Source organism: Eschrichtius robustus, chromosome 5 (assembly GCF_028021215.1).
Source record: "Eschrichtius robustus isolate mEscRob2 chromosome 5, mEscRob2.pri, whole genome shotgun sequence".
Lineage (NCBI taxonomy): Eukaryota > Metazoa > Chordata > Mammalia > Artiodactyla > Eschrichtiidae > Eschrichtius > Eschrichtius robustus.
Window position 1 is genome coordinate 21,190,891 of NC_090828.1, and position 139,073 is coordinate 21,329,963.

General features: G+C 45.5%; 2 protein-coding genes and 2 long non-coding RNA genes across 8 annotated transcripts; 1 reads left to right on the forward strand and 3 right to left on the reverse strand.

Moving 5' to 3' along the window:
• Nucleotides 1–5,546: 5,546 nt before the first annotated feature.
• Nucleotides 5,547–14,298, reverse strand: LOC137764748 (uncharacterized). 2 transcript variants are annotated; one of them, XR_011074056.1, is made up of 3 exons: nucleotides 14,249–14,298; nucleotides 6,553–6,630; nucleotides 5,547–5,718 (listed from the first exon to the last, which is right to left on the reverse strand). It is a non-coding gene; the product is annotated as an uncharacterized lncRNA (long non-coding RNA). The 2 variants fall into 2 exon arrangements; XR_011074055.1 differs by having other exon boundaries at nucleotides 6,385–6,630.
• Nucleotides 14,299–52,201: 37,903 nt separating this feature from the next.
• On the reverse strand, nucleotides 52,202–54,663 carry RPL37A (ribosomal protein L37a). Of its 2 annotated transcripts, none has more exons than XM_068544501.1 (4): nucleotides 54,598–54,663; nucleotides 54,062–54,190; nucleotides 53,401–53,483; nucleotides 52,202–52,325 (listed from the first exon to the last, which is right to left on the reverse strand). In XM_068544501.1, the coding sequence occupies exons 1-4, from the start codon at nucleotides 54,598–54,600 to the stop codon at nucleotides 52,262–52,264; spliced, it is 279 nt and encodes a 92-aa protein (XP_068400602.1). In that variant the 5' UTR covers nucleotides 54,601–54,663; the 3' UTR covers nucleotides 52,202–52,261. The 2 variants fall into 2 exon arrangements, with proteins under 2 accessions (XP_068400602.1, XP_068400601.1); XM_068544500.1 differs by lacking the exon at nucleotides 54,598–54,663 and adding an exon at nucleotides 54,325–54,346.
• Nucleotides 54,664–56,266: 1,603 nt separating this feature from the next.
• On the forward strand, nucleotides 56,267–58,604 carry LOC137764941 (uncharacterized). The gene is made up of 3 exons (XR_011074086.1): nucleotides 56,267–56,375; nucleotides 57,767–57,865; nucleotides 58,509–58,604. It is a non-coding gene; the product is annotated as an uncharacterized lncRNA (long non-coding RNA).
• Nucleotides 58,605–72,678: 14,074 nt separating this feature from the next.
• SMARCAL1 (SNF2 related chromatin remodeling annealing helicase 1) lies at nucleotides 72,679–121,664 on the reverse strand. Of its 3 annotated transcripts, XM_068544502.1 has the most exons (18): nucleotides 121,445–121,663; nucleotides 120,317–120,353; nucleotides 119,054–119,922; nucleotides 118,424–118,474; nucleotides 114,721–114,963; nucleotides 112,317–112,367; nucleotides 107,580–107,766; nucleotides 104,009–104,159; nucleotides 102,228–102,386; nucleotides 100,437–100,502; nucleotides 94,080–94,220; nucleotides 91,384–91,602; nucleotides 85,417–85,487; nucleotides 82,073–82,175; nucleotides 79,169–79,351; nucleotides 77,956–78,056; nucleotides 76,898–76,994; nucleotides 72,679–73,531 (listed from the first exon to the last, which is right to left on the reverse strand). In XM_068544502.1, the coding sequence occupies exons 3-18, from the start codon at nucleotides 119,862–119,864 to the stop codon at nucleotides 73,313–73,315; spliced, it is 2,853 nt and encodes a 950-aa protein (XP_068400603.1). In that variant the 5' UTR covers nucleotides 119,865–119,922; nucleotides 120,317–120,353; nucleotides 121,445–121,663; the 3' UTR covers nucleotides 72,679–73,312. The 3 variants fall into 3 exon arrangements, with proteins under 3 accessions (XP_068400603.1, XP_068400604.1, XP_068400606.1); XM_068544503.1 differs by lacking the exon at nucleotides 76,898–76,994 and having other exon boundaries at nucleotides 121,445–121,664; XM_068544505.1 differs by lacking the exons at nucleotides 72,679–73,531; nucleotides 76,898–76,994 and adding an exon at nucleotides 78,146–78,218 and having other exon boundaries at nucleotides 121,445–121,664.
• Between the last annotated feature and the right edge of the window lie 17,409 nt (nucleotides 121,665–139,073).

Consider the following 139,073-nt stretch of genomic DNA (forward strand, 5'->3'; position numbering starts at 1 on the left):
AGTGTTGTAGCCCAGACAATAATGTAAAGGGCTCAGCAGCCTCCAGACAAAACATTCATGCTTGCTGGTGCTGGAAGGCAGGGAAGCTGGGCTGAGATGCTGGTAAGCTCCCACCATCTTCCTCCTCCAAACATGACCCTTTGACTTGCAGGCTTTCTCCCTTACGTCTGCAGTTCTAGTGAAGGCTGGTAAGGAGGCCCTGTGTCAGGGGAACTAACCCTTTTCCCTGTCAGCAATCCCAGCCCACTGATGTCTCTCTGAGGGACCTCAGTCCACACACCTTTCCTTACACCAGGGTTTGTCCCAAAAACTCAGTCCTGAGTTTAGCCAGCTTGCTTAGGCTTGCTCTTCTGGGAAGAGGAGAAGGAGTTCGCTGAAGTCTCCCAGTTTGTTTTTGTGTGAAACGTTCTGTTCTAGCTCTTTCTATGTGCCAGGCACTGTCGCTGTCTGGGTTCCTCTGCAAGTTACTGAGATAAACAGAACTTGGACCCCACCCTGACTGTTCAGATGCAAGACAGACATTCACACACACTTAACACACCCTTTGCCAGCTCATCATTCAGGGGACATTTCAGGCCTCACCTTCTGCCTGAACAACTTTCACCATTTGATGTCTCTCTGAGGGAGTCACATCCTGGGTGGTGTTGTTTTAGTGCTCACAGGGCCTACGTGACAAGAGGCACTGAAGTTCTGGAGGTGACCTGCATGCTTCAGGGCCATAGAATCCCAGGCCTCCCCACAGAGCATCCCTGCACAGGAATCTAGAAACAGCAAGAACACTCCCAACTCCCTCACACGTCTCACTCCTGCTCTGTCTCTTCACCTCCCTTCTGTCACCTCTGACTCACACTTGACTGTATGTCTCAGTTTTCACTAATCAGGAAGCCTCTTGCGATGCTGTTACTGAGCTGTTGGCAGGAATGGAGAATTCTCAGCGGTTATCAATTTCCCTCCCCCCATCCCCACAAAATCTCCAGGGGATTAAGGAGGGTGGTGGGTCCCAAGACACTGGGACACCAAACATCAAGGGGTCTACCTAGCAGTTTCCTGTCCTCTGTCCACGGACACTTGTGTTTATTTGTCTGTTCAGATGTATTTATTTAAGACAAAAGGGAAGGTACTGGCTCAGGTGTGAGCTGAAAACTCTGGCATGGAGCTGAGGCATGATGTAGAGACATTAATTATTTCCCCAGGCCCCAATTTCTCTCTCCTCATCTCTCAGGTCTGCTAACTCTGGCTGGCTCCGTCTTAGACCTGTTCTCCCCCGGGGTGGCAAGGTGGCCAAGCAGTCCGGGAACCACCCCCCCACCTCTAGTCCAATTCCAATGGAAGTGCCAGGACTGGTTCTCACTGGCTCTAATTGGTCTGGATTTGGTCACATGACCACCCTGAACCTATTACCATTGTCAGGAAAACGCAGTTCACCCATTGGCCAGACCTGAGCTTCCTGTTACACCCTCTTGGGGGTGGAGTCAGCTCCACCAGGACCACACAGACTGGAAGAGAAGTGGAAGTAGAGAAAATGAAGGCAAATGTTTGTTACGACTAATACTTTGAGCACCATAAACACTTCACATGCGTTATGTTGCTTGGTACCTACCTCTAAGGTATCTATACTTAATGATAAGAAAACCCAAATTTTACCCCAAATGGTGGAGAAGGGGTGTGAACCCAGCTCTTCCTGGTTTCAGAGCCATTCTCATTCCATTTTGCCTATAAATCACTCCATCTTACAAACCGCTCAAGCTTGAAAATCCTGTCTTCTGGCACCTCTCTTTCTCTCTTATCCCCCACATCCAAGTGTCATCAGATCCTGTTGTATCCCCCGCCCCCCTGCACATAGGCTCTACTCCATCTGTCTTGGCCCTGCCAGCCCGCTGCCCCTGCCCCAGGCGGCCTTCATCACCTCTCTCCAAATAAAGACAGTAGCTTCCTAAGGGATCCTGGAGTCCCTACCACAGGACCCCACAATGATGGGCTCAGACTGGACACAGTTCATAGACCTGCCTCAATTAGCCTGGTTTTTTTTCTGAACCAACATTTTTTAATTGGTGGAAGATTCCTCAAACTTAATTATTATTATCAGCTTCTCTTAAAAATTGGAAGATCTAGAAAGCTTTTAGGCAAGTTTAAAAAATTTCTCTGAGCTCAGTTTTCCCATCTAAACTGGAGATAGTAATACCTACCTGATAGGGTTGCTGAGGTGATCACGTGTGGACCCATACAGAGAAGGTAGGCTCAAATGGGCTCCCTTGGCATTCTTAATTATGAAAATAATCTCCTGGATTCCTGTAGCATCTTTCTCTAGATACCCAAATGGCTCTCACCTGTGTGGTCTCCATGAGCCTTGCGACAGTCCTGTGAGAGGGTTAAGAGCAGCTCTGGACACCACTATGTGAAAAGAAAAAGTACGATACTGGGAAACCATGACTTTTCTAACACCATGCCATCAGGTAGAACCAGGACTAACCATTTTGTCCAATACATTATCCAGGAAACTTTGCCAAATCATATTTTAGAAAGATTCTTACGATGTTTACAAGATGTAAACATCTTACAATGCTTACAGAAGAGATTCAGATGAGACAGAAGCAAGACGAGCTGTTTGTTCTACCTGCGACTAGCCACCAAGGGGAAGTTCCAAGATCTTCTCTGAGGCTGAAGGATTTAGAGATACTAATCATGCAAATAGTGCTCCTGCTGGAAAAACAACGTCTAGCACCACACCATTAATCTAACCAAATGACGTAATCAGTTTTCCTGTTAGAGTCATCAGGTATGATTATTGGTGAGAACAGCGTTATAAAATACTTTGAAGCCATTAAAAAACAATGAGGTAGGGCTTCCCTGGTGGCGCAGTGGTTGAGAATCTGCCTGACAATGCAGAGGACACGGGTTCGAGCCCTGGTCTGGGAGGATCCCACATGCCGCGGAGCAGCTGGGCCCGTGGGCCACAGTTACTGAGACTGTGCGTCTGGAGCCTGTGCTCCGCAACAAGAGAGGCCGCGATAGTGAGAGGCCCACACACCGCGATGAAGAGTGGCCCCCGCTTGCCGCAACTGGGGAAAGCCCTCGCACAGAAACGAAGACCCAACACAGCTATAAAAATAAATAAATTAATTAATTAATCAAAAAAAAAAAACAAACCAGTGAGGTAGATCTATCTCTATGTACTGAGATATGTTTTACTAAAAAAGTGCAGAGCAATAAAAAAAAAAAGGGAAGATCTGTCAATATTAAACCTGCATCTCCCCATACCAATAATGCATAAAGCTGCATGGCAGCTGCCTGCCTTAAAAAGGGCATCCACGCTTCTGTTTGCCCACCTCCTCTTATTGTTCTTATTTTTTAAAAGTAAAATTTAAATAGTAGGAGAAGTACTATATCCACAGATTTTTTTAAAGTCTGAAAGTACAAACAGGGATACAGTGAACAGTCTCCTTTCAACTCCTATCCCACAGCCAAATAGCTCCTCTCTCTTGTAGCCTTGCAGAGATGTTCTGTACATACACAACCAAATACACACACATATATGTATTCATACTCTTTTTCCCTTTTCTTTACAAAAATGATAACTCACTAAACTCCTTGTTCTTTACCTCACATTTTCTCTTAACAGTGTCTCTTGGAGATTATTTTGTATCTGTACAAAAAAGAGCTTTCTCGTTGTTGCTTTTTTTTGTTGTAGTATTTGTTTGTTTGGTTTGGTTGGGGGGGATTGTTTGTTTTTGTTTTTGTTTTACTGCTGGATAGAATTCCATTCTATGGATATACCATGGTGTATTTAACCAACACCCTACTGGTGGACTTTGGGGATAATTCTAATCATTTGCTATTATAAACATTTCTATAACAAATAGCCATTTACAAATGGTACCTCACACATTAATAAGAATAAATTCTAGAAGTAGAATTGCAGGGTCAAAGAGTAGATGCTAAAATGAAGCTTTTAATCACAAGGGACAAAACATGGTATCAGAAAGATTAAAGATGGGTCTTGCTATACTTGCTACACTACACTGACTGACCCATTTGATATCTTGCATTATCTCTTCCACCGGACAATAAGTTCAAGCAAGGCAAAAATCTGCCTGTCTTATTTATCATTGCATCTTAGAACATAGCGTCAATAAATAGTTGAGAGAGGAAGGAAGAGTATATTTTATTTTTTTGGCTGCGCTGCATGGCATGTGGGATCTTAGTTCCCTGACCAGGGATCGAAGCCATGTCCCCTGCATTGGAAGCACAGAGTCTTAACCACTGGACGGCCAAGGAAGTCCGGAAGAGTTATTTTAAATAGAGGCTAGTCCTTGGGTACGGTGACCCCAGAGAGGTCCTGCTTACCCACAGACCCTGATTTTTATGACCTAATGAAATGCGAAACCATCAGGCTCCCTAAAAAGTCTCCAAAGTACACCAGAGGGAAAAATAAGAGAAACTCAACACCAGGGTCAGGCCATAGGAGAGTGAACATATTTCCTCCTGAGACAAGGAGCTGTGTTAGATGCTGCTCTCCTAGTTGGCCGGAGTGAGAACAATATTGTGGATGCCAGACTCACTATTCCAGGAAGGGAAGAGCTGAGCTGGAGATAGAAAGATGGTCCATCAGGGGAAAAGATAATCAACCCTCTGGCCTCATTTTAGTTTTAACTAGATCCACATTTGCTCTCCTGCTTGACAGAATGATGTTGACAAATGCCTTTTGTTTTCATCCAGATATTCCCCAGATGGTTTCAGGAGTCCCTGAGCGGTATGTTTTGGCACAAATCTACCCGTAGGATCTTCAAGAAAGCTCATCCCTAAGCAAATTCAATAAAACAAAATGAACAAGTCCTTGCTGCTAGCTAGAATTTTCTCCAAACCCAGTGTTAAGGCCTGATGCATTTTTCAAACATGGAAGCCACCAGTAGGCCCACAGTAAAACTTGTTGAATCTTATGAATGCGTGAAGGCAGAGCGTTGAAGGTGTCGGAAGATGACACTAAGGGTTTGAGAACTTCCTCCCTCCCAATCCAATAAAGCCAAGTTTGGGAGGAGGAAGGAGAATAAGAAGGACTAGGGGGAGAGGGGGCAGGAGAGAGGTGGTCCTGACTGGAGAGACGGGGGTGAGCCTGGGAGGGAAGCAGGAGGGCAGTGAGGCAGCAGTGTTCCACACTCTGGTTCAGAGAGAGAGAGAAAGAGGAAGAGGAAGGGAAAGGAAGGGAGGAGATGGGAGGAGAGGAGGGCAGAAGACAGAGGAGAAGAGAAGAGAAAGGGAGAGAGGAGAGGAGAGGAGATCTGGGGACACATGAAGACCTGCTGGGCTCCCCAGGTACCGTCTCCCCAAGCTGGGAAGAGTGAACACCTAAATACCCGCAAACCTCCTTCATGGAAAAGGCAGGTCTTCCTGGAGGAAGACCACAGAGTCCATGAGAGGCTGCCTCCTGGGAGGTTATGGAAACAAGGGCTGCGGGCAGGCCAACTGGAGAGGCGTTTCGGCGACGGTTTGCCCTGGTATGTGAAAAATTTTTCCTGCTTAGATAGTTGGCAAACATTTTAGAGGCAAAATGGAATTTATTAACAGAAAATATTTGTCAAGGATTACTCCTTCCCCCTCCCTCTGTTCTTTTCTTTCTTTCCTTTCTTTCTCTCTCTCTCTCTTTTTTTCTTCCTCTTCTCAGGGTGGAGGACTTCATCAACCAGATTCTTTCATCTTCCTTTGTGGTTTGGATCTTTAAGCCTGGCTTGAAGGAAGAGAGAGATGGCTTTAGGGGAAATGCTCACCACCCCCCCCCACACACCCCCAATAGGATAGCTTCCTTCTCTACACGCAGGTGTCAGCTTTCTGCCCGGAAGAGCTTGGACTGACATGGAATTGTCTTTCCAGAGGAATTCCTTCTGTTTCCCCCTGGCATGGGCTTGAAGCACCCCCAGAATTGGATCTGAATCTATAATTGCTGTTAGTGCTGTGGCTTTTATCTTTTTGAGCCTCCATTTCCTCAGGAGTAAAATGAGGGGAGAATAATACTTAGCTCTTGCCATTGTTGTGAAGATGAAATGAGAAAGTGTATGTTAAGTGTCTGGTACAGGGTCTGGCCCAGAGTAAAACCTCAGTGGGTGTTAGTTCTGCTCCTTCTGATACAGGACAGAGACCCTGGTGGCAACCTGCTCACAGGGTTAACTGATTTAGACTTAGAATATGGTGCTTTGGGTATCAGAGGTGACACTCAAGCCTTGATGAAACCTACACTTAACCAGAGGCAGCAAAAATGGACAATGTTCACTGAAAGTTTACTAAGAACCAAGTGTTCTAAAACTTTACAGTATTATTTAACCCACCCAAGTACCCTCCTATTTCCCCAAGGCTAATAGTATTCAAGTGGCTGAACCAGCATTGAAGACACACCATCTTCTTCCCCAAACTACTTTCTTAGCCGTAATGGATGTTGCATCACGGTAGCAATGAAAGGGAAACACGGAATCATATTTTTGTGGATTGAACAGGCTTGCAGATCAGCTTTTCCAGATCTGTTTTGAGGAGGAGGGAAATGAAGCCGAGACAGGAAATTCTCACTCAGGGTCATGTAGCCGGTGATGGTGGAGCCAGGAGCAGAAGCCCGGCTTCTGGAATTTCGGGTCAGTGTACTGCCACCTAGAAAGAGAGGACCAGTAGAAACTGCTGCAAGGGAGAGACTCCTGGTTAGCCACATTGCCCTTGAGAACTGCAGGTCTTGACTTAGATCCCCAAATGGGAATTTAATCTAAATTGAACCCACCCCAAACCAAATGTTTTATCAAGCACCTTGATTGAGTGCTTGCTGTGAGGGGGGCACCCAGAAGGGCAGATACCATGGGGGAGACTGAGGCGGAGGACCCCTCATTTGTGGAACTGGGAACAGGCTTTGGTCCATGTCAGGCTCATCTCTGATGAGCTGGAATGTGGCAGCTGCAGGGACATGACTCCAGAAGCCGCTGTTAGGCTCTGGGTGGAGATGCAGAGGAAGAGGGACCTGTGGGGAAGAGGGGTCAGGAAAGACTCATTTGCAATGACCCTAAGAAACCATGGGCAGGGCGTCATTGTTTCCTGTCTAAGCAGAGCTTAGCCATACCTGTACACACGGGTACAGCCATATCAGTTCTTAAAATATTGAAAACATCCTGTACCACTTGGAAAACAGCCAATGCCCTGAGCCCCACTAGTGCCTGGGCCACCCCATTCTCTCTCCTGGCACCTTCGTACCTCCCTCCAGTCCAGCAACTACAGAGTTAACACTTGCCCGAGCAGAGGTCCTTGGAGTGCAGACTCCTGCCTTCAGAGCTGGCTATCTGTGAAGACTGGTCTAGGACTAAACTCATTCTTACTGTTTTTAAACAGTTTGAATGTCACCTCCAGATGAAACTACCCAAATGGAATGAGGCATCTAAACAGAGCCACATGGGGTCCATCTGGGATGGCTCCTTGGAGGACAAATCTTGCAAAGGAAATCTGAAGGGGTAAGAGATGCAATTTAGTGGCTGGGAGAGTGAGGGTTTGGACAAAAACTCTGATTAAGGGGCACTCCTCCTGCGCATGCTGGGGCTTAAACACAGGGTTCAGGCGCCCTGCACATCCCTCTGCCCTTAACTACCCTCTGGGCCCCTCCCCTGTGACGGACCCTGAGGGCAGGCCTAGCAGCCAGTGGCCGCATTATTAATACTCCTTGATCTGCCCGACTCCCCGTGGTTTCCCTGCCAGCTGCGCCCTCCCTCCCCTCTTTGCTCCTAGACAACATGTGCTGGAAGAATGCAGGTCAGAACAGCCACAGAGGGCTCCCAGCAACCCCTGAAATCGTCTGCCCGGCAGGGTCCTCCAGAGGTTATCTAGGCAGGGTCGAGGATAGAAGACTTTCACTGGGATGCAGATGCTTTTCAGGGAAAGAGGTTCGATAACTTCTGGGGGATGGTGTCCTATATCTTGTAACAGTTGGGAAAGGGTTCCTTAAGGCTTCATCTCAGTCCCCTCTATTCAAAGGGAGAAAGAGTGAATTGGAACAGGGAGGAAGGGAGAGGAGGGGAGGGCCAAAGCCCATCACCTCCCCCTATCTTGCTATGGAAATGGACGAGCCAGATGGCAGCTCATTTCACTGGCTCTGGAGCTGGACAGCCCTGGATTCACCTCCGGGCTCTCTCCTTACCAGCTGTCTGACTCCGACAGGTTATCTAACCTCCCAGAACCCAGTTTCCTCATCTATAAAATTGGAATAATAATAACTCAGGGTCCTTGTAAGGATGAAATGAGGCAATGGATGGAAAGCATCTACCCATGTGACTACTGTTAGTTCCCTTCTCTTCCTTCCTCATATTAAGTTGGGCAAGAAGACAAAAACTATCTCCCTAGCCATTCAAATATTCATAAAATAAGCTTAGGAGTTTTTTCTGCCAGCTACATATTTTCTCGCATATCTTCACCTGGTCTTTTCTTTCCTCGGGTTCCCCATCCCTCCCTGGTCATCTCTTGGGAATAAAAGAGTAAGAGATGCCCAGACAGTCAGAAGATGGTTCCTGAAGCCAAGCAGAGATTTCAGAAGGGACGGTTTCTACCGTTTTGTACTGCATACCAGAAGCCTCTCCAATGTTCATAGTGTTTAACCTGGAACTTCAATTCCAGGAATCAAAGTGAAAACATTTGAAGATTTAAAGCTTCAAAGATTTATGTATAAGGATGTGAGATATGTGTGTGTACACACACACACACGTATGTCTGACACATATATTTATTTGATATTTAGGTTGTGATATACATATGATGTGATATATATATATATAAACATAACCTAAATGTCAGGTAAATGCTAAACAAATTAAATAAGTAGATAAATTTTAAAATAAATAAATTTTTTTATGCTAGAACATTATCGAGCCATTAAAAATTAGGTTTGGTGCACCCCAATCTTTATAGCAGCATTATTTACAATTGTCAAGATATGGAAGCAACCTAAGTGTCCATCAACAGATGAATGGATAAAGAAGATGTGGTATGTGTATACACACACACACACACACACACACACACACACCCCAATGGAATACTACTCAGCTATAAAAAAGAATGAAATTTTGTCATTTGCAACAACACGAATGGGCTTGGAAGGTATTATGTTTAGTGAAATAAGTCAGACAAAGAAAGACAAATACTGTATGATATCATGTATATGTGGAATCTAAAAAACACAACAAACCAGTGCATATAACAAAAAAGAAGCACACACAGATGTAGAGAACAAACTAGTTGTTACCAGTGGGGAGAAGGAAGGAGGGAGGGACAAGACAGGGGTAGGGGATTAAGAGGTACAAACTACTATGTATAAAATAAATAAGCTACAGAGATATATTGCACAGCACAGACAACACAGCCAATATTTTATAGTAACTATAAATGGAGTACAAACTAAAAATTGTGAATCACTATGTTGTACACCTGAAACATATAATATTGTAAATCAACTATACCTCAATTTTAAAAAAAGGAAAAATACACTGGAGCAAAAACAAATAGGTTTGGGAAAATATTTAGTGAGAGAGAGACTCTTAAAATATAAAGCACAGTGAAAAGTCAAGACACATACTGTATTCACGGCACGATCTCAAATATTCAATAGATGTTTGAGTACAGACAAAAGGCTGCAAGGAAATTCACCAGAATATAAATTCTGGTCAACTCTGAGTATTGGAAGGAAAAGTGAGGTTTATTTCCTTCATTACAAAAGCAATCCATGTCATTGTAGAAAATTTGAAAAATGCAGAATGGGATAACCAGAAAAGGTTGATTTGAATTTTTAAGTATCTTTAAAAAGGATGGGTGGTTTCCAATGAACCCACCAAAATCAGCGGTCAAAATCATCAGCTCCTCTACTACCTGCTACCCACCTCCAGTGTTTGTAACACTATCCTCCATACACACCTACACACACGCACACACACATGCACCGACCCCTGCCTACACATATGCACACACATGCATGCACAGAACACACCTGAGATTCCCACCTAGGCATACGGTCAAGTCCCTTGGGGTTGTTGCAGGAGCCCGAGGCTAAGGAGAAAGTGTCTGCTGGAAGGATGGAAGAGAAAAAATAAGAGGAAGTGGGCGTGGGGCTTGTGAGGGAGGAGTGAAATGAGAAGGGAGGGGGAGTGGACTTCTAGGAATAAAATTCCTGCAAATCACCATCTTCATTCAGAAAGATGAGCTGAGTTTTTCCAGGGAAAGGAGAGTCCACAGGATGGTTGGGGCGGCAGTTGTTTTAAGAAAAATAGAAGCAACTGTCTGGAAGGACTTGAGGGGCTTGCTCCCCAGCACCAGGGGCGCTAGCGTTCTGTTGCCCCTGAACAAACCACCCCCCACGACTTAGTGGCTATACGAGCAACAAGCATTTATCGTGCTCAGGTACCTGCGATTTGGGCGGGGCCAGACGGGAGCAGCTCCCGTGCAAAGCCTCTGCTCCACGTTCTGTCTGCTGGGCTGGCGGGACTTGGGGGGGGTTCCAGGACGGCTCGCTCCCAGGGCTGGCACCTTGGCACTGGGTGTTCAGCCAGGGCCCCGGGCTCAGAGCATTGCTTCCTCCCCATGTGGGTCTCTCCTCCTCACAGGCCGCTTTGGCTCCCGCTCGGCACAGTGGCTGGCTTCCAAGAGCGAGCATCCCAGGAGACAGGAAGTGGCAGCTGCCCGTTTCTGAAGACCTGGACCCAGCTATGGGCACAGCGCCTCGTCTACTGAATTCTTTCGTCAAACGGTCGCAAGGGCAGATTCAAGGGGAAGGGAGACAGATCCCGCCTCTCAAGAAGCGGAGGGTCAAAGAATTTGGGAACTGTGTTTTTAAACTTCTGCAGAGGGCGACAGATAAGATCAGTTCTCAGGGGGTTCATCCAGACCAAGCTGTTTACAGCATCAGGGCACTCATGACCGGTGGATGGGTTAAGAATCTGTGGGATGAGCAACGTTGCATCATATCCATAAAGGAGCAGCCTGCTCTGGCCTGGGAAAGGAAAGTCCAGTTTTTCTTTTCGGTCCGCTCCCCAGCTCCCACAGCACGGATGTCTCTGGTCTCTGGTCTCCCCCTACTCCTCCACCCATCCTAACGACTCTGAACAACCTCACGATGGCCCTCAGGGCTGTGACTCCTCAGAGCCAGCTCTAGAAGCCACAGAATGTCAGGGACCACTCAGGTGTCCCTGACAGGAGAAGCAGGCCACTTTCTCTCCATGGGAATAAGGAGGGCACCTGGTGAGGGGAAGGAGGGAGCTAGTTGTGCTGCATCGAATCAGCGTGCAGTCCTGTGGAGCTGCTCTTCTCATGGGACTTTTCTTTTTTTTTTTTAATAATTTTAAATTTATTTATTTTTTATTTATTGTTTATTTTTGGCTGTGTTGGGTCTTCGTTTCTGTGCGAGGGCTTTCCCCAGTTGCGGCAAGCGGGGGCCACCCTTCATCGCGATGCGCGGGCCTCTCACTATCGCGGCCTCTCTCGTTGAGCACAGGCTCCAGACGCGCAGGCTCAGTAGTTGTGGCTCACGGGCCCAGTTGCTCTGCGGCATGTGGGATCCTCCCAGACCAGGGCTCGAACCCGTGTCCCCTGCATTGGCAGGCAGACTTTCAACCACTGCGCCACCAGGGAAGCCCTTCTCGTGGGACTTTAACTCCTGTAAGTCTCTGAGAAGGGACCTCACAGACAGAGTCTGGCCCCTCCTACTCAGAGGACAGCGAGGCTTAGAGCAGGGCAGAGGCTGCCTGGAAAAGCAGGACTAGCACCCAGTTCTCCTGACCCCAAGCCCAGCGACCTCTTCCCCAGCCCATCTCTTAGGGCACATTCATTCCCTACTATGGAGTTTCTACTGTGAGCAAGGCACCCACCCGCCAAGGAGCTCATTTTTGTTGAGTAGATGTTTCCAATCCAGCACCTCCACCCAGAAACCCCTAAGAGGGCATCTAAACATTTCCTCTAAAGAGGCCAGGAGCTGAGGAGAGATCTGCAAAGCCAAGGCAATCTGCTTTCCATTCCTGAGCCCACCACCACCACCCGACCCACCATGAGTGAGACTTCTCCAAAGTCACTAGTGCCATCTTAAAGGTGGGAACTGTGCTTTCTATGACATGATGTAGCCGAGGTTGATACGCCATAAAAACCATGCTTTCAGTGAATTAGATAAAAAGGATGATGCATTTACAGCAGGCTCCTTATGCCCCCCTCCACGTATACCACACACACACACACACACACACACACACACACACCGCCCCCTATGCCCCACGCCCAGGGTAAGAAGTGCAGCCCTGGTGGGGATTTTGCTAGCTCACTTGAGTATTGTGGCTGGCAAACTGGTGGGAAGACCGGCACTTGAATCTGGGTGTCTGGGCACGAAAGCCAGAAGTGTTAGAGTTCTCCTACAGTCATACAGCACACCCTACCAGGTCACTGCACATGGCTGTGCAAGTCGTAACCTGCCTCCGGACGCCCAGAGGAAGGGGCAAGTGAAGGCTGAAATTCTGCTGGGGACTGACTTGCCCAGACATGCCACAGGCAGCAGGGCCCCTGTGCCCCTCAACCTTCCCCAGGCAGAATCCACCCTCCCAATATCTTTGGTTGAATAAACCATTTAACAAATATTTATTGAATATTGATTGCGTGCTGGGAACTGTTACAGACACTGGGAATAAAATGAAAAAGCCAGGCAAACAAAGTTCCTACCCCTGTGAAGCCGTCGCCTCCGGGAAGAGACAGGAGAAAGTCAGGGGTTGTGAGTGCTATCAGAACAGCAAAGTGGAGAGGCTGTGGCGGGTGCTGGGGGCGCTGCTTTAGACACCCTAGTCTGGGAAGATCTCCCTGCGGAGGTGATGTTTGAGCCGGGACCTGAGTCAAGGAGCCACAAGGAGATAAGGTAGCAACGAGACCCGAGCTGAGGAGGCAGCAGGCATCAACACCCTAAGGCGGGGGCTCTTGGTATTCGAGGCTGGAAGGAGGTGAGTAATGGGAAGAGAAGTAGAAAATGAACCTGCAGAAATAACTAATGAGGGCTCCTGCTCTCTCTGTGCTGGTGAAGAAGATGTAACCGGCACTTGTTTAGGGCTGACTATGTGTCAGGCACCAATCTCACTCAATTCTCAAAACCGCCCTAGGTGGGCACACTCAGAAACCCCTAAGAGGGCATCTAAACATTTCCTCTAAAGAGGCCAGGAGCCAAGGAGAGATCTGCAAAGCCAAGGCAATCTGCTTCCCATTCCTGAGCTCGCCACCAAGACCCAACCCACCAAGAGTGAGACTTCTGCAAAGTCACCAATACCATCTTTCCTAAAGGTGGGGACTGCACTTTCCATGACATGATGTAGCCAAGGGTGATACACCATAGCAACTCAGCCTAAATCCCCAGCCACCAGACCCTGTACTCACCCTGTCAGGACATGAAAAAGGATTTGGGGAGCGTTGCCACTTAAGTCAAAATTTGCTTTCCCTTCCAATTCTAAAGATACAAGACGTATTTTCCATCCACTTAATAGAGAAAAACCTTCTCAACAGAGAAAAGCTTCCTTCCAGCCTTCCTCCGTTCCTCTTTTTCTTCCTTTGTTTCCTTTTCCCTTTATATGTCTTCCTCATCTGTGCTCAAGTTCCCTCTCCCTCTCTCTCTATCTCTCCTTCTTCTTCACAATCTAAAGCAATGGAATATTCTTCTTATGGGGTCATGGGGGAATTTCTGACATCTGGGAACCCGGATGACGTATATGTATTTACACTATATATTGAGTTCTAGCTCAAGAATTTGCTGCTCCTTTGATTACAGTCTAAAAAGATGCAAGGGCAGGAACACCAGCCTTGAGAGACACACTTCCAGCTATCACAGCCTCCTCCCTGCTTGTTCAGTTCAGAAGTGACATCAGACATCCCTGAATCATTTCTTACCAGGCAAAAATTTTAGAAGAACCATGCTTCCGAAAAAATACTTAGGACATTTAAAAAAAGACATCAATCATAAAACTTGCTCCTAACTTCTTTGAAAGAAAATTAGCATTGGAATAGGTCAATCTGGGATTTAAATTTTCAAGGTGGGATTAAAAGAAACACATATATGGGTTTAATGCTATCAATGATTCCAAATGCACATCAGCTTCATGTGTCAAATTGTTTTTCTGATCCAATGCATTTATGAGTGCCCTATGCCCCACCTTAGAATAGAGGCATGGAGTCGTGAAAGATGCTTTGTTATCAGGCAACACTGGTTTCTAATCCTGACTTGGCCACTTACCAGCTGTGGATGTAAAAATACTTCTCTGAGCTTCAGTTTCCTCATCTATAAAACAAGAGACAAAAAACATCCAACTCTTAGGGTTGAAAAGATTCAATTAGATGATGTCTGAAAGCCCTGGATAAATGTTAATTTCCCTCATTCCCACATCCTTGCCTTGGGTGCAGAGAGAGGTGATTCAAACAGGTATTGCACTCTTACCATCAAGAAGATTACAACCTTGTTGAAAAGACAATGCTTAGTAATATAACATAAACTGCCAAATTGGTGCGAAGTTGGAAATAATCAACACACAAACAGTAAGGGCATAAAGGGGATGACCCAACTGGGAATGCTTCACAGAAGAAATGGGCCTTGAAAAATTGGTAGTTTGGAGCAGAACTGAAGCTGGCGTTTCAGGCCCAGGTGTGGAGGGAAGAATCAAACTAACAAGCCTGTGGGAGAGACAAGACGAGACTGACCAGAGAAGAGAAGCCGTGGAAGGGAGCCACACAAAATGATTCATCAGGAGAAGGGCAAGGGCATGATGTGGAGACGCCGGGAAGCCAGGCAGAGGCAGGTGGGCATGACTTCATCGGAAATGGGGTTAATTGTAGGTTCTGATATCATGAGATCAGAGTTTGATGGAAGGGAGAGCTACGGGCCTCCTGTCTCCCCCGACAAGAGGCCTGCAGGAGGAGTCAGTAGGAGAATCATCCACACGGGGGGGGGGGGGAGGGGGGGCGGGGAATGGCGAGGTTCACCATGGCGTAGATGTTGGGGGTAAAGGGGAGGAGGAGATGACTCCTGGCGTAAGTCAGGACAGCAGGGGGAGTACACCGACAACACTGAGACTAAGAAGTTAGGAAGGGGGTTGCCTGAAGGAGAAAGCCCCGTGGTTGATCTTGTTTATGTAAGAGCCCTCCGTGCGGATGTCTCCAGGGTCTGGTTCCGTTTCTACTGAATGCTACCCCTCCTCTCACTTTCTTCCAGCATCATGTTTTCTAAAACCTCAGCTGAATTCATCTCTAGGTCTGCCTGGAGGCAGGAAGTTATGCAAGCTGTCCAAAGGTAACCATAGGTGTGCTCAACACCTGTGTTGCCTAAGTCTTTGTTGGGTCCCTGATGCAGTCAGCTAGCGGTCCCCCTGATGTTGTATTCAGACTCCCTCACCTTTTTTTTTTTTTAATTTATTTATTTATTTATTTTTGGCTGCGCTGGGTTTTCGTTGCTGCGCACGGGCTTTCTCCAGTTGCGGCGAGCAGGGGCTACTCTTTGTTGTGGTGCGCGGGCTGCTCATTGCGTTGGCTTCTCTTGCTGCAGACCACGGGCTCTAGGTGCATGGGCTTCAGTAGTTGTGGCACGTGGGCTCAGCAGTTGTGGCTCGCGGGCTCCAGAGCGCAGGCTCAGCAGCTGTGGCGCAGGGGCTTAGTTACTCCGCGGCATGTGGGATCTTCCTGGACCAGGGCTCGAACCCGTGTCCCCTGCATTGGCAGGCGGATTCTTAACCACTGCGCCACCAGGGAAGCCCTCCCTCACCTTTTTGCAGAAGAAAAATAAGAGTTTCTGGAAAAGATGTGACTCCGTATCAGGCAAAATCTCATGACTTAAGGAGAGTCAACGCCATAGAGAATCTTAGAATCCTAAGGTAACCCGGAGATGTTCTTTATGGGTTCTTGATAATATTCTTCCTCGATTATGTGCGTTCCAACTACCTCCTCCTAGTCGGTAACTTGTCTTTTCTCTTTCTGTAAGGTACCCTTTGATGAATGGTCACGGGTACCTTGCACGGATCCTCTGGTCCATGCATCCTGCCTCCAGGGAAACCCACCCTTATCTGCTGCTGCAGTTCCCCATGGCTTCAGCTGGCAGAGCTGTGTGGGATTCTGGGCACCAGCACAGCAAGCAGGCCCGGAGGCAGCCAGCATCAGGAATTGAGGAAGGGAGTTCCAGATGGAAGCAGCAGAGTGTGAAGATGCTTGACTGCAGGCCAGCCCCGGGGCGGGGGGAGAGGTGCGGGGGCTTGGAATGCCCTAAAAGGTTCCAGACCAGTGGAGAAGGGCTGCTAGGAAAGGCTGAGAGCATCGGCACGCAGACCCAAAGGAACGTCTGGTATTCAGCCCCTATGTTAATAAGATTTGGGGAATTACAGACTCCCCAGGATTGAAATCACCCTCACCCTAAAATTCTCATGCCCACCCTCAAGCCTCCTGCCAAGATGACCAAAGCGGTGTTTCCCAAACAGAGGTGGAAATCTGCCACAACTCTTATGGGTCATTCCTTCAATTCCCCCTAATACTTCTATTGCCTTCTATGAAATGTCGAGAAGGATAGGAAATCCAACTTCAGATTTTTCTGGACAACTAGAAGGAAACAGGTAAGAGCAGAGGAAATGATTTACATCAATTACAACGAAATGAATAAACGTTAGAGAACAGAAAGAACTTCTCAGGAGTCTGAGAGGGTGTGAGATACAGACCATAGTCTCAAAAGTGAGTTTCCGCATTCTTTTATGGAAGAGACAACCACACTGGGCCTCGGATCCCTCATCTATAAAATGGGGAGACCATTCCCTGCCTTGTCTTCCTTGATATTGCAAAGAGTCAAGTCCACTTGAGATGCTATAGACCTTAACATCTTCAAAGGAAGTTTCTTATGACTTCTGCAAAGTAGAGGCTTATGAACCGTGAGGTTATCCAACCAAGGAGATGGGAAAATGAGGGCCCTTCACCCCTAGATCATCTTCCAGAAGCACTAGATGGGTAAATGGGGCCAGAACCATCTGTAACATGCTACCAGACTGTGCTTATCCTTTCAGCTGCCAGATGATAACCTATTTTCTTCCCACCAAAGCAATCATGCCTTGACCACTCCCAGGACTTGGTGATCCCGAGTACTCCAAGACCACTTCCCACCTGCCTCCATCAGAGCGCCCAAGTAGCAGGTGCAGACTCCTTCTGGAATCAGGGACTGGCCACACGCCCAAATGGAGGCAAGGAGAGAACACGAGGAAAGCCTGAAAGACCGTCTCAACCTGTGGGTTTCAACTGCAGCTGAGCGAACCCCAGAGTCCCAGTGAGGTGTCTCAGTAGGCCAGGACTAGTTTTGGGTCTCCCACCCCTACCTCAACCACAGTAGCTCTGATGTTATTGGTCTTATATATTGGGGTTCCATATATGCTTTTGTTCACTAAATGGGTTCTGTGACTCTAGAAATGTTTATAAAACTTTGTCTGCACAAACATATTTTATAGGTAAAGAAACCAAAGCCTAGAGGTGTGAATTAATTGTACTCAAGACTTCTTTAGAATCAGATACCAAATCCAACAGAAGAATCTTACTGGGGAAAGTGTCTATGCTGTCGACCCCAAACTAAGGTAACATGCACATAAATCCCATCTATCCTTCTATTCTTGCTGTTTCTTCAGCTCTCCCCGTTCCCTCAACTCCTAAGCACTTCTCGGACAGGTAGAGATGCTATTTAGGAAAATGTCCCCTATGTATCCTCCCTCTGGGGCACTGCAGACCTTCCCCTCAGCTCTGTTTTGTGCATCCTCTATCACTAACACTCCGTACTGTTGGTAGATTTAGGCTATGAACACCTCGAGGGCAGGGACCAGGTCTAATTCCACAAATCTGTATAGTCTCCACATTAGGGACAGTGCCAGTAACTCAGGAGAAGCTCAGTAGATGGTTGCAGGAAGGAAGGAAGGAAGGAGGGAAAGAAGGAAGGAAGGTAGGAAGGAAGGAAGGAACTTCTGCACAGACATAATCTCTTGGTTTCTCTTCCCTAAGCAAGCTAACCTCCTCCACAGTTTTTTTTTTTTTTTTTTTTTTTTTCTTCTGGGTTACAGAGGGCAAATGCTGTAAATTCTCTCTAAGGGAAAAGCTGGGCAGATGTACTTGGGAACATTTAAAAAACTAGGTTGGCATTGGAAAGGAAACAGCCAATATATTTAGCTACCCATGGCACGCCAAGGCCTTATTGAGACAGAAATAAGCACTGTAGGAGGAATCTCAATTAAATATTTTTCTAAGCAGTCAGTTCTGGGCTTTGCCTGAACATGGGTATAGAGCTGGGGCGAAGCATAGGACAGGAAACCCAGAGGATTCTGAGTGGGGCTTCTGAATCGTCTTGGGGCTCAGCTGCTTGCAATATAAAGCTAGTGACCCCAGGGGTAGGGGCCTGACCTACTTCCATGGTCCAAAGAGCAGGATACCTTCCTTTTACGCACTTTCCAGAATCCCTGCAATGGAGGGACCCATCATCTCCTCTACACCTATTCTTAAGTGGCACCATGTCCCTGAAATAGTCTTCCTACAAGTGCTACCCAATTTTCCCAAAGCTCTTTCCATTCGTTAACACTCCCTAAGAGTCCTGCCTTATCGAGAAATAAGGTTCCTGGAATGACCTGAGCAGAAGCAATGACAATTTGGGCATGGGACTCCACACACATCCTGCTTATCTTTGTTCAAATATGCAGTACATCAATCCAGAGGCACAAGAATGACCGTCCCAAACTGACTGGGATGTGAGGATGGGGTCTCATGCTAGGCAGGGTGAGGATGAAAGAGGGTACCTGGTGGTGGCATAGGCCATAGGCAATCCAGTACGGAAGCCAGATCTGTCTGCCAAAGTACACACATGTGAATAATAACAAGTATCTTTCCTTTTTCATATTTGGGATCATACTGTTTTGAAAACAGCTTTTTTCACTTAAAAACGTATCATCAACATTTTCCCATGTCACTGAGTATTCTTCTACGACATGATTTTTAACATCTATATCACATGCTCTCATTTGGAAGTCAGACTTTATTTAGCCAACCTCCAGCTGTTAAGCATTTAGATTGTTTCCTGTTATTATAACGCTAAAATGAGCACCCCCAGGGTGCGGCCTTGTGTTCATTTCTAATCACTTCAAGAGGCAGAATGGCCTAGTGGTTAAGAAGGACCTTGCCACTGTTCTCTCCGAATCTCAATCCCTCAGTCGCTGGACCTTGCTCAAATGACAGAACCTCTCTGGGCCTCATCTTCTTTATTTGTAAAATGAAAATTTACTCGTAAAAAGAATGAATAGTACTGACCTTATAAGATTGTCCTGAGGATTAAGTAAATTAATAAATGTAAAGTGTTTTAAAAAACGCTATCCTTAGCATAGGGTACTCTGCTCAATATTCTGTAATAACCTAAATGGGAAAAGAATTTGGAAAAGAATAGATACACATATATGTATAACTGAATCACTTTGCTGTACACCTGAAACCAACACAACATTGTTAATCGACTCTACTCCAATATAAAATAAAAATTAAAAGAAAAAGAATGCTATCCTTGACACTGTGTTGTTGGTTGAGAAAGTACTCAATAAACTTTAATTATTATCTCTTTTGGGTTATATTCTTTGACGAAGAATTTCTGCATCAGCAATTTTATAATTTTAAGGCCTTAAACCCCAATCCCCTGGTTCTCTCTCTTTTTTTCTGGGCTCTCCTCTTATACCTCTGGTCTTGCTTCCATGTCTTTTGTTACACCCCTGTCCCTGAGACCAGGTAATGCTGAACATTTGCTCAGGTCCAGACCTCGGCAGCGTCCTTCTCTTTCACCACATCCTTGTCTCGGAGGTGTCACTCACTCCACCCCCTCAGCTTTCTGATACCTGTAGCTCTCACTCATCACTAATGTCCCACTCCTATGCTTCTTGCCTGCTTTGGGGTAACCATGGGATCCAGTGCTGGCCAAAAAGTCATGAGGGCGTTTGCTGGGGATCTTCTGGAGAGATCATCCTAACTCTTAAGAAGGAGACACAAGGTTTTCTGACCTTTTTTCCCCTGGACTATGCCACGTCTGAAGTCTGATGTCTAGGATGTGCAGCCTGAGGAGGGTGGGCCTCAGTGTTGGTTGAATGACGTCATCAAGGACCCAGACTCTCCTGTCTCTCTGCTCATCCTCTTCCACGTGCTGGTTTCTTTCAAGCAGCAAGTTGGCTGTAGCAGTCCCAGGCATCATGTTCCAGGCACAGCGACAACCAGAGGAATAGAGAGACTGCCCTTTCCCGTGGCCATTAGGAGCGCAAGAAGCTTTCCCATAGGCTGCCCAGTAGCCCCCTGTTCCTGCCTCATTAGCTGGAATTGTGTCACATGGCCTTTCTTGAACCAACTAACGGCAAAGGAAATAAGGAGCCCAATGAGGGCAAGCCTAGACCTGGGAGAGGGGTCATCACCCTGAGACAACGATGATACCCCTAGCAGCATCTCTACTGGCTCCTCTGTCCACTGGAAGTGGCGTCAAGATGAAGGACCTCCATGTAAGGCTCAAGAGACCTGCATTCAGGTCCTGGCGTAATGGGTAGCTAGCTGGGTGACTTTGAACAAGTCACTTAACTTCTTTGGGTCGGTGTGCTCATCGGTAAAGTAGGAAGAGTAACGCTGTCTTCCTGTTGGAAGAATCCAAGGAGAATATGTAAGACGGCACTTTGTGAGCTTAAAGTTGTTCTATAAATGTAAATAAAGTGTATGAATTTTAAGGGGCTGTTTTCCTTCTTTATGAATCCACTCTCTTAGGCAACAGAGCTCTACAGCCAGCAGCCAACTCAGGGAGTCAGGAATCTGTCTCCTTCCTCTTGGCCACTCTCTGGGGCTGCCTCACCTTGTAACCCACTGTTGTATCAGCAACCCATCACGGGTCATCTGTCCATCTCCACTCCCATAACCACAGGCCTTTTTTGGACTGGAGAGTCTTTTTTTTTTTTTTTTGGCTGCGCCACGCAGCATGCAGGATCTTAGTTCCCCGACCAGGGACTGAACACCGCCCCCTGCAGTGGAAGCACGGAGTCTTAACCACTGGACCGCCAGGGAAGTGCCTGGACTGGAGAGTCTTTAGGGAAGGAAAATGTCCTGCTTACTTCAGATGCCCAGGTCTGTGTGCCTCAAATCTCACTGTCAGAGGGCTGGAATGTTGCATTTCCATCTAGAAGCTCTAGGCTGTCTCCCTTTTGAACCAGTATCCTGAGATCTGTAAAGGCCGGACAGGAAGGTTTTAGAAAGTAGCTGTTGAAAGCATAGGCTCCACAATCAGGCGGTCTCTGACTTAGAATATGGACCTCAATGCTCAGTAACTGGTTGATCTAAGCAAATCATTTAGCCTCTGAACTTCAGTTTCCCCGTTTTTAAAATGAGGCTGTGAATGCCTGCTTCATAAGGCTGCTCTTAGATAAGATGAACATGTAAACCGCTTAGCACTGGTTTGTGCCTGGCATACAGCTAGAGCTCAACAAGCAGCAGCTAGGCTTTCTAGTCTATTTATAACAATTGTTGGGGAAAACTCATCCTAGCTCCTCTCCAGCCCTTGAGGAGGTAGAAGCCTTGGAAAGCGGAGAAGGAGATCTAGGTTCCAGTCCTGGTGCTACCACCATGAACTGTGTGGCCTTGGTCACCCCGTTTCTCTCTCAGCTTCCGTTTCCTGATCTGCGAAGTGGTGGGAGCCGCATGGAGCGACTCTCAGGCTCCTCCTTATGCCAGATGCTCACGAGCTTATTTTTGTGGCTTCCATGTTCTTCCATGGCAAGACTTCCAGAGTCTCCTTCTGTCCATCTGATTTTCAGAATCGGCTCCCGGGACTGTCTGTGTCCAGGAATCTGCTCCAGGGTGCTCCTCACCATTTTCGGGTGTAGACACTGCATCTCCAGATCAGTGTTGCTGCTGCCCTTTTGCTTCTATCTAGGGCTCCTCCTGGGTTTCCTGGAGGAGAAGCCATCCTCACCCACCGCCCACCCCCCGCCCCAGGCTTCTGTGTCCTTTCACTTTCTCGTCTCCTGCCAAAATTCCCGGCTCCCTAAGCCAGGTAAGAAAGCGGTTTAGTTCGACCCGATCTGGCACTTTCTCAGAACCTCCCCTGCCTCTGGCACATTCCTTGTGTTTGGGCAGAACCCAGAGAGCTAGAGAATTCTTCTCCCTCCTTAGCGTGGGTCCCCGTGTTGGCATGCCAACAGTCCCAAATATTTAAAGCAATCATGAAAATGAGCTCAGAGTCCCATGCCAGAGCCTTGAAAGGAATTAGGCTAAAAACAGGACAAAGGAAGAGGTGAGGCCAAACGGAAGATGCCATGAAAGGCACTGCCCAGCCTGCCCGGGGCCCAGCGCCCTACTCACTGGCTTCATTCATCTGCAGCCAGGCCCTGTGCTGAGCACCAGCGATGCAAAGTTAAACGCATCATCATTCCTGCCCTCGAGGAGCAACAAGTTCAGCCAGGGAATATACCAACAGATAATCAGCTACAGAGTGGTAAGTAGGGGTGAAAGGTCACCAAAGGCACAATGGAGCCACCAAGGAAGGGGGCATCACCTCTGCCAGGGAGGTCAGCAAGGCATCTCCTAGAGCATTGGCCCAGGCCTGCCTTAGGACAGGCCTTCTCCAGGGGACGAGGCAGAAGATGTGCTTCCAGGCAGAGGGGAAACAGCAGATGCCAACGCGCTGGAGCCTGAGACAGGGTGGAGGAGAGGGAGAAAGGGCTCACGCATAACTGCTTTGTACACTGTAAAAACGTCTCCACTGGGCATGTTTATGCACATGTAATGCACAGGACAGAGAACAAAATTAGCCTTACAATTTAATATTTTTTAAAACGTTGACAGGGATTGACATATATACACTAATATGTATAAGATGGATGACTAATAAGAACCTGCTGTATAAAAAAATAAATAAAATTAAATTAAAAATTTAAAAATAAATAAATAAATTAAATGTTGACAGAGATGGACCCTTGGCTGCACATAGACAGAAGGAAAGTCTTGAGCAGAAAGCCTTTATCAGAAGGGCCTTGGAGTGCGAGCCAAGCATTGTGCATGTGCAGGGAGAGTGGCAGGGCCGTGTGCCCACAGAGCAGCACCTTTCCTGTGATTAACCCAGGGAGACTGATCCCCTGCTGGAGGGGAGATGGGATTTCCCAGGTCACTTGTGTGATGGAAGAGAGTCAGCTTGGCAAACTGGGAGAGCTGGCAGCCCTCCAGGCACCTGGCACTGTGCAGGGAAGGTTCCAAGGTCAAAAGCAGATGCCTGAGTGAGCTGTGATTAAGGAAGCTCCAGAAGGAGATGGGAGAGGTGGGGCAGGCCCAGTGCCTCCCTCCTGCCAGACTGCTTCCAAGTCCTCACAGCAGGGGTGGGGAGTAGCTTTGATCTGAATCTTGGTGTGCTGGGCAGCCATGGGGAAGCCTCTTTTGGAAAGAAATGAGCAAAATGAAAATGACACAAGTGATATGATCGTCAGGTGCTGTAAAAAGGGACAGTTACGTCCAAGACATCTGCTAATAACACCGGTGCTGTCAGCAACATCATCATCTTTATTTATTTAAATGGTTCTAACGGTTACTAAGCACCTACTATAACGCAGGCTATGTTAAGCCTTATAGCCGTCTTCACAACAACTTCAAGAGATCAGTATCCTTACTAATCCCATGTTACAAAGGAGGATATATCCCCTCGGAAGCCTAAATGAAGGTCCAGGATGCCCTAAAACCGGGCAGTGTGCATTTAAAAAGTGGAAAGTGTTGGAGGTTGACTTGTGTCCTACCTCCCAAATTCACATGTTGAAGTCCTAACCCCTAGTACCTCAGAACGTGGCTATATTTGGAGATGCGGTCTTTAAAGAAGTAATTAAGTTAAAATGAGATCATTAAGGTGGGCCCTAATCCAATATGACTGGTGCCTGATAAGAAGAGGAGATCAGGCCACAGACAGGTACAAAGGGAAAACCATCCGAAGACACAGGGAGCAGGTGGCCATCTACAAGCCCAAGAGAAAGGCCTCAGAAAAAAACCAAACCTGTCAACACTTTGTTCCTGGACTACCAGCCTCCAGAATTGTAAGAAACTAAATTTCTGTTCTTTAAGCCACCCAGGCAGTCCAAGCAGACTAATATAGGGGAGCAGGGGCCCAGGAATACCTTAAAGAAACGAGGCAGATCACGACTGCAGGAAGCATGTGGTGCCCATGAAGGGGAGCCGACCACCACAAGCCTTTGCCTTGTCCTTGGCTGTAGGGAACCTAAGGACATCTTAGCATCCTCAGCTGAGCGCTGAGGGTTTGCAGTTGTGCCGCAACAGTGCCATTGATGGGTGTCTTCCTTGACAAGACCAGGGCTTGAAATCAATGGGATGAAAACTGAAGTTTAAAGAGATTAAAACACTAGCTCTAAAACAAAGCAAAGACATCATAATCTTTCCTTTATTTACCTTTATACACCAGACCTCCAGGAGAGGTGAGATCAAGGGGGCTGACCAATATTTCCACTTGCTTGAGAAGCAAAACTGGTGCCACAAAGGAATTCACATTCTCACCTGAAATAGACCAGAGCCCAGAGGATGGGCCCTCACGAGAAACACCACTAGGACTGGTCAGCAGTCACTGGGTCTGGGTTCTTGAATTCTTCGAAGCAAATTAATCATTAAAAGGAAGAGACGAAAATGTAGTCTTGAAGTTTGGTTAAACTAAAATTGGTCTAGTCAGAGAGTGGAGTGGGGAAGAGGGTTTCAGGAATTCAATCAGCCCCCAATGCAGCTGCTGTAGAGACCCAAGTTGCCCTGGAATCTGCAGTCGATATGGAAATTACCAGAAGTACAGAAGGAATGGGAGCTCCAGGTTACAGGGTGAGGAGGATGGAGATGGAGGAGTCAGGGAGAGGAAGCTGAAACTTTTAAGACAGCTGGATTTCTGTGTTGAGAATAGACGTTTTTTATTTTTTTTGGCAAAGCCGCGAGGCATGCAGTATCTTAGTTCCCCGACCAGGGATTGAACCCGGGCCCCCTGCAGTGGAAGCGTGGAGTCCTAACCACTGGACTGCCAGGGAAGTCCCGAGGGTAGACTTTAAAGTAGGTACAGGCTACTTGGACAAGGAGAAGGCTAGCCAAATAAATAAGGAAGAGGTGCTTTGCAAACTGGGCTCTGAAGGAAGAAGGATCTGGAGCTTAAAGGACAGAGGAAGGTGCTTTTTCCCTTGAGAAGTGTGAGAGAGAAACTCAAGAAGGTTCGGCGGCAGGAAGTCCTCAATGAAGCATTTAAAACTGGAAGGGGAGCCTTGGGCAGCAACTGGGAGGGGTGTGTGTGTGTGTGTGTGTGTGTGTGTGTGTGTGTGTGTGTGTCCCGGGACTTTTTTTTTTGGCAGTGCCACACTGCATGCGGGATCTTAGTTTGCCGACCAGGGATCAAACCCGAGCACCCTGCAGTGGAAGTGTGGCGTCCTAACCACTGGACCGCCAGGGATTTCCCTGTGTCCTGGGACTTTAACGGGGAGGATCACTTGGTCAGACATCTTTGGTGAGAAGTGGCGCTAACTAACAGAGCCAGAGCTGACAGTAGTGGGGTGTGGAGTGAGCCAGGAGAATTCAGCAGGCGCCTTCCTGGGCAAAGGGGGAGCGGGGATAAAGGGTCGTAAAAGAGGCCTGCTGGATTTTCAATCAGACCTGGAGTGTCAAGTTGCAGCTCAAGTGATATCCAAATGTCTCGTATTTCTATTTGATCATTTCCACACTTAACTTCCAGCAAGCAGAGCTCATCATCTGCACAATGTCAGGCCAAAGAAATAAAACCCGAGAGGAAATTGCACTCCAGTGCAGCATAATCGGTCCGATACGCCTGGGATATTAGCTGAGACATGTGTGTCTTCACTTATCTAAGTATTAACATCTTGACTGTTTCGAAGCAGGACGTTTCCCATTTGGTCTGGCCGAGAGGCGGCTCAAAAATCAGCCGTGAAGTGGCAGCTTTCCGGTCTCGCTGAACTCCTCTCCCCGGCTCCTAAATCATATTTCCCCCCAGTCGCTGCAGATGATTCTCATGTGTTGACAGGTTATACGTTTCAAGACAAGACACCAGCGGGAGTCCGGGTCTGAGCAAGAACCAAACAGCGCAGCAGGGAGGCAACGTGAGATGGATGTTAAGTGACAGGGGCAGGAGGGGACCTGCCCGCTCTTCCCAGCCGGCTCTCTTCTTGGCCTGCTGACGTGTCCTCTGCAGCCCATGGGCACAGTGGCCCATCTCTAACAAGTCACGTAAACTCTTCAAACCTTAGTTTCTTCCTATGAAAAGCAGGCTCAGCAATGCCTACCTTGTAGGGCAGTAGGAGAAGCTCCAAACACAGCACCTGGCACACAATATCCACAACATCAAGAAATGCTTTGAAAATAATACTAATAGTGAACACTTGGGAATTCCCTGGTGGTCCAGTAGTTAGGACTCCTCGCTTCCACGGCAGGGGGCAAGGGTTCGATCCCTGGTCGGGGAACTAAGATCCCGCAAGCCAAATGGCGCGGCCAAAAAAAAAAACTAACAGTGAATGCTTATATCATGCTTACTACATCCCAGGAATGGTCTTCATTTATATGATTGATTTAATCCTCCACAACCCTGTAAGGCAAATTCCATTATCACCTCCACTTTACAGAGGAGGACGGTAAGGCACAGAGGGGGGTCTGTGACTTGCGCATGGTCACAGGGTTGGTAGAGCTGGGATTCAAAGTCAGGCAGTCTGGCTCCAGAGGCTAGGTGTGAATAGATAAACGAGTGAATTAACCAGCTGGTGTATTGGTGTACAGATGGACAAAGAACGTGGATCCCATGAACTTCAGGAAGGGGCAGGTTATCTAAGCAGCACATTGATGGCTTGCAGGCTGGAAGGTCCCATCCCAGCCCCATGGCGCTTAGGAACGCCGGTTAATCATCTAATGTTGCCGTGCAGTGGCCTCACCGACTCCAAGCTAGAGGCGAAGGCTATCTCCCTTACTGAGACAGGGATAGTATATGCTATAATTTGGAAAGTTAGAACTGGAAAGGACCCAGAGATCCTTTCCAGTTCTAATTGGACATTTGAGGGAACTGAGGCAAGAGACAGGAAGCGACGGGCCCAGGGTCACGCAGTACCTGCTGAGACAGGACCCGCACCCATGCCCAGTGCTGTTTTCACTACACCACATGGCCTCTCTTCATGCCAGCAAAGTCCTATCTGAAAGACGGAAGAGCAATGACAGACAAAAAAAGCAAGCTTTTTTGAAGAAGAGTTGAATACATGAATACATGGCAGATTGTTTTACAATGGAAAGGTCTTCTTTTGTTGCAAGAAGTTTCTATTTATGTAAGTCTGGTGACATCATCAGGCTTTGCCTCTCCTCTTGCCTGAAGGCTCAGGAAGATGCACGGATGCACAGAGCGAACCGGACACTGGTATGCACCCTCCTCGGCCAAATGGGCCACTTGCTGTTCCCCAACTGGTACAGCCAGAGTGGACTTTCTGGGCTTGAGCCACCTGAGGGCAGTGGGTCAAGTTCTCGCTCCCACATCAGCCAGGCCTGGGTGTGATTCTCCATCCTCAGCTCATTAGGGTGCGACGTTTGGCAAGTACCTTAACAGTCTCCCTGACTCCATTTTCCATTTATCAAATGGGGAAATAATCCCCTCCTGTGGGGTTACAGAAATGAGATTAACATATGTACAGAAAGCATTTAGCAGAGGTCCTAGCACTCAGTAAATGGGAAACAGGATTGCCTCCCTGGAAGGTCTTATTCCACAGGCTGTTTTGATTTATGGTTGTTTGGGTTTACATCTTATCTCCCTCCTAAGGAGATACCCATCTTAATGGCAGGAACTGGGCCAAGCTCATCTTTCCACTCCTGCTGCGCCCTGAGCCCCGCACAAAATCGGTGCTCAGTGAGCCCGCATTCAGTCGGAGCGAACTGGACACAAGCAGGGTGAGTTCACTGTAAACAGAAGCAGGGGTTACAGCTTTGGTAAAGAGCCTGTGCTGACTGCCATTCTAAATAAGCTTCAGAGGTTCTGGGTAGAAATGGAGAGTGGGGCATCGCTCATGTCGACTGAAAAAAAAAAGCACAACCTAAAATTTGAGAGTTATGTTTCATTCGGCAGACATTCTGAGGACTTCAAGCCCGGAACACAGCATCTCAGATAATGCTGAGAAACTGCTCTGAAGGGGTGAGGGAGGAGCCAGGATGTATAGGAGTTTTTGCAACAAAAGACCAGGTAGTCGGAACGTCAAAAGATGACTGTCAATCAAAGAAAACCAGACATCTCAAGTTAATGGATTTAGCGCTTTTCTATGTATGGGAAGATACAAAGTCTGGGCTCATTGAAATCATTTCTTTGATATGCACCTCAGGCATCTGGGGCCAGTGTTCTGCACTTTCCCATCCTGAGTTCCCTCATGGCTCACCGTCAGGGCAGCTGTAATGTGGTGGCTTGATGGCTGCAACATCCTTTGTTTACTGATACGGCAGGCGATATTTTAGTTCACACTCACAACTCTCATTACTAGTTTTCTTATGAGTGATAAACACAATAATGGTAACCTCCACCTACAGAGGACTCCAAATAGTCCACATCAGGTTCCTCACACCCTCTACCTCAGGTCATGCTCACTGAGCTAGGCACCATTAGCCCTATCTGAGGGAAAGGAAACTGAGGCTCCAAGAGATGACATCATCTGCCAGAGGTCAGATGGCAAGTGTACATCTGAGCCGGGGTTTCACCCCAGGGCTGTCTGACTCCCAAGTCCATGGTCTAAGCTCAGGGGCTGAAAAACTCCCTCCCACTGTCTGGCCCTTTGCCTGTTTCTATATGGCCATCAAGCAAAGAAGCGTTTTTACACTTTTAAATAGTTGGGGGAAAAATCAAAAGGAGACATATTTTTGACACAAGAAAATTATATGATATTCCAATTTCTGTGTCCATAAATAAAACTTTATCAGAATGCAGCTACATCATTTCATGTATGTATTGTCTGGCTGCTTTTGTGCTATAACGGCAGTGTTGGAGTATTTTCAGGAGAGACTATGTGTCCCTTAAAGGTTAACTATCTACTACCTGGCTCTTTACGGAAAGAGTTTGCTGACCCCTGCTCAATGCCATGCTACCTCTTAAAGATAAACTTCCTGCAAAGAAAACATCCCTTTCCACAAAAGTACCGTTATAGAAAGGGCACCCGCTCCTGCAGCTATCAACGTTGGTCCTAGATTCTGCCTTTCCCTATGCATGCCAAGCCAGCTCTGCGTTCTCACAGCTATCACCAGCGCCCGGTGCAATTTGAAAGGCAGAGCCGGGGGCAGCGTCTGGACTCTGCCAGGCAGGGACAGGCCGGAGCAAGCCTGGAAGGAGTGGGAAAGGGATTTAGACGCAGAAGTCAGCCCGACTTCGTTAATACCTTCGCCCCCTTGATTTGCGGTTTCCTGCCACATCTTGTTCAGCTGTGAACGTGCCCAGGCGCCAAGCAGGGACAGGCGGGCCAGAACCGATGAAAGCACAGGGGCCCCATGCCTCACAACATTTTAGCTGGCTCCCACCCTGGAGGAGGATAGAGGCCCGGCTCGGAAGAGCCTCTCTGGGGGGCCTCAGGCTATTCCCTCCCTGTCCTCCTCCGTGAAACGAGAGCTTGGCCTGGCTGCCCTATCCCCCACCTGCCCCACGCACCTGCGAAAAGCAGGCCTTTCCTTCACGCTGCATAACCACTGTGGGGGAGTCTACAACACCCTCTGCCCTTCCATTGCCCCCCTGGGGGGTGAGTTCCAAAGAGCAGATTTTGCTCTCTGTGGCACTCCTTCATTCAACAGGATATTTGAGCACCAGCTATGTCCACCTCTGTAGAGATATGAAGGAAGTAAAAGTAACGGAGGAGCTTTCTATTTGTTTCAGGATACAGATGCACCAGATGGAGAAGCTACAGAACAATCCGGGCAAATTCAGATCCCTTGTACAAATGCTGAGTGCCGGTTATATATTTGGCATGTTCCAAGTACTTTCACATCCATGCTTTTACTTAAGCCTCAAAACACTCCTGTGGCCCAGGCATCCTTACACCCATTTTACAGATAAGAAAACTGAGAATCTCAGAGTTTGCCTGATCAAATGGCTGTTAAGAGGTGAAGCTAGGTTTTCCATGCAGGCCTCACTGGTTCTAAAACATGTGCATCTTTGAAAAACGGGGCTACCCCCACGGGGTGCAGTTGGGTGCCTGAGTGGGTGCAGCATGGCGAAGGAAAAAAGTCTTTTTTTTTTCTTTTTGGCCACGCGGTTTGTGGGATCTTAGTTCCCTGACCAGGGATTGAACCCAGGCCCCCTGCAGTGAGAACACCGAGTCCTAACCACCGGACCACCAGGGAATTCTGAGGAAAAAAAAAGTCTTAATTGAACCCTTATATAGCAGCTGAAAGACCACTGGACCAGCAATCAAAAATTCTTCTAGACCCAGCTCTGCCTTTTAATGAGCGATATGCCCCTGGGTGAGATTTTTTTTTTTTCATCCCTGGGTCTCAGGGGATGAGTGAAACTACAGTGGAGAAGCTGGACCAAGTGATCTCAAAGCACTACCCACCTTCATTGCTTCTCTCTGTACCTGCTTCACAGGTGCTGCACTTGGCACAGGATTCATCATTTAGCTCTGGCCGTGAATCGCAAGGCTCAACCCTAGTGCCTGTATCAGAACCTTAAAAAGACAGAGAAGCCCTCATAAAACTCAGATAGTTGAGCTATATGGGCTCATTTGGCAATGAGAAGGGAGTGGAAACGGGGTGATGGGGGCAGGGCAGGGGGCAGAATTCTAACCGTATGTCTTTTTCTATTGCCTTTAAATTTTCCCTCCCTCCCCCCCACCTTTTAACTTTTTCAATCATGTAAAGGTAGTACTCATTCAAAAAATAAATTGAAAAATGAACAAAAGGAGTTGATTTACATAAAATTATTAACTCAAATACCATGGAGGTGAAATGTGGATACGGCAGCAGTCATGAAGGTCCTGTGCAAACGACTGGCGCAGAGAAGCTCTGCCCTGCTCTGTCAGCAGCCTGCCAATTGCGCCTTGGTCTGCTTCCTAGTAACTGATTGATTGATTATTGATCACCCTTTAAATCTTATGGGCTGAACATAAAGTGGTAAGAGCAGAAAAAAACAGCAAGACAATTCACAGATTTTTAGATGGAGAAGAAGCTGAGAGAGCTTCTAACTCAGTGCCCTCACCAAACAAAAATTGTTGGGGATGCAAGGCTCAAGGCTTGTCAAGCCTCGTTGGCAGGACTAAGACCTCCCTAAGCCCTGGGCCGTTGTTCTTTTGGAGGCTCTATCTCCCATCAAGCGCGTCCAAATGCACCCGCATTGAATAAATGTTGTTCGTATAATCTCTAAAGCATAATTCTAATTTTGCTTTTGAAGTGATTTGACTCTATTTTTTTAATAATTTTTATTATTTATTTTTGGCTGCATTGGGTCTTCATTGCTGCGCGCGGGCTTTCTCCAGTTGCAGCAAGCAGGGGCTACTCTTCGTTGCAGTGCGTGGGCTTCTCATTGCGGTGGCTTCTCTTGTTGCGGAGCACGGGCTCTAGGCGCACGGGCTTCAGTAGTTGTGGCACGCAGGCTCAGTAGCTGTGGCTCGCAGGCTTTGTTGCTCCACGGCACGTGGGATCTTCCCGGACCAGGGCTCGAAGCTGTGTCCCCTGCATTGGCAGGAGGATTCTTAACCACTGTGCCACCAAGGAAGCCATGGTTTGACTCTTAGTAATGTAAAATTTACGATTGCTTACAATTCCTGAGTATTTGAATAATTGTGTTCCCTGGGATTCCTGCAAAAAATGAGAACCTCAACAAAAGTTGTTTTCCTAGGAAAATTCTAAATGCTAAATTTCATAGTTAATGAAGGTGATATAAGGAGTTTTAATTAAACATATATTAACTTTGATCTTGCAATTTCCTTTGGTATCATCTTTTTTCATGACTTAAAAGTTTCCTAATGCCTGCAAAGCTCCTAAGTAACAGGCACTGTGAGCTGGTCGCAGTAGAGGTAGGAACCCACTCCCACTACCTCCCAAACCACTGTACCCTCTGAGAACACCAGTCTTTCAAAGGGAGGAGAGAACTCCCGCCACTGGCACTGACAAACAGAGCCCGTCTCCTGCCCACTTTCACCTACACGGATGCTGCTGATAGTGGAGGTGATGGGAGCCCAGGGGGTCTATCCCCACCCCCCACCCCCGCCATTCCTGAAATAACCTGCTGTGGAAGGGGCTGTCCCTCCCTCTTTCAGCACCTCCCTCCCATCAGCCCTTCCGGCAACTCCATAAATCATCAAGGCTCTACACAAAATTCCCTTCCAAGGTTTCCCAGAAAGAATCACTATTAAGTAGGAAAAAAAAAAAAGGGAAGGGTGGTGCTTCTTAGAGGTTGACCCAGGCATGAGGAGAAAGAAACCAAGAATGTAAGCTGGGGACTGCAAGCTGATGCCTACCAGGTTTTGTTTTCAATAACAGAGTTCTCAGGCTGCCTCTTTTTCATTTCCATTTGAAGTTGGGGGGTGGGGAAGGGGGAGAGCTTTGGAGTGGGGTTTGGTGCTGAGAATATACGTACAAATGAAGATGAGTCAAGGCTGGAAGCATCCAGATGACCAGGATGAAAAGCTTCCCGGGCATAGAGTCACAACTTCTATTCTCTTTAGGGACCCAAGAGATAACTGCAGGGCAAGACAAAGAGTCTGAATCTGTCTAACAGGATGTGGCAGCCCAGGGACTGCTATGTAACCGCCCCTACTCCTATACCTCAAAGAGCACACAGGAGACAGAGACACCCAATTAGATATGCATTTATTGTCCTTGGTAAGTACAAGCGTCAATGCATTATTCATCACCTGCATCTTTTATCCACTTAATTAAATCCTGTACTTGCTCAGTGCTTAGCCTGCGTCCCTCCAACACAGGCCCTGTGAGGTCCCAGAAAGCACTGGTCTTAGCTTAGTCCATGAAAATACAATAATAATAACATTAACAGCTAAAACTCATGGGCTTTTTTCTTGTGCCAGGTATTTTGCTAAGCACTCCATTCATATCTCATTTAAATCTCAGAGTACCACACTGAGATAGGGATCGTCATTATCTCTATTTTACAGGTGGGGAAACTGAGGTTTGGAGAAATTAAATATCTTCCAAGAGCCTGATAGCTAGGGCCAGGAAAACCCAGGTAGTCTGGCTCAAGCCACTCTTTGAACCAGTCCCCTTCACGGCCTTATTAACTGACCTCTGACTGTTATTTCAGGTTTGCTGGTGACCTGTGCTCATGCTCACCATGGGCTAAGATTAAAAACCCTCTACTGGACTCAGAGTGGTCACTCCTAAAGCACCTGTCCTCAGGGGCTCCACGTCTCCATTCTAACTCCACCTCACTCCCCCATGGCACTTTCCTACCATGCAGCTGGCACTAGCTTAGCTTTGCATACCCTCTCTCATTTGAGTCTCACAGCCTCCATATGAGGTGGGCAGGGCAGGCCTTTTATCCCCACTCAACAGAGGGAACTGGGCATAACAGGGATGGAGAGACTTGTCAAAGGACACTGCAAGCATCTGGTACAGTTGGAATTCTAGCCCAGTTTTCTAGAGCCAAAGCCACCTCCTATTGCCAGTACTACATCTCAAGGTCATGATGAGGAAGGGAAGGAGACTCTCTAGGGTCCTTGGTTCTATGGCTTGTCCTCCTCTCACCAGAGGTCAGAAAATAGCTCTCTGGGATTCTCCAGAATGACTGACAACGGTGATTCCTTCCCAGTCAAGACTCTCCCCTTAATTCTCTGTTCCTTCGGGTTATGCAGTTCCCCAAATTGGTCTTACGCTCAAAGCACAAATGTGCCCCAGGGGAGAGTAACACAGTAGCTTCCTAATTCTTTCATGTTGAGAGAGTTCACAATCCCTTTGCAACAGAAAGGAGCCCACCGAGCTAAAAGTGAGGCAAGGAGACGGGTAAAGGAGACAGCAGAAGGGAGGCGAGGACTCGAAGTCGTAGAAAACTCCTTTATAGTTTTGCCAAAGTTGGTCCAGCACACTGCAGACAGACTGCTGAGCTCAGGGAGTGGGAGGAGGAGGCCTCCATCTTCTCTTTGATCCTCTCTTCTGCTCTCTCTCCCTCACACTCATTCTTGCTGACCTGGTGGTGTTAAAGCATGCCAGGATTCAAGAGGGGGTTCAGGTGACCAGGGTGGGGTTCATGGGGCTTTCTTGAAGGAAAGTCAGAGGCAGTCTGGCTGTTAATGAGGCAAACTATTCACCAGGGTCTTTAGAGTCAAAGGAATAATCCCAAAGACTAAATTCTCAAAGAAGTTCATCATTTTTCAGCACAGCTAGCTTACCAGTTACCTTATGTGACCTTGGACAGATGGCCTATCGTCTCCAAACTCAGTTTCCTCAACTGCAAAATGAGGCTAGAAGAGACCTGCCTCCTCAGGATTGGGTGAAGATCAAATGAGATAATCTAAGTTCTTTGTCAACTCTAAGCCAACAGAGAGATGTCATTATTCCTCATTCACTAATCACCTTTACCCCTAATTGGCTGTTGTACACAAAGTGAGTACCAGAATCTGCCATTAAATTGTTTTATTGGAAGAGATAAAAAGGCAACACAAACTGAAAAAAAGGTTAGCATAAGAGAGCAGACAGTCCTGGACTGAAGTCAACAGCAGCCTTGACAAGGAAATGCCAAGTTCTCTAACCTTTGCACCACACCTCAAAGGGCATCGGCCCCTGACTCACAGGTAACACAAATATTTTTTACTCCAATGTATTTCTTCGTTCAATACACTCATGCCGCTTTCCCTGGGTCCTCTCCACATTTATCAATATTATGACTGCCTTTTAAATAGTAACCTGAGTGTGATAAAAATATCACAGTCACTTATCTAAAATGCCAGCTTCTGGGTTCCATACCTAGAGACTCTGGGGGGAGCCTCACAATGGGTGACCCCAGACCCATTCTTTCAGACCCTCTGCATCGGTTTAGTTAAGTCCCAAAGGGCACGGACTGTGTCATTTAACTACCCAGAATATCGTCAGTGCCCAACACTCAGAAATGATGCTTGCTAATAAACAAGAAACACCAGGAAGTCTGAACACTTGCTTCTTAAAAGACGTAACACTTTGTCCCCAGTATCATTTCACAACTTCAACCAGTTGCATAATTCCCACCCCTCCTTAAGAATGAAATTCCAGCCACGTCAGTTTTCCTGTAGTGAACTTTTCTGACACCCCCAGGCTGGATTAAGTGGCCCTCCGTTGTGGTTCCACAGCTCCCAGACCAGACCAGCACTTATCTTATATTCTATTTGTCAACGTAACTGTTAATCTTCCCCCCACTAGCAAAAAGTTTGCCCCCTTCCCTGAGGACAAGTGCTGTGTCCCTTCTCTTTTGTGTTTCCACAGTCTAGACTGGTGATCGGCACTAAATCAGCAGTCGTTAATGAAATGAACCACAAAGGGTATGGAATGGGATGGGACAGGTGATAAACACTTTGGGATGGAAGAGGGATGAGAACCCTCTGTGACGTTCTAGTACAAGGACCCTCTCCTCCTACGATGAGCCACATGACTCTGTGTCGTTGTTTTCAAGGACTGAAGATTTTTTATCTTGTCTGCGGTTTGGGAGTTTTGAGAAATTATTTCAAGGAGTGGACATCAAGAGATGCTCTTTTTAATGCTGTGGAAGTGTCTCAGTTTTTCACACTAATTTTGACATCTTGAAGCAGCGGTTTCAATTAGCTCATATCAGAGGATCACTCACACTAAGGTTATATTTGTTTATGTAGCAAATTGTCATAAATTGTATTACTTTTCACCCATGTCTGGTTACCTCCTGTAAGGGGATCATGCTTACCCACACTGTTGAACTCCATATGGCCATGTGACTTACTTTGGCCAAGTACTGTGGGCAGAAGTGAACAGAAGCACCTCCAGATGAGGCTGTAAGAGTAATTTTAGGCTTCAGATGCCCAGGTCCCAGAACAAAGATAATGACAGGAGCAGAGCCCCAACTGACCCACAATGGACATAGAGTGTGGGCAAGAAATGAACACTTTTTTGCTGTAAGCCCTGGCATTTAGGATGTGTTACTGCCACATAACCTGGCGTTTCTTGGCTCGTGTCCAGATACCCACACGTCCCCTTTTTTTAATCAATGAAAATGTTCACACACAACTAGCTCGTTTTGTAATTTTAAGAAATATATATTTTTTCTTTTTTTTGGCCACGCCATGTGGCATGTGGGATCTTAGTTCCCCAACCAGGGATCGAACCTGGGCCCCCAGCAGTGAGAGTGCCGAGTCCTAACCACTGGACCGCCAGGGAATTCCCAGAAAATATATTTCTTAACATATATATCTGTGGGTCTCAGTTTCCATGTAAGGGAAAGAATAATAACATAATAATAATATCAAATGTTAATTAAATGCTTATCATGTGTCAGGCTGAGTACTTTACTTTTTTATTTATTTATCTTTTTGGCTGTACAGCATGCCGGATCTTAGTTCCCTGACCAGGGATTGAACCCATGCCCCCTGCCATGGAAGCGTGGAGTCTTAACCACTGGACAGCCAGAGAAGTCCCAGGCTGAGTACTTTAGAAAAAGTATCTCATTTTATCCTTACAACAACCCAATGAGGTAGGCATTTTAATTATTATTATTATTATTATTATCATTATACAGACAAGGGAACAGAGGCCTGGAGAGGTTAGGAAACTTGCCCAAGGAAATAAAGATACTAAGAATAATTAGTGATGGAATGGAATGATCTGGCACCAGAGCCTATTCTCCTGACTTCTGTGCTGTATCTGTGGGGTCATCTCTAAGATCCTGTCCATCTGGGACCCACTAAGACTCTGTGACATTGCCATATGGTAACAACTGCCCTAGGTCTTCAATTTTGAAACCAAGACCCATTTCCACCACTGCCCTTCTCTTGTAGGTTTAAGAAGATCATTTGTGCTGTGCTTTGAACATCTTGGAGGAAGCCACCAGAGAAATGGAGGGGATGCCCCACGCCACAGAGGAGGATGTGACTCCCCTGGGTGCAGGGTCTGCTCCAGTTACTTTCCTCTCCAAAGTTGCTGCCTTGCTGTGTGAGAAATGTGCCACCAAAGCAGAAAGCCTTCCTGCTCTTGCCGGCAGATTTTTATATAGAGATGGAGATCACTTACTGGAGAAGTGGTAGCCAGGGAGGGGGCTTCCTCTGGACGAGGCCGGGATGAGGAGGTGTGGCCTCATTGTGTGGCTCTGGACTCAGGTTTGCAGCCCCAGGTCGCAGGGGATTTTGTTCATTTTATCCTACTAATCCTCACAACAGGCATACCTCAGTCCCCTAAGAAAGGAGCAAGGCATAAGAACTTTCCCTAGTGGAAGCCCAACTCCTTTCACAGAATGACACTGGAGGAACACACACAGACTTCCCATATCTTGAGCCCAGTGAGACCCTGCAAGGAACCTGCATCCATCTCCCTTCTTCTGTTAGGCAGAAAGGCTGTTTTGAGAAGACATTTTCATTCTCTCTTGATGACCTGGCTCTAGAGATTGAAAAAAGCTCAAGAGTCCAACTGACCTGAAAAGAAACTGGTTCCTTCAGAAGAACAGAAATGCCAAACTAAGGGCCTCCAGAGTCTCTCAGCCAGAGGGCAGTAATGAAGCTCTCACCCATAAACCTGTCCCCAGAACAATCCTGAACTCCTTCCAAGGCTCTTGCAGATTCAAACCTGGGGTCTTGTCATGGAAAGAGCCCAGAAGTAGACTCTTGGCTCTGTCATTATCTAGTTATATGACTGTCGGCAAGCCACTTCACTTCTCTGGATCTGCACCTCCTTCTCTGCGAACGATGGAGCTGGATGAGACACCCTCTAAGTATGCTCCCAGCAGTATGATTCCAGGATGCCATGGGGTCTGTGGTTCTGGGACCATATTGACATAACTGTCTTGCCTGACCATTAGCAACAATGGCATCATTGGTTTATCTCCTCCCATCCACTCCATCCTCCCTAAGTGTTATTGGAAGACTGGTGTCTCTTAACTTCTGTCCCTCTACCTACCTTCTAGCCACATCTAACTCTCCTCCTGTCCCCACTACCAGTGTGTACAACCTGTGGAGGGGAAGTACAGATGGATGCCACCAAAGGTCATCAGCCACTTTGTTTTGACCCTCAGCAGCTCTGGCAAAGGACACGGCAGAATTGCTGTTGGGGTGAGGATTTCACTCACCTGCCTTCTCCTCATCTTCCGTTAGCTGAGTTCACAGAGATTTGGTTCCATTTTGGCATCCCTAAGAGTAGAGCTGAAGCATGAGAGGGACAAGATGGATTTTTTTTAGGGCCCTAAGCAATATGACGTGAGTAACCCCTCATGTTTTTCTACGAGAAAGAGTTCTACCAACGGCTGATGGTCAATGACATCAGCAAACCAACCCCCTGCTCAGGCTCCTCTGATCACAACTCCAGTGCCCCCCATTCAGGTGCTCTTCACCATGCCTTCCTTAGGGCAACTAAATTCTTACTCCCTCCCCTGCAGGGGAGTGTCCTGCAGTACTCCCCCCTACCCCCAGCTGATCTGGGCCCTAAACTCATTGGTGCTGACTCAAAGAAAAGCAGACCCCTCAGGCAGCCGGAGGGTGGACCCGGGCCAGAGCCTGCAGGAGTGGGCAGGAGGGCAAGCAGAGGCGGGAAACCCATCAATCAGCCTGTCACCAAGTCTTTGCTGATCCCCTCCCCCACTCCCTACCGGGACTTGGTCCCATGCCGAGCTGCACAGTGGGGTCCCAGAGAAGGAAGGGGAGAAGACAGCAGTCTTTATTTTGTGGCAGCTAAAGATGTAAAGATGGAGCTCATTCTTTTTGGGGGTCCAACCCCAAGTGTGCTAACCCACCGTCACTCACGGGAGGAAGGTCTGGGTACTGCCGGTAAAGGCTGCCACAGTGGAGTTTAGGGAAAGGGGCAGCCAGGGTAGAGTTTTGAATCCGTATTTGCATAAGAGTGAGATAATGTCAGTTGTTTATAAGAAAGAGAGGAGGCAAATGGAAATTACGAGGAGAGTTTAATGCCCTCAAATCGACACCCTTGGTGCTACCATTGCCACCGGCCCCCCCTTTTCTCTCCTACCGGCTTGCTGGGTATGGGGTAACTCCTTTGAGTTAAAGCACTGTTTTTAAAATGTCCCTGCTAAAATGAATCAACTATGCTACTCTGAGAGTGTCTTTTTAACCCTGTTAGTACCCAGGATTGCATTTGCAGAGAGGGAATACAGGCCCATAAAAGATTCAGGGGCACAGAAAAGTGACTTTGGGATGAGGAGGATAAACTTTAGAAATGACAGTGAAATCGTGACTCAATGAGTTACCTCGTGTAACTGAACTAGGGGCAGTTAGTCAACTCCTTTGAGGCTTAGTTTCCCCATGTAGCGAACAGGAGTAAAGCAGCAACCTCCACGGGGCCTCGGTAGGAGAGGCACAGTCCTAGCACTGCATAGGCATTCTGTTCGGGAAATGATACCCAGGCACTGAGTAAAGACGAGAATGGGGAGAAATGAGCTCGTGGGGAGGGAGCACCAGAGAAAACGGCACTTTCTCGTCCTTCTGAGGCCAGGCTTGACGAGCAAAACGTATCCAGGGCTCCCTCTGCTGTCCATTCTTTACACCCATCTTCCTGTATCAAATACAGCGTGCCCAGGGTCCTGAGTCTGGGGCGCAGAATGGGCACGTGTCCTAATTTAATCAGTGGAGTCCTGTTTGCACTTTGTTAACGTTATTTCTTGAAAACTTTCTTTCCTTTCCATTCTGCTGTCCCTTCCCTAATTTTATGCCTTTGTCTCATGCCTAGGTTGGCCCTCCCATCACCAAAATCCTTCACAATATATCACTCTCAAAAAACCTCAGTCTCTATCTGTCAAAAGAAAATGTTCTCTGAAGTTGAAGCCAGTAAAATAAGAGTTAAAGTTCGATAATGTAACTTCTAGGTTCAAAGTTCATCCTTTTTCCACATTATCACCTCTCTCTGAAGCGTGTGACCTTAAACATAACATTTAACTTCTCTAAGCTTTTTCCTCATCTGTAAAATGGAGGAAACAATTGTATTCATCCCATGAGCTTGGTGTGAGGAGAAAGGGAGACAGTGAAGGAGCAAAGGAGAATCGACAACAGAAAGAGCACAGTCAATACCTGCTATGATCTTAAAGCACAGTGCGTTCAAGTAACTGAAGCAAGTTAGGTGCTTAGAGTGGAAACAGAACATGAAAACAGATAAGACTGGAAAGGCAAACAGGAGTCAAGTCATGAGCAGCATTGGAAAATATGGTCCCACAGTCACCCAGTGCAGGCTGTCGTGAGGATTATGTGCGTTTATACGGCTCAAGCCCTTAGAACAGTCAGGCTCGCCACAAGGCGCATGTGTTAGGTATTCCTGATAAAACCCTCCCGCCGCTAATCACGACTTAAAACGAAAGCAGGGAAATTTGTGAGCAGAACAGCCTTGAGTCGATGAGTTAAGAAATAGTTGCTTGAAGGAGAAAAGACTTAGAAAAAAGAACATCAGGAAAGAGAAGTGAAGACCCACGTCAACCCTGTAATACTGGCCTTTGAATCTTAACAAATTACACCATTTCATGTGCATATGTGCACACTCATGCACACACACACACACACACACACACAGCTCCCTCTCAACAGAGAGAAGCCCCTCTCCTACTGGCTCCCTTTCAAGCCATACCTCCACTCAGCAAGCTGTTGGCTCTGCCCAGTGGTAGCGCCATTAGGGCATCTCCCTGCGTCAGTGTAATCTTTTGACCTACTTTTGGCGGGCCATGCTCTCACTTAGGTTCGCCCACTGGTTTGCGTCTTCATTGCTCTAGTTACTCAATTGGAAAGCCCAGTGTTTTTGACAGTGTATTTATTTAATACTTTCCTCCTGTACTGACCTTCTGAAAGGGAAAAAAAATTCTTGAAGGCTCTGAAAATGTGGTTAGAGACCTGAACACCCTAAGTTTGACAAATGCTTGATAAATAAAATCTTATTCAATTAAATGCATTATCACTACAGAAGAGTTTTGTTTTTACAACTGGTAAAAATAATTTTTAGTATTATTAACAAAATGAAAATACTAAATTAAAATGTTCTCTTCAAAGTAGCAAACCCTAGAAAATACACCCAAGTTCATCTTAATTATATATTAGCGGGTTGTCTGTCCCAAAAGGCCTGTAATTATTAAATCCTTTGGTCTCTTTCTTTACTTAGTCTGCTTGGTCACATGATGACATTATGGAAATTTTAAAATAACTTAATACTTACTAAACTGTAATTTTACACAAGCGCTTAACCATTTTATATATGCCCTCAAGATGAATCTTCCAAACCTTACACTTCATTGCCAGGCTATGTTCCTTCCTTGTGGTTATATTGTATCACCCCCTAGCGTTATATATGATGCTTGCAGCCAATACATGATGTCAAATCTCTGCTTTATTGAAGGAATGAATAATATCTGTACATAAGTACTTTCCTGATTTACAGATTAGGTTTCCAAAGAATATATGTAAATCCATTGGGTTCCAAGGCCAAAGTGCACTATATAAATCTTCAAAAACATCTAGAGAACTAGTGACCATATCATGATACCTTATGAAAGTTGTTTTCCAAAGTCACTGCACAAAACATATAGTGAATATAGTGTTATAAAATCAACGCTGATTATTCTGTTTTCCCCTGCTGACGTTTCTAGAGATACATCAATGTTTAATGTCAATCCACGAAAATGGAGTGGCAGGCTTCAGTAACAGAAAACAAAACCATAGACAAAGAGATGGCTCTAGTTCCACTTAAAAGGTTAACTTCTTTTAATGATTAGCATCTATTACTATTATATCTTGAGCTGCTGAAATAGTTCTTGATATTTTTTAGTTTTTTTTGCTTCATAGAATTTAATTAACATGTTTTATAGCTTATAGTGACTCCAGCTTGCTGGGTCTTCTTGTTCATTGGCACTGACTTTGTAGAATTTATCAGTTCTCCTTATTTCCTCTAAGTTCTTCTATTAATTCTTCAGTTTGCTCCTCAAGAACATCTTCAGAGCCATCCCCACCTACTTATCTAGTGTTTCCTATCTTCATCAATGGCCCAGAAATGCTAAAAAATCATGCACACATTTTTTGTTTAACAATATAAATGTCCCTGTTTCTAGCAATGCTTTTCTGCCTTGAAGTCCACTTTGTTAAATATTAATACTGCTTTTGTTTCACGGATTAGTGTTTTCAGGTTATATTTTTTTTATCCCTTTATTTATTTTTTAAAAATTATTAATTTTTTTTTATTATTTATTTTTTGACTGCGTTGGGTCTTTGTTGCTGCCCAGGCTTTCTCTAGTTGCAGAGAGCGGGGGGCTACTCTTTGTTGCAGTGCGCGGGCTTCTCACTGCAGTGGCTTCACTGCAGTGGCTTCTCTTGTTGTGGAGCACGGCCGCTACGCTCATGGGTTCTAGAGCTCAGGCTCAGTAGTTGTGGCACACGGGCTTAGCTGCTCCGCGGCGTGTGGGATCTTCCCGGACCAGGGCTTGAACCCGTGTCCCCTGCATTGGCAGGCGGATTCTTAACCACTGCACCACCAGGGAAGTCCTACCCCTTTACTTTAAACCGTTCTGTATCTTTGTTTTTAGTGTGTCTGTATCCTTATATTATTTATATCTGATTCTTTAGGTCTTTCTTTAATCTTTATATTTTGTGTATGTAATCCAATTTGACGATCTTTATCTTTTAACTGAAGCCTTTAGTCTGTTTATATGTAATATTATTACTGATACATAAATACATACACGTGTATTTATGTATATGCTTAAATCTACCATCTTACTACGTACTGTCCTACTAGTTCTTTTCCTATCCCTTCTGTTTTTTAATTCTATTTCCACTGCGTTAATTTGTTATACATTATTTTCTATTCTTTTAATGATTACCAGAGATTACAACATATACTTGATTTGTAGTTTGACCTCTTCCAGAACAATCCAAGAACCTTAGAACATTTTAGCACTATTTACCCTTTCTCAACCTATATGCTATTGCTGTAATACATTTTAGCATTACCCCCAAATTTATTATTGCTACTATTTATACAGTCTATATTCACGTGTACTTACCTATTTCTCCTTTTTTGTTGACTTTCATTACTTCCTGCATTTTCAAGTCTTAGTTATTTTCTGTCCAATAGGTGGATCTGCGATGATAAATTGTTTTGTTCGAAATTGTCTTTATTTCACCTTCATATTTTAAGAATATGGTCACTGAGTATAGAATATGAAGAACTTTGAAGATATAAATCTATTGTCTTACAGAGTCTATTGTTAAGAAGTTGACTGCCTTAGTGCTGCTCTTTTTTTCTACTAGCTGCTTTTAAGATATTCCTTTTGTCTTTGGTATTCATAACACTACAATATTCTTAGGTGTGATTTTCTTTTCACTTATTTTGCCTAAGGCTTACAGGGAGATTCTTGAATATGTGGCTTGATATTTTTTTATTGATTTGGGAAAATTCTTACCCATTATCATCCCTCCTCTTTCTCCTTCTGGAACTCGTTACACACTTGTTATTAGAACTCTTCATTTTATTTCCTATGTTTCTTACACTTGTTCATACCTTTCCATTGTTTTTTGTGCTTCTGGATATTTTCTTTTGATTTCCCTTTCTAGCCACAGGTTCTCTCTTAATCTGCATCTAATTTGCTATTAAATTAATCCATGGAATTCTAATTTTAGCTACTAAATTTTTCACTACAAGAATTGTTTTGTTTTTTTGGTAATAAAATTCTTAGTCTTGTCTTTTATTACCTTGTTCATATTATGTAGTTATTTCAAAGTCAATGTCTGATAACTCTATTGTTTGGATACTCTCTGGATCTGTTTCCATTGTTCATTGTTTCTCTTGGTTTTTAAAATCAAACTATCTTGTCTCCTTGTACACTTGGTTATTTTTACTTGGGTGCCAGATATCATATATTTAAAAGTATAGAGATAATTGAAGTTTAGAATATCTTTTCTTTTTCCAGAGAGCATTTACATTTGCTTCTTGTAGGCAGCTAGGGCACTAGGAATTCTAAATTAACTAAATCCAATCATGGGTTAAGATGATTCAGAACTCATCTTCAGTCCCAGTGAGGACTTATTTCTTGCTCATTTCTACTCCCAGTGTGTAGCCTGCTGGAGGAGTTTTACTCCATACTGGGATCTCACCAAATCAAAGGAAGAGCTAATACCCAGGCAAGAACCTGGGCAACTTCAGGGAATCTTAAGAGGCAAAAATTCATAATCTGTCTCTTAGGGTACTTCCACTAAAAGACTCAATTCCAGCTAACCACCTCTCTCTGTGTGTGACTCTGCCCAATTTATAAATTCCCAGAAGAATAATTTGTTTGATCAATTATATCAGTTTGTATTGTGACCAAGGGAAAGGATCCTGCTATTGGTAGTCCCACCATAACCAAATGGAATGAAAAAGGTAAGTTGCGCAAAGGAAGAGATTTGGGGAGACAAAAATGTCTTATTATGGAACATAAGAAAGAGTAAGGAATCAGAGATCACAAAAGATGGGGAACAAATTTGGAGGAGAATATGATTTCAGCTCTAGAAATGTCAAAACAGGTTTCTGTGAAACATCTGATTTGTTCAGGGTGCCAGCAGAAAACAGATGGGACACTAAAATGGGGTGATTGAGGAGAGCTGAATAAAGGGACTAAGGTCAACAATGTGGGCAGGGTTAAGGGAAACCAACAATGGATGAAGCCTTCAAGGACTAGTAACAATGGGGAGTCATTACCACCCTAGGCCTTCAGGAATAAGGGGAGAGAGTGGTTACTAAATCTCAGAAAGAGCAGCTGTAAATACAGGAAAGAGCCACCTAAGAGAGCTAAATAAAGCCTTCAGTAGAAGGTCTACCTGAAGCAACTCTGCAAGGAGGAACAGAGGAAATAAATATCATGATTCTGCTTTCTTCTCATCTGCCAAGTCTTCTGCTGGTGCCTCCCATTTATTGAACCTAACCAGAAGCCAGAGAACAAGAAAACACATTGCTACAGCCCATACAAGGCAGAGAATCTCCTGGAGCAGAGCTGGGTTGTAAAGATGATGTATCTGGAGAGACTCCCTTTTCTGCGTGTTGCTTCAGTGGCATAAAGAACCCAAAATGATCAAAGAATTGCCTCAAGATTTCAATTTAAATAGAACCAAGATTGTGTTCCCTGGAAGAAGCATTTCTTCCTTAGGCACTGAGACCTCTAAACTCATCAAATTCAAGGTCACAAAGCAAGGGAAACAAAAAATGCCTTCAATGGGTCAACTGGCATAATTCTCAGTGGTGTAAGTCCCACTTCGATCCCTTGCTTTCTTGACCCATGCATCCTACGGGGGAGAAAGCACCATATACTGTTAGGTTTAAGGCACATACTGTATCTCCTAAAACGGTACCTAACCTCACAGAAAGTTAACGCCCAGCTGACCCTATAACCGAGCCTTTGGCAAACCATTAAGTCTATCAAGCAAACTGTCTCTGGATAATGAGGCACATGGTACAACAACGGATTTCCATGAGTGTGAGCCAACTGCTGCAATTCCTTTACTTCCTTCACTGTCAGAGACTACATATATCACTGTACGGGATATCACAGTGATGAATTAGGTGTTCTGCAAGTCCATGAACATTGATGCTGGCAGACATGTTGTAGGCAAGAAAGACAAATCCACACCTGTAATACACATCTATCCCTAAGAAGACAAACTGCTGTCCTTTGCATGATGGAAGGCATCCAGTATAATCACTTGGCCAAGTGGCACCCCTAATGGTGTCATTCTAGCTCAGCACTGGCCTCTTGCAGTTCACCACTCAGCAGAGGCAACAGCCAGGTCATCCTTGGTAAGGGGAGATCCATCTTTCTGAGCTCATACACAGGCTCAATCGCCACTATCATGATTGTTTTGTTCATGGGCCTATTGAGCAAGCACCGAGGTGGTGACTGGGGAAAATTGCTGACTGACATCCACGGAATGGGTTATCTTATTTATCTGCTTAGTGAAAACAACATCCATAATGGATGCTTTCTTGTAGGCATTTACATGGGATATACGTATCATCAATTCTGTACTCATTCTAAGAATTGTCTACAAATTTGTCCTTGCAACATTCTTGTCACCAATCTTTGATTCTTATTCTTTGCAACTCCAGCTGGTTAAGTCTAAGACGCTGGAGCAGGTTTAAGTTGTAGTCCAAGTCACTCTGCCACTTAGTCTCTGCAATCTAGGAAAGGGAACATTCCACTTTAGAAGGTGGCTGTACATATCTGATTTTATAATTGTATGGACCACGTAACAGATGGGCAGCTTCACATGCATAGAAACTCTATGTTCTATGCTCAGGCATTCTACCAGTAGCAAACAAGAGCTACTTTTCAAATGGATAAGAGATGTTAGAAGCCTCTAACTCCAAACCCTTAGTGCGTGTGACTCTTCTTTTGGAGCATCACAGAGCACCTCTACCACTAACACTTCCAATCTAATTGGGATTTGCTAGGTCATAGATGAAATGGCAGTAACTTGGATTATGACTTGGACCTGCTCCAAAGTCCTTTCTCCAGTCTCCACTCAAAACTGATTGCCTTACAGGTTACTCTGTAAATGGGACGGAGAAGCACACCCAAATGTGATCTGTTTTGTCCCCCAAATCCAAACAGATCCAATAAATATCATGCCCCCTTCTTAATTAGGGGTGGTCTAAAGTGAAGAGACTTGTCTGTCACTTTAGATAGGCAGGGTGACCTAAATCACCGTATCCATGTCGAAGGCATGTTAGGTTCACAATACTTCCTGATCTCACTTGGTCCAGTTATTTCATCAGTGTAATGGATCACTCTGATCTTCTGTGAGACATCAACATGATCAAGATGCATCAGAATTATGACAGAGAATATGTGAGTTGATAGCCCCGAAGTAAAACAATTAAAGTATACTGCTGTCCCTGTAACATGAAGGCAAACTAATTTTGATTACTTTGCATATAGGGATGAGGGGAAACATTTGTTAGGTTAACAGCATGCCAGGGCCCAGCGGTGTTGCTTTCCTCCAATATAGAAATACATTTGGAATCACACTGAGATTGGTTATGACCAAGACCATTGCTCATGACAATTTCAGTTGTTCAGTCGTACCATTAATCTGATTCCCCAGGGATTCCTTTTGGTTTACTATCTTAGTATATGTTTTAGGTGCAGGGGGAGGGGAGGAGGCAGAGGAGTACAATTCTAGGTTTGTGCTTGACTTTTCCAAAACTAATAGCCCTCCCTCCATTGGCCAAGGGATGGATGAAAAGTAATTCACCAGCTACTAAGTATTATCTAGTCTCATTCTACATTCTGGGAGTGGGGTAAAAACCTCAGGATGGGAGGCAGCATTCCACACTATCCACTGATGACTCAATCCAAGATAGCAACTGACTTCCATAAGCTCCTGTTTTGATCATAGTCAATGGCCTCAGGTTTCCATGCACAAGAACTGAGGCACAACTTACAGTGTATACTTGTAGCCTAGTTGTAATGTTCTTCAGTGAGTTGCAATTTGCAAGGTGGTTTGAAAGACAAAATGCAAGAAGTGTTACTTTTAAACTAGATGGTTTCTAAAAGTTTAGAATACAATTCCAGTAGTAAGTTTTATGTTATGGATACCTGTCCTTCTAAAATTATAGCCAATCTGATTTCCTCTTGGAGATTTTTCTTGTCATGTGTAGTTTTGATGAGACGGTTGACTAAAGTGCCAAGGGACAGAAATGTAACCTCAACTAAGCCAATTGGACCCTCTCTTCCGGTTTTTGACTACAGAATAATGCCCAAAAGAAATAAAGGGGGCTTCCCTGGTGGCGCAGTGGTTAAGAATCCGCCTGCCAACGCAGAGGACACGGGTTCGAGCCCTGATCTGGGAAGATCCCACATGCCGCAGAGCAACAAAGCCTGTGCGCCACAACTACTGAGCCTGCGCTCTAGAGCCCGCGAGCCACAACCACTGAAGCCTGTGCGCCTAGAGCCCGCGCTCTTCAACGAGAAGCCACCGCAATGAGAAGCCCGCGCACTGCAATGAAGAGTAGCCACCGCTCAATGCAAGTAAGGAAAGCCAGCGCAACGAAGACCCAATGCAGCCAAAAATAAATAAATTAAAAAAAGAAACAAAGGGGACTGTCTCTCAGCTCCTCCATTGATAACTGTGAAGATGCCCTGGTTTCTTCATCTTACAAACCTAGTCTTTTTCTTCTAGCCTGTGAAGCACTCAATTATGCTCCAATAAATATCTCTTCTGCTTTAGTTAGCTTGAGTCAGTCTCCTACATACAACCAAAAAACTAACTGAAACAGGTAGGAATTGGGGCAGCTCTGTGATCTTGGCAGGAGTCCATGAACGTTTTCCAAAGCTTAGTGCTTTACCTTAGTGTATCTCTGTGTCATATGATTCAAATTCTCTAAAAAGAAATGATTGGAGGAATTCCCTGGCAGCCCAGTGGTTAGGACGCTTCGCTCTCACTGCCAAGCGCCCACGTTCCATCCCTGGTTGGGGAACTAAGATCCTGCATGCCACAAGGCTCGGCCAAAAAAATGTATATATGATTGGTTCCATTTACTCTATCATTTGTCCATCCCTTTTCAATAGTGCTTGGGGAAATTCTTTTATGATTCACGTGCAAAAGCAACCAAACCATAACTTACTTTCTCCACAGCCTGGAGTAAGCTAAAGACTAATCTACAATTAAAATAAAATACTAGGTGAAACACCTGGAAAAGTTACCATTTCTTGATCCTTAGCAAAAATATCCTAATGTAACCCTTGACAGATCCACATGACAACCTCACAGATAACAAAACCACAAGCAGATGGGATGGAGCAGAGTAAAACAAACCTTCTCCTTACAAGGAACAGCACAAAAGCCCAAAGAATTTTAGCTGTAGAGTACTCCGGATTATGCGTATGTCATATGGTCGTATGCACGCGTGCGCACGCACGCGCGCGCACACACACGGCGTATTAGCTTCCTGTATTAAAAAATCTTTTTTTAGCTCTTTTCCCTGGGATCAAAAATGTACTTTTTCCCTCCTGATTCCACCTTTCTACTGAAATACAGCACCACTATCTCCAAACTTAGCACTCTTTCCCTCTCCGAGATCCAGTTAGTGAGTGTTCTGAAGCCAATGTTACCTGATTTGTTGTTTGAGGGGGAAACTATTATACCCTTTCTACAAATGAGGAAATTGAAGAAACAGAGTAAACTTGTCCAAGGTCACTAGCTAGTAAGCAATTTAATAAACTCCTCCTTCTGACTCTAGAATCCATGTTTTTAACCTCTATGCTACATTTTCTTGTTCTTGTCCTTGTCCTAATTTTGTTTCCAAATTAAATTTTGGGAACATTTTGCAGATTTCAGGTAAAGAAAAATTAGCATTTTGATTGAAACTGCCTTATATAGAGAATTACTTTAAAACACTTTTGTCACATAAACCAGGAATTTGTAAATGTTTAATGAGCCAAGCTGTTTCACCCCTGCTAGCAAACTTTAAGAGTAATGATCATGGGGCTTCCCTGGTGGCGCAGTGGTTGGGAATCTGCCTGCCAATGCAGGGGACACGGGTTCGAGCCCTGGTCTGGGAAGATCCCACATGCCGCGGAGCAGCTAGGCCCGTGAGCCACAACTACTGAGCCTGCGCATCTGGAGCCTGTGCTCCGCAACGAGAGGCCACGATAGTGAGAGGCCCATGCACCGCAATGAAGAGTGGCCCCCGCTCGCCGCAACTAGAGAAAGCCCTCGCACAGAAACGAAGACCCAACACAGCAATCAATCAATCAATCAATGGATCATCACATTAAAAAAAACTGGTTCACTCTTAAAAAAAAAGAGTAATAATCATATCTTGCCCTTATTTCAGGGAGTGGTCAATGCACACTGGTTTAATGTACCGTCTCTATCTTCAATTAACCCCCTTCTTCACTAGCGGAACCCACAAATGTACCGGAAGTTCTTTGGTGTCAGCCATACCTCCCACACTCCTTGATACTCCTTCTCAAGGGTCCTGGCTTACAGAGCTGTGATATGGCATTAACCTGACCCCTGACCCCTGACTCATGTATCCCAAAACGTATAATCAAAAGTTTCCCTTCCCTGTTGTTGAATTCTGGCCCAAAGTGCTACTAACAACAAAATGGCTTTTGGTTTTCCAGAAGAAGACCGTTAACAGTGAAATTCAGACTGCTTGGTTCTGGTTCTACTTCTAAATTGCTGATGTTATTTCCAATCTTAACCGAGTCCTCCCACAATTCCTTCTCAGCCCATTTTTGGTCCCAAAATTCAGTCTCTAGTCCTCATCTCTCGCTAATAATCCTTTGAAACAAAGCTCAAGTATCCCCAGCCCTCACCTACACACCCAAAACAAAACTTGCAATTAGCTGTGTTCCTGTTTTGGCTTTCTGGTGACCTGTATACAAATAGCATTGGGTTAGCCAAAAGTTCATTCCGGTTTTTCCGTAACATCCTTAGGATATATTTAGAATACAATGAGGTGGCCTGTAAGCTTAGAGTCTAGTAAGGAACACAGGCATTACTCTTTATACCCTGATGCAAAGTCAATTAAACACCTTAGAAAAACAAAGGCTCAGAAAACCACTGTAAAACCAAACCAGAGGGTGGGGAAGCAGATTAGGAAGGGACACTCTTGAGCTCATAAAATATAAGGCAGCCTAGTACAGTGAGAAGGCATGGATTAGGGGTCAGAAACCTAATTTCCAGCCCTACCCCTACCAGTTGCCTCCTGTAGTCTTGGAAAAGTCACTATTTTTTTTCTTATGAATTTATTTTATTTATTTTTGGCTGTGTTGCGTCTTCGTTGCTCCACGTGGGCTTTCTCTAGTTGCGACGAGCAGGGGCTACTCTTCATTGCGGTGCACGGGCTTCTCATTGCAGTGGCTTCTCTTGTTGCAGAGCACAGGCTCTAGGCATGTGGGCTTCAGTAGTTGCGGCACGCGGGCTCAATAGTTGTGGCTAGCGGGCTCTAGAGCGCAGGCTCAGTAGTTGTGGCTCACGGGCTTACTTGCTACATGGCACGTAGGATCTTCCTGGACCAGGGCTCGAACCCGCGTCCCCTGCACTGGCAGGCAGATTCTTAACCACAGTGCCACCAGGGAAGCCTAAAAAGTCACTATTTTTTAGCCACAAAAATATTTACTATTTCAACAGCCTTCTAATTGGTCTCTATGTTCCCCACCCACTCTTCTTAAACTATCATAAAAAAAAAAAACTATGTCTAGGCATATCAGCTCTGGAACCAAGAATGCACGGGTTGAAATCCCAGCTTCATCATTTACAAGTTATATAACTTTGTCATGTGTAAATGAGAATATTATCTACACTTCATTAAGCTGTTGTGGTATTTAATGATACTCCATGCTTAGAATACCCAGACTCAACAAATGTTAAACGTTACCTTACCACTTCTAAAATTCTAGTAATTCTCTATTGCCTACAGAATCACACCCAAATTCCCAAGCAAAGTAACACAAAAGCCTTCAAATAAGACTCCAAATTAGTAATCCCAGCTCCCATCATATACTCCATTCTACCACCAGGCATTACGTGGGAAACTAAGCAGAGAAGTTAAGAAACTTAACATACACCATACAGGTACCCAGGCAGTTTGGCTGAGTTGGTGCTTCTTAACCGCAGCCACCTAATAATGCTTATTCAACTCCCTATGTGGATCCAAAATCCCATTCCTGCAGGCCTGTGTCAAACATTTCTACAAGGTCAATGTGTGGTTAGACAAAACACCAAAAGCTAATAGGCAGTGTATGTCAACCTACCTTCAAAATATTAAAATATATATATTAACCGTGATTTTAAAACAGCTTGCATTTTTTGAACCAATGTATCTCAAAGAAATCTAACTGGCAAGTACAGACTTAGGCTATTATTCTTATGTATCATTTGACTATTGAAAAAAAAAGTGGATTATGACAACCCATCTCAGCATGTTTTTCCAACAAAAATTAAAAGAATTTTAATATCCAAGTCCTTTTTTAGAAAGCAAATTAATGCAATGCAAATAAGAACGTCTAACTAATAGAATTAACAACAAACCAAAGTAATTTTGTTACATAAATTAACCCATTTATTATAGGCTAGCAACGTATCAAATGGTGGCGCTTCTACTGGTCCTTCAATTCCTTCAGTCTTCTGATGGCAGACTTTACTGTGACGGCAGAAGTGGTGCTGGAAAGAAAAACAAATTTGGTTCCAAAACTAGTTAACATGTAGAGTGGCAAATGAGAAATGTGCCTCATTTTTACATTATAATCTTAATGATGATGATGGTATCTATTAACAGCCACGTCTTCAGAACCTGAAGAATTAGGCAACCTCATGCATCTGATTTCTCAGACAGTAGAGCATGAAATTAACACGAAGGAATGACTACAAGAGGCTGCCTAAACTCATTAAAAGAGAATGGACAGAATGTCAGAAGAAACTAATAAATTATAAGATGGTACGATGAGATATCAAGAAAACAATGACTAAGGCAGTAAAGCAGACTAAAGCACATTGTGGAAATGACAAAAGAATGTTTTACCACGACACTCAGGAACTGTACCTGAAAAACATATAACCACCCCACCCCACACAGCAGATGAATGCTAATTTAACTATCACAACCAAGAGAGCAACCAACTCCCCACTTCCCCTTTCATCCTCATAGATACTCCCACAGGTGCTTATATGCATATCCACATTATCATTTCAACATTTTCAATGTTTTACATTGCTTCAATTTTAAATTTAAATTTAACAAAAACCAACAACTTCAACTACACTAACCGAATCACTTTACTATAGGTAAGTGACTAGTGTATTGGACAGCACAAGTCCACACACAAGCTAGAGGAAAAACATGTCAACCTTCAGGGTCAGCAATGAATTCCAAGGTTAGAGGCCTTCAAGAGTGGCCTGAGTTTCCAGAAACGGATCAACTCAAGAGTACACACAATCAATAACCAGCAGAGAGGTTTATCACAGCAAAAATATCACCTGGCCCTTGTCAGTCACAAAGCTGGAGAAGTCCAACCAATACTGTTTAGAATGGCAAAGGTGTGGTGGCCCAGATGGCCTCAATACACATACAGTAATAAGCTAACTGACCTCTTAATTTTTATAAAAACAGCCTGCCACACAAGTGTTCAGCAGTCAGCCCAACTAACAGACCTGTTAAACAAACTAGCCCATCCAGCAACAAACCTGGAATTTCGACATGGTCCAAACACTTCCAAATACCATAAAGAAATGGACTCACTTGTAGGTCCACGCACCACCAGCTACCGTTTTCATGCAGGAACCACAGTGCCAAATGCCCACAGCTCGTCGCTTCATCTTGGTCTGTAAAAGACAATCAATTTTTCCTATGACCAAAGAAAAGCCTTTTATATAATAAACGTCCAGGAGTCTCAACTACACTAGAAAACTAAAGCTAGTATATTTTATGTGGCCATTCATATTTTTTCTAATTTCAAGTTCGCTGGTGCGAAACTTGCATTCACCATGGTGACACTGCCGGGGATGTGAAAGACCCTTCCCTCCCCCAAAAACAAGCACTGACGTAACAGTACTTTTGCACACAATAAACATACAAATATTTAACAAAAATCTCCAGCAACATCAGTAGATAAAACTTACAGAACGAACACGTCCCACAAAGCAGGTTTGGCTTCGGCTGGGGCTGCCAAATAATTTTTCCCCCTTTAGCTCCCAAGTAGTTTTCTTTAAATGAAAAGCGTTTGACAAAACCTGAAGTTATAAACGATACTCTTATCTCATGACCGGTCACCGGTGGTATGTGCAACTCTAACCGCTCAACAGTTTAGAACCAGCAAACCATTTATAAACTTCCTTCAAGAGAGGGCTCACTTCAGAAGGAAACCTTCCCTCCCTCTCCCCCGCCCCAGGGCCCATCTTACCTTGCCACAGAAGGAGCAAGTGTACTTGGCGTGCTGGCTGATTTCAATTTTCTTCACCATTTTCCTGAGGGAGGCACCATAACGGGTCCCGTATTTGCCCACGATTCCGACCTTCTTGGTGCGTTTCGCCTGTTAAGAATGAGATACGAGAGAAACCAACAATATTAGGACCCAGAAACGGGGACTTCGCCCCTCCACCAAGTCCCGGGGCCTCCATACGCCATTCTTCCACCCACCCAGCCCCCGCCTGTCACGTAGCTCACCCCCATTCCACCCCATCCCGGTAAAACCAGGACCGACGCTGGGCCCGGTGCTCCGAGGGCACTCGGTTAACCCGGCCTGACGCGCCAGCCCCCGTCAAGCTGCCCCGCCCGTCCGCTCCAGGCTGCGTCCGAAAGGAGCGGCGAGGACACGGAGGCCAGGGACACGGCACAGAGCGGGCGAGCAGAGAGGTAGGTTAGGGCGAAGAAACAAACCAAAAAAAGGGCAGATGCAAGCGGATACACATCTAGGCCTCACCCGGGACCAACACTCACCATGACGCAGCAACCTAGATCCAAGCCCAAAAAGGAAGTGGTCAAGTGCGCAGGCGCGGTTTTAGGCGGTCAAGCGGAAGTGGAGGGATGGGAGGCCCAGCTAGGAACTGAACTCTATGGTGCGGAGGTTTTTCTCGCTCCCGGCGCCTCCCGGAGGGTGTGGCTGGACGCTTCTACGACAGGTTTACTCTGTTTCACAAGTTGTAGCAACAAACTGTGTAGCAAAAGCACTTTAACACATCGACATTATCTGACACATATCTCACGAAATCCTGCAAAGCAGGTACGATTTCCATCATTTTTATGGACAAGATTCAGAATTTAAGTGACTTGCTCACTGGCGCTTGTCTTAGAGAAGGGCTTAGATCTTACGATTCCAAATCTCATTGCTTTCTACAGTATGCCTTCTAAAAGCGGCAGGCCCTGTGCAGGGCCTGTGAGGCCAGTGAGACCAAGGCTCCACTCATAAATTACAGTCCAGCCAGAGGAAACCATATGACCACATTAACAAGTTATAAAACCGATCGGAGCTCTGAAGGAAGGAAGATGGTTCCACCCGATCCTAAAACGGAAGAGCCTTGGGTTCCCTGAGGAAAGTCAGATCCGAAGGCTGGGGAGGAGTGAGAAGTCACCATGTAAGTCAGCTTCTCCCTCCATCTCAGTTCTGATGGGCTACCTCCCGCTTCATTTCAGAATCCACTCCCACGGCCCCATCCTCGGCTGTCAGGTCCCTGCCTGAAACCTTAAGCCCCAGCATCTCACTCTTGAACCACATCTATTATCTTTCCTTCCAGCTCCTTCATAAGGGTCAGCAGAGAAGAGCTAGGTTTCTGGTTAAGGCCAGGAAGTGAAGGGTATGTTCAAATAAAGTGTCTGGGAACATACAGAACACGCTCTTGAAAGTTTTGCTGCCTTTTCTCAGAAGATGGTTACGCCCGAGGAGAGGAACCTCAGAGAATTTTGAAATAAAAGTGGAAGGGAGGATCCATGATTTAGGAGATAAGAAAGACCATGAGAGCCGAAAGGCATTGTGGGATTACTTGACCTTGTTTACAATCAGAATTCAGGTTAAAAAATGGCTTCAGTTCACAAATGATTGTGCATGTGTTCATGGCTCCTCACAAGTATATTAAAATTCTGTAAGCCACCCGGCTTCAGCAGACAATTAACCACCAATCCTCGCTATTCAATATGGGCAGGGAAATTAAAAACTGGTTCTCTAGTTTGTTCTCTTGGATCCCACAAGGCATAAAAAACTTTCTGGCAGGAGGTTTTCATTTTCTTACAACCCTTTTCTTTTCAGTCATACTGATTTATGCTATATTTCGTCTAGTACTCCGTTTTTTTCCCTACTGTTGTAAACCTGTGACTAAGACTTTTTGGTCCAAGGAGACCTGGGACCAACAGGTCCGACCTTCCACTCTAATAATAGAGAAACGTGTTAAACTTTAACCCTGAGATGAACAAAAATATACACCCAAAAAGAATGGCTTCTTGGTAAGGGTGACATCGCCTCCCCGCCTGGTCAACAGTTAAAGAAGCCCTCCCAAAGTCAACCTGGTTCCTTCCCTTTCTAGGCCCTTTAAGGCTGTTGTTGTTCTTCTCTTTTTGGCCCGTGTTTGTTTAACCTTTTGGTTAAGTTTGTGTCTTCTAGGCTCCAACAGTTTGAAGTAAGGCTCATCATGATGGCTCAAGGAATTCAACCCATTCCAGCAGAGAGTGGCCCAGGTCCCTACAGGTCCTTGGAACAGTCAGCGAGGGACTTCTGCATCTCTAGGGTAGGCTAGGGTCTGCGGCCCATGTCCAGCAGGAAGAAGTTTCAGAAGAAGAGACCTTCGGCCCCTTACCCCTTAAGAGTAAGGGTGTAGAATCTCTCCGGGGGAATGAGACAGGCTGCGACCTGGGACCCTTTGCTGCCGTGCTTGCACCTGGACACACTTCTCCTCCAGCAACAAAATACAAAGAAACTGTATGGGACTAAAAATAACTGCGTGCATGACCAAGTGGGGCAAATTCTGGACAAAAGATACAAAAGACAAAAAAAGCCCAACTGCCATTTCTGAAGAGCCAGGAGCAAAAACTGGGTGCAGGGAGCAAAGGCAAGGTACTGAGCATGCCCCCTGCACTCAACACCACCAGAGAGCTGGGCAAAACACCTAAGCCTCCCCTCCGGCCCGACCCCTGGACACAGCCCTACCCTCACCCCATATAAGGAACCAGCTCTCCCCACCCCCGCAGTTCCCGAGCAAGCAAGGAAACCTGTTGTTAGTTCTCGCTCCTCCTTGCTGCAGCAGGGGCCGCAGTAAAACCTTACCTGACCAAAAAAAAAAACAAAAACACACCTTGCAGACAGTTACATACTTCGAATTTCATACAGTTACGATCTTTCAACCCTTCAAGATTTGAGTACAGGATGGGTAGAGTTGTTACCGATCAGGGTTCTTGGCCTCCGTAATCAATAGAAATTGATCAGAGGCCAGACAAGAAATTCAGGCAAGGCTTTATTGGCGGTGGGGTGGCTTAGAAGGTGTTGTGTGCAGGCGCATGTGCAGTACCCTGCTTTTGCTCCTGGCTCTTCAAAAGTAGCAGGTGGGTTTTTTGGTCTCTTTGTATCTTTTGTGCAGAATTTGCCCCAGCTGCGCATGCACGCAGTTATTTTTAGTTCCATATAGTTTCTTTGTATTTTGTTGTCCACATGCAAGCACTGCAGCAAAGGGCCCCAGGTCCTAGCCTGCCTCACTGGGGCTCAAAGCAGCAGAAGTGATAACAATAATGCCAGCTGGCATGTTCTGGAAGGTACCATATGGTGGGCACTGTTCTGAGTATTTTACACGGATGTTCACATTTACTTTTCACTATGATCCTTTGAGATAGGAAGAATCATTATCTTCATCATTAGGATAAAGAGAGGAGGTCTTATGTAATGGTTAGGAACATAGGTCTGGTTTCAAAGCAGGGCTCTGCTATTTACCCCTTGTGAGACCTCTGATAAGTTATTTTACTTTTCTCTGTGTCGGTTTCCTCAACTGTAAAATCTGAATAATTATAATACCTACCTCATGATGTTGTTGTAAAGAGCCAATGAGTTAAACACGTGACAGGCGTTTGCCACAGTGCCTGGAACATAGTAAACACTATACAGTTGTAACTATTACGGTTATTATTTCAGATGGCGAGACTACCACTCAGAGAAGTTAAGTACTTTGTCCAAGGACACACAGCAATGTGGTGGAACTAGAACTCAAATCCACATCTATCTGACCCCAAAGTAAGTTCTGTTAATTGTTGTCTTGTATCACTCCAAGTCATAATATTTAGTGCACTGAACAAAATCATAGCAGAAGACGTTCTTAACTTGAAATCAGGTCTCTGGCACTTGGTCCAGGGCAGGCTCTCTGACTACCTTGTGGTATGACTTTGGGTTAGCCACGGTCCCTGCATGGCCTGGAGAACCACTTCCCTGCCTCCCAGCACTGACCATCTTCACAACGAGGGGCTGGACAAGATGACCTCTAGGGTCCCATCCAGTTCTTGTGTTCTATGATTCCAGGAAGAGTTTCCAGACTTTGCGTGCTGTTGGGGCAGTGGACTGACTGGGCAATTTGTGTTGTCACCATCCTGTAGACTTTTTGTATGGAACAAAAGCAGTTCTCTCTTTACCCTCCCCGTTCTGTTATGCCAGCTCTGGCTGTGTAATTCCAGAGAAAAAGCAAAAAGTCTACTTTTCTGTGGTTGTGGGTAGTGGGAATATTTAAATTGAGTTTTGTTTTTATACATTTCTGCATTTTCTAATTATCTTTTATAATGAGTATGTATTTATAATTGGAAAAAAAATTTTTTTAAGTCCATTAGCAGTGGGTACACCTAGCTCTCATCATGGTTTCTAATATCATTCTATTACACGATGAAAGGAACCAGGGATCCTTGGAGAAACGACTGATTCTAGGACTGGGGCAGAACATGTACAAGATGAGCCTGGAGCATCTTGTAGTGCCAGAAAGTAAAGGAGTGCTCAAAAAGCAAAAAGCAGAAAAACCCTACTGTGATGGAGCTACGTCAAAGAGCCACGGGAACCAACTGAAAGAACTCCCAATGGATAAGTCTGGAAATTTTTGAGCAAAAAATAAAGTTTTATTGATTTTTAACCCAAAGTAGAAAATAGATGCCCATGAGTTCATGCTGATATAAATTAAATGGTTGAATGAATAAATAAATAAATGGGGGAGAAGAGGCAAATCTCTCTTGCAGAAGAATTCTAGATAGTTTTTGTGGATTCTGTGCCCTCTAGGAAGGGGGCTATAACTCCTCACTCCTTAAGTGTGGGCTGTGCAGAGTGACTTCTTCCAAGGAGCACAAAAAAGAGGAAAAAAGAGTAACTTTAGAGTGGAGAAACCTGCCAAACAGGTCAAGGTCAATATCAAACAGTTGTAAAGCATGGAGAGACTATGTCCCTCTGATACGATGTGATGACAATGGCACTTTATTTTTGTGATCCTCCTCCCCCAAACCCATAACCCCAGTCTAGTCACGAAAAAAAATCAGACAAATTCCAATAGTGGGGTGTCCTACAAAATACTTGACCGGCGCTCCCCCAAACTGTTAAGATCATAAAAAGCAAGAGTCTGAGAAACTATCACAGCCAAGGGGAGCTTAAGGAGACATGATGACTAAATGTAAAAATGAGATCCTGGAACAGAAAAAGACGTTAGGTAAAAACTAAGGCGCTCTGAATAAACTATAGATTTAAGTTAATAAAAATGTATCAATATTGGTTCATTGATTATAATGAATGTACCATACTAATGTAAGATGTTAATAACAGGGGGAACTGGGTGAGAAAGTATATGGGAACTGTCTGTACTATCTCTTCAATTTCTGTATAAATCTAAAGCTTTTCTAAAAATAAAGTCTATTTGAAAAACAACAAGCCAAGGTCACCACAAGTCAACTCCATGAAGACAGGGCCTCAGTTGTCCACCTCTGCATCCCAGGACTGAGCACAGAGCCTGGCACATCAGTGGTAATGGATATGTATTGAGTGGGGAAGTGTTACCTTGGATGGTATAATGGTGATGATGGGTTTTACGGGTTTTATTTATCTGGGCTTCTCTGCCTTACAAGGTCAATCCACTTATGTTAGAACTAAAGAAAGGCTTTAGGGATAACATAGCTCCAACTGGAAACTGAAGCCCAGCGAGGTCAAATGACTTGCCCAAGGTCATACAGCCAATAAATGACTTCCAGACTAGTGCTCTTTCTACAATATCACAAGATTCAAGCTGTTTCCTCAGCTGCAAAATGAGTATACCATAACTTCTAAGGTTCTTGGGAAGATTAAATAATTTCTATGAGGTACCTAGTGGGCGTTTCTAAATGATGGCTATTATTGTTGAGATGGTGATGATGACACTTGATTTTAATGTCTCTTGATGCCTTTTCAGTCCTCTTTTCTGTTCTGCCACACTCAGGGAACTTCAACATCTCTGCTTTCTACTTCTTCTTAAAAATATGCACATCTCTTGTCTCCTTAATTTCTTTAGCTTGAGCACAATGAGACTATTATAGTCATGGCTACTGCCGCCGACTACATGGCTACAGCTGATGGAATAGGGTGTGCTCAGTGTCCCTCAGTTTCACCAGAGGCTCCACCCACACATTCTCTGTCCCTGTAGGGTGGAGGATGGCAAGGGGCCAAGGGAGCAAGTCTCCAGAAGAGAAGCACACTGCCTTTGGGGGACGATTTCTGGAAACCTTTCCACCCAAACTATGCCCTATCTCCAGAAAACTGTAAATTAAAACGTATTAGTGCAAACAAACGGGACTGGTGAAGGAGTGTTGAGAAACAAGCACTTGGAAGTTCCCTGGTGGTCCAGTGGTTAGGACTCGGCACTTTCACTGTGGTGGCCTGGGTTCAATCCCTGGTGAGGGAACTAAAATCCTGCAAGCCGTGTGGCTCAGCCAAAAAACAAACCAAAAAAACCCCAAGCACTCTCATGGCCCTCCTGTTGCAGTCTGTGCCTCTAGGCCAGGCAGGAGTGGTGCTTACTCGTCCAGGGTGGGTGGGTAAGCGCGGCCAGCCTCACGCTGGGGCAGCCCGAGCTGAGGTGAGCTCTCCTGGGCTGGCTCTAGAGTCTAGTTCAGACCATCTTTCAGCACATTTACCATCGCCCACCCCATCTCCTGTATAGCCTCCTATGTGTCTGGCCTTCAAAGGGACACAGAGAGCAAGAGAAGAGAGGATGCATGAGTAGAAATGCAGTAGAGTGCCTGAAAATGAGACAGTCCATTATAAGAGGAAGTCGTTGGGACTCCCTTGGTGGCGCAGTGGTTAAGAATCCGCCTGCCAATGCAGGGGACACAGGTTCGATTCCTGGTCCGGAAAGATCCCACACGCCGCGGAACAACTAAACCGTGCGCCACAACTACTGAGCCTGAGCTCTAGAGCCCATGTGCCACAACTACGTAAGCCCGCACGCCTAGAGCCCGTGCTCCGCAACGAGAGACGTCACTGCAATGAGAAGCCCGTGCACCGCAACAAAGAGTAGCCCCGCTCGCTGAAACTGGAGAAAGCCCGCGCGCAGCAACGAAGACCCAAGGCAGCCATAAATAAATAAATAAATAAATAAAAGAGGAAATTGTTTGTGTTCAGAGCAGTGTTTTCAAAACTCAACACTTCTCTTTAAATAGCAAGCTTGAGGATGTACAAATAGCACTCTCGTGAAATCAGCCCTAAGTGACTTAAGAGAATTGTGCGTGGAGTCTCAATTTGTCTTATCTGTGGGCTAATAAATCTCCATCCCCATTAGAGGATCATCAGGTGTAGAAGTTGTTAACTGTGATGTGTGCCCATAAAAGTCTCAGTCAAAAGCTCTGCTGAGTCACCCCTCCTCCACAGGAGCCCTCAAAATTCACTTTTTGCCTTTAGAAAAATAAATGAGTTAAAAGTTGCCTCCAGAGAGGAGTTCTTGTAGCTGCTGCATTGACCAGTTCTCTTGGGGGCATATGGAACATTTTATTCTTGAAAGAAATCTGAGGTGCAAGCATCATCCTACATTCATCTCCTGCTGGAGACAGAAAGGGCTTATCCCGGGGTCCCGGGGCCCATGTTGTTTCTTCACTTTGTGCCTGAAGAGCTCTTGCTCGCCCTTCTCTGATGGCCATAGACAAGAGCAAAGTCTGCATAGAACTGTCAGAGAGTACTGTAAGCCAGGCTCCCCTGGGAAGAGCCGACTCAGCAAGAGGAGGGAGAGGCTGCCAAGGCCAAGGCCTGGACACCTGGAAAGAATCAGCTGTCTGAATTGGATTCAGCGCATGGATTCCTTCCTTCCTCTCTTCTCTCTACAAATTTACTTTAAATTCATTCTAGTGGTTGGTTGTTTTTTGAATGGACATTTCATAGAGAATTGACACAGGCAGTTAAATCCATCAGGATGGGAGTTAACTCGGCAACTCTTAGAAGGGATAAGGGAGAGCAATATGAAACAATGGCATGAAACAATGAAATGTATTATGTAAAATGAGCCATTGTCAGTATGAAGCATTTGATACAATTTTTATAAAAGCAAATTCTATGTATATTTACACAGATTTGTATACATAGGGAATAAGTTACCGATGGCTTCATCCCAAATTGTTTATATTAGTTATTCCCTCTAGGAAATAGGGCTAGGAGTAGGAGGGATGAGGTTGTAGGACTTTCATTTTTTTATTTAGGCATTTCTAGATTAGTTCATTTTTCTATAAAATGTATAGTAGTGAATAGAGCAGTGGCTGAAGGGACAGGCTTTTCAATAAATGGTGCTGAGATAACTGCATATTCATATGGAAAAATATTAACCTTGACCTTATCTCACTCCATGTGCAAAAAGAAACTCCATTTGGATTGTCCATCTAAACATTAAAAGCAAAACAAGCTTCTAGAAGATATTATATTCATAACTTTGGTGTCATGGTTACACAGGTTTTTATTTTATAAATATTTTAAATAATATTTAATAATATTATAATTATTTTATAATATTTTGTTAAGCTGTAAATTTGTTTCATGGACTCTTCTGTATGTTCTGTTTCATCCCCCAAAAGAGGGGTTAAAAGGAAGAGGAAGAGTGCTTGGTACTCAATGTGTCTGTTGAATGGGTTGGGGGGTGGGGATGTGGGCAGAGGGTGTTACAAAATGAGATAACTGTTAGCTGTCATAATACCCCAAAGACCGTGACTCACAGGCTTCTCAATGCTTTCTGCTATGATGAGGAATCCATTTCTTTCGCTGAGACCCGCCCCCCGGAAGACACGGCACTAAAATAAAACATAGGTATGAGAGACTGAGCCAGTGAATCCTCTTTAAGCAGCTTCTAAGCCTTTTTTTACATTGTAATGCTGAACTTGGTAAGAAGTCAGAGGACAGGGTAAAAAAATAAGGATAGACTTCTTTTCATCCCCTTTGCAGGTTAAATTTCACTTAAAAAGAGCTTCAGAAAACATCGTTTCCAATAGACAAGAATGCACAGGTAAGGCAAAACCCAAGAGCCGGGAGGGAGGGGACGGCACCTCCAGATCTGTTTCTCAGCTCTCCCTCTGACCTCGAAAAAGGCTCGTGGGAAGCGAAGACGGAAAAGACATGATTAATTCAAGCACAAGCGGATCAAGGCTAACAGGCTGCCTTTTGGAGTCTTCCTGACGCCGGCCCTAGAGGCAGAAATTAACCAGGGTCATTCAGGGAGCAAGACTTCACTTGCTGACCGGATGAGCAGAGGCAGAGCAGCTGCAGGGGGCCTTTAAGGGGAACACTGATGGCGGGGAGAGGAGTGGTATGAGATGCCCCCAGATTTTCTTCATTCCAGCTGACCTTTCCAGAAAACATGGGAGGCCACTCTGTGTGGCAGGCCCGGGGTGAGTGCAGCAGGTTATCTGTTAATTTAACTTAGAAGTGATTCTTCTAAGGGGCACTGTATGTCTCAAAATCACCTACACGTTCATTTTTCCTTTGAAGTGTACCCCTTGTATCCCAGCCATATCCCTGGAGTAAGGAGGGGCTATTAATAGAAGTAGGAAATGAGATCCTAAGCAATTAAAGAACTTGACCAAACGCCGCCAGTGGAGCGCATGGATAAAGCTGTACCCACACTCCCCAGAGACTCTGATGAGGGTGGAGGGAGCAGCAGGCAAGAGGCAGCATCTCTGCTGACGTCCACAGACTCACAGGAGAGGGCTTCTGAACGTTTCTCAAGCTGTGTGATGTAAGTGCATCAAGCAGAGGCTACGGAGAGGCAGTGGGGCCGGCCGGGAAGAAACGCTCCCTTCTGAAACTCAGGATCGGACTGTGATCCAAAACCTTTCTGCTTCTCGGCCCTTAACTCATTCCTAACGACTTTTCCCTAATGAAGTGACTATATTGTTTCCATGAATGAGCTCCCAAGACTGCAAAAATCACACGGGCAAAGTTTATGTAGGATTGCTGGCATTGCTTTTTGCATAGGTTCTGTCCCCATTGGACCACCTCCCAGCAGGCCACCCGGTGCACAAATGAACGTGTCCTTCTCCATATCTGCGTTGATCACTGTGTCCACTGCAGATTATGAACCTCCAAGGCCAATAGCCATGAAGTGATGTAATCGGCTTTCCAGAGCTCCCGCTCTTGAAGGGACTTCATACAGCTTATCTGATGAAACAGCAGCCACTGCTCTATGTTAATCACTCTTAGGAAAACATTTGAGTTGCTATTTAGGGGAAAATTATAGTAAAATTTATTTATTTATGAACTTTATTTTATTTTTTTATATACAGCAGGTTCTTATTAGTTATCTATTTTATACATATTAGTGTATACATGTCAATCCCAATCTCACAATTCACCCCTCCACCACCCCCCCACTTTCCCCCCTTGGTGTCCATACGTTTGTCCACTACATCTATGTCTCTATTTCTGCCCTGCAAACCGGTTCATCTGTACCATTTTTCTAGGTTCTACATATATGCATTAATATACGAAATTTGTTTTTCACCTTCTGACTTACTTCACTCTGTATGACATCTCTAGATCCATCCACGTCTCTACAAATGACCCAATTTCGTTCCTTTTTATGGCTGAGTAATGTTCCATTTGTATATATGTACCACACCTTCTTTATCCATTCATCTGTCGATGGGCATTTAGGTTGCTTCCATGACCTGGCTATTGTAAATAGTGCTTCAATGAACATTGGGGTGCATGTGTCTTTTTCAATTATGGTTTTCTCTGGGTATATGCCCAGTAGTGGGATTGCCAGGTCATATGGTAGTTTTATTTTTAGTTTTTTAAGGACCTTCCATACTGTTCTCCATAGTGGCTGTATCAATTTACATTCCCATCAACAGTGCAAGAGGGTTCCCTTTTCTCCACACCCTCTCCAGCATTTGTTGTTTGTAGATTTTCTGATGATGCCCATTCTAACTGGTGTGAGGTGATACCTCAATTGCAGTTTTGATTTGCATTTCTCTAATAATTAGTGATGTTGAGCAGCTTTTCACGTGCTTCTTGGCCATCTGTATGTCTTCTTTGGAGAAATGTCTATTTAGGTCTTCTGCCCATTTTTGGATTGGGTTGTTTGTTTTTTTAATATTGAGCTGCATGAGCTGTTTATATATTTTGGAGATTAGTCCTTTGTCTGTTGATTCATTTGCAAATATTTTCTCCCATTCTGAGGGTTGTCTTTTCATCTTGTTTGTAGTCTCCTTTGCTTTGCAAAAGCTTTTAAGTTTCATTAGGTCCCATTTGTTTATTTTTGTTTTTATTTCCATTACTCTAGGAGGTGGATCAAAAAAGATCTTGCTGTGATTTATGTCAAAGAGTGTTCTTCCTATGTTTTCCTCTAAGAGTTTTATAGTGTCTGGTCTTACATTTAGGTCTCTAATCCATTTTGAGTTTATTTTTGTGTATGGTGTTAGGGAGTGTTCTAATTTCATTCTTTTACATGTAGCTGTCCAATTTTCCCAGCACCACTTATTGAAGAGACTGTCTTTTCTCCATTGTATATCGTTGCCTCCATTGTCATAGATTAGTTGACCATAGGTACGTGGGTTTATCTCTGGCCTTTCTATCCTGTTCCATTGATCTATATTTCTGTTTTTGTGCCTGTACCATATTGTCTTGATTACTGTAACTTTGTAGTATAGTCTGAAGTCAGGGAGCCTGATTGCTCCAGCTCCGTTTTTTTTCCCTCAAGACTTCTTTGGCTATTCGGGGTCTTTTGTGTCTCCATACAAATTTTAAGATTTTTTGTTCTAGTTCTGTAAAAAATGCCACTGGTAATTTGATAGGGATTGCATTGAATCTGTAGATTGCTTTGGGTAGTATAGTCATTTTCACAACGTTGATTCTTCCAATCCAAGAACATGGTATATCTCTCCATCTGTTTGTGTCATCTTTGATTTCTTTCATCAGTGTCTTATAGTTTTCTGAGTACAGGTCTTTTGTCTCCTTAGGTAGGTTTATTCCTAGGTATTTTATTCTTTTTGTTGCAATGGTGAATGGGATTGTTTCCTTAATTTCTCTTTCTGATCTTTCGTTGTTAGTGTATAGGAATGCAAGAGATTTCTGTGCATTAAAAATTTTGTATCCTGCAACTTTACCAAATTCATTGATTAGCTCTAGTAGTTTTCTGGTGGCATCTTTAGGATTCTCTATGTATAGTATCACGTCATCTGCAGACAGTGACAGTTTTATTCCTTCTTTTCCAATTTGGATTCCTTTTATTTCTTTTTCTTCTCTGATTGCCATGGCTAGGACTTCCAAAACTATGTTTAATAATAGTGGCGAGGGTACTTACCTGGTGGTGCAGTGGTTAAGAATCTGCCTGCCAATGCAGGGACACAGGTTTGAGCCCTGGTCCGGGAACATCCCACATGCTGTGGAGCAACTAAGCCCGTGCACCACAACTACTGAGCCTGCACTCTAGAGCCTGCGAGCCACAACTACTGAGCCCGTGTGCCACAGCTACTGAAGCCCGCGTGCCTAGAGCCCATGCTCCACAACAAAAGAAGCCACTACAATGAGAAGCCTGCGCACTGCAACGAAGACCCAACAGAGCCAAAAATAAATAAATAAATAAAATTAAAAAAAAAAAAAATAGTGCCGAGAGTGGACATCCTTGTCTTGTTCCTGATCTTAGAGGAAATGCTTTCAGTTTTTCACCATTGAGAATGATGTTTGCTGTGGGTTTGTCGTATATGGCCTTTATTATGTTGAGGTAGGTTCCCTCTATGCCCACTTTCTGGAGAGTTTTTATCATAAATGGGTGTTGAATTTTGTCAAAAGCTTTTTCTGCATCTATTGAGATGATCATATGGTTTTTCTCCTTCAATTTGTTAATATGGTGTATCATATTGATTGATTTGTGTATGTTGAAGAATCCTTGCATCCCTGAGATAAATCCCACTTGACCATGGTGTATGATCTTTTTAATGTGTTGTTGGATTCTGTTTGCTAGTATTTTGTTGAGGATTTTTTGCATCTATATTTATCAGTAATATTGGTCTGTAATTTTCTTTTTTTGTAGTATCTTTGTCTGGTTTTGGCATCAGGGTGATGGTGGCCTCATAGAATGAGTTTGGGAGTGTTCCTTCCTCTGCAATTTTTTGGAAGAGTTTGAGAAGGATGGGTGTTAGCTCTTTGCTAAATGCTTGATAGAATTCACCTGTGAAGCCATCTGGTCCTGGACTTTTGTTTGTTGGGAGATTTTTAATCACAGTTTCAATTTCATTACTTGTGACTGGTCTTTTCATATTTTCTATTTCTTCTTGGTTCAGTCTTGGAAGGTTATACCTTTCTAAGAATTTGTCCATTTCTTCCAGGTTGTCCATTTTATTGGCATAGAGTTGCTTGTAGTAGTCTCTTAGGGTGCTTTGTATTTCTTTGGTGTCTGTTGCAACTTCTCCTTTTTCACTTCTAATTTTATTGATTTGAGTCCTCTCCCTCTTTTTCTTGATAGTCTGGCTAATAAAATGGTTTATCAATTTTGTTTATCTTCTCAAAGAACCAACTTTTAGTTTCATTGATCTTTGCTATTGTTTTCTTTGTTTCTATTTCATTTATTTCTGCTCTGATCTTTATGATTTCTTTCCTTATACTAACTTTGGGTTTTGTTTGTTTTTCTTTCTCTAGTTCCTTTAGGTGTAAGGTTAGATTGTTTATTTGAGATTTTTCTTGTTTCTTGAGGTAGGCTTGTATTGCTATAAACTTCCCTCTTAGAACTGCTTTTGCTGCATCCCATAGGTTTTGGATCATCATGTTTTCACTGTAATTTGTCTCTAGGTATTTTTTGATTTCCTCTTTGATTTCTTCAGTGATCTCTTGGTTATTTAGTAACGTATTGTTTAGCTTCCATGTGTTTGTGTTTTTTACGTTTTTTTCCCTATAATTGATTGCTAATCTCATAGCATTGTGGTCGGAAAAGATGCTTGAAATTATTTCAGTTTTCTTAAATTTACTGAGACTTGATTTGTGACCCACCATGTGATCTATCCTGGAGAATGTTCCACGTGCACTTGAGAAGAAAGTGTAATCTGCTGTTTTTGGATGGAATGTCCTATAAATATCAATTAAATCTATCTGGTCTATTGTGTGATTTAAAGCTTGTGTTTTATTAATTTTCTGCCTGGATGATCTGTCCATTGGTGTAAGTGAGGTGTTCAAGTCCCCCACTATTATTGTGTTACTGTCGATTTCCTCTTTTATAGCTGCTAGCAGTTGCCTTATGTATTGAGGTGCTCCTATGTTGGGTGCATATATATTTATAATTGTTATATCTTCTTCTTGGATTGAGCCCTTGATCATTATGTAGTGTCCTTCCTTGTCTCTTGTAACATTCTTTATTTTAAAGTCTATTTTATCTGATATGAGTATTGCTACTCCAGCTTTCTTTTGATTTCCATTTGCATGGAATATCTTTTTCCATCCCCTCACTTTCAGTCTGTATGTGTCCCTAGGTCTGAAGTGGGTCTCTTGTAGACAGCATATATATGGGTTTTGTTTTTGTATCCATTCAGCAAGCCTGTGTCTTTTGGTTGGAGCATTTAATCCACTCACGTTTAAGGTAATTATCGATATGTATGTTCCTATGACCATTTTCTTAATTGTTTTGGGTTTGTATTTGTAGGTCCTTTTCTTCTCTTGTGTTTCCCACTTAGAGAAGTTCCTTTAGCATTTGTTGTAAAGCTGGTTTGGTGGTGCTGAATTCTCTTAAGTTTTGCTTGGCTGTAAAGTTTTAACGTCTCTTTCGAATCTGAATGAGATCCTTGCCGGGTAGAGTAATCTTGGTTGTAGGTTCTTCCCTCTCATCACTTTAAGTATATCATGCCACCCTCTTCTGGCTTGCAGAGTTTCTGCTGAGAAATCAGCTGTTAACCTTATGGGAATTCCCTTGTATGTTATTTGTCATTTTTCCCTTGCTGCTTTCAATACTTTTTCTTTGTCTTTAATCTTTGCCAGTTTGATTACTATGTGTCTTGGAGTGTTTCTCCTTGGGTTTATCCCGTATGCGACTCGCTGCACTTCCTGGACTTGGGTGGCTATTTCCTTCCCCATGTTAGGGAAGTTTTCAACTATAATCTCTTCAAATATTTTCTCGGGTCCTTTCTCTTTCTCTTTTCCTTCTGAGACCCCTATAATGCGAATGTTGTTGCGTTTAGTGTTGTCCCAGAGGTCTCTTAGGCTGTCTTCATTTCTTTTCATTCTTTTTTCTTTATTTTTTCTGCGGCAGTGAATTCCACCATTCTGTCTTCCAGGTAACTCATCTGTTCTTCTGCCTCAGTTATTCTGCTATTGATTCCTTCTAGTGTATTTTTCATTTCAGTTATTGTATTGTTCATCTCTGTTTGTTTGTTCTTTAATTCTTCTAGGTGTTTGTTTTTTAATTCTTCTAGGTCTCTGTTAAACATTTCTTGCATCTTTTTGATCTTTGCCTCCACTCTTTTTCCAAGGTCCTGGATCATCTTCACTATCATTATTCTGAATTCTTTTTCTGGAAGGTTGCCTATGTCCACTTCATTTAGTTGTTTGTTTTTCTTGGGTTTTATTTTGTTCCTTCATCTGGTACAAAGTCCTCTGCCTTTTCATTTTGTCTATCTTTCTGTGAATGTGGTTTTCCTTCCGTAGGCTGCAGAATTGTAGTTCTTCTTGCTTCTGTTGTCTTCCCTCTCTATAGTAGAATTTAGATAGACAATCATTTGTCCTCTGGAAGCTTCCAGCAAGACTGGTCGTGTTATAGACAAAAATGTTGACAGCTCACAAAATACAAAAATAAATACAGAGTTGGGAGTGAGATGGTGTGAGACAACTTCAGGTGGCCCAAAGGAGAGCCCAGACAAGAGTTCTCTCCCAAGCCTTTGGCCCTGAATTTTCTCCAGACAACCGTGGGTAGTTCTCATGTCACTGGGTGATGAGGAAACCCAAGTCCCGATCATTTATGGATATCTGGGGCCCCAGCAGGGCTTCTCATGGCAGGATAAGCTGGCGGATGCAGGCTCAGCTGCTAATCACAATCCTTCTCGGAAAGACAGAAGAAGCAACTCATGCTCCTTAGACTTAGGTGTTCAGGCTGGACTTTCCGAAGAGCTCTGACCCTGCAGGGAAGCCAGGAGCAGCGGATCAACACTGTGATTAATAGGAAGCACAATCACCAAAAACCAAGGTTGACAGAGGAAAGCAGAAAGGTCAGCATCTTCCTAGTTATTTCCTGAGGCTGGAGTTTACAGAGGACATGACCCCCCAGTCCAGACTGTGCTGAGAGGTCAGTAAGCCTGAACAGCAGTGAGGGGGGTTGGGTGGCCCCCAAAGATCCCCTCTCTCAACTGGAGCTGTCTGGGAGCCCAGGAAAGGACAGTCAAAGGGATGAGAAAGGGGTGCATTCCAGGGTCTTGTTCTGGTTTGTTGAGCAGAGCAGCAAGGCGGCTGGGGGCCTGCAGGGAAGCCAGCACAGGTTCACAGCCAGGGCCGAGTCCCTCAGGAGGGGGCCGTGTAACAAACTGCTCACAGGCCCCCCCAAAGCACTGTGGGCCTCCGGCCCCGGCAGAACAGCACACTGACGCCTAGAGTGGGCTCTTGGGGGACAGCCAGGCTGCAGAGGCCACTCTGCTTCTTCCCAGCTGAGATGCCCTCAGCTCGGTTTCTGCATCTGCACAATGAAAATTTAACTACGTTCCTCCGAGGTGGGGTTCATAATGTCAGTATGCGAAAAGTGCTCATCCTGGTCAGGGCCCTGCATCTACTACACAGTGCAAAACGATTCAGGCTTAACAGACAATCCAGACACCATCACACCAGCACAACTAGGCAGCTTTCACCGCCGCCAAGAACATTGGTCTCACTCCAAGCCCTCACTTACACCTGGCCCCTGGCTTCCTATAACACCAGTTAGAGCAGCAACTTCTTTGTTTTTGAAACACTTAAATAAAAAAATCCCCATCCTGGACACCCATTTGGATCTCCTTCTCCTCTTCCCAACCCTAAAAGTTGAGTGCTCGGCTTTCGGTCAGATCTGCTTTTCTCCTGAAGCCACCGGACCCCTAGATGATCTCATCTGGCTGCATGACTATAAATACCATGTACATCCGGTGGAGGCAGAATCAGAAGACAGATACCCTACTGCCTACAGAACATCCCCCCTTGGACCTTGCTACAGGCTGGGTTTTCCAGAAACAAACTGAGACGGAGTTTGGGGTGCAAGATGTTTTTTAGGGATCACCTGTGAAAGGAAAAAGGAGGAAGCAGGGTGGGGCAGAGGGAGGTGAGCTGCAAGGCAGGCCTTGAAGAGCCGCTGACCACCCAGCGTGGAGTGGGAGCCATGCAGTGAAGACTGCCCATCAGCGGTGTCCCACATCAGACCCACCTTGCTCAGTCACTGATGCAGGCTGCCCCGGGAGGGGTGTAACCTCAGACAAAGTGGCTTTCTGTGGCCTGAGACTAACCGGAAGTTGTGGCCAGGTGGAGGCTATTTGCTGATTGCACTTCCGCAGCTGGGCAGCAAGTCCCTCCTCCAAGGGGGAGCTGGGTGGGCGTCTCCAGGGCTGCCACACATTGTCCAGTGGCTATCTCAAACTCAGCAAGTCCACAACCAACCCTTGATTTCGCCCAGTCCCCCAACTTCTCGCCTGTTTTTTGTTTCATCTCAAAGTGGCCAAGAGCACCGTCAATTTGCTGAGGCAAAACCCCCCGTCTCAGTATTGACTCTTCCTCAAATGCCCATGGGCAATCCATCTGCAAATTCTTCCAGCTTCATGTTCAAGATAGATCCAGATTCCAACCACTTCCCACCTCCTTCACACTGCTCCCTGGCTCGGCCCACCCCAGCGTCGCCCCTGTGGTCGGCTGCGAGAGCTCAGCAGCCCCTCCTACCCAACCAGTCCCTCGCTCATCCTTCCTCATCTCTTTCCTATACACAAGCTGGGTGCTCTCTTAACAGTATAATCAGATTGCCTCATACCCCTGCTCAAAACCAGTCAGTGGCTTCCATTCATGTTCGGAATGAAATCTGAATCCTTACCATGACCCGGCAGCGCTACATCATCTGGCCCACCTCTCTCCAGTGTCATCACCTTCCTCTTCCCACGTGATACACCACTCCCCGCACCCGTCTCTAAGCCTGCGCTGCCAACACAGGGGCCCCCGGGCACTTGAAACATGGCTAGTTCAGACTGAGATGTGCGGTTAGTGTCAAATACACACTGGATTTTGAAGACTTGGTATGAAAAAGAGAATAAAAAGTTTCTCAATAATTTTTTAAATAGTGATTATGTTGAAATGACAGTATTTTGAATATATTGGGTTAAAAAAAGTATTACTAATTTGATCCTTCATTTTAAAAAATACTCTTTGGAAATAAAGAAGGATCAAATTAGTAATACTAATATAACACATATGTGCCCTGTGTTATATTTCTATTGGACGGTGCTGCTCTAAACCAGGGGTTAGCAAACTATGATCCGCGGGCCAAATCCTCCTCACTGCCTGTTTTTGTATGGCCTGTGAGCCAAGTACAGTTTTTATGCTTTTAAATGGTTGAAAATAATAGTCATTTGTGACACATGAAAATTATGAGAAGCTCAAAATTCAGTGTCCATAACAGATTTTATTGGAAAAGAGCCACAGTCACTTGTTCCGGATTATCTAATGGTTGATTTTGCACCACAGAAGCAGAGCTGAGTAGTTCCAACACAGACATCCTGGCTCATAAAGCCAAAAGTAATTACTATCTGGCTATTTATAGAAAAAGCTTGTCAACCCCTGCTGTAAACCCTTAGCTTACTGTATTTTTCTTCGTAGAACATATAACTATTGCCTCTCCTGTTACATGATAACTTCGGCAAAGGCGTGTACTTTCTTCTTTTCTTTAGTGAATTGCTGCCAGCACTTAGAATAGTGCCTGGCACATATTAGGTGCTCTATAAATATTTGTTGAATCAATAAATTTTACAAATCTAGATTCCGGGTGCTGTGTAGGAAGCACCTCGTTAATTAAAGAACATGAATCACCACTACTACAGCCTACTGTCTGTTTCTCAGTAGGTTAAGCTAAGGTTACTTAAGACCCAAGCAAACCCACACATAATGAAAGGAAATGCTACCCTGCTGGGCTTGGAGACAGAGACCAACACTGTGGTAATGACCAGAGGAGCATAGGCTTTCAAAAAAAATGCCTTATTTTAATAAATTCCATGATTTTTAATGCATTTTTGGCCCCTCTTACAGAGGAGAGGTAAAGCTGTCCCAGTTATCAAAAAATTCAAATCTGCTCTTCTTCAGTGGACTGCCTGTCAATGTGCTTTCGTCCAGCGTGTCTCCCGTGTCCTGGGAACCACTTCCCGGGTCAAAGGACTCTGCTGCCTCCAGGAGCTCCATATCGCTTCCGTCTTCCTCAAAGGACTTCTGGAAAAAGTCATAGATCTTCTGCTGCTTTGGGTCCTTCGCCAGAGGAAGAAAAGACAAAGACATCAGCACCCAGGCACCAACACTGACCCTCTCTCCACCACTGTGGGACCAGCTCAGTAAACTATTTATCACTCAAGCAGCCTCACTGCCTTTGTGTCTGGCTTCTTAGCTTCTCTGCTGCTTGCTGGGTAAAGAAGGAAAAACAAAAAACAAACAGTTGTGAAAGCAACACAGGACCTGCTCTCACACTAATTTATGTTGGGAATGTTTTCTCCCTTCTAACTTTACAAATCAGTATTTCAATATTGAAATAGCTCCCAAGCCTTTCTCCACTAAGAGGTTAGTTAGGCTGTAATTCAACTCCCAAATTGGTGTGTTCAGCCACGGTTTATACCTAATTTTCAGAGTGGTTGTAAAACACACACTTAACATATTGATAAGTAGATACATGTACCTGTTTCTGACTACCCTAAAGTTACAAACGATCAAAATGCCCTCCAACTGCATCTATGCATTGACAACGATGGTGTAGTGCTAAAATCACGCCCAGCTGTTAAGACCACAGCAGACGACAGGCTTGCTCTCACCCCTTTGCTGATCTCTCCTCTGTCTAAATTCCTAACCCTGGCCATCATTCAACCCAGAGGCACATATTCAGTATCTCCACTGACCTCCCACAGGTCCATAAAACTAAACCTGTCTAAAAACCACAACCACCTGTCATCTCACTCCTACATCCCCAAACCAGGTCCTGTTCCCTAGTTTTGATGGTCTCGCACTATTCTCATAGTCCCCGCAGCTTGCAATCACCAGGGCATCCTGACTCCATATCTCACACATCAAACTGCGTCAGGTTGGTTTCTCCATCTGTTCCCTCCCAGATACTTCTTGTAAAGTAGGCAGGCTCTTTACTTGGGCCACACTGCTTTGTACCTGCCTGGATCTGCAATGGCTTCACTGCACTTCCCACCTCAGGCCTCTTCCCACGTCAACTGCTCACTGGTCTTTTCCAGGCTGATTTTTCCCTACAGACTATCCTCTAACAAGATTTTCCTATCACATCATTGGGCACCCCTGTGCCTACCTCATCAAGTCTAATGCTGCTTCCCTGGCTTTCCAGGCCCTCTGTAGTCAGGTCTCAACCTAACTGGCCACTATTTCTTTGCTTTCACAGAAGCCCTCCACACTGGTGAAGTGAAGCTCTTGAAAACTGATCCTGCAAGGACTCTAGATTATTCAATAATCTGTACCCTACATCCTCTCGCCTTTCAGGATCCCAGCTATTCAGATGGGAAGTGACATTAAAGGTCATTAAGGTCAGCCCCACACCAGCCGCATGTCCTCCTCTGTGATATCAGCTTTTGTCTGAGCAACTGCAAGGTCGAGGAAATGCCGCCCACAAGGCAGCCTACTCCAGGTAGAAATAGCTCTCCACGTGCATTTGAGCTCTCCACGTGCACCTGATGGCAACGCTATGTGCTAACTTGGAGCACGCATAATTAAAGGGAAGCAAGTTCCAAGATCAGACGATATTTCACCTCCCTTCTCAGCAGGCAGGCAGACATGACCTCTTCTGCTTTTGGATCCTATACAGGAGGCAACATTTTCTTTTCCTAATAGTTGATACAGTTTTCAGCCCTATTTTAATTTTTTTAAAGTGATATAATTATTAATCAAAATAAATATTGATAAACTCCATTTGTACTTTAGGCAGAAATTCTTTTTTTTTTTTTTAAATTGATTTGTTTTTGGCTGCATCGGGTCTTTGTTGCTGTGCGTGGGCTTTCTCTAGTTGCGGAGAGCAGGGGCTACTCTTCGTTGTGGTGCGTGGGCTTCTCATTGCAGTGGCTTCCCTTGTGGCGGAGCACGGGCTCTAGGCGCACAAGCTTCAGTAGTTGCGGCACGTGGGCTCAGTAGTTGTGGCGCACGGGCTTAGTTGCTCCGCGGCATGTGGGATCCTCCCGGACCAGGGCTCGAACCCGTGTCCCCTGCACTGGCAGGCGGATTCTGCGCCACCAGGGAAGTCCCTAGGCAGAAATTCTTAACTAATTCAAAGCAACTGAGGGTCAGGCCAGTATAAATAAATGAGTTATAAATAAACCTATTCTCATTAGTTGAGAATCCTTTAAAAATAAGGCTCTTTCTTTTCAAAGGGCATATAACAACCAAGGCTCTGTCAAAACAGTCACCATTCAACTGAATTATTAGACAGTTCTTCGAAAAGTTTAAAAGGAAGGTTGTTTTAAAATTGGCTTATTAATTATAAGGATAATTTATACCCTGTGTTTAAAAATATGATCTCCCCTGAGGCTTATTTATCCCAATAATTACATTACGAAGAAAGAATTTAGTTGCAAGCAAATGTAAATGAAAGATTATATCCTCAGACAAGTCTTAGCATCACCTACAAGATCGTGTCGACCTGACTCAGCTTCTGATGCTCGGCAATTCCACAGGAAGGAGGAGGCATGTCAGCTTCCTGAAGCGCAGGGCCGCCTTTCTACACGAGGCTCAGACCTCTGTCCATGCTCTCATTAGAAATGACCCCCCCAGGGGTCGCCCTCCATCAGGCAGGACCTCCCGAGTTCTCACCTTCCTTGTCAACCACCCGAGCAGGTGAAAGAAGACCAGGCTTTGGGAGTCTTTGCACCTCTGGCTCCTCTCTATCTTGTTTCATTGAAATGGAGGGGGAAGGGCTGTGGCAGCCATGGGGCTGGAGAGCTAGGCCAGGGCAGGCCTGCTGGGCCCCGGGCTGCCCTCTCCAGAGGCAAACAGGCCTCCTCTCAGCACCTCTGACAAGGCCCCACCTGGTCACGGAAGGATGCTCACCGGCCTCTTACTCTCCTTGACAATAAGAGGGGCTGTCACACAGGGAACGCTGGCTGAGTTTGGAAGCCTTCCGCCTGGGCTGGCTTCAAGTGACCCGTGACTGCGGGACAGTCTTGCTGCTCCGCAAGTCTCTGCTCACCCCTCTATAAAATGGGGAGACACTGAGAATAAGGTGCAGCAACAGAGGGGAAAATATGCTACACAGAAGCAATACCCTATGTGAACACTCCCCATTCTGCGCGGGGGATGTGTTCCGGTGGTGTTGCTATGTACTTTTTGCAACAATTCAACTGTTGCCATGGGGAGTTTTCTGTCAGTTTCTAATGGCCTGATGGAAGAGGCAGCATTTGGAGGCCCTGGTTTTCGAGGATCTAGGAAGGCATGTCAGAAGCAGCAGGAGTTAATGCCAGCACTTCTTCATCAACGGATGCACACACACGGATTGACCCGAGAACGAATGCAGCCATCATTTTAGCTCCCCAGCTGGGGGAGGTCCCCAGGAGTGATTCACACCTTCCCGCTCAGGACCTCTGGACACCCCAGTGGCAGGGAGCCACATGCTGGTGTTACCTTGTAGAAATAATCCGCGGGTTCTGTCATTTCTGAAAAATTGGTCTCAGAAAGCCCGGCTTCACCCAGAACTTTAATCTTCTCTTGAATCAGGGGCCTGTTGGGGAGAAATGAGCTGCAGTGGAAACAACCTGCACAGAACCAGCAGACTGATTACAGCGAGACCAGCCCCTGCTCTTGTGAGACACGCTCACTGTTTCACATCTCTCCGTCTCTTCAGGCACAAACGCCCATCCTGAAATACTGACCTCTCTATTGTAAACCGACCAAGTCAGGGCTCACATCGTCAGGCTCAAAATTCTTTCTACTGGAAGATGTGTAGGAAATAAATGCTATTGCAACAAAAATTTGAACCTGGCGCTGTTATGAGCTGCCCAATTAACAAATCCATTAACAGAGAGGGAAGTAGGGGTAACCCACACGCAAAATAAAGGTGAGATGCCTTAGTCATAATGCTGGAAACAGAGATAGATAGTGGAAACTAATGAGATAATCAAGAAACAATATGAGGAAGGGGGAAATGGAAATGGGGAGGGAGCATTTGGGGAGTTTTTGCTTAAGTAATGGACATGAAACCCCCGAGTTAAAAATCTGACCCCGTCTCTGCTAAGGAAGCACTACATGGCCCGGGGTGAGCCCCTTTCTCCCGACGGCCCCGCGGCAGCGCTGTAACATGTGGCCTTACGGTACCAGCACACCTCACACGGGGGCCGAGGGGGCAGTCTCCTTGACTCAGCAAAGGCCTTCACGTCTGGGAACAGAGTGTTTTACAAACAAAATTCCACCTACATTTCATCCCAATAAGTTCTCCTCCCTTGTCTCAGGTCAGCGGGAAGGAGCCACATCCCCTTATTCCTACAGGATTTCCTCATGCCCCCTGCAGCCACCAGTAACACTGCGTAGGAGGTCAAACAGGGTCATGAGGAAAGGGGGAGGGCACTACTAGCAGGTCTTCTGTGTGGATCCCTGGAGACCTGCCCCAAAGCAGAGGCTCTTAGGGAGCAAAGGGAACACGTCATCGGTGTCAACCCAACTGCCGGGCCAGCCAGCCGCCTCACCAAAGGTAGTCATCAGCTGTGCCTCTGGCCACCAGGTAGTGGATGCCCACGGAGCTCGACTGCCCGATGCGGTGCACCCGGTCCTCAGCCTGCATCAGCACCTGCGGGGCGGGGATCGGGATGCATGTAGATCAAGGCTGGAAGCTGCTCGGCCCACCACAGCAGGTGGCCTCTTGCCCCGGAGCCTCACCACAACCCTTCCTCCTCACTGCGTGTCACGTGGCAGGGGGCCTGCAAGCCTCTGTCCACAAAAGGTCTGTCATCTGACAAAAGGGAGAAGCAAACACAATACTGGTCAGCAGGGGGGACCTCAATCTGCAGCTGGGTAGCTGTGGATGGCCCTTCAGGGCCGGGCCAGGTGCTGGGCGCTGCCGAGGGAGAGCCAGCTTCAGCTCTGCCACCAGCTGTGACGAAGGAGAGCCGGCACACTGCCACTCTCCCTCCACGGAGTGAAAAGTTATCTTCTAAACAGACAGAGATACCGCGCCCAGGGAGAGGCCATATATGATCAGGGGGTAGGGTGGCTCTTTTATACGGTGGTAAACCCTACAACGAATAATGAAAACCAAGAACATGGTTTCCGTTATGAAATGCCTTCATGCTCTAAGCCCACCCATTGTTACAGCCGTCGCCGACGTGTGGTCGATGAGAGCCACACTGGTCAGAACATCAGAAGGGAAAGAACTTCTTTCTGGAGTCGAGGAGAAAACTTTGAGTCCAAACAAATGTCTTCCATCTGCTGCCACAGCTGATCGGGTAAGGCCAGTGGGCACCCGGGGCATGTTCAGGGAATACCCACCGCAGTCGCCCTGTTGTGGCCCCACTGGTAAAGTGGCTCCCAGGGGCGGCTGATAAAAGGGGCTCAGGCTGGGAAGCCAGAGGCCTGGGGCCAGGGCTGCCACATGCTCCCCGTAAGTGACAGCTATGCTCTTGAGCTCTCTGTGCTCCAACTTCTTCATGGAGAGATGGATCCTGAGACTCCTTCTAAAACTTCAACCTTCCCATTGGTAATAAGATGGTCGATAAGCCTACTACTTGGCAGGTTGTTGTGAAGACCTAATACCCGGCCAATGGATGTGCAAAGTATAAGCATGTTTACCAGGCCTAACAGAAACACAGGGAAGATGACGCAGGCACCAGGGACAGCGCACAGAGGCCCCACCTCCCCCCGCCACTGGCTCTCTCTGCCAGCCGCCAGGAGCACGCCCCTCACCCCTGGGTTCCAAAACAGCTCCGCGAACACCACCAGGTCAGCCGAGGAGAAGGTGAGGCCCATGCTGGCGGCGGTGATGGACAGCACGGCCACGGCGGGCCCCTCCGACAGCTGGAACTGCTGGCACAGATCCTCGCGGTCGGCCGAGGAGGTGGAGCCATCGATGCGGACGTGCTTCACACGCTGCGGGAACAGGAGAGGGAAGCAAGGTGGGCGCAGGTGTGGGGCCTCGGCGGCACGGCTCCAGGGACAGAGCCCCGCGCTGCTCTGGCTCCAAGCCGGGTGGACCGTCAAGCTCGCCACTCCGTACTGCTTTCTGAGCTTCTTTCCCGGTCTTTCCTTTCCTTTCCAATTGAAACTTGTGTTGAGATAACTGTAGGCTCGCATGTAGTTTAAGCAATAATACAGAGAAGGATTCCTCGTATGATTTGCCCAGTTTCCTCCACTGGTAATATTGGTAAAACTATAGCATAATATCACAACCAGGATACTGACTTTGATACAATCCACTGACCTTATCCAGATTTCCCCAGTTTTACTTAAGCTCCTGTGTGTGTGTCTTCTACACAACTTTATCTCGAATGTGGGTTTTCACGTATCCGCCTTCACAGGCGAGACAGTGAACAGTTGTAACTGCAGAGGGATGCTCTGTAGCCCTGTCATAGCCCTGCCCGCCTCCCTCCTGCTTCCCCCTCACCCACCCAGTCCCTGCTAATCTGTCCTGCATTTCTAAAATGTTCCACTTCAGGAACACGTATAAATGGAGTCAAACGCTGTGCAAGCTGTGGGGCTGGGCGCTTTTTACTCAGCATCATTGCCCAGAGTGTCATCCCTGCCGTCGCACGTACAGTCGGTTCACACACACCCGCAGCTCATTCCTTCTCACTGGCGAGCAGTGTTCTGTGGCAGGGATGTACCATGGTTACCTATTCACCTTTGGCAGGCCGTCTGGGTTGGTTCCAGGTTTGCACTACTACAAATAAAGCTGCCGTGAACACTGGTGTACAAGTTTCTACGGGAATGTAACTTTTCACTGCTCTGGGATAACTGCCCAGGAGTCAACTGCTGAGTGGTATCTGATAGTTGCATGTTTCGTTCAGCTTATTTTCTTTTAAAAAAAAATTTTTTTTATTTGCAATTAAAAATTTAATTTTAATATATATATTTAATGCCTTATAACCTTATGTAGTTACTTCTTGTTATTCACAGTAGTTATGTTCTATATGGTCATTATTATAAAATCTGAATTAGCAAATACTGAATAACTTCCCCTAGGGGAAACACAGGATTAGGTTCCTGAGATCAGCTTATTTTAAGTGGCATTTATTGTTTTCTAATGATAAAGACAGACATTATGAGGAAAATAAATTACCAATCTATTTTTTCCCATCACTCTTTTCTCAATGTGTATGCTACATCTTTTAAATAAAAAGTTCTATATCTTGCTTTTCTCTGATAAACATTATATTGTAAATAAACTAAATTATTAAAATGTTTCCTAAAACATGATTTTTAATGGCTGTGTAATAATTCATTATGCGACAACAGTATACCTTAACCATTTATCTATTTCCTCACATTTGGGCAGGTTTCTACTTGTCACTAAAAAAGGATGGGCTGTCTGCATGTGTCAACTAAGAAGTCCCCATGCTGCAACTAAAAGATCCCACATGCTCCTACTAAAGATCCCACATGCCGCAACAAAGATCTCACATGCTGCAACTAAGACCCAATGCAGCCAAAATAAAAAAAAAAAAAAAAAAAGGATGGGTTGGCAAATGTCCACCAATAGGTGAGTGGATAAAGTGTGGTACATGCATACAATGGAATATTACTCAGCAATAGAAAGGAATGAACTGTTGATACATGCAGTAACATGTATGAATCTCAAAATATGTTGAGTAAGAGAAATCAGATTTAAAAAAAAAGGAGTACACACTGTATGATCCTGTATGATTCCACATTTATATAAGGCTCCAAAAATGCAAACTAATCTATGGTGATAGAGAGCACATCAATGGAGGCCTGGAGATGGGAGGATGGGGAGAAACGGGGATTACAAGGACAGGAGGAAACTTCTGGGGCTGACGGATATATTCACTACTGTGTGGCTGTTAGCATAACTGGCGCCATCTTGGGCCCGTGCATTTCCTCCTGTCCTTCCAGTGACCTTACCTTGGGCTGTACTACAGTACACTGTACTGTACTGTAGTAAATCTCTTCTTTGTCATCTAGGGCTTCGTAGTTAATAGATACTGTTTAATGATCATTAGGTCCAGGTGGCCTGTATGCTCGGTTGGTCTCTGATGATGACAACCTTCACTGACGCATTCTTGACGCTCAGGAGACTAGTAACCCATCATAAATCTTGACTTAGGAATGTGCTTCCTGTCTCCAAGCACATACCCCTATATCCTAGGTTAACTATAAAATTGTTCCAGTGGCTCCTCAGCATTGCAGAGTGCAGCTGCAAATGCTCTGGATCACCATCTACCCAATCCTACCCTCCAAGTAAGTTACCCTTTAATAAATGGATCCATTGATTGTATGGAGCTGCCTGCCTTGTTTTTAGGTCTCAAGATACCTTCTCAGTTCAGTGGGCACTGTTTGTTCCTTCTGTGCAACAACTACCTCCACTCTTGCTCAACTGTATACTTCAAATATGTGCAGTTCATTGCATGGTAATTATACCTCAGTAAAGCTACTAAAATAAAACATTTTAAAAGATGGCTTAAAACAAACCTGTTCATGGTTCTACAAGCAAGAAAAATTATTCGGAAAGTCGTCAGAAATGTTTCCGGAAACCTTCATCTCATTTCTTTGCTCAGATCTGACCTTGGCCTGCTTAGCAGCTGACACACAAACAAGAAAAGCACCCTGCGCTGAATTTCAAAGGGAGCTTACCTTCCTCTCAAGCTCATTAGTAACTGCATCCAAGACCACCTTATGGTGTGCAAACACTAGAAACTTCTCTCTTCCGCTTTCCAGTAGGTCCAGGATATATTCACTGCATTTGACAATGACAACACAATAAATTAAACACATACGCAATCCAGCTGAGGTTAATTACTGAAAAGTGACTGCATCTGTAGCAGATACCTTCCGGGTACCTGCCTCCCCAGCTCATTCTCTCCCTCCTCTGAGAGCTGACCTCTCCCCCCTGCCCTCAGGAACCGTGGGGAAGTCATCTTCTGCCATATGCAGAAAGAGTTCTTCCGTACTTTTTAGTCATCTCCCAAACACAAATAAATCAAAGTATCCTTACGTTTTACGTGTCTCTGATAGGTTACTGAAACATTCTTATTCCCTGGGATCATACAAGATAATTAACAGTTTGCACTTTGGCTGCTACTATCATTATAATGTGTTTTCAATAAAAATTGAAGTGTTGTTTACAGATCTGAAAATGCCTGGGCAGGGACTGAGGGATTCTTGACAGTAATAAATTTCTGGAAATGTAGTATTGAGACGTAAGTAATAATACTGAAGAGACGTCAGGGATCGCCCTCCAGCTCCCTCCCACATCAGACTGCAAACCACAGGGCCAGCAGTTAAGGCAGAGGTAAGTGAATTCGTTTCCAAGGCCAAGGAATATGGGGTGAAAAGGCCTTGTTTACATGGTCTTCATTCTGCTTTTAATTTACTTCTCTCCTCCATCCACTGTGTTTTTTCTTGACTTTCTGCTCCTTATCTTTAGCTGTGGCCTTAAAGGAAGGCAGCGACCCCCAGGAGCTGTAAGGAGGAGAGTCACCCAGTTGGCATATCCCAAGCTTGCCCTGGCACTAGCGCCCTGCAGAGGGTTCCCAGTCCCAGTACAGGTCACCGCTCCTGCACGGGCGGCGGGAAGGTGAGCTTCCTCGGACAGGACACAAGGAGCCCTCGCTCTGCCTGAGGCCATCCCCACACGTGGGTGTGTCTGGGCAAAGAACAGACATTGCTCTCCTTGGAGAAGGACAAACCTCCAAGGTTTCCTATTACAGTACAGGTAGGTGGGGAAAAGGTAAGTGGACTCTCTTCTAAACATCTAAGAATTTTTTCAAACAACACTATGACCAACTATGGTATGGATTTGAGTTCAATCTGTGAATTGTTCGTACTAATAGAATCTACTTTAATCAGTTTGAGAGACATAAAATTTGCCATGATATAAGCAAAAAAGTTAACTGCTACAGCATCAGAAAGTCACAAGGCCATACAATCAACTTGGCCAGCCCATAAACACCACCGCCCCCAGTTTTCCTAATGCCTCTCATCCCTCTACATCTCAGACGTGGCATTGCTGCTCTGCCCTTCCTCACGTCCCTGAGTTACCAAGCTGGAAATATCTGCCGACCACAATAACCTTGGCTTTATATTGAAAGATGTCCATTAAAATGAAAACCAACAACAGCAAAAATGGGAAGAAAAGCAACTATCAGAGGAAATTGGGGTTTTAAGATTTATAATCTAATTTCCACTTACTAGCTGTATGATTCTGAAGTTTAGAGATTTACGTTAGATTTACTCAGTTTCTGCATTTTAACTTATTCTACTGATCTCACGAGGAGTCTATAAATGTGACACGAGTTAACAGATGTCAAAACTGTTGGAAACTATAAATCACTATATAATTTATCATGGAATTGTGAAAAAGTATGTATAGGGTATGTTATGATTTGAATGTTTGTGTCCCTGCCCCCCAGTTCATAGGCTGAAATCCGAACCCCCAATGTGGGGCCTATGGGAGGAGATGGAGTTAGTGTTCTTATAAAAGAGACCCCAGGAAGCGCCCTCCCCCTTCCGCCATGCAAGGACACAGCGAGAAGATGGCTGTCTACGAGCCAGGAAGAGAACTGTCCCCAGACTCTGAATCTGCCAGCACCTTAAACTTGGACTTCCCAGCCTCTAGGACTGTGAGAAATAAGTGTTTGTTGTTTAAGGTGCATGGCCTACGATATTTTTGTCATAGCAGCATGAATGGACTAAGACAAGGTATTACCAAAGTTTATTTATAAGGTGAAAATGGTTAGATTTAAAATTCCTAAGGGAAAAGGGTGGCTCTGGGCCCAGCACTCAATGGACCCTGGATTTTGTAGGTCACAAGCTGAGAGAGCGAGGGAAGGGGCTCACACCCATGCCATGTGTTATTCAGCAGCACATGAGAAATGTCGGTGGAGGCAATTCAGATTAGTGTCTGAGAGAGAAGTTTCCGGGCCATAAAAACCACACCTGGAGTTCACTGGTCTCTTAAACAGTATCATAAATGAAAAGGGCAGTGCCCAGAGGGTGAAGGAGAGCTGCCCAACATTCAGGAGTCTTTGCGGAGAGTCTGTGATTTGAACAATGCAGCAAACTCACTCTCCAACCACATTTAAGGGTGCGGAGGGAGAGGCCTGTGAGGCTGGGAGATGCAGAGGCTGAGTGAGAGGGCAGGGCAGGCTGTGGGTCTCCATTGATCCATGGACCTCGGTCCCCACAGCCAATCTGGGACCACTCAACCCACGCTAAATTCATTTCATTGTAATTGAATCACTTGGACCATTATCCTGCCTGAGTCTCATACAAATGTTAAACAGTAAAAAATTAGGCAAGCTGCACATCGTTAGACTTGCTTCAAGTTTCTATCTCAGTGATATGTGAACAGCAGTGGGTTTTTCTTTCTTTAGCCAAGGCAGACAATTGAGATTTTTTTTTTCAAGTCAGTGAATAATTTTAAGAACAGAAATTATTACACCAGCTTTCGTTGAGAAGGCAGAACGAGACCAAGTGTGACAACAGCCACTTGCCCATATCTTTTGAACAAACGATGATATTCACCTTCTTTCTTATTTAGGTAAATGACAGCTGAAACATGATGTCTTTGGAGACGACCAGAGAATCTCCGTAAGGCAGCTTCTTGGTCTTCTGTGAAACCCCTAATTTTTTTCCTACAGGCAAGTGACCACAGTTCTCTTAGCAAGAGGAAAACTTCCCTTCAGTGCTTGGGTCACCCGACCCTGCTCATAAGTGGCTCCAGCTCCAGCTCACTTGGGTTAAGACAGGATCTCACAGGGACCCCAAGCACATCCTGGCAGGGCTCCCGCGACAAGCCTACTTATGCCTCCTGGGTGATGAGGCCGTGGTGCCCTAAACTTTATATTCAAGGCAACTATCATTCAAATCTCTAATCACTTCTTACAGAGCAATAAAACCGTTCTGATGGACTAAGATAACAGGTATTTCTTTTTAAAAAAGAGAGAGAGACAAGTCGACACTTGGTGACCACTTACATGACAGATGGGATTTTAGCTTCAGCTGTTCGGTTGAAGAAGAGAATGAGGGCTTCTTTCTGCTGCTGTTTCTGTGGAAGGAGAAATAGAGGGTTTAAAGTCTCCCACTCTGAGAACTCCGTGACACGCTGACACAATCATCACCACCAAGAGCTTTACAAATCCCAACATCGATCGCCAGAGCCGAGAGGCCCTGACTTATCCCCTCGCTTTAGCCACGCCACAGGAACTGTCTGGACTCTGGTTTTGTCCTGGGAGACAAAGTAGCATTACAGCTATTCTGTCACCCTTCGAGAACTGTTGTGAGAATCCAGTGAGGCAAGGAACATGCAAGCTCTTTGGAAGGGCATTTCAGGTAGTGCTTCACCATCCATACCAAGCTCATGTGCTCAGCGGGAAGGCAGCCCTGCTAAGCACACCTATTTACTGTAGGTATTACAGCCTGGTGACAACTTACACATGACAGTGGCCCACGAGGTTCCCCCACCCCTTTCCTTCTGCCAACTTGTGTCCGTACCCAACTGACTAAGCTCACCTCTAAGACTTGCTGAATCATTTCCAACTGACCCCAACTAGTCTATTCTAGTATCATCTCAAAATGTTATTCACGTGTTTCTGGCCTGTGTCCACAGAAGGTAACTGACTTCCCTCAAGAGGAAATGGTATTTTCTTTAGAGTTTGCATCTAAATAAATCCCAATAAAGAATGCTAACACAGGAGGTGCTTAACCAGTTTCATAACAATATGAGACAACGTTTACCGTTACTCTTGGGTTCCCAGAGAGGACAGATACTCTCACCATCCTTGATAGGGCAGCCATCCCCTTCCACTAGCCAGCATGGGTTTATAGATGCCCCTACATTTTGGGCCTGGGCCCTGCGAGGCCAGTGATTGACATGGCAGCTTCCTCATGGAACCAAGAGGTGACCCAACAGTAATAACACCTATGGCCCTGAACTCATTAATAACTCAGGAAAGCAGTCACAGCTGGACTGTACCCTAAATTACAGACACCACAGATGGTGAGAAAAGCTACCTGGTCAAAATCGTTTTTTGGCTTTAAACAACATCTCTCCTCTAGGCCTTGACAAGAAAGAAGAAAGAGACCCAGGAACCATAGGAATCCATAGGGGCACTGATGGGGTAGTGGATCCATTTCATTTTCTACATGAGTCGTGGCAGTGGTGGGCACCGTCCCCCTCCTATTTTGTGGCAGCAGTTCAATTAAACAACTCTAACCTCCTGGGAACTCACATTGAAGATGTGATTCTGTGTGTGTGTCTTAACTTGTTTCTCAGCCCCAGGCCCAGTCAGGATTCTGATGAGGCTCTGGACACACACACTTTTCGCGTGTGGCCCATGAACTCACATGGAGTCCATTCGTGTCTCTCAAAGGGTCCCCTGCAGCAGGTTAGGCCCTCCAACCGAATGCGTCCCTAGTAGGATATGCTGAAGGCACAGTGTCAGGCTCCCATCTGACGACCTCACCCGCAGCGTGTATGCCTCAAGCAGACTGCACCCCACCCATTCTCAATCCACAATTAAACTCCTGTTCCTTCAGAGACTCTTGTCAGGTCCTTCCCTCCCACCCACACTCACTCCACACTTGCTCTTAGAAAGGGAGAGGGCAAAACAGATGGAGAGATGGTAAAAAGCACTTTCAGAAACCCTGCCCCAAGATTTAACACGCAGAGCCAATGTGGGTGTGAGAAAACAAACATCATTATTACACACAGCTTGGGGGATGGTACCCTGGGCTAATAACACTTTTGGGGCTGATTTATCAATAGGTACCAAAAGTCTTCAAAATATGCCCATGCCCTGTGATGCAGCAACTCACTCCTAAAAGTTATCCTCAGGATAGAATTGGAGGTACACAAATTCAGATGTAAACTGCTTTTTCAGTGTAGTGTTACTTAGCATAGTGAACAACTGAAATAACTTAAATGTCCAACTACAAACGATTGGCAAAATTACAATATAGCCAGGTGAGAAAACATTATGCAGTCTTCAAATATTATGTTTTAAAAGAACATACAACAACATGGAAAAGGGTACAGATATAGTTTTGTAACTTGCTTTCTTCCCCACTTGATGTATCTTTATAAGATCCCAATTCTGCTTTTAAAATACATATGTTGATTATGTACATAAGTTATAATATATATAGAGAGATAAATAGTATATATTTTAAAGCAAAATACACATAAATTTTATAGAAAAAATACCGAAATGATATATGCCAAAATTATGTAATATAAATAGATGGGTTAATCTTTTTTATAGTATAGTGATAAAAAACACTTAATAAATGTTACATATTATATACTTTTCTTTATTTGGCAGATTTTATACAATAGATATCTATTGTATTTTTAATGTGGGAGAAATCAATAGTTTTATCTTAAAAAAAAAGCTCCCCAAACTGAGGAGACATAATACTAGCCCATTAACTATCTTACTTCTTTTGTCAGCCATGGACTGGGAAATTTTATTTTTTTTATTTATTTATTTTTTATTTATTTATTTTTATTTTATGGCTGTGTTGGGTCTTCGTTTCTGTGCGAGGGCTTTCTCTAGTTGTGGCGAGTGGGGGCCACTCTTCATCGCGGTGCCCAGGCCTCTCACTATTGCGGCCTCTCTTGTTGCGGAGCACAGGCTCCAGACGTGCAGGCTCAGTAATTGTGGCTCACGGGCCCAGTTGTTCCGCGGCATATGGGATCCTCCCAGACCAGGGCTCAAACCCGTGTCCCCTGCATTGGCAGGCCGACTCTCAACCACTGCGCCACCAGGGAAGCCCCTGGGAAATTTTAAATAACCTGCATTCTTTGTTCCTGCCTCTTAGGTTTTTATTAAATTAGATCCACTGGGTTCTGAATTTATTTTTCTACGTTGCAATCTAAATGGATTGTCAAACGGCAGAAAGGTGAGCTGATGCCATCACCAGGAAGTCTGCGTGGACCAGCTCCGTTTTTCTGTTCCTGGTCTTGCTGATCAAAAAACGGCTTTAGACAAAAGATGATTAGAGTCAGGTTTTCTTAGCCTGTGAAGAGCTATCTATTATTTTGGCTGAAAAGGAGAAAAAGCTTTCACTGTACATTATGTTTTATAAATTGGCTGCTTCACCTTGGCTTCTGTGATTTAAAGCTTTTTAAAAAATGTCTTCCTCCAGATGGGAAGGTGTGAGGGAACAAAGAAAGAAATCACTTTTTGACAGGCTAGCAGTGCTTTGCTGGAACCACCATAATGTGTAAAATTGCAGGGAAACTTGGGGCTACAGAGTCACTATAAAAATGCTGGTGGTGGGGTCCTTTCTGCAGATTCACAGACTAAAACCACAAAACCATGATTCTCCATTTTAACACTTTCAGTTCAGGATTTCACAGCCAGTCAGCGCTTGGAAGGCATGCTGATGGCCGTCTGGCCCACGCCCCGGCTGACACTGGCTCCCCGGCCTGGGTTCAGGTGGCAGGAGGGTGCTCCCAGGCAGACCCACGGTTTGTAGATGCACCAAATCTGGGGCTTTACAGTAAGAAAGGTTCTGATGTTCTAAAGGGTCATGCTCATAAATTCATCTGCTACTTGGATTTTCCATTATAAAAATTAATTTACATTAAAGAACACAAAAGAAAACCAAATTTTCAAGAATTTGTCTTACTATCTAAAAGAATTTAGTATCTGGCTTGAGCATCCTGCTGAAGGCAACCTGTATCTATTCAATTTCTCTCTCTTAGGGACAAACTTAAATTTCCCAAGACACCAAGGAAGCACATAGCAATTCTCAAGCACTGGACTGGGAAGACCTCAAGGCCCCCTTCTCCACTGGATTCTTGAAGAATTACACTGCAATTCAGGGTTTGTTTTCACAATCTGCAAAATAGTGTTAAGACTCTGGGCTGAAGAAGCAGAGACAACAATCACACACAACAGGTAGGACTCAGAGCAACTGTCACAAGTCCTTCGTACTTTTCCAGCACCAAGCCTATGAGGCAGGTCGTGACTCCCCTTTTTAGGGAAGAAAATATCTACAAATCCCAAAGAATTTAAGGGATTTGCCTAGCTACGGGGAGTTATAAACACCCAATATTCCTGATTTCCATGGCTCAGCCTAGTCAATTTCACATCACTGTCGATAAACTCAGAAATCAAACTTGCAGGTTACATCTGAAATCATCTTTGGAAAGAGCCACTCACCTAACTATGTACATTGGCGGAAAGTTTCAAAAATGCTTTCAAACCTTGCTGCACTAAGTTCAAAATTCCCATACTTCTTTTTCTTTTTGGCCATACTGCACAATTGACAGTTGCCTCTTGACCACTTAATGTGACTTTCCTCCTCAATTCTAATGCCCACAGACAGCTTTGTCAGTTGTCTACACTGGCTGCTCTCCACCACCTGGTCCAGGAGATGGACTGGGTACAGGTGACGGTGTCCTCTGGGGACTCCCACGAAATACTAATAAACTTTCTTCCATCACACACACAAGGAACTAAAACATAGCATTTTATAAACATTCAGACCTTTGCATCTAAAAAGATCATACATCTGAATTTTTCCCATTAATATTACATATGCTATACATGTTCATTGGTTTCCTTGTCTGGTGGAGTTCACTGGTGGGCAAAAGTTAGTAGACATTAAAGGTTTAAGAAAGTTCTAAGAAAAAACTAAAATTGAGAAAACGTTTTTATTCACTGCGTTTTTTTCTCTAGAAATCAGAAAAAGACACCAACGCTGATTTTAGCAACAGAACACCCTGGTTCTGCTCGTGGTTCCAATGAAATATAATTTGAGAACCACTGGTCTGTATGTCCACATCAATGTTAAGGAACTTTACTTGAAAACTCCACGGCAAAGAGATTATGCCTGCTCACTTCCTCCAGGCCATCCTGATTATTATGTATAATACAGCATAAATTAAATACTGCTAGACAAGTTACCAGTGCATCCTCTACCCTATACTGTTTCTTAAAAATTACTAGCCAGTCTTGTTCATCACATGGTAAAATAACATTAAAAAAAAAAATCACACATTCTGTCTCCTGTCATCTTATTTATTTTGTACTCTCCCAGAAGGCTGGCATCTCATGTAGATCTAAGTTTCTGTATACAGGGTAATATCAAGCCCAGATAATGCTTTATGATAATGTCAGAAAATGTCAATGACTGTCATTTTCTTGGGAATGAAAATTGCAAGGTTTTTATCCCAAGAGGACAGAAACGGGGCTGGTATAGATTACTTTACAGCACTTAGCACAGTATGACACTAAAGACAGATATGAAATGCAAGTGTTTTGAAAAGACAAAGTCACCATAGTGGAAAGAGCCCTAATATATAGGGCTAACAGGCTTGGTTATAGCCTCAGCTCTGCCACAGAGTAGCCATAAGACCTTGGGCAAATCCCACTCTCTGTGAGCTTCAGTTTCCCCCTCTATAAAATGGGGGTGCCAACTTGTTGGCAACCATAAATGACCGTAATAAGGATTAAAAGTTAAGAGGGTTTGAAAACTCTTTGTTATGTAAATGTCAATTTGTTTTTTTGACTAAAGCAAATGACATGGGATGGTTAGAGCATTAACATATATAACAAATACACTTAGGACTAATTTCTAACGACCATTACTAAAGGAAGTATTCTCAAAATACACTAATTATAAACTCCAACTTTCTTTGAGGGATTCAGAATACATACCACCATCCTGTGGTTGCCCTGGGGTTTATCTCTGTGACTGTCCGTCAACAGTGATCTACACACGTAGAAAACTGCAAATTAATACGAGATTTTGGAAGCAGACTAGGTAGGCTGAGAAATGAAGCGGGCTCACCATCCTGCCCGGGGCTGGGGTGAGAGGTTACGGGAAGACAAGGTCGGGGGACTCTGGGTCAGCTCTCCGGTGCCCGCCCAGGGAAGGAACAGCTGTGCACAAGGGGACCTCCCAATCCCCATCTCCAGCCCCGGACTCACAGTGTTGTCCTTGGTGGTCATCTCCTTGGCCACGGCATCCAGGGCAGCTCTGGTCCTGGCGCTGATCTGGCCTGGGGCGACCACCACCATCTTGCGCTGTTTGGCTGGGAGCTGGGAGAGGACGTCGCCCTTGAGGCGTCGCAGCATGACCGTCTCCTCCAGCAGGAGCTTCAGCTCCCCCAGGTTGGAGGAGCCTGAATAATCCCATCCCCAGGGCAGCTGTGGAGGCAGAACCGAGACACAGCTCGTGAGAGTCCCCAGGGCCAGGACCAGAGCCGTCACCTCCGGGAATGGCCTTCTCACAACCCTCTCTTCCCTTGGCTTTGTTCAGAGAACTTCAAGTGGCTTTAAGGGATGAATAAAACCTCACAGAATACAAATGAGAAACAGGAAGGAAAAGGAAGAAAGAAAGTCAGGAATGAGAGAACCAAAAACGTGTATCATGGCGTCCCACAATTTGGCGCTAACCTTTCTGGCAGCAAAGGCAAGATGTCAAGTGGTTTGATGCCTGCTACATTCAAGAACAAACGAGACACTCAGTTGTCAGACTCTTCCCATACACTAAATGCAGAAATTTTCCCGAGGGCTTACCCTACAGAGCCTGGTGCACAAGGTAACAGATGATGCTGTAATATCTTTACTTGATGAGGTTTACAGGGATTATGAAGCTGTTCTTCCCCAGCGTGGGCCTCACCATGTGTGACCTGGTGAATGCCATCGCGGTGGCCATGGTGGAGGCGGCGGAAGGGAAGAGAACCCAGAACACAGGTGCTGCAGTCTTGCTGAAACCAGAGGAGGGTTTTAGAGTGCCCAGGCAGTCCTTCATAAAAATGGCTCCTTCATTCAGCAGCTCAAGGAGGCAGTGAGCAAGAATGTCTACTTCCTACCACACAGGTAGAGAAGATGTTACCAATTAAAATAAAAACCCTGTCCTTCACTAACAATCTTACTGGAAACAGGACTGACTTCTACGGTCTTGTAGAAAATCAGGGAGCCAGGGTGTCTGCTGCCTTAGGGTTTCAGCTGCTCATTTTCCCTCGTGCCTCACCCCACCCTGGACTGTGAACCACCGAGGGCAGGGGCTAGGCTTGATCATTTTCGAGGGCCAGTGGACCTAGTATAATGCTGGAGATGTGATAGGTGTCCTGTAAACCTCTGCTAAATTGAGAACAGGAAGAGACAGCCAAAGGTGGAGAAATAAAATGATCAAAAACTGCTTCTTCTTTTAAAAAAATACACTCTGAAATCAACTGGAAGTTCTCAGCAAATGCCTTCATGGTATAGGGTCGAAAATGAGCTCGGCATGGGGCATTCTTTTCAGTGGCTTCTCTTAATGCAAGAATCTGGCCACAGTTAAAAGAAAAAAAAAAGTAGGGACTTCCCTGGTGGCGCAGTGGTTGAGAATCCGCCTGCCAATGCAGGGGACACATGTTCGATCCCTGGTCCGGGAAGATCCCACATGCTGCGGAGCAGCTAAGCCCATGCACCACAACTACTGAGCCTGCGCTCTAGAGCCCACGAGCCACAACTACTGAGCCCACGTGCCACAACTACTGAAGCCCGCGCGCCTAGAGCCCGTGCTCTGCAACAAGAGAAGCCACCACAGTGAGAAACCCTCGGCAACCAGAGAAAGCCCGCACAAAGCCATGGAAGACCCAACGCAGCCAAAAAAAAAAAAAAAATTAATTAAATACATCTATTAAAAAAAACAGGTTTTAGAAATTGTGATTTTTAAAAATTTTTTATTTTTTAATTTTTTTGGCTGCGTTGGGTCTTGTTGCTGCGCACGGGCTTTCTCTAGTTGCGGCAAGCAGGGGCTACTCTTCATTGCGGTGCACGGACTTCACGTTGCAGTGCCTTCTCTTGTTGTGGAGCAAGGGCCCTAGGCGTGTGGGCTTCAGTAGTTGTGGCTCGCGGGCTCTAGAGCGCAGGCTCAGTAGCTGTGGCTCATGGGCTTAGTTGCTCCGCGGCATGTGGGTTCTTCCCGGACCAAGGATTGAACCCGTGTCCCCTGCATTGGCAGGCAGATTCTTGACCACTGCGTCACCAGGGAAGTCCAGAAATCACGATTTTGATTGCAATGGCATTTGTTTACAAGGCTTCCTCTGCCATTTTTGGAGAACGGAAGCTGTGCAGACTATAGCTTCAGGGGCAGCTGCTCCACTGGCACCGTATTCATAGAGATAATTTGCAGGTCAGAGGCTTCTGGCCTGCTGACCAGGCACGATTCACTATAATGAGTCGACATTTATGAGCAAAGGCCCACTGATGAGAGCCCACCAGGGGAGCCTGAGATCATGCTTCCCACTCCACCTGTTCAAAGGCTTCCTCTGTCCTTTTTGCGCAGAGTATGTAGGGCCTTGGCCTCACCTGGAGCTCTCCTCAGTGCCCTTCTCTGAGGCAAGAGCTGTTGGCTTTCAGAGCTCCAGGCACCTACGCATTGGCCACTGGTCGCTCTACTGGAAAACACTAACCTGGAATCACCACAAGCGTTAGAACTCGGAGGGGCTGCTCTTATCTTACCCTAGAGGACACTCCAAGGTCAGAGTTAGGGGCAAAGCAGAGCTAAAATCTGAATCCAGCTCTATGGCCAGTGCTCTTCTGATCACACCACAGCCGAAAAGAAGGAATGGAAAGGGAAGTGTGAAAATCAGGATGGGGGTGGGCAGGGAAGAGGGGGAATAAAGAACAAATACCCGCTTGGCGCCACAGTAGCGAAGTCCAAAGGTGTGGAACTGAGGGAAGAAAGTCGGCCTGACGGCAAGGATCTGCGTGTAGAGCTCTGCCGGCCGGGACATGGCTGGGGTGCCCGACAGTAAGATCACCCTCTTGGCAACCTAGAACACAAAAGCCCAAGACGCTGAGACGCACAGAGGACATGCAAGGGATGTCCCCAGCACCCCCAGGAGTTGGAGCCGAGGCCCCCGGAACAGTACACCCCTGGAATCTTGCATGAACACCTTCACTTCCTCGCACTCTGACCGCAGGTACTTCTCAAGTTCATGCATCTTAGATCCAAGGTAGATCTAGATTCCAAAGACACTATGGCTGGCCTCACTCCAGAGCTCTGGGTGACCACAACCTGGGAACTCTAAGCGAAGGAAGGTACCATGACCAGAGAAAAAGAGCATGTGTGCTCCAAGAACCTCACGGTGTGACCCGTGTAAGAGGCTGGGCGTCATCTCCTAAGCTGCCTCGGCCACACCCTCTGCCCGCATCTACTTTAGCACTTAGTCCCTTACACTGAATTCTATCTTGTCTGTCTCCCTCACTAGACTGCAAGCTTCTTGAGACCAAGGACTGGGCTGTGTCCACCTTTGTTTTCGTAAAACAGTGGCTGGCACAAAGTAAGCAATCAATAAATATTCACTGTATGCCTAACAATATTCACAAGGAAGCTAACTGGTGTCCTATGGAACGTGGAGTAAACTCAAAGAATCCAGCATGGTTAGAGGAAGGGGAAGTAGGGGAGACAGCAGCAGGTCCGAACTTTTTCCAGGATGGATTTCTGACACCCAAGCTGAACCTATGATTAGATAATGACACCTAGGACCAGCCCTTTCTCAATCCCAGGAGAAAGCATCAGCAATGGCCTGTGTATAAGCTTCTATTTGTTTTCTTTAGAGGAAAAAAAAAAAGGCTGTCACTAACTCAGCTGCACAATGCTTTGAGCCTAGAGATCCCTGATTCAAGCTCATTTGGCAGTTAATAAGGACTTTAAAAGGTGGGACCCGGATCCATCTACCCTACACTCAGCCCAGGCCTGCAGCAGCCTGCTCAGCTGAGGGCAGGACGGGCATGAACAGTTGGTCAATTCCAATGACAGACTTCGGGTTCCTCCTTATCCTGACACCGACCTGACCCAAGAAGACCAGACCCAAAATCCTACCTCTTACTCAGATGAGAAAGAGGGTGAGATAAAAAAGGAGACACTTCCCTACTGTACTAGAACATGGAATGGCCAAAGATCACTGGAGGTAAAATCCATTTCAGCTCTGGGAAGGGACCCTACTGGGGGGCTCAGTTGTCTAGAAACAGCTTGTTAACCTAACCACTGTAACCTTGAGTTAATGATGGCAGCATAAGGCAATCGCATGCAGTCAGTCGCCTAGGGGAGGAAATTAGGTTTTCAGATAGATACACTGCCTCATCAAAATAAATAAATAAAGGTGCAGCAGAGGGAAGAAAAAGGATTCTTTAAAAATATACAATATGTACCATTCTTGAGATGCACTTTGGCCTCTCAGCAACTGCCAATACCTAATTCCATTATGACAGGAGAGCTATGAATTTCTCCAGCTATAATTTCCCACAGTTCAATTACCTGGGCCTTCTAATTTCCTACACGGTTTAATGCAGACTCATTAAAATAACAATGAGCTTCTTGAATGACGCCTATAGCACCACTTGCCTTGGCTCAAGACCATTTCAATGAAACGGGGAAAATGAAAAGTCTTATCAGTAAGAGAAAATCAGCTCATCATCCAAACCTATTCCCCACGTCATCACTGCTGTAGCCTGGGGATGGAGCCCGGGCAGCAGCTCACAGATCAGGTACTGGAAATTAACTCCAGGGTTCTCTGCCTGATATTTATAGGACGGAGTTAACATGGAGTCAGACCTCCCATATACTGTCCAGACTAGGGGGGATGATGGGACCGTTGAAAATGGATGCCTGTGGGTGTTAAAAAAAGCAGAGGCAGCATTATGGAAAGAGAAAAAGGCCAGCTTTGAAAAGAAACCAGTACGGCGTCTCATCTATTAGGGAATGACTCAGCCTGCTCCAATACGGCGTCTCATCTATTACGGAATGACTCAGCCTGCTCAGCCCCGACACGTCTACTGTCATCACTGTCATCCGTAAGGCCTTTAATCGTGTCCGGTTTCACATGGTTTATACGCCACCCTCTACCCTTGAGAACTTCCAGTTTAGGAAAATATAAATGCATAAAACTACATAAAACAAACCTAAATTGAACGCCTTACAGGTAACTCTTCTAGCACCCAAGAAACCCACGATGGAACAATGGAAAAAAACGATGTCTATTTAAGCGTCAGAGAGAAGTTAGTTGATTCACACGAGCAGGGGACTCTTCCTGCAGCCTGCCTGATCACAATGGGGGTGAGAGCAGACCCTCCAGCGGACCCCACTCCCGCTCTGGGCTGAAGAGGCAAAGAGCCATCTCTCCAAACGCAGAGGGACTGGGTTTTCGACTCCCTGCTTGTATATCACAAGTACTGCCATTGTAGTACTGTAGAAAACATCCAAAACCTGGTTACAAATCCAACAAAAGGGATCAGATGATACACATTCTGACAGATTTATACAGTAGAATACTATTTGTAAGAATGAGGTCCAGTTATCGGGAATGAGGTGGCATGATCACCAAGATACACCATTAAGGGAAAAAAGGAAGGTGCAAAACTGGTTGTAGAACACTCTAGGGAGGGAGAAAGGAAACACACGTTGAATGTACTGACATGGGCATAGACTAATTTTTACAACTAAACCCCAAAATCCAGTAACTGTGGCTGTCTTCAAAGAGAGAGATCAAGGGACTGGGGGATCCAGAGTGGGGAGAAAGAGTTATTTTTCACTGTACACCCTTCTGTACTCTTTGAATATATCATCTAGTTAAACTACTTCAATGAAAAAGGAAAAGAAAAAGCTCAGATACCTTAGACCACTATTCTCATCTGATCTAGCCAATCGACAGACATAAAAGGACTCTACTCCCACAGAAAGAGAAACAGCTGTTTATTAGGGGAGGATGGTGGGATTCTGAGGGCCTTTCTTCTTCTAAAGAAATAATCTAACTGGTTTAACAATAAAAAGCACTATAAATAAAAAAAAAACCACTAAAGGAAACTCAAACACACCTCACTGCTCACAATGGAAAAGTCAGATACCCTTCAGGGCTGGAGTCACATGGAGAAAAAGACCATGTGATTTGGCCTGAGCAGGAGTGAAGGTGGTGATGCATGGCCAGACTGGATTTCAGAGGCAACTATCAAAAGGTAAAACTACAACCCAGAAATTCTGAGTGGAAGAATTCATCCTAAGAGGACAAAGTATACAAGCTATGAACATACGGATGAGGTTCACTTGCAGAATTATTTATAATAGCTAAACAGTGTCCAACACTAAGGGTTAAATCATGGGACGCGTCCATACCACAGAACGCTCCCAAGCCATTAAAAATGATCGTGCCCTACAGCTGACATGTTAGAAAAATAACCAAACTGTTAACAGTGGTTTTCTGTGTTGGAGGGATTAAAGGTGATTTCAGTTTTGTTCTTTATAGCTTTCTGTCTTGCCTACTTTCACACAGTTGACCCTTGAACAACACGGGTTTGAACTGTACAGGTCCACTCAGGCAGATGTTTTCAATAGTAAATACTACGGTACTATACTGCCCGAGGTTGGATGCATGTCAGTATGTGGAGGAACCTCAGCTATGGAGGGCCAGCTAAATATAAGTTAAAGGCACGCTAAACCCACGTTGCTCAAGGGTCAACTGTAGATGAAAATAGAACCACCCCGCTTAGCAGCCCAGGAAAACAGTGCTGTTGGGGAAGAAAGATGTCACATTTCCCAGGGGGCAACACCACCAGTTTCTTACGACCTAAGCAAAACGTCCTCTGCATGCAGCTGCTGTTTCCATTCAGGAAACCCACATGATCTGGCCTATCTCACAGACAGTAGGATATAACCTAATTACCTCACCATGAACATCTGCTGAAAATATTTTGACATATTATCAGAATATAGTTCTAAGAGGCGCACAAGTTAGAGGAACAGTCAAGTGGTATTAAACTCGGCCCTTCTTTGGCTCTTCAAAGGCATTATTTTCCTTCTTCCCAACTCTCCTCTTATTCCCAAAATACCTAGATTCACTCATTTCCTTAGAGTATCTGATCAGTGGTTCTCAACAGAAATGGCGAGGGGTAATTCCCCCTTCCTCCCCCGGGACGCTTGGCAAGACCTGCCAAGACAATTTTGGTTGTCACAACTGAAGGAGCCAGTGGCCTTTAGTGAGTAGAGGCCAGGGATGCAGCTAAATGTCCTACGATGCCCAGGACAGCCCTGTGGATAACAACGAATTATCCAGCCCAAAATGTCAATAGTGCCAAGGTTGAGGAACTCTGATCTCGATGGAAATACAGCAGAGAGGTGGGAGGTTTGATTAACAGAATAACACAGGATGCCTCCTCCTCCTCCTCCTCCACTCAACTGTGCCAACGGTCCAACACACGTGAAGTCAATGTTATGGATGACAGTGGCTTCGAGACACCCATGAACAGGCTATATTCACGGGTCCTGTTTTGAAACATTAATTCATCCGAGTTCTACGGCCAATGCAGAGTAATACATACTAGTTAGCAGTTAAAATTTTGTTTTAAATGTGTCACTCTGAAATATACCCAAGATCTGAAAAATGTAGACACTGCTTTAAAAGGTCTGGCTCAGAAGCACATATTTCAGAAACCAATATTTAAGTCCAGCTTGCCTGACCAGGCAATGAGTGCATTAACAAGACAGTTGCTAAGAAGTTTTCCTATTATATCTTTAATGATATCATCTACCTACTGTGCAGTTTCTTTTGTCTAAACAATCAGCGGTACAGATTTAATTTTAGTTATGGCTGTAATATTGGAACCACAGTACCAGGGTCTATTAACATTTTTCAAAAGAAAACATATTAAAATTCCCCAAAAGAAGGGTCACCACTTTGGGAAAAACATTTAAGTGTGTCCATAAATGGCTCTCAACCTATAAACATTTATAGGTAATTTGGGCAGAGAATCAAGGTTTTTAAGTAAAGGACCTTTAGGTTTGGAGAGAATGACATAATCCTGCTTTGGAAGATGTTATCATATTACCTGTTACTCCGAACACAAAACAAACTTGAAATGAGCAGACACTCGAGTGTGTTTTGTGGGGAGTTGGAAAAACTTAATTTTCAAATGCTATTAAGTTTCACCAACATTTAGCATATTTGTTTTCCCTAGCTTAGGTACAACTTAAAGCTTCTTTTAAGCAATAAAAGCTGCAGTTTTAAAATCGGGAGCAACCCAAAGGCCACTTTACTAGAGCCCAAGATAAACATGTGCTTTTGTTTGCTCAGTTCATACAAACCAAAGGAGATTCCCCCAAAGTCACCTGTGAGATATTTCTACCTTGTTATGAGAGAAAAGACTACTTTTCTAATTGTACAACTTTTTTTCCTGAAGTAGGAAAAAGCTCACTCCAAATAGATGGAAGGAAATTTGGGGGCCTTCCCTCTGTTGGGGATGGAGGGGCTGGGACACAGAATATAGACACCGAAGTGTGTACCACACAAAGCATGGAGCTTATACTGCAGGTCAGAATAGAATGCCTTTGGATAAAGATTCAAAGCTGCACTGTACACACACACACAGACACACACCCACCCACACCCCTTCTGCTCTGAAACCAGGACTCAAGCAGCCAAAGGCTCAGCATAGGTTAGACCACCTCAGAAAAGGATGCGGATGGCTGACCTTCCTGCTAACAAAACAGCCTTACGGCGGCCCCAGAAAAGGGTATCATCTTATTTATAAAGCAGGTCTCAGCTTTGTGGCGCCTCTTGCTGACGCCCACGGCCTGGTTCTGAGTCTGCACCGTGAGAGCTTTGCCCCGCAAGCCACGTAGAAGACAGGCAGTCCCTCCTGGGCTGTTTAGAGGGCCCGCTGCTGGAGGCTGTCCCTCTGCCTTGTCCAGGAGGAGCCCGAGGACAGTCCAGAGTGAGTTCCAACCTGGCCTGTGTCCTTCAACAGGTCTTCATCTTTGAGGGACAGACGACTGCACTGACCACTAGTTCCTCAGCAGGATGTTAGGAAGAAAAACGAATCTGGTACCGAAGTCCTAGGCAGAGATGCCCTGAGTCAATGCTAAGTCACATCCACGGCCTGCAGCCCTGGACTTGCGGCCCCTGCTCCCCTTGGACACCAGTCCAGCCCGAGCAAAATACAGCAGATCTCAGTGCCGAGTGGGCTCAGGCACCAAGTCTGTCCTCAGCAGCACTCACCTTGAGGAGGGGCACAGCTGTACGACAGCGGGCAGTCTTAATGTTTTTGAGGAAGTGAGATTCATCCTGAAAAGAAACAGCCACGTAAGTGAACAAGGCCAAATCCTGAGTAGACGGAGAGAGAGAGCCCACGTCAAGCTTGACCCTGGTACGGCGTCGCACTGAGGCTGCCTCTCTTAGTGCTTTCTCCTTCAAGGAGACGGCTGGGGGCCTGGGCAAGGACCAGGCTCTGGGGCACCTTCTCTATGACATTGTGAGCAAGTCGCTTCATCTCTCAGGGACAGTTTTCCACTTGCAAAGTGGGGCTGGCAACTCCCCTGCCCTGCCCACCTCGCACGCGGCACGGGACAAACCCCTGCAAGGTGCTCTCCTATCTTGTCAGGCTGCACCGCCCCCCTGCACAGCACTAACGCCGTGTGTTGAAGACCCGTGTGTGCCCCGAGCTGGCTCAAGGCTCTGCGGCCCAGCCCGCGCCTTCTCCCCCGCTTCCCTGAGCTCCCACAGGCTCTGGCTCCCGCGTCTCCGAAGGCCCTGGAACGGACTGTAATGATCTGCGTGTGTGTCAGTCTGTCTCACTGGACTGCGGCTCCCCGGAGACCAGGGGCTGACCGCTCGCTCCACACCCGCGGTACACAGCCCTGTGCAGGGTCCAGAGCTGCCTTCGACCTCTGGCTAGCTGAGCCAATGGACGAAGGTGCCTCCCTCGCGGTCAGCTCACTGCCGGGAAACCCGAGGCAGAGGCCCCACTGCAGTCTTGTTGACGCGAGTGACTCAGAGGTCCTCAAAGAGTTTTCTAAAAACCCTTCCTTTCGCTCCTTCTAGATGAGACGTGCACTAGACAAGACGAGCAGCAAGATCTGGGAGGCCGCTGCAGGTAGAGAATCCTATCTTTAGAGGAGGAAAACACCACTGGCTTTTTCAAGTCACGCGTGTGAATAAAAAACCTTTCGTGTTACCCGGAGGCACTGGGTTTCCCTGTTCTGCCAAGAGGAAAAGCGAGGATAAGCTTCCCCTGGAAACCATCCACCGCAGGCTTCGCCCCGGGACGTCTGTCACCTGGACTGGGGGTGGTAGCTGGCTGGACGGGGCTGGGGACGGGAGAGACTCACTAGTTTTCAGGGCTGTATTTGTGAGCCACGTAGACACACTGAGTACTGACAGAGGAGGCTGGAAGCCAGTCTCTCTAGACTTTCCTTCTGGAGTACGAAAGGAGTTAGAAGAAGGAAAGCGGCAGCTAAAAGATGTACCATCACATCTGGGAGCAGGACTCTAAACTCTAAAGCCTGCTTTAAAAAAAAAACAACTAGGGTAAAAATTGCTTTATTTTGGTAGGAAGGGAGCGTCCGTTTATCAGCTGGAAGAAAATCTATTAACTGTTTGAACTGCACGTCTGAGTCACGCCGACAGGAGGGCACCAGATGGAGGCACAGCCCATGCTGTCCAGGCTGTAGCTCCTGGAGCCCCGGGCCGTCGGGGGTTCACGTGCTCGCCTCCATCATGACCCCCCGTGGGGAGAGGTGGGCTAGAAACCCCCAGCACAGACCTAGTAAACCACAATTTTTCAAAAAGGGCCCGCCCCTGCCCCAGAAGATCCTAATATGTAGCCAGGGTCGAGAACCACTATTTGAGAGAAATGAAAGATCATTTCCCTACAAAATAAAGCCAGTGATTTCTACTCTCCTAGAAACCTAGTGAGGCTCCATGAGATTACAGATATGGACATTCTTGGAGTTCTCGAGCAGAAAGTTTCCCCAGAGATAAAGTACTTAAAGACTTTGCCAAGTCACTTACAATGATGACAACTCTAAAAGGGGGTTTCAGCTGCTTTTCTAACTTGCTCAGAAGATCAAAACTGACAATGTTGACCAAGCCAGCTGTCAGGCGGTCCTTCCCAGTCACCACGACGTTGATGTGGTCTGGGCTCAGAGACGGCAGCCATTGACGGAAGGCCTGGGGGTGACAGGAGAGAGCAAAACCCAAGTGGTGATCCAGCCTGGCAGCTGCCAGCTGTGGCCCCGCTAACCCACCCACCGCCTCTCTCCACGTGGACCGACGTGAACGCTCCCTAAAGACAAACTCGGTCTCTTCCCCTCCCGGCCCTCCTGCATTCATCATAACCTTGTCCCCACGAACAACTGTCGCTGCCCTGTTCCTCTCACCCACCCACTCCCCTTCGCTTTCCACTAACGGGACACTTCCCTCCTCGGTAAGCAAGCACTTGTTAGCAGTCGCTTTGGGGTGTCTGTGGATTCCACTTCTGTGACCTCTAGATAGATGACAAGTTTCTGCAAGGAAAGAATGCAACTCTTTTAAAGAGGAATTTTATAAAGGAATTTTTAGCAGAGCCTGGTACGCCAAAGGCACTGACGATGATGAAAAGGTTCAGTGCTTTCTACAAAGGCACCTGCTTTCCCCAGAAATCTTGCCATCTCTAGCCAAAGCCAGTGCCTGGAGCCAGTGGACGGCCACCAGGTGCCTCTGTCCTTGGCCGGGGGTCTGGGTGCTCCCAGTGAGCCTGGGCTGACACCATTCTGATTCCAGGAGCGCTAGGCCAGGCTCTGTCCTGCTGATAAGCATCTGACCATCTGCTCTTCCCTAGAATTTCCGAGGGTGCTGTGGGAATCTAACGTGTGTTGAATTGTTAGCTCCTAGAGGCTCTGGCACAATTCAGATCACAAGGACAAGAAAAGAGTGAGGTACTGTTTCGACATGCACTTTTTTAAAGTTTTGCTTTCTCCTGGGTTGGAAGGGCATGTCTGGGCGTCAGGCCCACTGGCTGCAGGCAGAGCTGCCTCTTCCCCAAGAGCAGCTCACAGGGGCTTAGTAAGAGCCTCGGCATGAGGAAGCCGACAGCCAGCTCGAGTAGCATGAATCTGGGAAAAGCTACGGACGATGAACCACGTCTTCCGTCCTCACCAAGTTTGCTTATGTAGAGTTTTATTCATTTCATGGGACCCCTCTGATCCCTGGATTTACGGGAGACAAAGCTCACAGCTGAGTGATAATACAATGGTCATGTCAGGTTTTTCTGCCATAAAGGTGCCCGGTAGACTGTGAACCTCCTGCCCACACCACCTGCTACCGGTGTGGGCCCTGAGCCCAAAGTCAGGAGGTGCGACCTCAAGGCCCCGGAACCGTTCCTCACTAGCAGCAAGCATGGTGCTTAACCTCTTGGAGAGGCAGTTTTCTCATCTGTCAATGGGGTTAATATCTTGTGCCTGCTGCACACGGCTGTTTAAGGATGAAGGGAAATAAAGGAAGTAAAACTATTTTGAAACTTAAGTGGGGTAGAGGTGAAAGGTGTTCTTCGCAGGGGCACCAGAGGTGCTCGGGAAGCGTCTACTGACAGACAGAAGCAAGTCTGAGCTTGGTAAGGCCTTGCCCTTCCTCCCTGAAGGTCTAGCCTGACTCTAACTCAGACAACCAGGAGCCTGGCCTCAGCAGGCTCCCTTCCTCCTTCAGCTGAGACAGATCTTTCGAGCTCCCCAGGTTCTGTCCCCAAACTGTCGTTTGATGACTCTGACGCTGAGGAAAGCCTTCCTCGTTAAAATCACGGCACCAGGAGAGCTGACCTGCTCCCAGGTGAAGCGCACAGATGACGGTACCACCACCAGGAGCGGCCACTCCTTCCGGTAATAGGCGGCTATGCAGATGGCTTGGATGGTCTTCCCCAGGCCCATGTCATCAGCAAGCAGCAGGCGGCCTCTTTTCGCTATGGCAAAACTGAAAGCAGACACGGTCAGGACAGAGCACGGAGTGCTTCCCAGGGCGTCGGCTAACCCGCCATCGAGCCGCCACGTGAAGCCACACGGCTGCCCGGCACAGGCGAGGCCCAGGGGATATAAAGGAAGAGCGTGGGAAACAGTCCCTAACGAGGGGCTGGGAGGGGCATGCTTGTCACATGAGGGATCTGCTGGGAAGGGAAGAAAGAAGAGACGGTGGGGTGGAAAAATGGCTTTCTCAAGATCAGAGAGGACTCTGTACGCATAAAGCTGGCAAAGATAGAAAACGCTGGAGAAAAGGAGGATGACCAGAGAGAAGGATGGAGCAAGAGTGTTTGTTAAGAGGAGCACCGACCTCAGCAACGCATCTCATTACCTAGCAGCCTCCAGGGTCCCCAAGCCCTCCAGGGCAGCAGCCCTTGCTTACAGTTTGTGAATAAAGCACGGAATTATTATTCTACTCCTTCGGAGCCCGACTGGCCTGGGTTGGAATCCCAATTCCACCACCTGGGAGCCGTGTGCCTTTATGCAAGTTATCTGACCTCCTCGTGCCTCCGCTGTAACGTGGAATAATGACGAGGCCTACCCCAGAGAGTGTTACAGGGGTTCATGATGTTTAAAGCACTTAAAACAGCGCTTGGTGCCGTCGTAAGTGCTGGGGAAGTGCTTCCCTCACAACAATTATTCCCCCAAAGGAGAAAAATAACCAAGACACAAACAGTGATGGTGACTTGCTTGACTGGCATATGAATCAGTGAAAAGCTAAAAGGATCCCCAGTGCCAGATGCCTGGTCTCCTGCTCCAAACACCATTCCTCTTTCATCGGAATTCCTGAAGAACTGATCATTTGCTCAGGAACCTGATAATAAGCCAGTCGACTAGCTCTTCTCCTTTCCTTCTCACCCAGAAAAGACAGAGAACGTCCCCTCTTCTGACCAGCAGCTGCTATGGCCCACAAGAATTCCGAGGTGCACATGGCCTTTCTGAATTGCCTGGAAACGGCATTTCCGCCCTTCAGAAGCCAGTGCCCAACAAAGGTGGGAAAGTGAGCAGCGGGTCTGCGGGTGGCGTGAGCCCAGGACACCCAGGCTCAGCAGACAACGAGTGTCCTGTCGTGGTCCTGGCACTTCTCTGTCCTCCCAGCTGCCACACGGCCCACCCAGTGAGAGGTGGTGCCCCCCTCCCCTCCCCACTGGCCGTGGCCACCAGACTCCTGCAATGAGGGGGAAGGGAGCCCACCCTCCCCTTGTCATGCTGACCTTGGTGAAATCTTCCGGACCATTTCCGGGATCAACTCAGACAGACGCATGCGGAGAGACAAGTATAAAAGACTTATTTTTTTTACATTACTTTCTGATTTACAAAACTGGTGGTCAGGATGGCCAGGGGCACCTATGCAACGAACCAGGAAGGGCCTTTTGTTTCAGCCTCCGAGGCGTCGCTACCATTTACAATGTCTGCACGGCTTCATCCACCTGGTCATTCCCAAAGCAGAACAGACCCTTGAATTTCATAGCCTTTCCTTTTACTCTGCCTTGAGGTAGTCCAACTAAGGAACAAAATGATCACAACTGAGAACAAAGATGTCACCTGGATAATAGAGAGACAATCACACAGCTGAATGCCGTTTTCAACAGTGTAGTTTGGTATTACACAAAAGACGCTGCACTCATCATCAGAAGACAGGATTTCAGCCCCAATTCCACTTTTGGAAACTGAGCAGCTTTAGACAGAGGACTGTCTTCCTTGGTCTCAACTCACTCCTCTATTAAAAGGAACCGTTTAGACATTAGAGCAGGCTGATATCTATCTAAGAGATTTTGCTCTGTACATTTAAATGTACATTTAAATGAGTTTCCAGTTATAGTACTTACATAAAAAACAAAACAAAAACGTGGAATTGACAGCCCTTCCCTTAATATCAAACTCCTCCACTTCAGGGAATGAAAGTTAAAAACTGGAATTAATGCAAAGTTTTGAAGAAAGGCTGCAAGTACCATTAGCAGTTTCAGAGCCATAGAGAAAAAGATGGAAACAGCTGGCTGTGCTCTGGCTCTGATGTACATACCCTGGGGTGCCTCGCACCCACCACCTCTCAGCGTGCACCGCATGTGCCCAGGGATCTCCAGGGGAGCCATGAAGAACCTGGATTCTGAAGACGGGGGCTGCCCAGGAGCTGGGGGTGGGCAACCTCTCTCAGCATTAATGAAGGAGAGGGAGGAAGAAAGATGAAAGGGAAAACCCACCTTGAGCCTGGGTAAAACGAGGCCCAAAGGACATCTCAACAGATGAAAGAAACGGCAAAGTGCGTTATCTAAGAGAGATGGCAGCTGGAAGGCAAAGGAAGAAAAGGGTGTGGGCAGAGCTGGGACCGTGGGGATGCAGTGAGGCCCCACTGTGCCCAAACTGCACCCGGAGAACAAAATCCTACAGAGACAGCAGCCAAGCTTTAACCAAAACACCACAAGTGGGCTGCACGTGGGCAGGCTGCCTTCGTGGGCCATGTCCATTGACGATGTAGGTCCTTCCTTTGCATGGGGCTCTATCTCCAACCACACCGCCTGACATCAGATCTAGCTCTTATTATTTCTACACGGAGTCTCAAGACAGCCTCTTCCCTCTCCTCCACCTCCCATCTTTCTACTAGAAGGCAAATTCTGGGGCAAATCTGTCATTTTGTTTCTCCTAAGAAACTCTGGAAAAAGGGACAGGTCAGGACACGGGCTTATCTTTTTTCTTTCTATTTCAATATAAGAGCATTTTCTTTTGGAAAACCACCACCTTACACTCTCAGTCCAAGTAACTGGGGTGGGGCAGCCCCTACCCTTTCACTCCAGGGATGGGCCTGTCACCTGGTCTTACCAGTAAGACCTCCGAGCCCCCCAGGACACAGTGACTGACCAGCTCAAGCGTCAGCACCAAATTTCAGATATTTCAGTGTGGGACCCACTAGAAAAGAGGTGCTTCCGCTGGGCTGCAGAACCGATGGGTGCAAAACGGAAGCCCCTGGCTGCCCCCGCTGCCACACCTGAGGAGCACCTGGCTGAGAACAAAGCAAACTAAGAAGAAAGCAGAGCTGAGAGGGGTACAGAGTCCTGATGAGCTCTTTAGAGACCCTGGGCTTTCTATTACACGCAATGAGAAATCTCTTTTCTTACACTACTCTGAGTTGGGTTTCTGCACACTTGCAATACTAGTTAATTAGGAATGCAATTCCTAATTAACTTATGGAATTTGAAATCAGTGGTTACAATCAGGCTTTGGTGACAGCACACCTGGGCTGTTTAATGCTAATACCCAGATGCTTCTAGACGGCTGTGAAAGAGGAGCATTCATGAAAGAGGGAGCATCTGAAGCCAGTCTGTGGTGAGCGATAAATCTGAGCAGGAGAGAGCAAGAGGAAGACAGATGAAGAACCTACTTGACTCCAACTCTCTGAAAGGGCAGCAGGCTAGACACAAGCTTGGAATCCACTCTGGACAGGTCTGCCTCGGGGATGTCTGCCACGGGACACAAAGACGTCTTCTGGAGCTGAGCGGCGAAAGCCAAGGTGAGAGTCTTGGGCAGAGGATCCAGCTGAACTTGTGGAAGGCAGCGCACCCTTTCCACTAGAAAGGAGAACAGAGGTGTGTGAATTGGAGTGTTAATGTCCAAGATTTCTGAGGGGAAAAGAAGGGGCTTTGAGATAGAAAGTTCAATGGCTGGAATTCTGCTGCATGCCATCTTCTCCGAAAAGTAACTGGAGAGAAAACTGGGTGCAGACAGATGCATGGCAGAGAACCAGTTTTCCCTCTCTATTCCTAGTGTCTGCAAACAAGAGGGCACTCAGTAATGCAAAATTGATCTTCACTACACTACACAAACACCGGAAAGAACTAAAGTGTTCTTGTGACCGATCTATTTCTAACCTCAAGTCATTTAAAAAATTATCTTAGTATTCCCATTCAATAAGTAAGGACCCATATTCTTCAAAAAGCAGCCCAGGAAAAGCAAGGCCTAAAATGAATAAATCTTGCCTTGTTTCCAACCTCCTTATGTTTTATTTTGGTTTCAATGTTTGAGAAGATGGAGAACTTTAAGCTATATGCTGTCAACAGGCAAGGAAGCACTGTGGTCTATGCAGAGAAGCTGTTAGGTATTTCCAAGAAAGATCAGTAGGACAGTAGTGCTATTTACAAACAACAGCAAAGGGCAGAGTCCATGCAAAGGCCACCAACTGACAACAATGCACGTGGCCCTGCACACTTTTGACCTTTTCCACGAGGGAATAAGCATCTCCTCTCGAGAGAGGTGAGTTTTCCGGGTATTGGCAAGCTGAGGCCTGTGGGCAAATCAGTCTATTACCTGTTCTGGTAAATAAAGTTTCACTGGAACACAGTGGTGCCTATTTGTTCATGGACTGTCGTTTACTGCTTTCATGCCATAACGGTGGACCTGAGTCGCTGGGACAGAGACCGCATGGCCCACGAAGCCTAAAATGTTTATTATCTGGCCCTTGACAAAAAAAGTTTACCAACCCCTGCTAAGCTTAGAGTCTAAACTATTACTAAGGGTGGCCATGACTCTCCTTCAATTAAAGCTTATATTTAGGGGTCTTTACTTTCCTTCCACGTGTGCTGGTTCCAGACCCCAATATAATGGATGGGGAAATCTCTTCTAGTCAGAGTCTTTAACCCAGGTGGGAAAAATAAATGACCCCGGATCTACACGGAAATAAAAGAAAATCAATTTCACTGATTTTTCTTTTTGAAGGAATTTAGCTTCACCTGATTTTAAAATTAAGAGGAAAAAAAAGAAACCCTTTATTCAACAGAGAAACAGAAAAAGAAGAAAAAAAACAGAGATATAAATAAAACATAATTCTGGGGGGCGGGGGACGGCAGGAGAAGACAAGTTAAAAATTTAAAAGTTAGAGAAAAGAGGAGAGACCTAGAAATCCCTGGGAGTAGAATTATCATTAAACTTCTAATCACAGCCTGCTGTCCTACAGTTGTAGCTTTCAAGATGTTCTTCCCTTTCAACATTTCCCTTGAAAACTCTAATTAGAAGAGTCAGGAGAGTGACCATCGTTTACAGATCCTTGATTGCTGTTTATCTTTTACCTTTTCGGGGCACCCTGAGATAGTCATAGCAACCCACCAAGGGGCTAACTGGGTCCTCCAGGAATCCAGGAGAAGGAATCAAATAGAGAACTTGCGTCTATTTCATCTCTACCCGATATTACTTGAAATTCTAAGGTTGTCAGTTCTCTATTCCATATGGTCACACGGTATTCCAAAAGTCTTCTGTCACAACCGTCAACTGGCAATTGCAAATACTGATGTGAATATGGAGGGCTGAGCCATCTACTGCCCCCTGAAATTGCCTTGCCTTTTCAGTATATTTGAATCCATCTCTCTCTTTCCCTAAATAGAGGTATCAGTTATTTCTGGAAACAGTTTGCATGAACAGAATCACCATGATGAGAAATTAGGTAAGGTTGATGGCTTAATATAAAAGAGAGTGTCCATGTTGATGCAGAAACACACTGCATGCTTCCGAATTAAATCTGAGCGTGCTGATTTCTGCACACTTCAGGAGACTGAGCACTCCACGTGCTTTCAGAACCCATTTTCATTTTAATCCTAGTGATCTTCAGCACTCAAATACCTGATGAAAGCTAAGGAAGGGCTATCGATCCAGCTGCTGTGAAACACAGGGCTTTGTAAGCATTGTGTCCTTTCGGCCACTCAAGAGGAAAAAACACCCACTTTCTACTGTTTCCTATCGACTAGTATCTCCCCAAATCCCATGCTGCTGGTCCAGCCAACTGAGCGTGTTTCTGAGACAGCCTCCATTCGCTGTCAGCGACCCACCGCTATCCCTTCCCTGTGCTGGAAGACGACAGGAACGTGCAGTCTGGCTTCATGAGTCACACAGAAGTGTTTCTGTACAACAGCTCTCCGGCAGAACGCTACCGGGCCACACAGCAGAGAGATGCTAACGTTTTCAGATAGCAGCTGACAAGATCACTGAGGGGGACGAAGAACCCTTCTGGACTGTGACAGGCGGGGGGGAAACACAAGGCCTCATGCCAGTTTCACTGCGGGCAGGAGGAAGCAAGTCACTTAGGAAAGAGGGAGGAGGATCGCTCTGCGGCTGGCCGGACCTGGAGACCGCAGTCACCACATTAGCAGTGAGCACTCACACGCCCAGTTCTCACCGTCACTTCTCAGTTAGTTTCACGCGCACACGGTCACTAGCTCAGGTCAGTGATCTGATTTCACATGCGAGACCTAGGGGTGAGGAGAGAGGTGCCAATTCCCCAGGTTTACAATCTGCTGACCGTGGAACTGGAAGCAAGCTGGGAACGGCAGTGTCCTGCAGCGCCTCATCACCTCGGCTTCTGACGTCATAGACCAGGGCCTCTAAGTTTCCTAGTGGGTCACATCACAAACTCAAAATGGCAATTCTAGTCAGACTTCACTGTGACCCTAACAAGGCTCCCGACAAGGAAAACAACTGTTTTCCTTCTCTGGGTCCAAATTTTTCCCAATCTATGAGATGGGGAGAATCAGTCTTATATTCTATGAACTCTTGACTCTAGAATTCTTAACTCCAGACCCATGGAAATTATTAATATCAAAGGCAAAATCTTATGTGTGGCTGTTATGTGCATTTTTCTGGGTGAAGAATCCATTGTTTTCAGCAGATGTTTCAAGGAATCTATGGCCCTCAAGACTTGGAACCATTATATAACGCTGTGTAAGTTGCAAGTCATGGTTTTTCAACATTACATTCATCTGCTAGTGCTGTAAATATCCTGCTTTTTGTTGCTCCATAAAAGTCAAAGCCTTTATAGCTCACATATTTATATGTCTTTCTGTGGTTGAAAGACAAAGGGGTGAGAGGGAAAAACTCACTCCTACCGCTCATCAAAAATTCAGCTTTGGCCAAATAATCTGCTCTAAATCACGAGTTCCAAATAGCAGCAGCCAAGGGGTCTCAGATCAACGTCAGCCATCCTTCCTGCTTCAGCTAGTGGTTGCTGATACTAAGTAACTCATCATATTCAAACTTAACCTTGAGTTTGCAGCAAGTCTTTCCTCAAGGAATCAAAAGCTCTTCCTTTATATTTAATTTCTGTCAGTAGGGCAAATCTGGATTAAACACCCCGTTTTTTACTGAAGGGACACATAGGACCCAGAATATCGAATTACCTACCTGACGTTGCACAGTAAGTCACATGAGGAGGAGACAGAGGGAAGAGAGCCTCTTCCTTAAAGCCCTAGCCTGGTGGGCAAGACAGTCAGTGATGTGGATCCCCACTCCCAGCCCCACTGAGCTGGAGCATGTCTCTCCTGGCCGAACCCTGGTACCAGAAAGTTCTCAGGGGGTCAAGCAGGAGGAACCTCCATCGGGCCGGCTGCACACCCACTGCAGAATATCGACGGTCTGGAAGATGGGTAACAGACTGGTATTCCAGGACAGGCTGAGCTATGACCACACCCCGACCTCCTTTCTCTGGCATACTGGAATTCATTCACTGCCCCACCCAAGCAGAGCACAGAGAAGAAAAATGATAAGCCCAAACTGGCTTCCCCTTCTTGTAGTTACATCTGTACACATGGCCCTTCCCTTGGTGAGACTCCAAAGCGCTTATTAAACGCTGATGCGCCCTGGTCTTGGCTTCTGCCTCTGGCAGAGCTCAGCCCTTGATGAAGCCTGTAACCACTAAGGCTCTCCAACTTTCACAGACCATCTGGTTCTAGAAGTAAGCTGAGAGAGCCTGTTCTTAGAGGGAATCTAAAGTAGCTTCCATCTAAGCTCAGCAATCCTAGCTTGCCTCTGATTCCCAAAATCCACAAACCCTCACTTCTAATACTTCTATGATGGGTGTGAGGTTTCACAGGCCTCAAGAATTTGACTAGTACCGCCTCACCCTGATGGAAGATGAGACCCTGCACGTGCTTGGGCTGCTGTAAAGCCGCCATCCCAGAGCACAGGGACATGGCTGCCCGAGACCAACTTCACCTTTACTAGTCCTGTACGCAAGCATGTGAAGTTATCGCAGTGGAGGGGAGGAAGGAGGTGATTCTTTCAAAATACATTAAATTTAAGGCACATAATTAAGGCTTAACAACAGCATGATATAAAACAAGCAAGGTGGTCAGCTCACTTAGTTTACTGTACTCTTCCAGGAGAAAGTTCCACTTCCTGGTCTTGACATCTGCAATGACAAGAAACAAATAGGCAAACATGACACCCTGCCCTCCTGCAATGTCACCACACTTACTCATTCATTCCCTGCTTTCACAAACCCCCAGGAACCTCGGGTGATGTGGCTGATCTTGTGCCCGGCACTGAGGACACAGAGATGGAGTACCAGTAATCGAGGCTTTCACAGAATTCAGGGAGGAAAGACAAGCAGACATGAAGATAGCACTGGGCTGTAAGCGTGGTGATAAAGGGAGCTATGGGGACACAGGACTGGGGACGGCCCAGCAAGTCAGAAAAACCCTGAATCTCCAAGGTCGGGATAATACTGTAGCTTGCACTTATTCATTGCTTACCTTAAGCCAGGCACGGTGCCAAGAGACTCATACGCACCATCTCATCAGTTCCTCAATACGTTATAAGCTGGGCACCATTATCAGCTCCATTTTGTACATGGAAAACAAGCTACATGTGGTCAGTGTGGTCAAACAGTCTATGTTCAAATCCCAGGTCTGCCGCTTCCTGGACGGGTGACTTTGGGCAAGTTATGTAACTTCCCTGTGCCTCAGTTCCACATCTGAAAAAGGAGCACCCTATAGCCCCTGCCTCACAGGGTTCTTGTGAGGATTACATAAAATTTAAACGTAAAATGCTTATGAAAGAGTTTCTGGCAAACAACGCACTCAAAAAAGGGTAAACAATGCTAAATTATTATTATTATTCCACCTTCTGATTAGTACGGTGTAGCATAAACTACACATGATATTAACTAAGCAGGGTGAGCGTCTGGCTACCCAACATCGACTAATTACTTAGGTTTTCCTACCAATCGACCTTCTGAGAAAATCAAGCAAGCTTCAACTCAGTTAAGTGCTTTCTGGGCAGCAAAAATGAATTCTTCTCTGTCTGGTCACTGAAGAAGCAAGGCAGTTAGGGAAAAGGCATCATGGATACTTTGAGTCCACTTCAGGAAAGAAGCAAGGTGGCCCAGGTGTAATCTGACAGAAAGACCCAAAGCAGAGCGACTACTCTTGATGTGGGAGTAGTGCAGGAGACCCTTTCTGACAAGAGCATGATCCTGGCAGTGGCAGGGCAGCAAATGGGAAAGTCTGTGAATAATTGCTATGGCCACCCCCCCCACAAAAAAAAAATCCAATCATGGTGTTTTAACGTCTAGGGGCCTGGGCAGGGTTGCGTGTGAATATTTTCACTGTTCTCATTCCTCCCCAAACAGCAGAGCATGTCAGGAGTGTGATTTCAAAGGCCACAGGTCAGAAGACACAGGTCATCGGGACTTGCCTTTTGAGGGCCACCCCAAGCGGAAGCCGAACACCTGAGGGGCCAGGGGAGGCAATGCTCTCTGGACTGAGGCTGGGCCCTGCACATTGTGCCTAAGCCCTACTCACCAGCCTGCTCTCACCAGTCAAAACTCTCTCCATCTAAGGGATAAAAACGCAACAGCCAGCATCACCGGCTCCTGAAGGAACCCCCGACCTTGATGAAAGCTCACTGAGCAGGTCATTCCACAGAGGTTTGCTCCGTGATGCTGCCTGCACGTAGTGTCTCAAAGGCAGGAGGTTTTAAAGGTTTGCTTTCTACTTGCCTAGGGAAATGCTAAAAGCATTTCAAGAATGGGAATACAAATCCATAAAAGCCACACTGTTTTGTAAAACAGCACGGCCCAAGCTAAGAATGAAACACAGGCGTTCAGAATTCTTCTGCTCTTTATTCTGATGCGGCAGCTTTTGAAGAACTTCACAAAAAATAAAGCAAAACTGCTTTGCTTTCGCTGGTGGTTTTCAATCCTGGCTGATTATTAGACTCACCTGAAGATTTTTTCAAACGCCAATGCCCAGACCCCACCTCAGGCCGATTAAATCAGTAGCTCTGGGTGGGAACCAGGCACCGGCTTTCATTCTGGGGGTGGCGGTCGGCAATCTGTGATTTACCCACCCCTCCAGGTGGTTCGGAGGCATGCTCAAGTTTGAAAATCACTGGCTTAGTCTACCCAAAGGCATTTATTTTTATGGCAGGTGCCTATTTTTCAAGCTCTACTAAGGACAAAATAAAACTAAATGGGTTTAAGTGGCTGAAGCAGGAACTGACCTGCTTCTACCAAGAAGACAGTGCCCAGGTGACTGGGGAAGGAGTCTTCTCTTTGCGAGGCCTTTAAAGACAAAGCAGGCCCCACTATGTGTTCAACAATCTGGAACAATTTAGGGAGCATCTTTCTACAGGGAGAGGAGGAGATTAGAAAGGCTCTACCATGAAAGTTATTTCTGAACATTTAAAGAGAGGAAAACACCCTAGTCTGAGATCACAGGCCACTCTGCATCCTGGAAATCAGGCAGAGGCCGACTACTTGCCGTATTTTCTGGAATCCATCTGTTTAAACAGCGCAATCAGGTCTTCTGAATAGCTGATGTCTGCCTCAAAGCGGGCCCGGGAGATGAGTACGCACTGCCCTTTGACAAAGGCAAGGGATGGAGCTACAGGAAGGCAGGTCTGGGTTGCAATGCCGCCGCTGCTGGTAGAGGGTGACTCCACGTGGCCCTCGGCCCCTTCCAAAGGCTGCAGAGTGACAGCCTGGAGGTGCTGGGCTGCTTTCACTGCCGAAGAAGAAAAGGACAGAGGTGACAACCCAAGCGACTTTTTCGCGGCCCTGGCATGCTAAAGCAGGCACAGGAGGAGGGCAGGGGCAGGGTGAGGAGGAAGTTCGCTGGGCAGGCAGGAGAGAAAAAGCGTAGTCAGATGCGGAAGGTGTGCAGGTGTGCTTTAATTGGGGCTTCAGGTATTTCAGGATTTCCTGAATGTAACTCTTCTATTCCTTAGGTTTCCCAATTTAAAAAACTTAGAATTCAGAAATGAACACGGGGGACAGGGATCTCACCAGGATGGGTAAACTTATCAGATAATTTCTGTGGCCATGTCCGAGAAGCCACTGAAGGAAGTCAACACACCAGAAGTCACCCCCTTAACCCTGTTCCCAGGTCACTGCTCTGTCCACCGCTGGGAGGACAAGGAAGGAGACACAGGATCATCAGGCCACAGGTGTACAGTGCTGACCCTTATTTTCTCTATTACTGAGGCATTTTATAGATTAATAGATTTGACGACATAGAGCTAAACTGTCAAAAAACACAAACTGAAACGAAAGGCAAAAATAGTGAATAAAGATATTTGCAAGAAATATGAACAGAGCTCATACTTTAAAAAAAATACTGGGCTTCCCTGGTGGTGCAGTGGTTGAGAATCTGCCTGCCAATGCAGGGGACACAGGTTCGAGCCCTGGTCTGGGAAGATCCCACATGCCGCGGAGCAACTAGGCCCGTGAGCCACAACTACTGAGCCTGCGCGTCTGGAGCCTGTGCGTCTGGAGCCTGTGCCTCGCAACAAGAGAGGCCGCGATAGTGAGGGGCCCGCGCACCGTGATGAAGAGTGGCCCCCGCTCGCCGCAACTACAGAAAGCCCTCGCACAGAAACAGAGACCCAACACAGCCAAAAATAAATAAATAAATAAATGAAAAAAAAAATACTAAGACCACATAAGATAAGAAGTTAGGCAACCAATTCAAAAGGGGGAAAATGACCAATAGACATTTGGAGAAACGTGCAACTCCGCAAACAATCAGAGTAATAAAAAGCCATTTTTAACTTATCGAACTTGCAGGATTAGAAAAATAGATATCAGATAGGAATAAAACCTTTTGGAAAACAATTTGGCAATATACAGCAAGAGCCCTAAAAAGTGATCATAATGACTCACCTTCTAGGAATCGATCTCAACTAACACAAGTTGAAAAAACAAAATCTTATAGACCAAGGTGTTCCTTACAACTTTGATACTGGGGAAACTAGGAGCAAATTAATATTAAACAAAAAGAAAATGATTTACCCAGTATATGACATTCTTTTTTTTTTTTTTTTTGGTTGCGCCGTGCAGCATGTGGGATCTTAGTTCCCTGACAGGGACCGAACCCGTGCCCCGTGCACTGGAAGGCGGAGTCTTAACCACTGGACCACCAGGGAAGCCTCTATCACACTTTCTTACAATGGAGAATGTTATATAGCCATTATAGCCATTAGTTTGTTTGTTTTTTGGAAGAAATTTTGGAAAAGACAAAAAACGCTATTAAGTATGAAATCATTTTTTTGGAGGTCAAAGTGGTTCAATAATGGACACGCACATTTTCATCACCCAGAATTAACTGTTTAACATGCACCATTAGAATAAAAGTGCTTTATGCGGGAACATTAAGTAAAAAAGGCAAGATACAGATTACATTACATATAGAAAACATTGTATATCTTAATGCATAGGAAAAAAAGGCTGGAAGGAACAAAACTAAAATGCTGGCAGTGGTTAAGTGAGTGGGGACAGACGGGGGTGGGGGAGGATGGCTGGTTTCTCTTCTTTGCACATTGACATACTTTCCACATGACCTACAGTGAGTGTGTGGTAGGGTTAAAAAGGCAAAATTCAGAGGTGGACCCAAACAAATAACAGAAAGACTGACAGTCTTCATACGTTGCATTAATAAAAAGTATAATCTACTAAGATGACACAGCAATCATCAACTATCCGAAAATTAAGAAACAAGGGTAAAGGCACAAATCCACAGTTGTTGGGAGAGTGTTCAAGGTATATCTTGGTAGAGAGCAGATTGAGTATGCAAAACATTGAGAAGGATACAGAGGAGCTAAACAATTCCTAATCAGCAAAATTCACCTGAAAGCTAAAGACAGAATTTTGTGCCCAATGAACAGTTAAAAAAAAAAGTATGTGGAGCATTACCAAAAACAACCATACTGCACAGAAAACCTAAAAGAATTTGCAAAAGCATTGGTCACCTGAGTCACCATGCCTTGTGGTCAGAGGACAGGAGTAAAAAGAGGACAAAACAAACAAAACAGAGACTTTTTAAACAGTCTCTGTAGGTTACTTTTGTATACATATATAAAAGTATAAGAAAAGCAAAAAAAAAAAAAAATTGACATGTCATGAAAAAAATTTCGTAACAGTGGAAATCACTGGCTTAACATGAGCAATAACACAACACCAGGTGTCAAGACCTACAGTGTTAACCCAGAGCACTGGCTCTCCTCCCCACAACACCTAACAAATGGATCAAAATAATGGGAAAAGCGAGCTCCCCCAAACCTAGTGTCAAACATTTCAAGAGGCAGAGGACAAGGAGAGAAACAGGAAGTTCTGCAGGGAGGGAGCTGTCCCATCACCCCCAGAAACTGTACTGGTGATGTCAGAGAATTCCACCTCGTGCCCCAAATCTGTGGAGGAGTAACCTCACCATGCATCCTCTGCTTTTCCCTTTTTGAACTGGCTGGGGACAGAGAGGGCATAGAAATGGCTGCCGGGAGGGAAGAGTAGAACGGGAGATGAAGACACTCAGGGCTGACTCTAACAGAGGTGCAGGCTTCAGGCACTAGGACAAGGTGACAAAAACCTTGGTGTAGGACAGTCAACAAAATCTCAGAAGACAGAGTGGTGCGCACCCAGGGGCCCTGACCACCACCAGACATGACACAGGCTGGAGCCAGCCTGGGCAACACCCGCTCCCTGCACTCTCCGGTTTGTGCTGTCTGCTGACCGGTTACCGTTCCTGGGAGCAGGGCCGGCACAGCTGCCTGGCATGGCTGGCGCCTGCAGTCCAGTGGGAATATACACTCTGAAGTCAGGTGGCTTGGGTTTGAATCCCAGTTGTACAACCGATTGGCTGTGTGACCCTATGTTAGTTACAGAGCCTCTCTGGACCTCAGTTTTCCCATCTGTAAAATGGTTGTTATAAGGAATAAAAGAGGTAGCATAGATAAGGGGCTTAGAACAGCCAAGCATGTAGCAGGTTCTGTAAGTGCTAGCTTCTGTTAACATGACCGGTGCCCTCCTCCCAAGGACCTGCCTCATTAGGCTGACCATGGGGAGAAGGAAGAGGAGCCCTGGGATGACGTCCCAAAAGCCATCTGAACCACAAGCCAGACTATATCCGCTACTCGAGGAACTTTTCAATACCAGCATCCCCCTGCATGAGGGGGGACCACACACCTACTTACTTAGGGCACCGTAGTCGGTCATGCTGAAGTTCCACGTCTTGGTGGCAGGATCTGAAATGAAACAGAAGTACCTGGTTTGCCCACAGTAAGGTTGATGACTGCTGGTATGAGCTGTACTTGGACATTCAATAAGGGTTTGTTAAATGAACGAATGAATGCTAAGTTCAAAACAGCTGACTGAAAAGCCCCTACTGATGTACAAGATCCCCGTAGAGGACAAACAGCAAATATAAATGAGGATAATGCTTTGGCTCTGCCCTTCTGCAAGAAGCAACCTGAGCAAGCCACGTCACCTGGCTGAGCCAGTTCCATCGCCTTTAAAATGGAAATAACACCTACTTCTCACAAAAAACTGTTTTAGGCTTAAGTGCTACACTGCATACAAAGCACCTGGCAGGGGAACTATTCATCCATTCTCCATGTGGCCATGTGGCAGCCCCCAAGCATGGCAGCTGTTTGAAGGAACGTCTATTATAAAAGGAAACATGAGCTAAAACAGAACATTTTTAACAACTGGATGGGCATAATGTGCCAATGCACTCTCTTCATATTTATGAGAAACTGTTAGATTTAAAGAGACTCTAGAAGTAGGAAAAAACACCTGAAAGAATTAGATAGAAGACTCATTACCGTAACGTCTGCTGGGCAGACTCTTGAACACTGCAATGAGCTCCTCGTTGTACCCAATCTTCACCTGGAAACGATCACCGATTTTTATGCATGTTCCCTGCTGGGAGCCTGCTGCCTTGTGGAGTGGGGTCCCTGATTTCTGTTGTAGTCTTTCTTCTGTCCTGGGCATCAGACTCCCTGAAACGTTCTGCCCAGAGGTGGAGGGTCTTGCCATCCTGGCCTCGAATTCAGGATCCCTGGGAGGCTGTCCACAGGCAGAAGCTGCTGTCTCCTGGAAATTCTTTGCTCTGGCCAAAGGCTCATGAGTTGTGTTAACAAAGGGTGTCGATTTGGTCTTGTGTGAAGCCTGGATCTGACCTGGCTCTAACCCATAACCCCAGAGCTGTTCGCTGGAGACCGCTGGAGGACTGTTTGCCAAGGGAGGGGAGATCCCAGCGAGAGTCACTTGATTTGGTGGGCGGTGGCCCGGGCAGGCTGTGGGCATCTCTTCTTGCCTCTGCCATGTCCCCTTTGCCTGCTCTGAGGTGCTGAGTTGAAAACTGCGGGAATTTTGAGGTCTCTGATCACCATCAGATGAACTCCTGGGATTCTGTTGCTTGAAAATGACACCATGGCTCCCTGACTTAGAAGGATCCTGGTGGAGGTGTCTGGAAGGGCCCTGCTTGGACTGGGAAGGTTTGGCAGCAATGTTGGAGCCCGAGACTGCGTTCTGATGCTGTTCTGCTAATAATTTCTCAGCTCTACGGGCCAGAGCCTTTTGCCGATTCTCTTCAATTTTTTTCCTCTGCTCCTCTGTAAGGGGCAAGGACATTTTAACAGGGAAATGTTCATGCAGGAATGTCAATCTTTAATCGGAAACTTGGCAAAAGCTGAGAAAGGAAAAACAGTATTGAAATAAACATTAAATGTATGTATTTGCTTACCTTGATTTTAACAAGCTTTTGTCCCAGGAAATGCACAAGGAGCCAAAGGATATATGAAAGTTTCTTTTATAATTAAACACATACCCACACAGATAGTAGGTAGCATATGCCAAAAACCATGACTCTGACAAAAAGTAAAAAGCAAGGTCGATCAAATCCAAAGGCAAAAAGGTATTTCAACTGCAATATTTTTCTCCCTCTCATCCACCAGCCAACATGAGTTATCAGATCCCAAAAAGATATATAGTGCAACCTAAACCCATCAGATAATGAGAAGGGCGACATTTCAAACTAGAAAGGATAATGGATTAGACTGACATAGACCAAAACAACCACATACCATGGCGTGACACTTGCTAAAACAGCCTCTTTCCGACCTGGAAGAAGGAAAAAAGCTTAGCATCACATACGCTGTACACTGAATTCACCCCTCGAATACCATCGTTTTATCATTCCTGGCAAGTCAATCTGCAGGTGGTAAACCCACCACCATAGAGCAACGAGTGACTCTTCTGGAAAAATAAGGAAAAAAAAAAGTAATACGCTCATTGTACAAATTCAGACGCTACATAAAGATGTAAAGAAAAGAGTAAAATTAATCTGTAATCTCAGTATCCATCAATAACCACTGTTCATAGTTTAGAATACAGTATAATTCTGATCCTTTTCTATCCATATCCATAGATACAGGTCATGTATAATATTTGGAAGACAGATGATTTATTACAAAATAGGATTATTATATGTGTTCTGTTTTGTATCCCTATCCCGATTTTTTTTTTTCCAATTAATTACGTAGGTTATTTTTCTATGAGCTGAGCCACTTTTATAATACTCTAGACCCAGGCGCTGGACACCAATTTCTCTGGCTTGATTCGAACTGAAGAGCCGCTACCCAATGTAACGCCACGTAATGTTTATAATGATGATAAGGTGGGGGGCCTCTGAGAAGCTCCCCAGGGTAAAACGGTTTCCTTCCTGCTGGGGCTCTCTTTGACAGGAACTCCAAACATCGATCCCTAGAGACCTTCCACTTCCTCCAACCACCAGCAGTTAAGAAGGGGTTAGGGAAAGGCATCGTTCCCGGGCTCGGCTGCAGTTCTCAGGCTCCCCGGGTAAAACACTCCTGCCTAACTTTCCAACCAGCGCTCTGCTGCGCCCCCAAACTCTCCAGGTCCAAGGCCAAGTGCGCTGCCTCCACTAGCCAGGGGAGCCGACGCCATGGGATGAAGTCCCAGTGATCAGCCCCAAACCATAGGCCATCCCACTACATGGACGCCCCTCTTCTTTGTGCTGAGACCTGTGTTCCACCCCATTTTGGGGGCGCGCCTCTCCCCGACCTGGCAGTATGGGAGCGCCACTCCCACCCCTATCATCTCCACCTGGATTCACCCTTTCCGTTGGCCCACTCCCTGCTCCAGGGTGGCATTTGGTCTCGTCCGCCACCGCTGCCTTTCTCCCAGCTTACCTTCTCACCCGGTGAGGCCTAGAACGCGAGCCACATTCGCGCCCGACCCCGAACCCAGGCGCGTCTCCAGGGCCCTCCCGAGCCAGGTTACTCTTCCGGGTAGCCGGTTAGGCCCAGTTACTCGAGCGCTGCCAGTTCGCTCGCTTTATTTCAGCAGCCGGGCCTCAGAGGTAGTGCTGGTGGTGGTGGGGTCGCTCCCCGAGCAACTACACTTCCCAGAGGGCAACGCGGCCCCAGTTACACTTTAAAAAGTGAAAGACCTCAGACGGAAGACACGAGCGGTGCTGCAAGGCCTTCTGGGATTTGTAGTTTGAACTCGGAGCCTGGTGAGAACTAGGGGACGCAACGCCGTGGGCGGGGGTGAAATCGTGCACCCTGGGAATTGTAGTCCTCGAGTCCCTCAAAGGTTTCAGCAAGCACCGGATCGTGAAAGCCTGGGTCGTTGTTTCCAAAACTGGAGTCACGCTGTCAGGAGTTGTCGGAGGTTTTTGTTTTTTTGTTTTCCATGCTCTTCCTTATTTTTATTAGCACCCAGGAAGGAAGCAATATGAGCTGTGCAAAATGTACAACATCGTAGTAACACAGAGTTTGATTTGACAAGCCAAAGGTAACCTTGCAATTTAAGCACCACCTGCTGTTCCAACCCCGACCTGACCTTCTTGGATCAAAAGAGAATTAGCACTGTCGTCACTGTCATTGTTGTCATCATCACTGTCTTCATCAGTCATTGTGCTGAGCATTTAATGTGAATTATCTCATTTAATCCTCACTACAACCTTAAGGAACACACAGTATTTGTATCCCCCTTTTACAGATGGGAAAACTGAGCAGCTCCTGGATAACTTTTTCAAAGCCTTATTAGCCTATTTGTGATTCTGACTCTGGAGCCCACACTTTTGAGAGAAAATTAGTAAGCTGACACTATCAGAGTCAGTTTACCCCATTTCTGAGCACCAACACCCTTTCCATTCCATAATCAACTCCACTATTAAATATTGGTGGTAAATATAATATTTCCCTGTCATCAGTATTCACATAAATGTTGCTATTCTATTTTCAAACATGGCTCATTTAAAAACAAAGAGGTAGATCTCTACTTAAGGATTTGGAAAAATGGCCAAGATGTATTGTTAAGAAAAACAAAGCACATCAATGTGTATAGTTTGATCCATTAAAAAAAAAAAAATCCCTACCTATCAATGCATGTAAACTCATAGTTCAGGAACAGGGGAGGATGGGATACACTCCTCTCCTTTTTAATCTATATTTTTCTGAATTATTTGAATTTTCTTATAATAATCATATAGAACTTGTGTGACTTTTGAAACAGTAAATCGGGTTTTTTTTTTTTAATTAATTAATTAATTTATTTTTATTTTTGGCTGTGTTGGGTCTTCGTTTCTGTGCGAGGGCTTTCTCTAGTTGAGGCAAGCGGGGGCCACTCTTCATCGCGGTGCGCGGGCCTCTCACTATCGCGGCCTCTCTTGTTGCGGAGCATAGGCTCCAGACGCGCAGGCTCAGTAGTTGTGGCTCACAGGCCCAGTTGCTCCGCGGCATGTGGGATCTTCCCAGACCAGGGCTCGAACCCGTGTCCCCTGCACTGGCAGGCGGATTCTCAACCACTGCACCACCAGGGAAGCCCCGGGTTGGTTTTTTAAATGACAAAAACATTGGCCTGGCTATAGGCCTTGAGTGAAGTTCAGCACTAGATAGTGTTCAAATCTCAGCTCCACCCCTTTTATTGGCCACATCAACACATGACCATGCCTCTAAGTTCTCATCTGTAAAGTTAGGATGAGAAAACAGTACCACCTTGCTAAATCTTCTTGTGGTGAGGATCAAATTGAGAAAATACGGGAGAAGCACTTAGTGAACTGTGAAATCCCAGAACAGATGGGAGAGGGATGTTGCTATTATTTGAGGTCAATCCTCTCAGGTCCTTCATTTCTCTGCACCCAGCAGCCATTTCCTACTCTATAGTGTGAACAGAAATGAATGAACATCTTTCCCTGCCCTTTCTGTTCCCCAGCCGACTCAGTTAATTTGCTAAGAAAGCTGGGTGCTGGGCACTTCATCCACGTCTGCCACCAATTCATACGACAGTCACTGCCCTTGGCTGTGCTCAGTTGGCTCGCCTGTAGAATGACATATTGCCCTTTGATGTGTGCTAAGAAGGCATGTGGACCAGTGGAGCCTGGATTCTAGTATTCCTATGGATTCATGGGATCAAAATCCCAATTCGGGAAGTCTGGATTTGAACTAAAAGATGTGCTTACCTTTCTAGCTCAAACATTCAAAAATTCTAAGAATAGGAAATTAGAATTATACTCCAATAAAGATGTTAAAAAAAAAAAAGAATTCAGTTAAAAAACACCTTGTCTTCAGAAAGTAAACTAATCAAATACCACTCATTGTTCATATCTGCTTTGTCAACAGCACCGTTTATTGAGTACTGTTATATGCAAGGCTTTTTTGTTTAAATTTCTATGCTTCCAAAGTTCTTCAGGCAACTTATAGTAAAAATTCATTCATTGAAAAGGTTTAAAGGCCTGGAGGAAAGCGCCGGAGCCAAGGAATGCAGGGAGAGAAGAGGCTAGTTGTAGCAGCTGAGCTCCAAATTAACTCAGGGCTTCCTGGCAGCTAAAGCAAAAAAGTGAAAACATCGTGCAAGGCCTTCAAATAAACACCGCACAGCTGAAGCTCCCGAATGCAAATCAGCTAGGCAGTGCCAACTGGTTTGAAGTGTCACCTGATTGCCTTAGACTCACACAAACAACAGGACAATGTGATAGGCATCTTGTAAAGTTAATTTTTAAAAAGATTTATATAATTATGTAAAATTACATAAAAATGACTTGAGAGTTCATCTAGTAGTTTTTTAAAGTTTAACTGACTTTTCTTTAGTAAAGTGATGAATGTCATAAATGCCTTTATTTACGAAAATTAAAAGTAGTTTTTCTTTCAAAAATAGCCAATTATATTTAGTCTGTGAAATCCAAAAATCTGGCAGACACAATTGCAAGGGATTCCAAAGATGAATAAGATCCTGTTCCTGTTCCTCCAAAAGATTACAGTATTTGGAGGATAGACGACAAATAGCTAAAGCTGTCAGATTTAGCAAATGTCCCAAATAATTGTCCCCAACATTGCATGCACATACTTATATTTAAAAAGTATTGCTTATCTGAAATGTAAATTTAACTGAGGGTCCTATATTTTATCTGACAACCATAAGACCAGTCCACTCCTATGGTATCAGTGGGCAGCGAACAAATACGCATTGATAGGTAGATGATTCACAGATATATCGATATGTTGAATTTTAAAGCTAGAACGGACTGTGTGGTTTTATATGTGAGGAAACAGAGGCCAGATCAGCTGCTAGTTCAGACAGCACCTTTGTGTGTTGTAAAAACACACCCAGAGGAATTAGCTGTGCCTGACATGAAGGCCCAGGCAGAGGCTGGGCTGGAACGGGGAACATCATTTCCACTGTAGGACTCTTTCTGACACTAATTAAACCTACAGATAATTGTTGCATGCTTGCCGTTGCCTAACAGTGTGTCTGGGTACCTACTGCAGTCCTCTTCCTGGAGCTTACATGCTAGTGATGCAGGCCCTGGGCTTCCCTCTTCCCTCCGTTTCTGATCCCCTAGAGAGGGCCTGACAGCCCTTTGGGAAGGGAGTTTTTGACAGGCACCTCAAGGGCATGTCATCACTCAAGTTAATTACACCTAGAGCCCTGTGATAAGATTCGGGAGCAGGTGCAAGACTTTGGGTGGATACGGAGGCTGTTCCTTCCTCGGGTGCTGCCAGTTGGTAAAGACATTTGCATATCCAAAGCACAGAGGAGCCATGTGAAGGTTTACAAGCCAAGAAATTCACCTTCCTTAGCGGTTGTTCCATTCTGATGGACTTAATTGCTTTGAGTCTGACAGTTCAGTTTTTCTCCCTTCTCTCATCTGCACCCCCATCGCTCCTCCCCCCAAAAGCTCTAAATGTATTATAAAGACAGAAACTCAGTATTATTTCTACACCATGCATCCCACAGTTTGGTGTGAGGGTTCTCCAAGCGTCTTAATTTCTCAAACTTTCTGGTCTTAGTGGCTGTGATTAATTCACAAGCCTCTCCCTCAAATCTGGCACCTTTTCTGCTGGGATGGCTTTGCCAAAAGCACCTCCCCCCCTTGACACCCTGCTCCAGTTTTCTTAAATCTGTGAAGTTTCACTTTTCCTGTTTCTCCAAAATCACAAATTCCACTTTATTCACCCATCCATTCATATATTCGTTTAGCAACAATTCAAGGACCTGCTATGGGCCATACACTGTGCAAAGGCCCTGGAGTTGCAACAGTCAATAAAAACCCAAAGATGTCACCCTTTCTTCTTAAAGCTTACAGCCTGGTTGGGGAGGCACACACACACACACACACACACACACACACACACGGAAACAAACTAAATGATAAGTGCTTGAGGGACCTAAGCAGAGGGCCCAAGGAGAGACTACAGAAGGAACTATTTCATGGTGGTTAGGAGAGGACTCTCTGAGGGAAGCCCTTGAAGCTGAGACCAGAAGGAGGAGGGGAGGCAGCCATGTAAATGTCATAGGGAGGAAGGTCCTGAGCCAGAGGCACCCAGGCAAGAAAGATCTGGGCATGTTAGGGGAGCTGAAAGAAGGCAAGTATGGCCACAGGACAGTGAGAGAGAAGGCGAGGGGCACACGGTGAGGCTGGAGAGGCAAGTAGGACAGATACTGTCAGGGTCCTGCAGGCCCCAGAAAGATGTTTGGATTTTGTTCTGGGAGCAGTGGGGAACCACCGAAAGGATTCACCCGGGAATAGTGTGATATGGTGTGTGTCTTAAGAAGATTGTTCTTGCCGCTGACTGGAGGTTTCCCTGGAGGAAGGCGAGAGTGCCAACAGGAAGGCCTTTTAGGAAGCCAAGCAGGAGTCCAGACCAGGAAGCCCGGTGGCCTGGTGAGATGGTCGCTTTGGAAAGCTCCTTGGAGGGAGACTCCGGCACCACGTCTCCTTCTCAGGGATCCTGAATGTCTGAGTCCAGCACACAGCACTCAAAGAGTGCCCCGCTGCTCACCTCCCACTGCGGCAGTGCACGTGAAGTTGCTTAGAAAGCTGGGGTAGTAAATGGAACTTTCTACGGACTGCTGTTTTTTTCTGTATACTAGGCAGCTTCTTTACAGAGATATGAATTGAAAAAATTGCGTTCTTTCATGATTATTAAAGGAAAATGGAGGCAAAGAGGAGACAAGTAGCTTGTTCAATGATACAGATAACACTGGAACCCAAACTCTCAAATGTCCTACCTCCTACTCTTCATCCAGTACGCAGCTTCCTAGGTGCTACAGCAAGGGAAGAGCCATCAGACTTTGCTTAATATTCTACTCTTGATATAGAATAGGTAATCCATCCCATGGGAAATTGCCCCCTTGGCAGCCCCCCATTTGCGTCTACAGATGCGAAAATTTAACATTCAATTAGTAAGTCATTGGCTTGGTGCAATACCCCTGAAGGCCACCAGGGGGCGAATAATAGTCTATGATCCTAGCCCGTGTTACTGCTTCCCATCACTCTGGGCTCCTCTTTACTCCTTGGTTCTCTATGTTTATGCTCTATCTCTTCTTCTTTCTTTCTTTTTCATCTTATATTACATTTACTACCTTTTTATTCTTCCCTTTCCCCCCTTCTGCTCCTCTAACCCCATAACCAGCCTGCCCACATCATGGAACTAAAACTTATTTTTAGTAGTTTGTTGCATGTGTTGAATTTCTCCTGGTTTTCAGTTCTCAAAGCCTGTAAGGGTAACACTTTATATTACCCTCCCCTAGACATTCCCCGCTCGCATTTGTTTGATTTTTACTTCTGTGGCCATCAGTTGCCTTCCCCCCTTCAATAGAGAAAGAAAGGGGATCCACTCCTGACTCAAATAAAACATCGCACAAACAAAAGGTCGTTCAATCGTTAAGGAATTTCAAAAGTAGAGGGAAATTTAAGTGGCCTTGAGGGCTGCGTGCTGTCTCCGCTGTAACTAAGACAGCATCTAAATAACCAAAGTGTGGGGTTCCTCTGGATCTGAGAAACGTGCTGCTCCTTCCTTCCCTTACTCCAGTATTTCATGTTTCTTAACTGTCAGAAGATTCTCCTTAGTGTCCACTCTAGATTCTCTGCATGTTCAAATTTGTTCTGTCTGTGGGAGAGAGATATATGGAGGGAGCTGCTATCTATTTTATGTTCCCACTGACCTGGGGGCTTGCGATCAATCCCTTCTGCAGAGCCACGCTGCAAGCTGCAGGGTGAGGCATTAGGGTGGTGAGGACACAGGTTGGCCATCTGCTGAGAACAGAGCTATTTCCACCTGCATTAGAAGGAGGCCCGCTCAGACTAAATCACAGAGAAGGAACAGTCCCATTTATCACGAGGGTAAATTATCCTAATTGAGCGGTTAAGAGAATGAATGCTTTCTAGGTAGTTTACAGTAAAGGACCTCTTTCTCCTGGCTGCAATAACAGAAAACCACGGACCATCAGATCCATTTGGGAAAGAGCATTAGCATCCAGTCCACTCACCTCCTTGGTCCTCCAGCCCTTGTTTCCAGGAAATCAGCCTCCCTCTTAGCAATCAGTTCAATATTATTTGAGTTTTAATTTTCCTCTTGTAAGCTTCTGAAAGAGCAGGGACTCTCTCCTTAACCCGACTTGTACAGCAAGTGATGTGAAGTCCGGTAAGTATTACATACTCAAGGCTTTCAGACTCCCAGAACGAGTCTGTACTTTGAAATGATGGAGGTAAATCCCCACCTTCCACTACCCCTCAGTTTCCAGTAAACAGACAACTCCAGAATTCCTTCTCAGCACCCTCTCCAGCTTGCTACACGCACTTCCTTCTCTGCTTGTAAACAAATGAAAATACTTAGTTACTTGCTTTTCTCACAATTTAAAAGGCCTGTTTCATGCTATCAGTTGAAGAGATAGCATTTAAAAATATTAATTAAAAAACTCTATATATTTTGAATAAGCAATACAGTCACATGATTCAAACCCTGTACACATGTAAAAGCACATACAGTGAAATGTTTTCTTCTAGCTGGAAGCAGATTTAACATGAAGTTATGTAAGCTTCGACTTCAGGGACCCTCATTTGCAATAGGCCTCTTCTAAGGTCCTGTACCTAATTCTATATTCATTTTGTATTATTTTTTCTTTAAAAGCTGCCCTTTCCCGGGACTTCCCTGGTGGCACAGTCATTAAGAATTGCCTGCCAATGCAGGGGACACGGGTTCGAGCCCTGGTCCGGGAAGATCCCACATGCCACGGAGCAGCTAAGCCCGTGCGCCACAACTACTGAGCCTGTGTGTTGCAACTACTGAAGCCCGCGCACTGCAACCACTGAAGCCGGTAGGACTAGAGCCTGTGCTCCGCAGCAAGAGAAGCCACCGCAATGAGAAGCCCACGCACCGCATTGAAGAGTAGCCCCCACTCGCCGCAACTAGAAACAGACCGCGCGCAGCAACGAAGACCTAACGCAGCCAAAAATAAATAAAATTAAAAAAAAGAAAAGCTGCCCCCTCCCAAATTGTGTAAGCTTCAGTGCCTCCAAGACTTGCATCTGCATCTGCCTGCATCCCTGTTTTTTAGCCACCCATCCCTTGCCCAACAGGCAATAAATGTCATCATTTTCTTGCATATTTTTCTGGATATATTTTATGTACATGTAAATAAAACCATATTTATCCCTCATTCCTTTTTCTATACAGGGTAACATGCTAGTCACGTGGTTCTGCACTTTGATCTTTGCACTTGTACTGAAGTAAGTTAATTTCTTCCTATTCTGGCTTCCTCCATTATAAAATGGAAAAATTGGGCTTATCCCAGAGACTTCCTGTTAGGATTAAATGAGATCATGTAAAGCTCTGAGCCCATTGCCTGGAACATAGGAAGTGATCAATATATTAAGCTATTATTCTAGAGTTAAAATTTAAAATGTGCTACAAAGCTATGCTAATGAAAACAGTGGTGGGGCTGATAACGTAACAGCAGACAGATGAAACAAAGTAAGAAGCCTCTGCAACTCTTTATTATTTGTCTGCAAGATTCCATTGTCCATGATTGGAATACAAACACTAAAAAGAAAATGTTTGTCTCCAGGAGCTTATAGTCTAGGAGAAGAGAGGAGATGTGTGTCAAAAATGTGATATGAGGGACTTGCCTGGTGGTCCAGTGGTTAAGAATCTGTCTTCCAATGCAGGGGACACAGGCTCGATCCCTAGTTGGGGAACTAACATCCCACATGCCTAGGGGCAACTAAGCCCTCACGCCACAACTACTGAGCCCGCGGGCCACAACTACAAAGCCCATGCGTTCTGGAGCCCATGCGCCACAACTAGAGAGAAGCCCGCACACCGCAGTGGAGGATCCCACATGCCACAATGAAGATCCTGCATGCCGCAGCTAAGACCCAATGCAGCCAAAAATTAAACCAAAAAAAAAAAAAAAATATATATATATATATATATAAAGTATAAAAAAAAATGTGATGGTGGGTGCAGAGGGCCCACAGGACAAGGAAGGCAAAGTAGATGGAGTGGTACCTGAACTGGCCTTTGAAAGACAAGTAGGAATTTGACATCCAGAAATAACCAGGAAAAGTGGTAGCTCCAAGGATGATTGGATCTGACAGAATCACAAATGCTGAGGAAAATTTGGTTAATTAAATGAAATAACTTTTAAGAGAGAGAGTTATAGATTGACAGGATGTTTTCCTGAAGGACACGATCTTCGGGGTCCTTTTGGCAAGTCTGAATGAGTAAGGGAGGACCAGGAGTCCCTCGGTAGGGGGTGTTATGTGGTCTTTGATTGAATTTGGCATCTCAATCTAACTCTCAACGGCAGTTGAAGTGAGGGGTGTGGGGGGAGTCTCAATATTCACAAATCCAATCCCTCATGAACAAATTCAAGGTTTAAATCTTTAGCTAACGCTTTGTCAATAACATGTTCTAATTACATTTGAGGCTTTGGAAACATGGCTCTGTATGATAATTGCTGTGAAGCAGATTTTAGTCACAGGGACTTATACATTGTACTTGTACAGAAGACGTAGAGAGCTTATGAAATCATGTCATTTGATTGCAACTGCAGATCCTGACAACGCTTGGAACAACGGGAGCCCCCAACCACATCCCCCCTCCCCTGCCTCACCTCCTCCCCTGTGTATCAAGTGTATAAGTAACATTACATACGCAAAATGGCCCGTAGGTCATCTAACCATTCCCCAAGGCCAGATGGGACTTCGGGGAAACTGAGTGCCAAGCCACGTGTTAGATAAAATGAATCTTACATCTTGATCTCAGAAATTCAAGAGCCCTATGGCTGAGTCAGCTTCCAGATAAACACAGGACCCAGAGAAGAACCAGTTCCCTAAGGCTCTGTCATTGGACTGAACACGTTTCAGGCCTAAAGAGAGAGAGAGGCCCTGAAACTGTCTCCCCACAGCATGTGTAGGGTGGGCTTCTTCTACCCATCTGGCACCTCTTTTGCCAACTCCTCCTCTCAGTCTAGATTTCCCTTGGCGCTCCAGTCCTCACCCAAACAGTGTGTACTGCCTGAGTGATCAGCAAGTCATTCAGAGAAAAGCTTTTTAATTAAGAGGAGAGCAACAAATGATTAAATCAGAGTCACTTATTACCCTGCCATCTGGCCAGGACTCCTCCTGGCCCCCTTCTCCTCCGAGCCTGCGTAGGCATAGAAAGGGACAAAGGGGATGGAACGTGGGAAGAACTGTCTAACCCTTCCTGGAAGCAGGGAGGGGGTTTCAGGAGGATTTCTTGGGATCACTTCCATACTTTAGAAACTGAGCCTCAGTTTCCTTACCTGAAAAGTGGGGGCAATAACATCTACCTCAGTGCTTGTGAGACACCTGGCACAATGGCTGGCATAGTAGAGGTGCTCAGGAAATGTAAGTTGAATCTGAAGCCTGTAAATTAAGAGCTTTGTTTTGAAGGCAGTATCAGCTGTGGCAGGAGTGAGGCAACGAAAGTCTTCCTCTGGTAAGCAAGCCCCAGCTGGTTCTCTTTCTGTTGTGACACACAAGGGCATTCTCTGGTCCTCACCCCCAAAAGTCAGGGAGCTCAGGAAATCCATGCCCACCTCTCACTCCTACCCCCTCCAAACCTGGATGTCAGGCATTATCCTAAGGGAAATGCAGCAGGAGCCTTCCGTGTCTGGTTTGGGCATGATAAGAAGAGGGGCTGGGAAAGGCTTAGAGTTGAAAGAGGCTAGAAATGGAACTTAGGGGTGTATTTCAATAGGTGACAGGTCAGAGAGGACTCCACTAGATGATATAATGAAATAGACGCTAGTCCCTAAAAGTAAAATCACCACAAATGTGACAGCTACGAATGAAGACTAATACAGGGATATTGAAGTCTCAATTACCACGAGCAACAGTGCTGTCAGAGATGTGACTTCCAAATTGGTGAACCACTCCTGGTAAAGCACTGAACAAAATGTAAAGTATAATCTTCCTGCAGTTTACATAATAGTTCCATTCTTAGGGTATACTTAGTGTATATTACAAGCCTTTTAAAAAGTCTTTCTGTTTACATATAAAATGAAGTTACATTCTAAAGCTCAGATGATTATAAATGAGTTTCCAGCTCTATAAAGATCTAGTGGGACATTTGAAAGTTGTGTGGAGCGTGGCGTGAGGTATGTGTAGAATTGTTGCACAAGTTGCAATATATTAAGCTGCTGGGGTCCCAGGCTCTGCTTGCCAGGAATGGGACCTCTACCCGTCATTGGGGCAAACCAAATCACTCCACACTTTTCCAAAGTACCCCCTAGGGGGGTGATCCTATGCTAGGCTAAAAATTAAAATGTGAATCAAATTAAATTAAATATAAAAAAATTTAAAAGACAATCAAGAAGTTTTAAATGTAAAGAAACACCTTGAAGGACTTTGCTGGTGGTCCAGTGGCTAAGACTCCATACTCCCAATGCAGGGGGCCCAGGTTTGGGTCCCTGGTCAGGGAACTAGGTCCCACGTGCTGCAACTAACGATCCCGCATGCCTCAACAAAGATCCCACACGCGACAACGAAGATCCCGTGTGCCACAACTAAGACCCTGCTCAGCCAAATAAATAAGTATTAAAAAAAAAAAAAGGCACCTGAGCACCTGAGACAACTGAGAAATTTTGAGCTGGATATTAAATGAGATGAAAGAATTTTTGTTCATTTTGCTTGGTATGATAAAAAAATAATTTTATGTAAAAATACAGACAGACGTGCATGCAATAATGCAAAAATGGAAATTTCAGTGGTGACCACCTGAGTACAATATGTCTGTGAGCTTTTATAGAAAATAGTTCCTGGGGTGGCTGCTCAGCTCACAAAACTCACTCTTCTCTGGGAACGTCCTCCGTACAATATTCAAGGTGAGCCCTCGTTTGTATCGTAAACTGCTCCCACGACCGCCCCCCCCCATCCAGTTGACTGGTCTAGGTCGGGGTGGGGTACACCTGACCCAATCAGATGCTCCTTCACAGGAACCTGGCACCTTGAACTGGGAGCCTGGGGTGTGAGAGTTGTTCACATTAACAGTGCTCCCAGAGAAGACCCACAGACTTCAGGTGCTCAGGTCTCCAGAACCACCTTGTTTCCTGCCCTTCTTTGGGTCTGGCAATTCAGTCCTCCCATCGTTTCTATGGGACACCATGGAATCCTTCCCCCAAATTCCATCTCTTTGTGCTCAAGCCAGCTAAAGTCGATGCCTGCTATTTACAGCTAAAGAATCTTAGTAAGATTCTTTCATCCTGGAGACAAATAGCATATCAGGAGAGGATTTACAGAATAAAGATTGACTACCATAGATTAGGTCCCCTGGAAGTCAGAACTGGAGAATTATTTGATTCTTCAATGTGGTTATATTTAAACAAACCCTGCAAAGAAGGATGCAGTTGAAAGTGGCAAATCACTTGTCTTGCATATATTGAAATTATCATTTAAATAGAATAACTGTGGTAGCCAGCTTCCAAAAGGGCCCACAATGATGCTTGCTGCCTGGGGTTCCCATTCTTGTTTAGTACCCTCCCATATTGAATAGAGCTGACTCATGTAACCAATAAAATATTGCAAAATATTGTGTACGGAATATGACTCCTAAGGCCAGGTCATAAAAGACTGAGGTTTTCACCTTGTTCTGTCTTGGGTCGCTCACTGCAAAGTGGGGCTGGTCTCCATGTCATGAGGACACTCATGTGGTGAGCAGCTGAGGCCTCCTGCCACCAGCCAGTCCAACTTCCCAGCCATGTGACTTGGCTACCTTGCAAGTGGACATTCCAGCTCCACTCAGACCCTCAGGTGAATACAGCCCTGGCTGATATCTTGGTTGTAGTCTCCAGCCTGAGCCACTGAAACTGTGAGGTAATAATGTGTGCTGTTCTTTTAAGCCACTATGTCTTGAGATAATTTGTTACACCCCGATTGAGAAATAATCCAAAATAATCAAACTCCTCATAATGACTCACAGGACCATAAATGGTCTGCCTGCCTCTCCCCAATTTCACCTTTGACCTCATCTCCCAGTCTTCTCCCTTTCTATCATTCTGCTTCAGATACACTGGCACCCTGATTTTCCTGGAGCATTCCAGGCACACTCATGCCTCAGTTACTCTGCATCTGTGCGCTTCTCTGCCTAAATCCCTCTTCTCCCAGACACTCAAATGACTTGCTCTCTGACCTCCTTCAAGTCTTGGTTCAAAACTTACCTTTTCAGTGAAACCTTCCCTGATCACTGTGCTTAAAATTGACTCATCACCTCACCTGACAATTCCATCTCCCTCTTCTGCTTTATTTTCTCCATATCCCTTATCACTCTTTAACATATTGTATATCTTATTTATCCATCTTCTTTATCTTTAGCTCCATGAGGGCAAGGATTTTTGTGGGTTTGTTCATTGAATCCTTAGGGTCTGGAAGCTCTCAATAAACTATTTGTAAAGTGAATGATAAATGAATTAATCTAGTTAGCTTAAAAACAATAGAACACATTAGGTGGGTTCCTTGTATAAAAATTAGAAACTGTGATAAGCTTTAGGAATGAAATAAGAACCATTATCTGGAAATATCCAGTACTGATATTTGCTATATGTCCTTCCTGACTGCTCTCATCAATGCTCTTGCTGTTGTAAAAGAATGGAAATCCACTCTGGCTGACCCAAACTCAGGAACATTATCAAAGCCTGCGGTGCACTCCAGGGAACCCTGCAGGGCAAAAAGTGTCTCTGGGCCCCAAGGGAACAACACTCTGACAGACACAGAACCTGCTTTTTCTGGCTCCATGGGGCCTTGGGACCCCTTTCTCATGCATCTCTGCTTTGTCTCTCCACCTGCTCCAATATTCTCTCTCTGAAGACTACTTTCCTTTGCTCACTCCTTAGTTCACAGGTGGTCTTCCTGTCTGCCCTGGAGCCTTCATGATTTTTCAATCTCACTGGCTCAGTCTTTCATTGTCCCAATTCCAAGTTCCAAGAAAAGTCTGACTGTGCCAGCTTAGGCCAGACAGCCTGATCGGGTAGACAGGGTCACAAACCTGTATGAGTTTGCTAGGGCCATCATAACAAAGCACCGTAAATTGGGTGGCTCAACAACAGAAATTCATTGTCTCACAGTTCTAGAGGCCCGAAGTCTGAGATCAAGGTGTTAGCAGGATTGATTGCTTCTGAGGGCTGTGCCTCTCCCCAAGTTTCTGGTGATTTGCTGGAATCTTTGGTTTTCTTTGGCTTCTGCTGCACACCACAATCTTTTTTTTTTTTTTTTTAATAAATTTATTTATTTTAGTTCTTTATTTTTGGCTGCACTGGGTCTTTGTTGCTGCATGCAGACTTTCTCTAGTTGCGGCGAGCGGGGGCTACTCTTCGTTGCGGTGCGCAGGCTTCTCATTGCAGTGGCTTCTCTTGTTGTGGAGCACGGGCTCTAGGCACGTGAGCTTCAGTAGTTGCGGCACGCAGGCTCGGTAGTTGTGGCTCGCGGGCTCTAGAGCGCAGGCTCAGTAGTTGTGGCACACGGGCTTAGTTGCTCCGCGGCATGTGGGATCTTCCCGGACCAGGGCTTGAACCCGTGTCCCCTGCATTGGCAGGCGGATTCTTAACCACTGCGCCACCAAGGAAGCCCATGCACACCACAATCTTTACCTTCATTTTCCCATGGTGTTCTCTCTGGGTGCATGTGTTTATGTACAAATTTCCCCTTTTTTTATAAGGACAATGTCCTATTGGATGATGGCCCACCTTAATGACCTCATCTTAACTTGATCATCTTCAAAGACCCTATTTCCAAACAACATCACATTCACAGGTAAGGTGGCTAGGACTTCAACAGCTTTGGGGGGGGGGACACAATTCAACCCATGACAGTCACATGGACATAGTAGATTTGCACCTTCAAATTGCTCTGAGGAGTAGAAGCAATGACATTTGTGTGATACCAACGCTGTTTTCTGTGTAAATATTTTTTTATGTGTGCAAAAATGGAATCGTATTGCATGTGTTTCCCTTAACAATACATTGTGAACATTTTCTTATGTGATAGCATACTTTACCTTGTTCTTAATGGTTATATAGTATTACACTATGTGAATACATCATAATTTATTTAAGCAATCCTTTGTTGTTAGATTTCCTCCAATTTTTTGTTATTTTGTGCAATACTGCAATGAATATCTTTGTCTGTAAATCTTTGTGCACGCTGATAATTATTTCTTTCTGATAATTCCTGGAAGCTGATTTCCAGGAGGTTTGTTGAGGGTGACTGTCTCCCAATATCTTTGCCAACATCTAGGAGAGTATTTTTGGTCAGCCAAAGTCAAAGAGATTACAAAATATCTTATAGTGCTTTTAATTTCTATGTGAGATTGAATTTTTTTTCTGCATATTTATTAGTCATGTGCATTTCTTGTTGGGAGGAATTGTCCATTCATTTACTTTTCTTAATTTTCTATTGGGCTTTTTTTCTTATTGATTTGTATTAACTTTCTACCTTAGAGATATTAATCTATTACGTATTGTAGCTATTTTTCTGTGGCTTCAGTTTATTTTTATTTTGTGTACAATTCTTTTTTTAAATAAATTTATTTATTATTTTTGGCTGTGTTGGGTCTTCGTTGCTGTGCGTGGGCTTTCTCTAGTTGCATTGAGCGGGGGCTACTCTTCGTTGCAGTGTGTGGGCTTCCCATTGCTGTGGCTTGCTGTGGAGCACAGGTACTAGAGAGCGCGGGCTTCAGTAGATGCGGTACGTGGGCTCAATAGCTGTGGCTCACAGGCTTAGTTGCTCCGCGGCATGTGGGATCTTCCCAGACCAGGGCTCGAACCTGTGTCCCCTGCATTGGCAGGGAGATTCTTAACCACTGCACCACCAGGGAAGCCCTACAATTCTTTTGAAATACAGAAGTTTGAACTCTAATTTTCCTTTCTGGTTTCTTTCAATTCTTTTATGCTTGGAGAGTTTCTCCATCCATAGAGGGGACAAACAATCATGTATATTGCTTTTTATTTTTTCCCCAGTGCTTTGTATTTTTACATAAAAATGTTGATATGTATGCTTTCATTACCTCTGGTAGATTAAATATGACTGCAAACTCGTTGCTGCTCTTACTTTTGAGAGGTGGAGTCTAATTCTCCAAGGTGGCTTTAGTGACTTGATTAACCAATAGAATGTGGTAGAACTAATATCCTGGGAATTCTGAAGCTAGGTTATACTCTTGCTGCACAGGCTAATGGAGTCTTGAGTCTCTACGTAAGAAGTCTGATTACCTTAAGCCACCATGCAGGAGAGGTTACATCCGAACACTTGACCATCCCAGCTGAGCCCAGAGTTCCAGCCATTTGCACCAATGCAAAGCAGGTATCTCCAAGTAACCTCTGTCAACACTAAATGGAGCAGAAGAATCACCCAGCCAAGCCCTGCCCAAGTTCTTGACCTATAAACTCATGAGATATGACATATACAGTTGTCTTTTTAAGGCACTAAATTGTAGGGTAGTTTGTCATGCAACAGTAGATAACTGGAACATTACCTCTTGCCTGGGGTATATTATAACAGAAGCTGTGAGGTACAGAAAAAGTCCTGGAGTTGCAGGAAAATGGAAGAGCCAAGAGCTTCAACAAGAGTATTCTCATCAATTGGTAATGACTAATGATATTAAAAGCAGCAAGGTTTACAGCTGACATGTACTTTGAACAGAAAAGAAAAAGGCAAATCAATCCCAACCCAAGCACATTTTGAGAAAAATCTCTTTTTTTAAATAATTGAAAACCATGGAGCATTTTTAATGTACCACACAGAGCACTAAGCCCTTGACACAGATTTTTCCTCATTTAATCCTCAACAGACTCCCTGTGAGTAGCTGTCATTATTGTCCCCATTTTACACATGAGGATATGGAGGCTTCGAGAAGGTCAATAATATACCCGTGGTTACAGAGCTAGAACTAGGATTTGAATCCTTGTGTCTGAGCCTGCACACTTGGCCACAGGACTTACCTATTTTGCTCTGCCTTGGAGTGAGGGCGATGCCCTGATATCAAAGTGCCCCTTTGCCAAGGGACAGGTCTGGATGCCTTCTCCCCACCAGATCCTGCCATTTAGATGTCTCTGAGTCTGTAAAACCAGAGGGCCGGGCCAGACACTCTCCAACATTTCTTCCAGATCTTGTAAGCCTGTGGTTCTTAAAGTTGAACCATGGGCCTGGCAACATGGACAATGCAAAGGTAACCAAGTGGTCTCCCTGAGCCGGGGATTCAGCATAACTTTTCCTACCCGGGGTCCTCTGGTTCCAGGCACCTGGAGGGATGGAGTAAAGTCACTTAGGCAGCAGGTCCTAAGGGGAGGGATCTTGTCTAATTCAAGGTCCCTGTCTCCCTGCAGCCCAATACAATGCCGGGCCCCTTGAGATATGTTTGTGCCTCAAATTACAGTGACCTCAGCTGAGACCCCAGCCCTCTGAGACCCTCAGACCAGTTTGGAGTGCTTTCTAGGGTGTTGCCTTACCCACGTCCAGGAAAAAGACCATGAGGTTATTTCACTCTGCCTTATCCCCAAGACACTGCCTCAGCCACTGACCTCCATGATATTCCTACTGGGTACCACTGCCTTACAACTACCACAATTCTAGCTACTTCTCTGACCTCAGGAGAGGAGACAATGCTCGCTGCTCTGCTGCTGGGTCCCAAGCAGGTATCAGCCTCGTCCTTCAGCCACTACAGCATCACTGAGATCAGGCTGTAAACCTCAGGGAGACTTTTCTCTAAGTCCGGGATTAATGGAAGAAATTAGGAAAACTGAGAATTATCAAAATCCCTTGCTCATCCTTCAGATCTATTTCCTTGCTTCGCTCCTGGCTTGGCTCCACTGACAAAGGGCAGCCCTCTTCCCCCTGCCCCAAAACCCACTCACACCAGAAATACTCCGGGGCTCTTCTTGGTCTTGGGGTGCCAGCTGAGGAGATATTCTACACAGGGGAGAACAGATACTTTTTTTTTTCTTTCTAATATAAGTCCCTCCTCCTTATATCCTTAGGGCGATCATCCAGTTAAATTTGTGCCAGGATGAATGACAATG

Excerpts from the sequence above, each read along its gene's own strand:
- RPL37A (XM_068544500.1), bottom strand. Across the intron at positions 53,484-54,061 it reads CTTGCTCCTTCTGTGGCAAG|ACCAAGATGAAGCGACGAGC; the intron begins GTAAGATGGGCC and ends TGTCTTTTACAG. Across the intron at positions 52,326-53,400 it reads GGTGGTGCGTGGACCTACAA|CACCACTTCTGCCGTCACAG; the intron begins GTGAGTCCATTT and ends TTTTCTTTCCAG.
- SMARCAL1 (XM_068544502.1), bottom strand. The coding sequence starts at position 119,864 with ATGTCCTTGCCCCTTACAGAGGAGCAGAGGAAAAAAATTGAAGAGAAT. Across the intron at positions 118,475-119,053 it reads TCTGCCCAGCAGACGTTACG|ATCCTGCCACCAAGACGTGG; the intron begins GTAATGAGTCTT and ends GTTTCATTTCAG. Across the intron at positions 79,352-82,072 it reads CTAATGAGCTTGAGAGGAAG|CGTGTGAAGCACGTCCGCAT; the intron begins GTAAGCTCCCTT and ends CTGTTCCCGCAG.